General features: G+C 41.7%; 10 protein-coding genes across 15 annotated transcripts; 6 read left to right on the top strand and 4 right to left on the bottom strand.

Annotated features, from left to right (window-relative positions):
• Window positions 1-34,330: 34,330 nt before the first annotated feature.
• On the top strand, window positions 34,331-39,076 carry LOC118936288. Its single transcript, XM_021559484.2, has 2 exons — window positions 34,331-34,497; window positions 37,000-39,076. Exon 2 carries the CDS (start codon window positions 37,069-37,071, stop codon window positions 38,251-38,253), a length of 1,185 nt encoding a protein of 394 aa, XP_021415159.1. The 5' UTR covers window positions 34,331-34,497; window positions 37,000-37,068; the 3' UTR covers window positions 38,254-39,076.
• Window positions 39,077-39,478: 402 nt separating this feature from the next.
• Window positions 39,479-57,354, top strand: LOC110487583 (protein rapunzel). Its single transcript, XM_021559487.2, has 3 exons — window positions 39,479-39,576; window positions 55,277-55,366; window positions 55,853-57,354. Exon 3 carries the CDS (start codon window positions 55,903-55,905, stop codon window positions 57,076-57,078), a length of 1,176 nt encoding a protein of 391 aa, XP_021415162.1. The 5' UTR covers window positions 39,479-39,576; window positions 55,277-55,366; window positions 55,853-55,902; the 3' UTR covers window positions 57,079-57,354.
• A 7,716-nt stretch (window positions 57,355-65,070) lies between these two features.
• Window positions 65,071-68,527, bottom strand: tmem176l.1 (transmembrane protein 176l.1). The gene is made up of 7 exons (XM_021559477.2): window positions 68,372-68,527; window positions 67,028-67,226; window positions 66,798-66,911; window positions 66,506-66,562; window positions 66,096-66,320; window positions 65,672-65,794; window positions 65,071-65,520 (listed from the first exon to the last, which is right to left on the bottom strand). The coding sequence occupies exons 2-7, from the start codon at window positions 67,199-67,201 to the stop codon at window positions 65,455-65,457; spliced, it is 759 nt and encodes a 252-aa protein (XP_021415152.2). The 5' UTR covers window positions 67,202-67,226; window positions 68,372-68,527; the 3' UTR covers window positions 65,071-65,454.
• A 110-nt stretch (window positions 68,528-68,637) lies between these two features.
• Window positions 68,638-85,486, bottom strand: LOC110487536 (1-phosphatidylinositol phosphodiesterase). 6 transcript variants are annotated; one of them, XM_021559462.2, is made up of 4 exons: window positions 71,143-71,161; window positions 70,846-70,894; window positions 70,617-70,704; window positions 68,638-69,766 (listed from the first exon to the last, which is right to left on the bottom strand). In XM_021559462.2, the coding sequence occupies exons 3-4, from the start codon at window positions 70,694-70,696 to the stop codon at window positions 68,923-68,925; spliced, it is 924 nt and encodes a 307-aa protein (XP_021415137.1). In that variant the 5' UTR covers window positions 70,697-70,704; window positions 70,846-70,894; window positions 71,143-71,161; the 3' UTR covers window positions 68,638-68,922. The 6 variants fall into 6 exon arrangements, with proteins under 6 accessions (XP_021415137.1, XP_036802063.1, XP_021415129.1 ...); XM_036946168.1 differs by lacking the exons at window positions 70,617-70,704; window positions 70,846-70,894; window positions 71,143-71,161 and adding exons at window positions 84,227-84,308; window positions 84,636-85,486 and having other exon boundaries at window positions 68,638-69,684; XM_021559454.2 differs by lacking the exon at window positions 71,143-71,161 and having other exon boundaries at window positions 70,846-71,117.
• On the bottom strand, window positions 80,506-84,049 carry LOC110487571. Its single transcript, XM_021559474.2, has 7 exons — window positions 83,891-84,049; window positions 82,469-82,667; window positions 82,237-82,350; window positions 81,930-81,986; window positions 81,520-81,744; window positions 81,096-81,218; window positions 80,506-80,944 (listed from the first exon to the last, which is right to left on the bottom strand). Exons 2-7 carry the CDS (start codon window positions 82,640-82,642, stop codon window positions 80,879-80,881), a joined length of 759 nt encoding a protein of 252 aa, XP_021415149.2. The 5' UTR covers window positions 82,643-82,667; window positions 83,891-84,049; the 3' UTR covers window positions 80,506-80,878.
• A 1,735-nt stretch (window positions 85,487-87,221) lies between the features above and the next one.
• On the top strand, window positions 87,222-93,538 carry LOC110487525 (ubiquilin-4). Its single transcript, XM_021559445.2, has 11 exons — window positions 87,222-87,609; window positions 88,590-88,741; window positions 88,844-88,995; window positions 89,129-89,391; window positions 89,703-89,861; window positions 89,955-90,180; window positions 90,345-90,484; window positions 90,613-90,696; window positions 90,848-90,963; window positions 91,219-91,399; window positions 91,631-93,538. Exons 1-11 carry the CDS (start codon window positions 87,463-87,465, stop codon window positions 91,781-91,783), a joined length of 1,773 nt encoding a protein of 590 aa, XP_021415120.2. The 5' UTR covers window positions 87,222-87,462; the 3' UTR covers window positions 91,784-93,538.
• Window positions 93,539-94,061: 523 nt separating this feature from the next.
• Window positions 94,062-97,224, top strand: LOC110487507 (ragulator complex protein LAMTOR2). The gene is made up of 4 exons (XM_021559432.2): window positions 94,062-94,282; window positions 94,443-94,605; window positions 94,866-94,955; window positions 95,141-97,224. Exons 1-4 carry the CDS (start codon window positions 94,215-94,217, stop codon window positions 95,195-95,197), a joined length of 378 nt encoding a protein of 125 aa, XP_021415107.2. The 5' UTR covers window positions 94,062-94,214; the 3' UTR covers window positions 95,198-97,224.
• LOC110487486 (ras-related protein Rab-25-like) lies at window positions 96,187-101,992 on the top strand. Its single transcript, XM_021559423.2, has 5 exons — window positions 96,187-96,437; window positions 99,548-99,743; window positions 100,421-100,614; window positions 101,089-101,169; window positions 101,446-101,992. Exons 1-5 carry the CDS (start codon window positions 96,401-96,403, stop codon window positions 101,571-101,573), a joined length of 636 nt encoding a protein of 211 aa, XP_021415098.2. The 5' UTR covers window positions 96,187-96,400; the 3' UTR covers window positions 101,574-101,992.
• A 1,408-nt stretch (window positions 101,993-103,400) lies between these two features.
• Window positions 103,401-112,230, top strand: LOC110487493 (ras-related protein Rab-11A). The gene is made up of 6 exons (XM_036946207.1): window positions 103,401-103,487; window positions 103,698-103,754; window positions 106,903-107,098; window positions 107,553-107,746; window positions 108,731-108,811; window positions 110,472-112,230. Exons 2-6 carry the CDS (start codon window positions 103,715-103,717, stop codon window positions 110,609-110,611), a joined length of 651 nt encoding a protein of 216 aa, XP_036802102.1. The 5' UTR covers window positions 103,401-103,487; window positions 103,698-103,714; the 3' UTR covers window positions 110,612-112,230.
• A 122-nt stretch (window positions 112,231-112,352) lies between these two features.
• Window positions 112,353-125,525, bottom strand: LOC110487479 (RNA-binding protein MEX3A). The gene is made up of 2 exons (XM_021559416.2): window positions 124,968-125,525; window positions 112,353-121,327 (listed from the first exon to the last, which is right to left on the bottom strand). Exons 1-2 carry the CDS (start codon window positions 125,389-125,391, stop codon window positions 120,201-120,203), a joined length of 1,551 nt encoding a protein of 516 aa, XP_021415091.1. The 5' UTR covers window positions 125,392-125,525; the 3' UTR covers window positions 112,353-120,200.
• Between the last annotated feature and the right edge of the window lie 17,746 nt (window positions 125,526-143,271).

The following is a 143,271-nucleotide window of genomic DNA, read 5'->3' as shown; positions in this document are numbered from 1 at the left end:
TTGGACACAAATGATGGACTTTATGGAACTTTATGGAACAAATCAGTCATTTATTGTTGAACTGGGATTCCTGGGAGTGCCTTCTGATGAAGATCATAAAAGGTAAGTGAATATTTAAAGTGTTATTTCTAACTTCTGTTGACTCCAAAATGGCGGATATTTCTCTGGCTGGATTGGGCTCTGAGCGTCGTTCTCAGATTATGCTTTTTCCGTAAAGTTAAAAAAAAATCTGACACAGCTGTTGCATTAAGGAGATGTCTATCTTTAATTATGTGAATAACAGTTGTGTCTTTTATCAATGTTTATTATGAGTATTTCTGCAAAATCGCCGGATGTTTTGGAATCAAAACATTACTGCATGTAACGCGGCAATGTAAACTGAGATTTTTGGATATAAATATGCACATTATCGAACAAAACATACATGTCTTGTGTAACATGATGTCCTATGAGTGTCATCTGATGAAGATCATCAAAGGTTAGTGATGAATTGTATCTATATTTCTGCTTTTTGTGACTCCTATCTTTGACTGTAAACTCTCCTTCCAGTCTTACATTAAGCACCTCCAATCCAAAATTAAATCTATAATCGGCTTCCTATTTCGCAACAAAGCATCCATCACTCATGCTGCCAAACATACCCTCGTAAAACTGACTATCCTACCGATCCTTGACTTTGGCGATTTACAAAATAGCCTCCAATACTCTACTCAGCAAATTGAATGTAGTCTATCACAGTTTCATCCGTTTTATCACCAAGGCCACATAAACTACCCACCACTGCAACCTGTATACTCTCGTTGGCTGGTCCTCGCTTCATATTCATCACCAAACCCACTGGCTTCAGGTCATCTTTAAGTCTTTGCTAGGTAAAGCCCCGCCTTATCTCATCTCACTGGTCACCACCCACCCGTAGCACGCGCTCCAGAAGGTATATTTCACTGGTCATCCCCAAAGCCAACTCCTCTTTGGCCTCTTTTCCTTCTAGTTCTCTGCTGCCAATAACTGGAACGAATTGCAAAAATCACTGAAGCTGGAGTCTTTTATCTCCCTCACTAACTTTAAGCATCAGCTGTCAGAGCTGCTTACAGATCATTGCATCTGTACACAGCCCACCTGTAAATAGCCCACCCAACTACTCGCCACCACATTGTTATAATTTTTTTCTCCTTTGCACCCCAGTATCTCCACTTACACATTCATCTTCTGCGCATCTATCACTCCAGTGTTTAATTGCTAAATTGAAATTATTTTGCCTTTATGGCCTATGTATTGCCTTACCTCGCCTTCTGGATGGTAACGGGGTGAACAGTCAGTGGCTCGGGTTGTTGTTGTCCTTGTTTGCCCCCGATGATGCGTTGTGCAGACCGCACCACCCTCTGGAGAGCCTTGCGGTTGTGGGCAGTGCAGTTGACGTACCAGGTGGTGATACAGGCCGACAGGCCACCCTTTGCCTTGATGACAGCTTTGCACACTGTTGACATTCTCTCAATTGTGCATATGTAAAAGTTTGTGAGGGTTTTAGGTGACAAGCCTAATTTCTTCAGTCTCCTGAGGTTGAAGTGGCGCTGTTGCGCCTTCTTCTCCACACTGTCTATGTGGGTGGACAATTTATTCAACCTCATGGCTTGGTTGTTGCTCTGACATGCACTGTCAACTGTGGGACCGTATATTGACAGGTGTGTGCCTTTCCAAATCATGTCCAAACAATTGAACTTACCACAGGTGGACTCCAATCAAGTTGTAGAAACATCTCAAGAATGATCAATAGAAACAGGATGCACCTGAGGTCAATTTCGAGTCTCACAGCAAAGGGTCTGAATACTTATGTAAATAAGGTATTTCTGTTTTTTATTTTTAATACATTTGCAAACATTTCTACAAATCTGTTTTTTCTTCATAATCATGGGGTATTGTGTGTAGTTTGACGAGGAAAACAATTCATTTAATCCATTTTAGAATAAGGCTGTAACGTAACAAAATGTAGGAAAAGTCAAGAGGTCTGAATACTTTCCGAATGCACTGTATCTGAACTAACATCTATCTGAATTTCTGTCATTGTCCATTTTGAAAGTCCTGAAAGAATAGGCCTACCTCGTCGCAGCTCGTTTGTTTGTACTTGCTTATACTTACCTCAGCTTATACTATAGGGCTAAGTGTTAATGATATAAGAACAAACATGATGAATTTACTGAACAGGAACTTAATATTGTTTGTGTATGGTTCAAAAGTTAAAACTCATGTTGGCGTTCATTATTATTGAAGGAGAATGCGGTTCTTATCCACTTACACAAAACCACAAGGAGTCAGTAGAAACCACATTTGATTAAGCAAGTCAGCCATATCAGCTTAGGTTTTAAAAAGGCAGCAATGAGGCTGAATAAACTGCTTTGCTGCCAGATGAGGCTCTGCTGATAGCCAGGTGTAGCGGTGGTAAGGATTCATTTCATGGTGCTGAAAGGAAAGCTTCGCTGTCGGGACAGCTTTATGTGGGCCATAACAGTTTGTGGGCACCGTTTGTCACCATTATAATGCAATTAATGTATTGTTCAGTGTTGTGTTGTGCAGTGGCTTTGCTGGCATGCAGCTAGAAAACAATTGTTGAGTTTGCCCCACCAAGATTTATATGCTAAAATTGCCACCGACTGCAATGTGTACAATATTATTTGGGCTGTTGCTACTCCTCGTCTGTGCACCCCTTTGCTGAGAATCAGTTTCATAACAGATGTTGTACTGATTTTAGAGGCTGTCTTAAAACAGCAAGCATGAACACCCTTATCTCAGTAACTCTTCGTGTGTGCAATTGAATCATCTGGCATCATCATTTCAACATTATTTTTTCACTTTGTCACTCCTCATTCCAGTAGAACATTAATGAAAGATTTCCATGGAAGTTGGCGTCACTCAGAATAAATTGGATTGCAGCTACACTACCAGTCAAAAGTTAGAACACCTACTCATTCAAGGGTTCTCTCTATTTGTACTATTTTCTACATTGTAGAATAATAGTGAAGATATCAATAGAATCATGTAGTAACCAAAAAAGTGTTAGACAAATCAAAATATATTTTATATTTGAGATTCTTCAAATAGCCACCCTTTGCCTTGACGACAGCTTTGCTAATTCTTGGCATTCTCTCAACCAGCTTTATGAGATAGTCACCTGGTATGCAGGTGTGCCTTGTTAAAAGTGCATTTGTGGAATTTCTTTCCTTCGTAATGCGTTTGAGCCAATCAGTTGTATTGTGACAAGGTAGAGGGGGTATACAGGAGATAGCCCTAGCTGTGTTTGTTTATAAAGTGTTGGTCACATTTCTCATGAGTAGACATTTCCATATGCACAAAAATCTTATTTCACTTCAATTTTGTGCACAAATTTGTTTACATCCCTGTTAGTGAGAATTTTTCCTTTTCCCAAATTATCCATCCACCTGTCAGGTGTGGCATATCAAGAAGATGATTCAAAGCATTATCATTACACAGGTGCACCTTGTGCTGGGGACAATATAAGGCCACTCTAAAATGTGAAGTTTTGTCACACAACACAAGGCCTCAGATGTCTCAAGTTTTGAAGGAGTGTGCAATTGGCATGCCGACTTCAGGAATGTCCACCAGAGCTGTTGCCAGAGAATTGAATGTTAATTTCTCTAGCATGAGCCACCTGCAACATCGTTTTAGAGAATTTGGCAGTACATTCAACCCGGCCTCACAACTGCAGACCACATGTAACAACGGCAGCATAGGACATCCCCATCCAGCTTCTTCATCTGCGGGATTGTCTGAGACCAGCCACCTGGACAGCTGGTGAAACTGAGGAGTATTTCTGTCTGTATTCCTTTACTTATTACTGTAGGTAATTTGTAACTAAATATCTGCACCTAAATGAACTATTATTTACAATTTGAGTGGAAATAGGATAAATGTATTGATAAATAAAACACTAGAAAATCTAATTTTACCGAAAGTGTACTTAAAACAAATATCCAAAGTTATCTCATGTGTTTTATTGTATCTCAGAGACGAAGTATTATAACAATTAGTTGTGTTTCTTATAACGACATAATTTGATTTCTGGGGAATTGTCTTTGCTCTGCGCATATTTATTTTACGTAATCTATTATATATTTGGCATATTTTGAAGCAATTTACACCAAAAGTAAATGTGGGGATTTTGGGGATTTTATATATCTTAGTTTGCCATAGTAGTTTTGATTTTGAACAGTATCCTCTCATGACTAACCAATATTGTTTCATCTTACACTGTGGTCTATGTTCCGTGTCCCCTTACTGTGTCTTGCCTAAGAAAGGGTTCACAAAGTTATGTTTCCTGTTCTTTACTTAATTTGTTCTTGTGCTCTAAAGGACTGCTGTTTGATTTGATCTCTTTCTTCTGTGCTATAAACCCCACTACTCAGATTTCCAGTGTTACTGATGTCTATACTCACAGATCCAAGAGAGCTCTCCATATCTGTGATTCATAACCCTATATTCAATGGAATGGCTTTTCTGTGGTACCAGTCCCTGTCTCTCATGTTGTTACAACTGAGATGTATGGCTGTTAAATAGTTATCTACTGTTAAAATGAATAGATGGGAATATATTTACCACTTTATGGCTTTCTGAAAATATATGCCCCTCATTTAAACATCATAGCCTGTTTTTTGTTATGTTGTTCTTTAGTTGCCTGGTTGTGTATTGCAGCACTATCAATAAAGATTGAAAGTTAAATATCACTTGTATGAGGTTGATTTTATGCATATTGAGGAATTCACAATAGTATCATTTTAACTTGGTTTATCTCAAGATAATGATGATGATGATGATGATGATTATGATATGATGATACATATTATTTGTACCCTTGATTAAAAAAAAGACCATACAATCAATAATATAATTTGAAAAAGGATCAGTGTAGCTATCCTCACAATATTTCTTTCCATATCTTTTGAGACTTGTTAAACAAAATGTATTTATCTGAGCAATTGTATTAGTATAATATAATTTACAAATATTTGAAATATGCAATAGGAAGTTCACATTTATCTGCCTTAAAATTAAATCTAATAAAGTATTTCATTCGTATCTAGAAGCACACCTGATTTTTTTCCCTACAGATCTACACAATCTACTCCACATTTTCAAAGTGAAAAAAGTTATAGAAATGTTTCAAAACAAATACAAAATAAACTGAATTATTAGGATTGAATAAGTCTCCATCCCCCCCTTAGTTAATACTTGGTGGAAGCACCTTTGGCAGCCATTACAGCTGTGAATCACTTGGAATAAGATTCCATCAAATTTGCACAACTCTTAGGGCAACATATATCCATTGTTTTTGTCAAAATTGCTCAAGTTCTGAGACTGAGACTAGACCACTCAGCAGCACCTCTTGGATAGCCATTCTGGTGTGCATTTGGCATTAAAATGTGTGCAATTGTCTTGCTGAAAAATAAAACTGTTTCCCAGGGTTAGGTTTTCAGAAGACTGAGGCAGGTTTTCATCTAACTTTTTACCTGGGCTTTTCTCCTTTCATATTTCCCAAATGGACCAGACCCTATGCACTTGTGAGGATCTGAGATGATTTGATTCGAATAAGGTTTATAAGCAATATGGTGAAACTTCAGAGGGCAAGGTGGAGCTATTACCATATTGATTGCAGATGTCTAATATGATCAGATCTCCACAAGTGCATAGGTTATAGGGTCTAGAGGTCCTTTTGGGATTGGGTCCATGTGTTGAATAAAGCCAATCAGGTAGTGGCTGTAGTACATGCCTCTCCATCTCTGTTCCTGGAGAGCTTCCTACCTGCAGGTTTTCACTCCAACCCTAATCTAGCACACTTGATTCTAATTATTAGCTGGTTGATATTCTGAACCAGATTAGTTACAACTGGGGTTTGCGCGAAAACCTACAGGAGGGTAGCTCTCCAGGAACAGGGTTGGATACTCCTGCTGTAGTATTATTTCATACCACTAGGTGTCAGAATAGACGTGGAATCCTGGTAAGTAAACATTTGCTAACACTGTGGTACTGTAGGCACCCACACATGATGCCATATAAGTTAATGTGAAGATGCTGTGCCTACACTTTTTGAAAAAAAGTGCTATCTAGAATCTTAAAGGGTTCTTTGGCTGTCCCCACACAGTAGGATAACCATTTGAAGTACACTTTATTGTTTCCAGGTAAAACCGTTTCTACAGAAGGTGCCACATGGAACCAATAAGGGTTCTCCTACGGGGACAGCTGAAGAACCCTTTTGGAACCCTTTTCTCTAAGAGTGTATATTTCCACCAGAGGGCCTGATGTTTACCTCACTGTATTAGGAAATCAATGTATAGGTCTATGGTCCGTTTGGTGGGCCAAAATGAAAAATACATTATTTGGTCAAATATGTTACTATGTGAGTAGGCTTACTTAAATGTCTGCTTTTGTTTTTAGGCCACTGCACTGTTAAAGAAGAGACACCGAGACAGCGAACACAGATATAGGCTACTCCTCTGTGGTATGTCCCCATGCCAGCCAGAAAAACAGGTTTCCCCCCCCCCACACTCCCCTCCCCTGAGTCGGTGGACCAACACTGAGATGTATTAAGACAAGTAGGCCAACTGTCTGACACATAAGATATTGTCTTACCTGCATAACTTCATGACTTGTCGGATTCACTTGTTTCATGTGCAGTTGGCCTATATGTGCAGCTCCCACAACTTTATGCTTCAGTCAGAAGTCTTCATTTGAGACTGGCCGCTGCATACTTCAAAGACATCAATAAAAAATAGGATATTTGTTTTTAGTAAACTGCAAATAAATGCCATTAACTTATATTGTGTTGTGTAATCGTTTTCTTAGCATTTAAGTGAATAAAAAGGTGTAATTGTGCATTCACCAAATCTATAATCAGATTAGGATGATTTACAAATAATGATTTGCGATGCAGATGCAATTAATGGTTTTAGACACGAGGGAGTTTTTTCAATTCATTTTTTTTTTGTACAATGCTGGTTGTACAAAAAGACTAGGCTAGAAAATATTGTATGGTCTATAGGTAGTACATAAAAGCTTTCCCTGTAGGGGAGATGCGCTCGGTAAAAGGTATCGACGTCTCACCCATCGATCAATGTCTTAACTGCTAAAACATGTCACACTATCACACATTTACACAAACGTGTTGTACTTGCCGAGTTAAAAAAAAAAAGAATCAGAATAGACAATGTGTTCACACCCAGACACCCATTTCCAAGAGTTGACACTTTCACACAAAGTGCACAATAGTCTCTTCCAAGATCTTCAGCCAAATGCCTGTACCCGAGAATCAGTGAAAATTACAGTCACAGTCACATCTATCTTTCCCTCTCTCATAAGAGCTTACCAAAATCCTCTTCATGTCAGCACTGACGGTTAAGACAGGGGAGAGGGAATCCAAAAATATTCCACCGCATAGTGTGCGCTCCTTTCTCTCTCTCTCTCTCTCTCTCTCTCTCTCTCTCTCTCTCTCTCTCTCTCTCTCTCTCTCTCTCTCTCTCTCTCTCTCTCTTAAATGTAATTCAATTTACGTTTATTGTACATTAACAAAGCAAGTGAAATAGATAATAAGCAAAAGTGAAATAAACAAAATAAAATGAACAGTTAACATTACACTCACAATAGATCCAAAGGAATAGAGCCACATCAAATGTCATATTATGGCTACATACAGTGGTGTAACGATGTGCAAATAGTTCAAGTATAAATAGGAAAATAATTGAAAATAAATATGGGTAGTGTATCTCTCTCTCTCTCTCTGTCTCTCTCTCTTTCTCTCTCATGCTCTCTATCTCGCTCTCGCTCTCTCTCCCCACATGCCAAACTGCAGATGTTAAATGCGTGGCAGTGATTCCTCCTCTCTTTCAGGACCTCTCTTCAACATTACAGCGAAGAGAGAGTTGTGGTAAAATTGGAGAAAACGTGAGAAGAAAATCTTAACTGCAGCTGTTGGGGCTGATCGGGCGTGAAGGACAAGTCGAGCCATTACCAGGTAAAGAAACACTGTGCTGTTGTAAGAGAGGAATGGGTTTCTCGAACAACAAGACAGAGGTCAGGACTGCAAGGTGTGCCCAATGCTACTCATGGGGCTTAGCTAAATGCGTGCGTAAATGTACCCATACAATGCATCTCCATCATACATGGGCATGAGTGAAAACACTGAATTATTATATTATTCGACCTACCCAACTGCAATAGTTATTAATTACAGTTGGAGTAATACAAATGTAGAAGTAAATTAAAGTCAGTATCAAAATCTGTTAATCTTTTTTTCCAAACATTGGAAATTACAACTTTTGGTAAAAATATAATTCAAGATATTCCAATAAAACACATCTAATTGGTGTTTATTTATTACGGCTTGGAAATGGCGCAGTGTCTGTATGACCGTTCATCCTCTTCATCCTCTACGGATTGAGGTGTAATAATTTAGCCTATTAAGAGTTTCCAGACAAGGGGTGCTAGGGGATTTTTTAAAGATATTGCTTGAATTTGGTCGGTTCTGAAACCAAATGAGGCATAAACAGACCCAGTGAAGGGCTGCTCACACCTCTGTCCATTTCAGTCATTTTATGACATGATAAATGTATCATCCCTTTTGGCTTTAGATTGTAATTTGTTTTACATGCAAATGTTGCATCTCATTCAATATTATACAGATTTTTACCTTTGACCTTGACAATATCAGACATATAAGCATCTCTAAAACGTGTCTGTAAATAGTGGTATAGTAACATTCATGGCCAGTGATTACACTTGCTGCCTGACTAGAGTACTTTATTGATTTAATTATGATATTCTATGTATTTCTTTTCACTGACTGTCAATCATTAAAGGGCCAATCAGCAGTAGAAACTACATCAAAGCACACTCCCCATAGTTGTTTTAGTAAAAAGCTGAAGTATGGGGCTAGAGAAATGTAACATGAAAATAAAATAATCATAAACAGACCTATGGATGCAAGGACTGACCATCCATGATGCAATCATTATAATTTTAACCATGTTTTGAGGCTTTGAAGTGTTTGTTTACATTTACTTTGTTGAAAAATATTGAGGTAAAACAAGCTTTTTTTTTAGGTTCTGATGGTGTACAACAGTTGATGAGGCATTTATAAATTATATTCTTTAAAAATCAATGTGTAAATATCATTCATTTAGTGCAAGAAAAATGTATGTAGGAACTGCTGATTGCCCCTTTAAGATGTAATAGTGATGTGGCTCATAAATGTGTGTTTTGGTCTTTAACAAGGTTATCAATCCTATTTGTACATTTCCAATAGCGGAATCTGAATTTACAAGTTATCTGTGTTACTGCGCCCCCATAAGGGGTTGAATGTCAATTGTTATTATAGGGCATTCAACCACTTTATTTGAGAGCAATATGCAGCAACCTAATTTTGAGCATGCTTTCTGGAGACCGGCACACCTAATCAAGAATTGACACATGGAACCGGCCTACCTTGGTGCCCAGCGTCTTCTCCAGGAAAAAGAGGAACTGAATCTTCAGGACATGGCTCAGGAAGTACAGGAATTCCTCACCAGGAAGTATGACTTGGGGAGCTGGTCAGTCCGAGTGGTCAACCACTCTGGCAGCAGCTGGTGTGCCAGGGACTGTGAACGATACCAACCTGGTGGTTTCCTACAGCACCAGTCCCCAACCGGTGCCCCGCGACTGCATCCGTCAACTGATGGAGGGGCCGGGGACGAAGGGCGGTGCCCAGGCCGTAGTGGAGGTCCTGGAGAAGCAGCTGGCAGGGTTCGTGGTTCATCCTGTCAGTCACCATAAGGAGACTGCCACAGGAACGTGGCACTGTGCATACATTCAGTGTGATGCTGATAGAGGTGCAACAAGTCAGACAAATAGGGACCATTATGTAATCAACCTGAAGGGTTATTCTAAATTCTGAATTGACCGACTCAAAGAGGATGTGTGGGAAATGATGGGAAATGGTGATGAGGTTTTGTGAATACGCCATGCAGTTTGTCTTAGCCATTACATAATACTATGCACTGTGTATAGCAAGTAGCTTTGGTGGCAATTAGATTCACTGTATAGAAATCTGAATGTATGGCTAATTGGAATCAGTGTTACAATAGTCCAGTGTTTGCAGAGTATTTAATGAACTGTATATTTATTTTTACCTTTATTTAACTAGGCAAGTCAGTTAAGAACAAATTCTTATTTTCAATGATGGCCTAGGAACAGTGGGTTAACTGCCTGTTCAGGGGCAGAATGACAGATTTGTACCTTGTCAGCTCAGGGATTTGAACTTGCAACCTTTCAGTTACTAGTCCAAAGCTCTAACCACTAGGCTACCCTTCCACCCCAATATGCATTTTATTATAAGTATCCAACCCATACCATAACTTATGACCACATTTTACTCAATACTCTCTCGTAGTTAAATAGCTTAACTCAATGCATCTTACCCTACTGCCAATAGGAATAACCTTGCTGCCCACAATTCCACAGAGATCATTTTGCTGAGATTGCAACTGCTGAGCTGTGCTCTCATTTTGTCTCTCTATGACACAGGCTGACCTACATTACAATGAAAGAGAGCATGGAAGCTATTTTGCCATCCGTGAAAACAACTTGGCAGTGTTCTCTACTGTGCCTTGTCTTCACAACACACTCAAACCCCTTGCTTCTGAACCCATAGCAGGCATGCTGCAGTAGCAGAACTTTAATGTTATTACCTCCCAAGCTGTGCCTATTTGTGAACAGATTACTTATGCCAGTTGTTACAGCATGTATGTGAAGTGATGTTTAATTGACTCATCTTTCTAATTCCTGCTAAGTCAGTCATAATAAAAACAACATTTGGCATTATGCTTTACAATCAGCTGTTATTGGATGTATACTGTGTATGTGTGTCTTGCCTGTCTTGTGTAAACATGTTGACGTCTATTGCCATTAAAGCAAGCTAGTGCACCTGCACTCACCGGGGCCCCTACAGCATTTCTTGACCACTGCTTTGGTTTGATAGTCCATGAATAACCTTTTAATATCTTGAAGACGAGCTCCAAAGTGCTTGGATCAGCATGATGGAATCACACATTATCGGTGTTGGAGGTGGAGAGCGGTGGAAACGGCCATCATTTCTTGGCCGGTGGAGTAGCTATATGGTTCTGCCAGGGCTTTAGCCTCAGTGCTACACTATCGTCAATCAAGCCTGTCAAAATTGATTGAGTGCAGTCTGTAATATACAGTGCAGTTGGAAATAGACCTTTTTTAATCATCCTCCTGTCTTCCATGCACCCTCTCTTAATGTGTCTATGGGATGTGTGAGGAAAAGAGGGGTTAAGAGATTTCTTGTTGTGTCACGCCCTGGCTTTAGTATTCTATGTTTTCTTTATTATTTTGGTTAGGCCAGGGTGTGACATGGGTGATTTATGTGTTTTGTCTTATCTAGGGTTTTTGTAGTCTATGGGGTTGTGTTCAGTTGAGTGTTCTAGGTAAGTCTATGGTTGCCTGGAGTGGTTCACAATCAGAGGCAGGTGTTTATCGTTGTCTCTGATTGGGAACCATATTTAGGCAGCCATATTCTTTAGGTATCTTGTGGGTGATTGTTTCCGGTCTCTGTGTTCTCTGCACCAGTTAGGACTGTTTCGGTTTTGCCACATTTTCTTATTTTGTATTTGTATAGTGTTTACGTTTTCGTCTTTATTAAAAATGCTTAACAATAACCACGCTGCATTTTGGTCCTCCTCTCCTTCCCAGGAAGAAAACCGTTACATGTTGTTTACTAGGGTGACATAATAGGGTAACATTGCTCCTCTCTGAAGGGTGATTTTCATAGTTAAGGCTATGAGTTCCATAAGAAGGGTCTCATTGATCATACATTTACCACCATTGAAAAACAGGTGGTGTTTGAAGAGATTGAATATTCAACATGAAAGAGCACTTCTCCTCAAACACACCATAAAACCTGTCCTGCAGACCACTGGTGAAATGCATCATCACAACAGTATAAACAATGCCACAAAGTTGAATTCCATTGCCAACATTTCTCCAATTACAATGTCTCATTTCATAGGCTATTTGAGTTTGTGTTTTTTTTGGTACAGGAGTGAAGCCATGTCACTGCCCATGATCTGTTTATCACTGCTGTATGTTAGTGGTTAGTGCAGCTCTTATTACATAAACCATACAGCATAAGCCCATGGAACCTCTCATATTCATTAGTGGTTTTTCCTGGGTAACGTCTATGGATCCATGGAGCTCTACTTCTGCATAAAGAGCTTTCCCTGTGATAGCACGTCAATTCCAACTGCCAATATGGAACGATCAACGCTTCTGTTTGCTAGCCTGATCTATTGAGGGAGTCTGGTTTGTGGTGAAGGAGCCAAGGCTACCTTGTTCATCTGATTTCTCCATAATGAACGAGAAAGGTTGTATGGTGACATGGAGCCGGTGCTACTCTGAAGACAGAGGGCGCTATCACCAAACAGATCAACAGGCTTCTCATTGGCCTTCTCCAAGACTCCCTCAGAATGACAGATTTTGCATGGTGATTCTCCACAATCTGCTGTCTCAAAGCAGTTAGGGATTAACATTTGAGGGTTTTTACCACATTGTGCATGAGCATGTTGGATTTTTTATACCAGATTATTTGCAATATGTGCTAAAATGTTAAGCTTTTCAAACCCTTAAAATAATACTATACTGAAAATATTTTTCAAAGCTCCTTGATTTTTACTTTCACTTTCATAAAGTATTCAAAGATTCCCATAATTCAACAGGACCACGTGTAGCTGATGTAAGCAGTGGCACTGCTGAATGTCAGAGTATTGATCCCTGTCTTCCATCTTCAAATTGCCCCTAGATACGGATTAAATAGAAAAGAAGCGACGGCTGACATTTCCATTGGAATCTATGCCTATACACTTCCACTCTGTGACAATCAGCATTAAGGAGACAGGACACGAAATCAATCATGTTGTTTGCACAGAATGGCTGAACCCCTTAATGTTAGGAGACATTAACGAACAATCATCAACAGGTTTGTTAGATTTAATATTTTAACCTGCTCAGGAATTCTAATAAACCCTATCTATTAGATCCAAAGGCCTGTTTGGAGACATGTTCTTCTCCTACTAGCCACATTCTCCAGGCAGAGATCACAGCCAATATCAATATTTCATAAACAAATGAGTGATTTGATGGAGGACAGCATCAGAGTGGCCCTGCAGTGTCTGGATCAATGGCAGGATGGTTCTGCCTGGCTGTCTCTGCCAATCCCAGCCCAGGATAATGTTATTACCCATCAGTCCGAGTGGACCATCGACCAGCCCACTGCTCTTTAAGAGGGCTAATCTGATAAAAATCATCAAAACATTTGTTCAGTGACGAACAGCAGCAGGTCCAGCCCAGCACTCTGGATCGACTCTCTAAAAGGTCTCTCTCCTGGCTGGAGGTTCTCCATTTAGAGGTTGGGGCTGTAGTCACTTACGCACTTCTCTAGGAGTAGTGGTATATGGGACTCTTTGAAATTGTGTGGAATGTTTGTAGAACACATCTTTATAGTGAAAAACCATGGGGAAAGTGTTTCGAGTGAATACAAAACATGTGTTTTTGCCATCTGTACTGCATCAAACAGTTCCCTCATGTTGGACAACACTTCCGGTCTCCCCTCGAGCCCTCAGTGCCGTCCCTTTAAGGCCCCACGAAGTTTGTGTTCGCAGAATAGACTAGATTTCCCCCAGCCAAATTCCTCTCCCCATAGCTGTTCATACATCACATCAGAATCTCAGCAGATTTGTCTGTAATCTCTCTCTCTCGCTCTCTCTTTTTCTCTATGCCACCTCACTCTCTCTCTCTCTCTCTCTCTCTCTCTCTCTCGCTCTCTCTCTCCATGTCCTCTCTCTCTCAATTCAATTTAATTCAAGGGCTTTATTGGCATGGGAAACACATAACATTGCCAAAGCAAGTGAAGTATATAATCACTCTCGCTCTCTCTCTCTCTCTCTCTCTCTCGCTCTCTCTCTCTCTCTCGCTCTCTGTCTCGGAGATAAGAGCCAGAATTTATTGTTTGCTCTCCTCCCCCATACTTACCCTCCTCCCTAAACTACACACAGAGTAGTTCCAATTCAGTTAGAGGACTCATCCACTGTAGCCTTGTATGAGCTGGGAGTTAGGGGCTATGGAGTGTGTGTGGGGAGGGGGCTAAGAGGCCTTCCCCCTGGGGAGTATAAGGAGTGTGAGCGAAAGCGTGAGAAAGAGGAAATGGAGGATGGGAAATCAGGAAACCACACAGCAGCGATCTATGATAGTCAACGCACAGGAAGTAATAGTTTGGAATCTACATAGAATCCCCATATAAACAATCCACGTCATAACTGGCTGTGTGGCTTCATAATTAGACAGTAGACTTTCAGGGAAAATGTCACATGTACAGAAGAGAACTAGCTTCAACCTCAGTCTGGGTGGTTCCCTATAGCAGGACTATAAATAGTCCTCTAGGCTTCCTTTTATTTGTCTGTCCATACAACCATTAGCGAATTAAAGTTGTGCCGTAATCTGTCTATTGATCTGTGCTGTGAAACATGTGCTCTCTCTGTTCTCTCTCTGTTCTCTCTTTTTCTCTTTTCTCTCTCTTTAGCTTTCTCTCTCTCTCTTTACTCTCACTCACCCCCACACGCACTCACATCTCACTCTCTTACATGCACATATACCTTCCAACCAGTCACTCCAGAACTTCAGCATGGATAAAATACAATATACTGTACACTCTTCAAATTGTTTCAATTTCTTACCTTGTCCTTTGAGAATGATACCATTGCAAGTTCCACGTTTGCAACTTGTATGGTGTACAATTGTCTGTCTGTAAAACAAATTAACATTCTGGAACACAACACGGGTACAAGTATAACTATATATACCTATTTAGCAGACTTTGGTGGACACTCATGGTTACCCTATGTGACCTCTCTATTAAACAAAAACTGCTACAGACCTATATCTATCCTACCCTGCCTTTCTTAAAAGCCAAGTTAACAAACAGATTACCGACCATTCAGAATCCCACCGTAGCTTCTCCGCTATGCAATCTGGTTTCAGAGCTGGCCACGCTCAAGGTCCTAAATGATATCGTAACCGCCATTGAAAAGAGACATTACTGTGCGGCCGTATTCATCGACCTGGCCAAGGCTTTCAACTATGTCAATCACCGCATTCTTATCGGCAGACTCAACAGACTCAACCCTTGGTTTCTCAAATGATTGCCTCGCCTGGTTCACCAACTACTTCTCAGATAGAGTTCAGTGTGTCAAATCGGAGGGCCTATTGTCCGGACCTCTGGCAGTCTCTATGGGAGTGCCACAGGGTTAAATTCTTGGGCTGACTCTCTTCTCTGTATACATCAATGATGTCGCTCTTGCTGCTGGTGATTCTCTGATCCACCTCTATGCAGACGACACCATTCTGTGTACTTCTGGCCCTTCTTTCGACACTGTGTTAACTAACCTCTAAACGAGCTTCAATGCCATACAACTCTCATTTTGTGGCCTCCAACTGCTCTTAAATGCAAGTAAAACAAAATGCATGCTCTTCAACCGATCACTGCCAGCACCTGCCCGTCCACCCAGCATCACTACTCTGGACGGTTCTGACGTAGAATATTTGGACAACCACAAATGCCTAGGTGTCACGTTAGCCGGTAAACTCTCCTTCCAGACTCACATCAAACATCTCCAATCCAAAATTAAATCTAGAAACAGCTTCCTATTTCGCAACAAAGCATCCTTCACTCATGCTGCCAAACATACACTCGTAAAGCTGACCATCCTACCGATCCTTGACTTCGGCGATGTCATTTACAAAATAGCCTCCAACACTATAATCAACAAATTGGATGCAGTCTATCACAGTGCCATCCGTTTTGTCACCAAAGCGCCATATACTACCCACCATTGCGACCTGTACGCTCTTGTTGGCTTCATACTCGTCGCCAAACCCACTGGCTCCAGGTCATCTACAAGTCTTTGCTAGGTAAAGCCCCACCTTATCTCAGCTCTCTGGTCACCATAACAGCACCCACCCGTAGCACACGCTCCAGCAGGTATATCTCACTGGTCACCCCAAAGCAAATTCCTCATTTGGCCACCTTTCTTTCCAGTTCTCTGCTGCCAATGACAGGAACAAACTGCAAAAATCACTGAAGCTGGAGACTCATATCTCCCTCACTAGCTTTAAGCACCAGCAGTCAGAGCAGCTCACAGATCACTGCACCTGTACATAGCCCACCTGTAAATAGCCCACCCAAATACCTCATCCCCAAACTGTATTTATTTATTTTTCTTGCACCTTTGCACCCCAGTATCTCTACTTGCACATTCATCTTCTGCACATCTACAGTTTCAGTGTTTAATTGCTATATGTGGAAGGACCACCAGAGGGCAGGCTGGGCTCACGGATAGTAGCCCAGCCAGGCATGGGAGTCAAGGTGACCAGAGGCAATTAAGCACAGCTGACGGTACTAATGACCTATTCTCTTTCCCCTACAAGAGAGAGGAGGGAACCGGCAGAGAGAGAGGGGGAAAATAAAGGAAAGAGTGTTTGCTCCTCCAAAGGAGAGGATGTACCTTTCAGTAGGCGAAAAGAAGAGGAAGACAGACTACCTCTGGGGAATGGCCACCAGGAGAGGGGAGCTATCCACAAACTAACCATTAAGATGGTGACAAATCCTAGATTTATGTTATAGTTTAAAGATACTCGTCTTGTATTCCTTTTTCGAGTAAAGAAGAAGATTTGTGTTTTCCTTGGGAGATCATCATTGATTGATTTGGAGTGTTTGAGTTGAAAGAAATCCCTCAATAGGGAACTTTGTTCAATTAAGAAAACCTACTCCTGAGCCGGCAAGAAGAACCTAGAATGAAGCCAAGAGTGGCTGCTCACGCCATCTTACCTCGTCTCTCCAAGGAGGATGATATTGAGGCCTTCATCATGACATTCGAAAGGACGGCCACCTTGGAAGAGTGGCCTCCCACAGAATGGGCGAGTGCGTTAGCCACTGTTTTGATCGGGATAGCCCAGGAAGCCTACTATGACCATTGTGAAGCTGCTGACTATGAGCGACAAAAAACAATATCCTGTCCCGGTACCAGCTGACCGCCCGACATAGAACCGTAAAGTTCCATCAATGGACCTATGCGGCTGACCAACCCGTCCGTGTCCAGGTCTTCTCACTAATACAACTAACGAAACAGTGGCTGGAACCCGGAAAGGGAGTAGGACATGTCATAGAGACCCTTGTAGTGGACAAGATTTTGAGGGAATTACCTAGGGACTTGAAAAGGGTCATGGGGCAAGCAAACCTGTTGCCCAGGCTGTGGAAACATACCGATCTACAGGGGAGTTGTTAAAAGGGGACAAGGAGGAACAGAAGGATTCTGCAAATCCCGTACCCCGACTAACCCCGGCACGTCCGCCACCAAAACGTCCGAACACCGCTTGCTGGCGCAGTGGAGGGGGCCTTATGAGGTAACGAAAAGGGTCTCACTGGTCAATTACCTCATCAAGCAACCTGACAGGAGGAAGAAGGTCCAACTCTATCATATAAACCTGTTGAAGAAATACCATTGAAGAGAGGAGGTGGCGGCTTTGATGGCCCTGGAGGGCAAAGGAACAGAGGAGGCCCTACCACAGGTGTGCCGTGGCCAAACTCTCCTGCCGGAGCAGTCGAGACGGCTAGATAACTGATTATGCAATTCGGCCGGGTATTCTCTCCCTTCCCAGGACAAACAGATGTCCTGTTTCACCATATCCACACTGAACCCGGCAAGAAAGTGCATATCCGGTGTTGTGACGTTGTATTAGTTAATGTGACGACTGTTGTTCATCGAATTATTCAAGTTTCTAATTGCGTGATTAACTGAATCAAGCAAATATTAACTCATTAACCTGGGGCACCATGGGAAAACTAGTTTTTATTGAGTTTCTATTTCCCAAATTAACTCAAAGAATATCAGAATATCGATTTTACAACAGCCGCTAATTAACCAGTTGCCTCTACCAATCTCGTTCTGAATGTCGTATAGCCCGTGAATCTGCACGGACCTGGGTCTCACCAATGAATTCATACCACACCAATCTTAGTTGAAAATGTATTTACTAAAAAGCTAAAATGATGATAAAAGATACACATAGACAAAACACATTATAGGCTATTGATTAGAACTTAGTATAACGGGCCAACACACTATGGCACGTGTTACCCACAATGAGGATTTCAAAAGAGAGAGAAAAAAGAAAGTACACAAGAAATATACATTTGGGTGAATTTGTCAGCTATGCTATTCTAACCCTCCTAGCCTTGCCCCAAACTGCCACTCTTATGGGTCAGAATATAATGATGTAATTACGTGAGGATGATCACTGAGGATTCTCTGCGTAGGCCTTCAGCTGTTCAATGACGCCCTACTCTGGCGCACCTCTCTGAGAGTCCTCCCGATGTCAGTGTCCTTTTTGGCTTAGGAGTCTGTTCCCTCACCCTTTGCTCTGGAAGGGGTCTTCTGAGGACAGACAGCTCTGTCGCTCGGAGCTCACAGCATAGGAATGAAACCCTTTAGATACCACGATTCGATGGGAGATGGAGGCTAGGTGGCTGGACTTGAATTCACCCGCTTAGACACAGCTACTCATCCGTAGCTTGGGTAGAAAAGGAGCTTGTCCTCAAACTTGCGTTGCGTTCTGGGTTTGTTTACTTTTTAGACCTTGCTGCAGCTGGGGTCACGTAGTCCTACTGTAAATTCTATACTCACAGGTTTTATACCCTTGGGTCAGAAGTGGGCGTAACCGCCTTTAGGGCAATTCTCTGGGCGTACCAAGTTAATGAGGCAAGGTCTAGATTTTATTCAAATCCAATTTTAGACAACTAACTTAACATTTCATCTTCCCCAAAACATTCTCTTTGATTTGGATATTTTCCATACAACGTACAATGTATAAACATCAAACATATACTAGGAAAACTCTTCACATTACACTGTTTTTGTAATAACGTGTAATAATCTATTAACCTTTAATAACAAAACAAAAATGACATACATTTTCATATTCCATCTATCGGCATGACCACCATTGTGGCTGAAGGAAACCATTGTTGCAAAATTCCTTTATTTCATGTTTAATGTTCTGAGGCTGGTTCTCCATAGTAACAGGACAACGGAATTTGTCTGTGGCCTGAGATTTACCAGGGGCGTGAGGGGTCATAAACCCCCCCACACCTTCAGACCCCTAGGTCTCTCCTCCTCTGTTGGGGTTGAGAGATAATATGTAGGGTTGTGGTCTCCTGTCACCTGACCTGATCAGGACAGTCATGACACCGGCCTTACAGGATTCCTGAGGCCCGCCGAGTCATCGCTACGAACGAGGTAAGGGAGATGCTGAGGATGAGGGGGATTGAGGCATCTACGCGTGAGTGGTCCAGTCCCATAGTCCTGGTCCCCAAACCCGATGGTAGTTTGAGACTATGCAACGACTTTAGGATGGTGAACGCCATCTCTACATTCAAAGCGTATCCCATGCCCCGCGTGGATGAACTCTTGGAGCACTTAGGAAAGGCCAAGTTCATCACCACCCTGGATTTGACGAAGGGATACTGGCAAGTGCTGGTGGCTCCGGAGGATCGCCCAAAGACTGCCTTCGCCAGACCCACACCCTTTTTCAGTATGTGAGGATACCCTTCGGACTGCATGGTGCTGCGGCAACTTTCCAACGCCTCATGGATGCCATTCTATGGCCCCATCAAGAGTGCGCAGCTGCGCACATAGACGATGTGGTCATCCACAGCGAGGACTGGGATAGTCACCTACTGCGACTACGAGCGGTGCTCGTGAGCCTGGAAGCTACAGGGTTGACGGCCAATCCAAAATAATACTGCCTGGGTCTGTCCGATGCGGAATACCTGGGATACACCGTGCGGAACGGGAAAATACGCCCACAGGCAGAGAAGACCAGGGAAATTCGGGACTGACCTCGACCCCAAACAAAGCGGGACGTTCGGGCCTTCTTAGGGATAACGGGATATTGTTGCCGTTTCATCCCTGGATATGTAACCATTGCCACCCCCTCACAAACCTCATCAAGAAAAACCTGCCAAACCGTGTACCATGGAAGGACGAGACGGAAGACGCCTTTCAGTTGCTAAAAGATGATCCAAACAGCAGGCAGACTTCTCCCAGGAGTTCATTGTGCAGGTAGACGCCTCAGATACGGGGCTCGACGCCGTCCTAGCTCAGGGTGAAGGCGAAGCAGAGAGGCTTATTCTCTTCATAAGTACGAAACTCAGTGATTGGGAACAGAGGTATGCTACCGTAGAGAAAGAGACCCTAGCCATTAACTGGGCCTTCGATTATCTCCGGTACTACCTACTTGGACGTAGGTTTGCCCTCGTTACCGACCATGTTCCCCTCATGTGGATGGCCGGTAAGAGAAACAATAACAACAGAATAGCCAGATGGTTTCTTGCTTAACAACCATTCTCTTTCCATGTCATCCACAGGGCAGGTTCCGGGAATGCGGACCCGCTATCCCAACCAACCAAGACGGCTTGTCTGGTGCCCGGCCCTCTGGTCCGGTCCTGAGGGGGGAGGTATGTGGAAGAACCCCCAGAGGGCAGGCGGGGCTCACGGATAGTAGCCCAGCCAGGCTCTTTCCCCTACAAGAGAGAGGAGGGAACCGGCAGAGAGAAAAAGAAAGGAAAGAGTGTTTGCTCCTCCAAAGGAGAAGACGTACCTTTCGGAAGGCGAAAAGAAGAGAAAGACAAACTACCTCGGGTAAATGGCCACCAGGAGAGGGGAGTTATCCACGAACTAACCATTAAGATGGTGACAAATCAGAGATTTATGTTATAGTTTAAAGATACTTGTCTTGTGTTCCTTTTTCGTGTAAAGAAGAAGAGTTATGTTTTCCTAAAGGTGAAATGAAGACATTTAAATTTAAACAATTTAAATAAATCTTCTTAGGGATCGGCGCCCCATCAGCGGGACAGTTGTAAATCATGCAGCGTCTTTTGTCACCGTTGCAGATTTTAGAGAAACAACAAATGCCAGTACACATAAGTGTCTTATATTCGCTAAGCGATTAATTTCTTGTTAATATAACTGCATTGTCCAATTTACAGTAACTATTACTGAGAAAAAATTACATGCTATTGTTTGAGGAGAGCTCCTAACAACAAAACACTTTTTTCACCGTGATAGGTCTGATAAATTCACCTCTGACGGTGAAATGCGTACTTACATTCTGAAATCTTGCTCTGATTTATCATCCAAAGGGTCCCTGAGATAACATGAAGTGTCTTTTTGTTTGATAAAATCATTTTTCATATCCTAAAAAGGTCCATATAGCATGCATGATCGCTAAACTTTTGCGACAGCATGCCTTTTCCTTTTGGACAACAATTACAAGAATATTCAGAGTCATGAAGTTATGAAAACGGGTTGTTTTGCAAAAGTTGAACTAATAATATGGCTACTAATACTGGAAAAGCTAAATCAAAGTCCAAGTATGCAGATTTGACGATATTCTTGCTGAAAAATGTAATATGAATGCCAATGTCTCCTTCACGATTTGCCCACTTCACACTAAAGGTCATGTAGTTCGCTCATGCTTCAAGTTATCCGTCTAAAACCTTGCACATACACTGCTGCTATCTTGTGGACACCATCGGAATTACAACCAGAGTGATGGCTAGAACTGGGACCTTTCTCTTGCATTTCAAAGACGGTGTGTTAGAGTGCGTGAATGAGGACCCAAAAGCGAATTAACAAAACAGAGTTACTTTAATGACGAAACACACGTAGGCTCAGATGGACAGGCAGATTCCGACAGGACAGGACAAGGTTAGATGAACAGGCAGATTCCGACAGGACAGGACAAGGTTGCAGCAAACACGACGATAGTCTGGTTCAGGCATGAGTAACACAAACGAGAATCCGACAAAGACAGGAACAAAAACAGAGAGAGATATAGAGGACTAATCAGAGGGAAAAAGGGAACAGGTGGGAAAAGGGGTGACGAGGTAGTTAGGAGGAGACAAGGAACAGCTGGGGGAAAGAGGGGGAGAAAAGGTAACCTAATAACGACCAGCAGAGGGAGACAGGGTGAAGGGAAAGGACAGAAACAAGACACAACATGACAATACATGACAGTACCCCCCCACTCACCGAGCGCCTCCTGGCGCACTCGAGGAGGAAACCTGGCGGCAACGGAGGAAATCATCGATCAGCGCACGGTCCAGCACGTCCCGAGAGGGAACCCAACTCCTCTCCTCAGGACCGTACCCCTCCCAATCTACTAGGTACTGATGACCACGGCCCCGAGGACGCATGTCCAAAATCCTACGGACCCTGTAGATGGGTGCGCCCTCGACAAGGATGGGGGGGGGGGGGGAAGACGAGCGGGGGCGCGAAGAACGGGCTTGACACAGGAGACATGGAAGACCGGGTGGACGCGACGAAGATATCGCGGAAGAAGAAGTCGAACTGCGACAGGATTGATGATCTGGGAAATACGGAACGGACCAATGAACCGCGGGGTCAACTTGCGAGAAGCGGTCTTAAGGGGAAGGTTCTGAGTGGAGAGCCAAACTCTCTGACCGCGACAATATCTAGGACTCTTAGTTCTACGCTTATTAGCAGCCCTCACAGTCTGCGCCCTATAACGGCAAAGTGCAGACCTGACCCTCTTCCAGGTGCGCTCGCAACGTTGGACAAAAGCCTGAGCGGAGGGAACGCTGGACTCGGCGAACTGAGATGAGAACAGCGGAGGCTGGTACCCGAGGCTACTCTGAAAAGGAGATAGCCCGGTCGCAGACGAAGGAAGCGAGTTGTGGGCGTATTCTGCCCAGGGGAGCTGTTCTGACCAAGACGCAGGGTTGCGAAAAGAAAGACTGCGTAAGATGCGACCAATAGTCTGATTGGCCCGTTCTGCTTGACCGTTAGACTGGGGGTGAAAGCCGGAAGAGAGACTGACGGAAGCCCCAATCAAACGGCAAAACTCCCTCCAAAATTGAGACGTGAATTGCGGACCTCTGTCCGAAACGACGTCTGACGGAAGGCCATGAATTCTGAAAACATTCTCGATGATGATTTGTGCCGTCTCTTTAGCAGAAGGAAGCTTAGCAAGGGGAATAAAATGAGCACCCTAGAGAACCTGTCGACAACCGTAAGAATAACAGTCTTCCCCGCTGACGAAGGCAGTCCGGTGACAAAATCTAAGGCGATGTGAGACCACGGTCGAGAGGGAATGGGAAGCGGCCTGAGACGGCCGGCAGGAGGGGAGTTACCGGACTTAGTCTGCGCGCAGACCGAACAAGCAGCCACGAAGCGACGCGTGTCATGCTCCCGGGTGGGCCACCAAAAACGCTGGCGAATGGAAGCAAGCGTACCCCGAACGCCAGGGTGGCCGGCTAACTTGGCAGAGTGAGCCCACTGAAGAACGGCCAGACGAGTAGGAACGGGAACGAAAAGAAGGTTCCTGGGACAAGCGCGCGGCGACGGAGTTTGAGTGAGTGCTTGCTTTACCTGCCTCTCAATTCCCCAGACAGTCAACCCGACAACACGCCCCTCAGGGAGAATCCCCTCGGGGTCAGTGGAGGCTACTGAAGAACTGAAGAGACGAGATAAAGCATCAGGCTTGGTGTTCTTAGAGCCCGGACGATAAGAAATCACGAACTCGAAACGAGCGAAAAACAGCGCCCAGCGCGCCTGACGCGCATTAAGTCGTTTGGCAGAACGGATGTACTCAAGGTTCCTATGGTCAGTCCAAACGACAAAAGGAACGGTCGCCCCCTCCAACCACTGTCGCCATTCGCCTAGGGCTAAGCGGATGGCGAGCAGTTCGCGGTTTCCCACATCATAGTTACGTTCCGACGGCGACAGGCGATGAGAAAAATACGCGCAAGGGTGGACCTTGTCGTCAGAGAGGGAGCGCTGAGAAAGAATGGCTCCCACGCCCACCTCTGACGCGTCAACCTCGACCACGAACTGTCTAGAGACGTCAGGTGTAACAAGGATAGGAGCGGATGTAAAACGATTCTTGAGGAGATCAAAAGCTCCCTGGGCGGAAACGGACCACTTAAAGCACGTCTTGACAGAAGTAAGGGCTGTGAGAGGAGCTGCCACCTGACCGAAATTACGGATGAAACGACGATAGAAGTTCGCGAAGCCGAGAAAGCGCTGCAGCTCGACGCGTGACTTAGGGACGGGCCAATCAATGACAGCCTGGACCTTAGCGGGATCCATCTTAATGCCTTCAGCGGAAATAACAGAACCGAGAAATGTGACGGAGGAGGCATGAAAAGTGCACTTCTCAGCCTTCACAAAAAGACAATTCTCTAAAAGGCGCTGGAGGACACGTCGAACGTGCTGAACATGAATCTGGAGTGACGGTGAAAAAATCAGGATATCGTCAAGGTAAACGAAAACAAAGATGTTCAGCATGTCTCTCAGGACATCATTGACTAATGCCTGAAAGACAGCTGGAGCGTTAGCGAGGCCGAACGGAAGAACCCGGTATTCAAAGTGCCCTAACGGAGTGTTAAACGCCGTCTTCCACTCGTCCCCTTCCCTGATGCGCACGAGATGGTAAGCGTTACGAAGGTCCAACTTAGTGAAAAACCTGGCTCCCTGCAGGATCTCGAAGGCTGAAGACATAAGAGGAAGCGGATAACGATTCTTCACTGTTATGTCATTCAGCCCTCGATAATCTATGCAGGGGCGCAGAGACCCGTCCTTCTTTTTGACAAAAAAGAACCCCGCTCCGGCGGGAGAGGAGGAGGGGACTATGGTACCGGCGTCAAGAGCTACAGACAAATAATCTTCGAGAGCCTTACGTTCGGGAGCCGACAGAGAGTATAGTCTACCCCGGGGGGGAGTGGTTCCCGGAAGGAGATCAATACTACAATCATACGACCGGTGAGAGGTGGCCCTGGACCGACTGAACACCGTGCGCAGATCGTGATATTCCTCCGGCACCCCTGTCAAATCACCAGGCTCCTCCTGTGAAGAAGAGACAGAGGAAACAGGAGGGATAGCAGACATTAAACATTTCACATGACAAGAGACGTTCCAGGAGAGGATAGAATTACTAGACCAATTAATAGAAGGATTATGACAAACTAGCCAGGGATGGCCCAAAACAACAGGTGTAAAAGGTGAACGAAAAATTAAAAAAGAAATGGTTTCGCTATGATTACCAGAGACAGTGAGGGTTAAAGGTAGCGTCTCACGCTGAATCCTGGGGAGAGGACTACCATCCAAGGCGAACAAGGCCGTGGGCTCCCTTAACTGTCTGAGAGGAATGTCATGTTCCCGAGCCCAGGTCTCGTCCATAAAACAGCCCTCCGCCCCAGAGTCTATTAAGGCACTGCAGGAAGCTGACGAACCGGTCCAGCGTAGATGGACCGACAAGGTAGTGCAGGATCTTGAAGGAGAGACAGGAGTAGTAGCGCTCACCAGTAGCCCTCCGCTTACTGATGAGCTCTGGCTTTTACTGGACATGAAGTGACAAAATGACCAGCGGAACCGCAATAGAGACAGAGGCGGTTGGTGATTCTCCGTTCCCTCTCTTTAGTCGAGATGCGGATACCTCCCAGCTGCATAGGCTCAGCACCCGAGCCGGCAGAGGAAGATGGTAGTGATGCGGAGAGGGGGGCAACGGAGAACGCAAGCTCCTTTCCACGAGCTCGGTGACGAAGATCAACCCGTCGCTCAATGCGAATAGCGAGTTCAATCAAGGAATCCACGCTGGAAGGAACCTCCCGGGAGAGAATCTCATCCTTTACCTCTGCGCGGAGACCCTCCAGAAAACGAGCGAGCAAAGCCGGCTCGTTCCAGCCACTGGAGGCAGCAAGAGTGCGAAACTCAATAGAGTAGTCTGTTATGGATCGATTACCTTGACATAGGGAAGACAGGGCCCTGGAAGCCTCCTCCCCAAAAACAGATCGATCAAAAACCCGTATCATCTCCTCCTTAAAGTCCTGATACTGGTTAGTACACTCAGCCCTTGCCTCCCAGATTGCCGTGCCCCACTCACGAGCCCGTCCAGTAAGGAGAGATATGACGTAGGCGACACGAGCAGTGCTCCTGGAGTAAGTGTTGGGCTGGAGAGAAAACACAATATCACACTGGGTGAGGAACGAGCGGCATTCAGTGGGCTCCCCAGAGTAACACGGCGGGTTATTGATTCTGGGCTCCGGAGATTCGAAAGCCCTGGAAGTGGCCGGTGGATCGAGGCGGAGATGGTGAACCTGTTCTGTGAGGTTGGAGACTTGGGTGGCCAGGGTCTCAACGGCATGTCGAGCAGCAGACAATTCCTGCTCGTGTCTGCCTAGCATCGCTCCCTGGATCTCGACGGCAGAGTGGAGAGGATCCGAAGTCGCTGGGTCCATTCTTGGTCGGATTCTTCTGTTAGAGTGCGTGAATGAGGACCCAAAAGCGAATTAACAAAACAGAGTTACTTTAATGACGAAACACACGTAGGCTCAGATGGACAGGCAGATTCCGACAGGACAGGACAAGGTTAGATGAACAGGCAGATTCCGACAGGACAGGACAAGGTTGCAGCAAACACAACGATAGTCTGGTTCAGGCATGAGTAACACAAACGAGAATCCGACAAAGACAGGAACAAAAACAGAGAGAGATATAGAGGGAAAAAGGGAACAGGTGGGAAAAGGGGTGACGAGGTAGTTAGGAGGAGACAAGGAACAGCTGGGGGAAAGAGGGGGAGAAAAGGTAACCTAATAACGACCAGCAGAGGGAGACAGGGTGAAGGGAAAGGACAGAAACAAGACACAACATGACAATACATGACACGGTGGTAGAAATAAAACGTTTTTTTTCTTTGTATTTTCTTCTACCAGATCTATCGTGTTATATTCTCCTACATTCAATTCACATTTCGACAAACTTCAAAATGTTTCCTTTGAAATGGTACCAAGAATATGCATATCCTTGCTTCAGGGCCTGAGCTACAGGCAGTTAGATTTGCTATGTCATTTTAGGCAAAAATTGAAAAAAAGGGGGCTATCCCTAAACGCTGTGGCAGTCCTCTCTTCCTAAGAATGGTATTAGTTGTCTGGCTGGCAGAGTGGGCCTGTGTGTGGAAGACTGGGGTCCACAGCAGGAGGCCATGGCCAATGACACTGGAACAATGAGGCATGTGAAGGAATCACGTCACTGTTTGGCTGACCACCTCCCCCTCTCAAATACTGATGAGGCCAGATTCTAAAAAGAGCTACACTGGGTTGTGTGCAACTCAATCAAGCAAATAGACCTCAGAATATGTTTTGAGACACAATAGAATGTACAATCTGGTTACAATGAAACAGATTATTGGAATTTAGCTGTTGTCCACATTTTCTAACATTGCTCCCACCTGCGTGCATTAGAGACATTTTAATGTATGAGCCGCTCTGTTGAAACAAACAGTAAAATGCAAACCTGAAATTGGGGGGTAAAAACATATGCTTAAACAAGATTTACAACAGTCAGAGTAATTTAATTTTCAATTTGTATGAAGGTGGTTCGCTTGGTTTTTAAGGGCAAGAATGACCTTTCGGATGAATTTGTCTGCAATCAATAAGCTGCCCTATCCCAGCCTCTGATCCTTTATCTGTTTCCTCTGATCTACCCTGAGTTTGTATCGATCCGTGGGAGTGGCTGATGGCTCGGGCCTGTTTGTGTGGTTGTGAGACAGACTAGCGTCCCTCACCACAAGAGCGGCTGTGTGCATACAGATCAGTGGCTTCCCACTGGGCACAGACATCAATTCAACGTCTATTCCACATTGGTTCAATGTAATTACATTGAAATGGTGTGGAAACAACGTTGACTCAACCAGTGTGTGGCCAGTGGGTTATGACTCAGATTGGTCAAAGTTATGTTAGAGCGCAGCATTTATGGATGATTAGCCTATTGTACTTAATAACACATGACAGAGGGAATGGGAGAGTGAGAAATTGTATTTCTTAGTGGCGTTAATCATTATCAAATAGTTCATTGCCATAGCAGCATTGTTTACCTTGTGTCCACAGAACATATTGAAACTGAAAAAGGTCAAAAGTAAAAGCAATGTTTTCTGTAACACACAAAACATGAATGTATTGTAGCCTATAATTATTTGAATAATGTTGCCTCACTGTGAGTACAGTTTGTTCAACACCATTCCTCAGCCGTAGTGCAGTGAAGTATCGGCACAAAGGAGTGGTCCTCGTTTTTGTGTCACTTTCATTTAGTTTCCTGTGGGACCTCCCTCATTCACCAGAGGAAGCCTTAAATCAACCAAGTGGTGCTGAATCTCCTGAATCCAAGTTGTCTGTCATCATGCTACGTGTTCTGTGACCTGGAAACATCTGCAGGACAGAGGACAGCGAGAAGCTATCCTTGCAGCTGAAGACAGAGCAGTACACTTCAACTTTAACCTATACTTTTGTTGTTACATTGATATATCACAGTTTATGCTCATATTAGCACTCACATACAGTGCCTTTGGAAAGTATTCATACCCCTTGACTTATTTCACAATGTGTTGTGTTACAGCCTGAATTCAAATTCAATAAAATATTTTAAGAAATCTCACCCATCCACACAAAATACCCTATAATGACAAAGTGTTTTTTTATTTTTACATTTATTAAAATTAAATGAAGAAATATCACATTTATATAAGTATTCACACTGCTTACTCAATACTTTGTAGAAGCAGCGATTGCATCTGTGAGTCTTTCTGGGTAAGTCTCTAAGAGCTTTCCACAACTGGATTGTTCAGCATTTGCCCACTATTCTTTAAAAAATTCTTCAAGCTCTGTCAAACTGGTTGTTGATCATTGCTAGACAGCCAGATTCAGGTCTTGCAACAGATTTTCAAGTAAATTTAAGTCAAAACTATAACTTGTATACTCAGGATCATTCACACTCTTCTTGGTAAGCTACTCCACTGTAGATTTGGACTTGCGTTTCAAGTTATTGTCCTGCTGAAAGGTGAATTAATCTCCCAGTGTCTGGTGGAAAGCAGACAAAACCAGGTTTTCCTCTAGGATTTTGCCTGTGCTTAGCTCCATTCCATTTATTTTTTATCCTGAAAAACTCCCAGTCCTTAATGATTACAAGCACACCCATAACATGATGCAGCCACCACTGTGATTGAAAATATGGAGAGTGGTAGTCAGTGGTGTTTTGTATTTGATTTGCCCCAAATTCAGGACAAAAAGTAAATTGATTTGGCACATTTTTTGCTCTATTACTTTAGTGCCTTGTTGCAAATAGGATACATGTTTTGGAATATTTTTTATTCTGTACAGGCTTCCTTCTTTTCACTCTGTCAGTTAGGTTAGTACTGTGGAGTAACTACAATGTTGTTGACCCATCCTCAATTTTCTCCTATCACAGCCATTAAACTCTGTAACTATTTTAAAGTCACCATTGTCATCATTGTGAAATTCCTGAACGGTTTCCTTCCGCTCCGGAAACTGAGTTAGGAAGGATGCCTGTATCTCTGTAGTGACTGCATGTATTGATACACCATCCAAAGTGTAATTAATAACTTCACCATGCTCAAATGGATATTCAATGCTGCCTTTTTTTACCATCTATCAATAGGTTCCTTTCTTTGTGAGGCATTGGAAAAACTCCCTGGTCCTTATGGTTGAATCTGTGTTTGAAATTCACTGCTGATGAGGGACCTTACAGATCATTTTATGTGTGGGGTACAGAGATGAAGTAGTCTTTCAAAAAGCATGGAAAACACTATTATTGCACACAGAGTGAGTCCATGCAAGTTATTATGGGATTTGTTAAGCACATTTTTAATCCAGAACCTATTCAGGCTTGCCATAACAGAGGAGTTGAATACTGATTGACTCAAGACATTTCAGCTTTTCATTTTTTATTAATATGTATAAAAAAAAAAGTTATAAAAACATAATTTCACGTTTACATTATGGGGTATTTTGTGTAGGCCAGTGAAAAAAATAAATAAATTCAGGCTGTAACACAACAACATGTGGACAACGTCAAGGGGCGTGAAAACTTTCTGTAGGCACTGTATGTTGTTGACACAGGCATATGTTGAGGCACCTACAGTATCTGGCTGTGATCCAACCTTGGAGCCTCCGGCTTTATCTCACGTCTCATAGCACTCACTATGCCTGAGAAGCACTTTCATGGCTGTTGATCAACCCTTTCTCTAATGGACTGTCATTCCAACCCACATTTGTGTTCCCATGGGAGTTGCTCAAATCCGGGATGACGGGTGCTAAATCCTCTCTTAAAGGTAACAACTTTTTGTTTGCAGAGCAATCCCTCATTCCAAGTAACACAACTGTGGTCATGCGGAATAAAGGATGGTTTCTTTTTATATAAACAGCAAACAGTTCTGACCTACAACTGTATTTTCATGTGTTTCTCAAAGGCCAGTTTTGTTGTCACTATAGGCTGCTTAGTCATAGTAAATAACTGTATAATCTTTCTAAATGTCCTGCAAATTAAAAACCAGTGAAGTCAGGGGCAACAATAATCCACAAACCAGACTATTCATGACATGAAAGGCTCTTCCAGCTTACCCTCACCCAACCATGTTCAAGACAAACTATTTATAGAACAAGTGCATCATGTCTATCCCCATTATTCCCCAAACACCGCCCTGCGTCAATTTAATCCCTTCTCTGGCAAAGTGGCACCTTCTGTCTTAGAAGAGACACTAGGGGGCTTTCCAGTGAACTAAAGTGACATCTTGTGGCAAAGAGGAAACACTATAGCTAGAGTCCAAGGTCAGAAAGATCAAGTGTGGTCAATAGCATTGAGCTAATCTTCTATTTCAACAGCCATTCAACATGAGAAGACACAACCGTTTTTGATAACCTTTCATTTGAGGAAATATAATGTACATGCTAATCAAGTCCACACACCTCTCAATATTAGGAAGGTGTTCCTAATGTTTGCTATACTCAGTGCATGTAGCCTATTGTCTATTTTTTGTTGAACCCTTCACAAATGTTTTATATGCCTAAATATTGATGATGTATGACTTAGAAAGTATGGTTACATTTCATTTGCTCTGTTAAACCTACCCTTTGGAATTACTTTGATAGCAACAGGGAATCTATTTAGTTATTAAACAGGGAAGCTATTTAATTATCATTCTCACAATAGCACTGGTAATAGTCAGTGACAAATATAAGCAGGGCTTGGATATAATCTTGGATGGGAGACCAAATTAATATATATACATCAATTCTCCAGTAGGGGGTGCTGCCCAGCCTATTGTTTTTCTTTTCTGATAGTCGATATACAGTAACGTTGAAGACCTGAACATTGTTTCGAAAGTACATATTCAACGTATTTGTCTATGTTGGAAATTGCTTACCATGATGACATAATCCTGTAGTTGATATTTCCATGTCACAATACCTTGACAATGGACCTTGAAACAAAGTTGATTCAACCAGTTTGTGCCTAGTGGGGTGTAGGATCTTAATTTGATCAGTTCCTTCTCAAGAATAAAATAATCTTGCAGCAGCAGGATTTGATTATTTTAAAACAAAAGGGATGATTTCTAACTGGAAATTAGTTTTGATATGGATGCATTTCAGATTCACTTGTATGTAGTGGAGACCAATATCTATCTTGTCTTATTAAGTTATATAAAATAATGGTTGTTAATGTGTATGGCTGCATTTCAGATACATTTTTGTACATTTGAATGTAGCAGTTGTAGGAACTACAGTAGTAGGACATTTTTTCTGCCTGGTGCTTTAGCGTTTGATCGAGCGAGAGAGAAAGAAAACTGTGGGTTTTCAGTGAATTTATGTAAATCACGAGGCTCATTTGAATGTGTTGAAGGAATATTCTCAGCGACAACAGAGTGATCAAATTAAGATACCACACCTGTACATGACATAAGTGACCTAATAACTAAGCAGTATGCCATGAAATGATATTATATTGTGATATCACAGTTTATGCTCATGTTAGCACTCACATATGTTCATGATGCAGACATATGATGTTGATGCACCTACAGTATCTGGCTGTGACCAAACCTTGGAGCCTCCAGCTGTATCTCACGTTTTATAATGTAGCACCCACTATGCCTGAGAAGCAATTTAATTTTTGTTGCTCAACCCTGTTTCCAGTAAACTGTCATTCCAACCCACATTTGTTTTCCCATGGGAGTTACTCAAATCCAGGAATGACGGGTGCTAAGTCCTCTCTTAACATTAACAAATGATAGACAAAGGACATCCTGTCTATCCCCATTATGCAAAAATATGTATATTTATTGCCCAAACAGGCCCCTCCCCCCCTCTGGCAAAGTGGTACATTATGTCTTGGATGACATCTTGTGGCAAGGAGGAAACACTAGAGACCAAGATCAGAAAGTGTGGTCAATAGTATTGAGGTAATCTTCTATTTCAACAGCCATTCAACATGAGAAGACACAACTGTTTTTGTTTACCTTTTGTCGTGGAAATTCTTACACAGGGACACTCAAAGTCAATCTTAATGAATCATTGTTTATTGCTAGCGTGCTGGAGAGGCTCCAACCAACTCAATGCACCATAGTACACATGTCAATCAGGAACTCTGCCTGGGAAGTCACAGCCGTTGTCGTATATATGACTATACACAGACAAGTTATATTTGTATGATTTAGCATAATGAATGAATCATTACCGTTTTGTTTCATCCATGTGAACGGCCAATACTGGTTCATAACACGTGACAGACCAATACCTCACGAGACTTCATTCAATCTATGCTGAGACCTTGAAACGGAGATATTTTTTGTTCGTTCTCAAAACAAGATCTGGGCGTACTGCCAAATTGCAGCTACTGATAGTGAGGATTTGTACAGTCAGCCACTTCTGTGCCATGAACACAGAAATTCATTATTTAGAACAGCACATGAACAGAACACAGACATTTGTTATAAGAATAGCACAAACATAAACATTTCCCTTACACTTTCATTTGACAAAATATACTGTACATCCTAATCAAGTCTGGAATTATTAGAGATAGCAGCTAAAACATTGGACGTGAGCTTTTAGTTATATAGACTAAACCGGCATAGAATGATCATCAAAGAGAAGACAAAGAAGTTTAAAGTGTGCCATAATGTCTGCAGATTCACTATGCACATAAAATAACGAGAGAAACAATGCTTATTCCACCTGTTTATTAACATTAAAGCTGTTGAACAGGAATGTTAAGTTGATATGGCTATTAGCTGAGTAAAACCAGACAAAACATCAGCTAACAATACACTGACCTGTCTGGCACACCTTGTTCACCTGGTTGTCATTATTTTAATGACTTTACCATTGTTCCACCTTGTCTGCTTAAATCCCCTACAAAGGCCATGATTTTTCAAATGAGGCCCTATTTTCCATTGATAACATTTTATGTTAGATGGAATGTTTCTGAAGTTTCCAGTCTGTTGAAACATATCCTCCCCTTTCCAATGGTAATGACTTAGCATAGTGTGACATGTGAAAGCGGGACGATACAGGGAGACCCAAAAAACACTGGGAGTAGCCGGCGAGCTCGCCAACTCCTCAATATGACTGACCGTCCTAACTTCCTGACAGATATCTCCTCCTCTTCCTCTATCTCCTCCTCTTTAGGGTTAACTGGACTGATTGGTCATATCAGGCAGTGTGTGTCACGGTCAGAGTTGAAGCACAAAGACAGTGGGTGAGCGCTCTCTCCCATGGTGTGGATACAGAGACACAGAGGTCCTTTCACTGCTCTGCTCAGCACTGTGACGGAGAGACTCTGAGAGCACTGCAGCTTCAGGGTGTATTTCAACTCCATTATTACGCCTCAATCCAAATGTCCAATAACTTTTCTTCAATGACAATGCATTTCCAAGGTTCAAATAGTTCAAAATGTCACACGTTTTAGCTCTGATGTCCCTTATGTGTTCTATTTTGAAAATACCAAAAACCGCCTCTGTTAGGGAACTGCAATTGCTTATCTGTAAAAATCCTTGCTTACTTTACAGAACTCAATGGCCTTGTTTAGCAGGCAAGAGGCAAGAAGCAGTGGCCATAGCAACCTCAGTGGAGACAGAACAAGCAGGGTTTTGTATTTGTGGCAAAGGGCTGCTTGGCGTCCCCTGTTTCTGCTCTCCTGCGCACTTGCACGGTTGGACGCACACATGCACACGCACACACACAATCCTCCAGACCCTGTGTATATGGCAGTGTGGTGTCCTTGCATGGGCAATGTTTACAGGATGTTATCTGTCTCAGTGCCTGCCCCTCGTCCCTCTGAGTGGGTTCCCGTTGGAATGCAGAGAGGGGATGGAGGAGTTCCAAAGGGGGAGTGACGAGAGAGAGGAGAGAGAGAGAGAGACTACATATACATCCCAACACTAGGAGGCTGGTGTTCATAGGCACAGCTGGACTGTTGGATAACTGGACTTCACCACCCTGTATACTTTATTGGACTATCAGAGGTGAGTTTCTTCCTCTTTTCTTTATCATGCTCCATTTTGTCAGTCTCTCCGGGAAGTTTGAATTACCATCAAGGGTGTCAAGTTTTGTTTACACAGATTTTCTATTCTTTGATGACCTGGTCTTGTTTGAGAAGTATAGAGTACCCCTGAGACCTATATGAAAAAGTGAGGAACTGGTTTTGAAAGATCATTCTTTTTGTGCACTGACAAGACAAACAGATGAAATTGAAGTGCAATTTGAGATGTTGGGAAATTCATTGTTAACGGATGTAGTCTTGCTGGTATCTCATGACTCAAGGATGTGGTCTCCATAAGAGCTCTATAGGCTGGTTTCTTCCCCAAGTGGCAAGGAAAATAATGGGTAGCAATACAATTTTACTCAGCACTCCTATGTTCAAAGTATTTGAGAGAAGTTGAGTGATATTGAAAAGAAGGCAAAATGCCTCCCGTTGGTTACAAAAATAGTTTGGGGCTCGCCTTTTTCTTCCTCTTAATTGTACCCTTGGACTACCATTCTCACAGTCAACAATTTTTGTTTCGCTAGTGAAGACTTGACATATCCTAAACCAGGACAATTGCTCAGTAAGTATTTTCCTTCACTATTTTTTTTTATTAGAATGCCTTCAGTTCAATGTGGTGATGAGTTACAAGTGAATTCTACAAAATATTTCAAAATTCAAATTATTTCATGTACTCATAACATTTTTTTTTAACATGGGACAGCAATAACTGGTGATGTTAGCTTATTTAATAGGACTAACGTAATTAGTACAGTGGTAGTCCTTGGGAAAGCATGTAAAATGACACCATTCATCTTGCCATGTAGCAATACCTGGTAATCCCACGGTCTATGGGTGTACATAGGAATCTGTATTTTGTGTTTTTCCTCTAATGTAAATGACTGATGCTACATTGTACATAGAGTTGCTGTGAATTCAATGACCCAATTGCATTTCAATTAACTGACATTTTAGTGTGTGGGAGAAGAAGAAAAAAAATAATTACAGAACAAGTGCAGTGGTGGATTTTTTTCCTTGGATCTGGGTGTGCCTTTTTTATGTAGTGGATATTGTCTCAGGGGAATGAGATATGTTTGAGTTCATCTCTTTTGTGTATTTTACATTGAAAATAATATGTTCACAAAGTAAATCCCCTTTTTTCCCAGGTTGTGGACATCTGTGTTTGATTTGGGTCTTGGCTATTGTTAGGCTTGTCAATTCAACTCCAAAAAGCCAGCACTGCAGTGTTGCGCAACTCTCCACGTCATAAAGCGAGAGTACACACACTGCTTTTGATATTTGCTCTGAGTCCCCATAAACATTCAGTGTGTTTATTTTAAATCATGGTTTGAAGTGAGTCAGTGCCACCGAAGCTGTGATCGAGTCCTGTCATAGACCTGTCATAAACCTGAGACTCTGGGTGTGGCATGAAACTAGACTCTTGCATGTCCCAACATGTTCTCCATCTGTTTTATTGCTGAGAGTAGCTTGTTCTATTTGACTCCAACTGTCTGATGTAATCTGTGTTAGATGCTGTTCGTGTTTTCTGTGCTAGATACAATCAGTGGTGGAAAAAGTACCAAATTGTCATACTTGAGTAAAAGTAAAGATACCTTAATAGAAAATTACTCGAGTAAAAGCGAAAGTCACCCAGTAAACTATAAGTATTTGGTTTTTAAAATACTTAAGCATCAAAAGTAAATGTAATTGCTAAAATATACTTAAGTATCAAAAATCATTTCAGATTCCTTATATTAAGCAATCCAGATGGCACCATTATCTGTTTTATTTATTTATTTATGGATAGCCAGAGACACACTCCAACACTCAGACATAATTTACAAACAAAGCATGTGTGTTTAGTGAGTCCGCGAGATCAGAGGCAGTAGGGATGACCAGGGATGTTCTCTGACCATTTCCCTGTCCTGCATTCAAAATGTAACTAGTACTTTTGGGTGTCAGGGTAAATGTATGGAGTAAAAAGTATATTATTTTCTTTAGGAATGTAGTAAAGTAAAAGTTAAAGTAAAAGTTGTCAAAAATATAAATAGTAAAGTACAAATACCCAAGAAAATGACTTAAGTAGTACTTTCAAGTATTTTTACTTAAGTACTTTACACCACTGAAGACGATGATGATCGAAATGTAACAACTACTTTTGAGTGTGAGGGAAAATGTATGGAGTAAAAAGTATATTATTCTCTTTAGGAATGTAGTAAAGTAAAAGTTAAAGTAAAAGTTGTCAAAAATATAAATAGTAAAGTACAAATACCCAAGAAAATTACTTAAGTAGTACTTTCAAGTATTTTTGCTTCAGTAATTTACACCACTGAAGACGATGATGATCGAGTCATCTCCAACACAAACTTCTTCAAACTAATAGCTAGCTAATCCTTAGAAATAAAAAAAGACCAAATCTGATGTTGCTGCCTTAACACATGTATTATTTCACCTCAACAAAGCTTCACAAGAGTTTTATTGTTTGTTCCTCTTTCTCTTTCAGACATCAACATAGTCAAAGAGTCTTTGAAGACCTAGTTGGCCATTGTTACTTTGTGACAAAGCCCTCAAAATGACCAGTGTGGCAGAATGGCTCGTGCAGAACAGGGGCAAGATCGAGAAGGGGGTGGAGATCATGGGACAGGCCTCCGCAGTCCTGGCAGCCACTGTGGGTCAGCTCCATCCCGTCCTGGAGGCCGTGTTTGTAGCCTCCTCTGAGATCCTCAGCAACCCGGAAGGGCAGGATGCACGTTACCTGACTGAGCAGTTCAGCATGGTCAACCAAAAACTGGAAGGCATCCAGGCTGAGATCGAACAAATCGCCCTGGAGCTGCAGAGGACCTCCTTGAATAAGCAGAACTTTGACCGTGAGGCACAAATGCTCAGCCAGTACGAAAAGTTCCAGGACTTTGTCAACGCCAAGCCCAAGTTCAAAGAGAAGAAGATGGAGAAGTTCCTCAGCCATTATGAGAACACGGACACGGACTTGAACCTGGACGCGCTCTATAATGCCGTTACCGGGGACAATACCTCAGGTGACCCCATGCTGGAGACAGTGGTTTCCACAGAACAAAGGAGTAGAAGGGCGGTAGAAGATTTCTGTGCCAGGCTTAAGAAGCTCTTTGTGGTGGGCATCATTGCTGTCATGGGTTATGCCAGCCTCAAGGAAGGGGTTGTGGGGGATGAGATGGTGAAGAAGTGGCAGGAGCGTATGGAAGATGTTGAGAACCGCATGAAAGCAGCGGTGGACGATTGCACTGAAAACTTCGCTGATCAAGCCAAATTGGACATGGAACACCAGCTTCAGGAGAAACCTGGCAGTGTTGACCTTGACTTCACCAAATCCCTATTGGACACACTTGTTAAGAAATATGACTGGGTTAGCTGGTCTATCAGGGTCTTCAATGACAAGGAGCGAATTGTCTTTTTCAACTGGCTAGCTGGAAAGAAGTACCATGGCAGGGGAGGAGGAGCTAATTACTTTGATGTGTTGACCAAGAACAACATCAAAGTGGTGATCTCTTTCAGTGTACAGCCTAAGCCTATCAACAAGGGTCAGATTCAGCAAGAAATTGAGGGGCAGAAACTGAAGGGGAACATGATGGATGTGGCTCAGGTTCTCAGCAGAAGTCTCCCCAACTGCTTGGTGCATGCTGTCAGCCACTATAAGGAAGTGGTGGAGACCAACAACTTCCAAGAGGATTGTTACTACTATGGAAAACACAAAAAAGCGTACTTATGCATTCATCCTGAGTAGCTTTTTTTTAAACAGTGCAATGCAAATTAGAGTAGATATAATGGGGAAAACTACAAATGCAATTCATGAATGTTTATAACTGAGTTTAGAGATGTTTTTATTGATATCTCAAACCTAGCTGACGCTTTAGTTAGTGATTGTGTGAAATATAATCTCTTGTTACAGACTGCAAAATGTTTATTTGTTTATCGACCTTGTATATTTTTGTGTAGTTAGTTATCATTTACCAGAGGTGTCAAATACATGGCCCGCAGATTATTTGGGGGAAAAGCAATGGATAGTGGACTGTCTTGTGTAAAATTTCAAGGCGAAGAAATATAACCAATTTTCAGTATGGCGCCTTGATCTCTTTGAAGACTGAATGCGGCCCCCTGGGCAAAATTAGTTTGACACACCTGGTTTAAACTATCAGGATTTGCACATGTGTATTAATGGACATATATGAGACATTTTATGCCAGGCTGTGGCTATCTACTCAACAACAGTGACAATGCATGAGAACCTGGTACTTCCTCCCACCAAATAGAAGAGTAAAATACCTTGTTTAACCTAAATTCCAGTATTTCATGATGACCATACTGTAAATTAGCACACCAGCCAGCGTAATAATATGTTATGTAAGCTTACTGCAAACAACTATTTCTCCTCATCAATGTACTGAGGACTTAATCAAGCTCCTTTGAAAAATGCTGTTGATAGACACACCACACGGTCCAAATCTATAGCCTTACCACATTACATCTCTGTCTATATTCACACATTTGATATCCTTCATAAAATGTTTATGGTCTTCTTTATTCAAAATAAACCACAATTTAAAGGACATTGTTATCACTGGTCATCATTATGCAATAGTAAATTATGACTTGTATATTCCATCTCTACCTGCAGCTGAGGAAATGAGCCTAATTGGCATGATAACATAATTTTAGAGGGTACTTTATGTAAAAACGTTTAAGCAGAGGTACACGGAGTCATAAACATCGATAGTGATAATGTGTGACAGTTTATTTACATTACTCCCTAAACAACCATCAGCCCCAGCAATATAAGCAGTTACCATCAGCAGATGTTTTAATAGCATTAGTAAAATTATTTTGTCAGTTATTTGTCAAAGGAGTGTAAGTTAGTATAGTTTCCATGTTGACCAGGAAAATATGCTGACATTTGTTCAACAATTTGTTTAACCACCACCCAAGTTTAGCTCTCTCTCTATGGGTGTGTCACTTTAACTGTAATATGATAACCATATGACCAATAGGAAGAGAAAAACAGATCATACAAATTATTTGCTTTTCTTCCTCAAACTACAGCGAATGAAAGGTGAGTTTTTAGACAAGCATTATTGCATATGAACATTTCAATGTTTCTTCAATAGGCTTATACAGTTATTGGGATGTTTTCCAAAAGTTTTCGCAGCTGTTTTCATTAGTTAAGCAATTCTTTAACGAGTCGTCTGGTAAACTTGGCTATGACATTTTGAGATCCGACGACATCTTTGAATACATTACTTTATAATGTCATGTGCACATTTAAATAATATCCAATGTTTTACTGTAAATTGCGCAAAACACAATGTGAACTTCTGTCAATACAGTAGATGGGCGTTGGTAGCCTAGAATATGTGACATAATGTGCTGGCTTTTTCCAGGAAGTGATTCTCGTGGCCATAATTATATATTGTCATGATTAAAGTACTGCAGTGGCAACAGTGCTGAATTTAATCAATTGACGTATTGTTGCAAGGCCTTATCATATCAATCCACGAGGTATGCTGGCTGTATAGGGAGTTAAACAAGATACTGAAATAAAGCAATTAGAGCCCTTGTTGAACGAGCTAATCGATACATTTCCCGTTAAGAGGCCACATGAACAGCTTTTAACAACAACAACTGTAATATGATTGCACTTCTCAGCTTGCAAAGATCTATGTCCATTTGTTAAATGCAGCCAGTCATGGCCGGTCAGTGTTTATGTGGGCAAACTTCACAGGATGATTTGACCACCTCCCTCAACTAGTCCTTAATCTACATAGATACTGTAGCGTACTGCTCGTTTGGGCCACTCAAATGTTGCCATTTATTCTTGCAGTTTGAAATAATTGTTATTTAATTTAGGACTCAAACCATAAAAAGAAGAAACTACCAAATATCTATCTTGATGGCCAGATATTGATATACAAATGGATAAGTTATGATGTTGACATTATTACTTCAGTAGGCCTAACAGTAGGCTCTTCAGTGGACATCAGTTAATGTACATTTTAAGGTTGACTGGCCTGCTTGTTATTTGGTGAATTGTTTGGCCTGAGATATACCTCCCTTGTAGAGCTACAGATATAGCCCTTTTGACTCTATACCCACTGGGCACAGATGTAAATTCAACGTAGTTTCATTGAAATGACGTGGAAACAACTTTGATTCAACCTGTGTGTTGGCCTAATTCTTTCACATCTGAAAATGTACAATCACCATCACTTTACCCTGGATAATTTGTCTGCTTTAGTGCGGTAGAGATACTTCACATACACTCAGACCACGAGACAACCCCTGGGAGTTAGGGTTTTAGTGGAGAGCTGAAATGTCTCATATTTTTTTAGCATGGCAGCGTGGGTGGCTAAATCAAATGAGATGGATGTTTTTCTATCCTAATGCATGCCATTTCACTTCCATCCATCATTGAACAGGCTTCTAATGCAGATGTTCTATCAATGAGAGCTGTGTTGTTTTTCAAAGCCATTTGCACCATCATTTTTATGATAGCTGCTGATCTAATAGTATCCGGCCATCTGATGGATTATAAATTCTAATCAATTACATTTGACAAGGCTGTCAACTTTTGAAGAAAGCGTGGAGTGAGATTTGCAATGCAAATTGAATTTCTCCCTGGCACAACCCCTAGCTGAGGGGTCTGTGGGTCCTTAGGCCTATGACCAGAGTGCAAAATTAAAACCACAGGTCAGGATGCTTTGAACATGAAATTAACACTCAAAAGAACACTTTTTGGGGGCTGAAATTGTAATGATATTTAGTTGGTTTGACACTTTATTCAGACAGTAATGAAATGAGATGGGAGAAACAGTGGGATGGTTGGAAGCAGGGATTGATCCCTGTTCTCAGGTGGAAAGTTGTATGTGACACGTGCCGAGGAGTGTTATCACTTTTCAAATGCTCTGCACAATAAATACTTATATTAATGGTTGATGGCAGTGGGTAACCAAATCATAGATTGCAGTATACAGTTGAAGTCAGAAGTTTACGTACACTTAGGTTGGAGTAATTAAAACTATTTTTTTCAACCTTTCCACAAGTTTCTTGTTAACAAACTATAGTTTTGGCAAGACAGTTAGGACATCTGCTTTGTGCAGAAGTCATTTTTCCAACAATTGTTTACAGACAGATTATTTCACTTATAATTCACTGTATCACAATTCCAGTGGGTTTACATAGACTAAGTTGACTGTGCCTTTAAACATCTGTGCCTTTAAATTCCAGAAAATTATGTAATGGCTTTAGAAGCTTCTGATAGGCTAATTGACATAATTTGAGTAAATATGAGGTGTACCAGTGGATGTATTTCAAGGCCTACTTTCAGACTCAGTGCCTCTTTGCTTGACATCATGGGAAATCAGAGAAATAAATGTAGACCTCCCCAAGTCTGGTACATCCTTGGGAGCAATTTCCAAATGTCTGAAGGTACCACATTCATCTGTACAAACAATAATACGCAAGTATAAACACCATGGGAGCACGCTGCCGTCATACCGCTCAGGAAATAGACGCGTTCTGTCTCCTAGAGATGAACCTACTTTGGTACGAAAAGTGCAAATCAATCCCAGAACAACAGCAAAGATGCTGGAGGAAACAGGTGCAAAAGTATCTTTACCCACAGTAAAACGAGTCCTATATCGACATAACCTGAAAAGCCTCTCAGCAAGGAAGATGTCACTGCTCCAAAACCGCCATTAAAAAAGACAGACTACGGTTTGCAACTGCACGTGGGGACAAAGATTGTACTTTTTGGAGAAATGTCCTCTGGTCTGAAGAAACAAAAATAGAACTGTTTGGCCATAATGACCATCATTATGTTTGGAGGAAAAGGGGGAGGCTTGCAAGCCGAAGAACACCATCCCAACCGTGAAGCACGGGGGTGGCAGCATCATGTTGTGGGGGTGCTTTGCTGCAGGAGGGACTGGTCCACTTCACAAAATAGATGGCATCATGAGGTAGGAAAATTATGTGGATATATTGGAGCAACATCTCAAGACATCATGTTAAAGCTTGGTTGCAAATGGGTCTTCCAAATGGACAATGACCCCAAGCATACTCCCAAAGTTGTGGAAAAATGGCTTAAGGACAACAAAGTCATGGTATTGGAGTGGCCATCACAAAGCCCTGACCTCAATCCTATGGAATGTTTGTGGGCAGAACTGAAAAAGTGTATGCGAGCAAGGAGGCCTACAAACCTGACTCGGTTGCACCAGCTGTGTCAGGAGGAATGGGCCAAAATTCACCCAACTTATTGTGGGAAGCTTGTGGACGGCTACCCAAAACGTTTGGCCCAAGTTAAACAATTTAAAGGCAATGCTACCAAATACTTATTGAGTGTATGTAACTTCTGACCCACTGGGAAGGTGATGAAAGAAATTAAAGCTGAAATAAATCATTCTCTCTACTATTATTCTGACATTTCGCATTCTTAAAATATAGTGGTGATCCTAACTGACCTAAAACAGGGAATTTTTACTTGGATTAAATGTCAGGAATTGTGAAAAACCGAGTTTAAATGTATTTGTCTAAGGTTTATGTAAACTTCCGACTTCAACTGTACTTGTCCATAGACTGCTTTCAAGTTAAGGACACAAACATTTTGTATTTTGTAATTAGGGCTGGAAGAAAATGCTGCTTGCTTTCCAGGAGGGTAGGCCACTCCTGATCTATGCTTCCCAAGTGCTGAAAATGTTGTTGTTATAACAATGAATTTCTCAATCACCCGACCTTCAAGAAAAATCTAATGAATGTCAATATTTGGGTGGTTTATGTCTACTAGTTGAAGATCCTTGCCATCGTCTTACTCTACCTAGACAAAATATGTGCACAATACTAAAATGAAATTCTATTTGAGGCCCGTGTGACTTATTCCAAACTGTCCATGAATGGCTGCAAAAATACATAGTCTCATATAATTCATTTTCAAAGACACAAATAGGCATATCAGATTTCATATATGTGATTACACTGGCAAAATTGGAAGAAGTGGAATAATAAAATAACAATGGGGGAAAACAGTGTTCATGCTGACAAGCACCCTAAATACCCTATATTTTACCCCATTATGAAGAATGAGAATTGTTCCACTGATCAGACTAAATAAAGTAAGTAGATAATATCTCCTGAAGACAAGATTACATAAATCTGCCCCTACACCCTCCCTTACCAAATAATTTGTATATTTATGAGTTCACAATCTGTTTGACAAAATTATTTTCATAGTTACAAATCAGGTCACCCTACCAAACCTCCCTGCTAAAACAAGTGGACTAATACAAGTGTGGATTAAATCGACTTTAGTACGTGCTGTCAAAAGGCTGCATTCTGCAATAGAGCTCGCCAGCTTGTAGACCTAAAACCCAGAAATGAGTTGCCTCTGTTTCGTTCAGCCATCCCTATTGGAAAAAAATGATGGTGAAAGAGTTTTGGAATAAACCCCCAAAATAAGGTCTGAGGTTAACACAGGCTTATGAGATCTTATAAGTTTTATTCTATGAGATAATAGCAGTCAGTTAACATGACCTTTATGAATTCATCCAAAATGATTTTTTTTTAAAACACAAAAAGTGATGTTGGCTGATGAATGTTATTTCATAGAACAAAATGTATTAGAGCTCGTAAGTCTTTGTTTACCAAAGACCTTATTTTCGACATTTATCCCAAAACCCTCCAAAAACGCCATTAATCTTTCCCATGGGCTTTGTCCGACCAACTATGGGGGAGTTAGTGCCGAAAAAAAGACGGCATTACTATTTCCACCTTATAGGGACGAGAATAATAACATCATCATTTTGTTGACATTGTACATAAACCAGAGCTATCATGTCGCTCTTTGTACACTTTTACAAACTCTGCGGAGAACGCTCTCTCTCCCTATTCATTCCCCGCTATAATCTTGAGGGGAATTTCTTTAAAACGAGCATCCAATCCCCTTGATCCCTTATATAACTAGACCAATCAAATGCTTCAATGTGCCGCAGTTCACAGTGCTGTGGCAAGACAATGGGCGGATTCGATTATGCTGAGCCGCGGGTCACCGGGCAAAGGTCCGTCACGTCAATGGCCGAAAGCAGGAAGGGAAGAGCGCTATTCTCAAATAGAACAGTAATATGTGCCACTCATTTTGTCAACAAGGTAGCATGGTGCATCTTCCAGAAACATACATCTATTTTCCATAAAATCCATGTTAGAAAATTCAAACAATTTTTCATTGGGGAGGCAGATAACGCGTTTTTATCAAAAGTAAATCACTTTTGCATGGGTAAACACACAATCCTACTAATTCCTACACGTGCATAATTATGTCACTTTTGCTTTGAGCCAACTTAACCATGGGCTTTGAACAGGGCACCTGGCTCACTCCCTGGAGGCAGCCCGTTCTCTTATCGAATGCAATCAACTTTGAGCCGATGCAAAACACACCAATATGGGGGGTGATTCATGCCAGAATTAAGCGTAATGAAGCTAATGATACCTCTCACCAAGTCACCTAATGTCTTCCTAGCGCCGTGCTGTAAAATAACACCATGAATTAACATGGACTGTCAATGGAGACAAGTTTGTTTCTAAGGTGTCAAACTGCTAACACATTCATGTCACAGGACATGTACACATACATAGTGTTCACGTCATGTCACGTGTCAGTTTGCGTGTACTTTTATTAAGAATGATCTTACCATGAAGTGTCTGTTTGGTTCATCGATTTAATTTGTCGATTTAGCTAAAATAGGCCTATCACCTCAATGCAAAAATTACGAGGCTAGTTGATATCGCAGCCACCATTACTGTGTAGATATTCCTATTTCTTGCATCCATATGAAATCAAGGGCTTCTTAGTAGCCTAGTGGTTAGAGTGTTGGGCCAGTAACCTAAAGGTTGCTGGATCGAATACCAAAGCTGACAAGATTAACTTTTTTGTCGTTTTGCCCGAGCAAGGCAGTTAACCCACTGTTCCCCGTGCGACTGAATACACGTATATCAATTAAGGCAGCCTCCAGCACCTCTCTGATTCAGAGGGGTTGGGTTAAATGCGGAAGACACATTTCAGTTGAATGAATTCAGTTGTACAACTAACTAACTAGATATCCCCTTTAATTATCTTTGTTGGAGGTAGCCTAGGTCTCTAGTGGTGCATTGAAAACAACTTCCGACTTCAGTGCGTTCAAGACAACTGGGAACTCTGGAAAAAAAACAAGCTGACTAGGATTTTTGTTTTATTTTGAACAGTCATCCAACTCGGAATCTCTGGCATCTTTCTCTGACCTGAAAATCACTGATGTCATGATTTGACCTTGTTTCCCCCCCACTTCCCAGTTTCCCGGAATAACAGTCACAATCACTGTCACCATGCAATCCTTCGTCTATGCATTTCTGTTGAGATGTCTTATGATTAAAAGCAGGGTTCGATTTGAGGGGGTATGTGTGGATATCGGCCTTGTTATAGACGTGCAAAAAGCATATGCTGCCACTTGTTTGCTTAGCCATAGGAAAAGCAATGGACCAGATTTTATAAAGCGATCTAGGCTATAACAATGATAAACTCCACGATTATTTCCGCAGTCTACTAGTCTATCGAAGGTCTTGCACAGCCTAAACATCCCAGGAAAATGTGGTTGGTTTATTAAATGCTCTGCAATTTAGCGCTATGCCTAATGCAAAATACCAAAATGTTAGATTCGGTATGGGTCTATGCATTGACCAAACAGCTTAACAGATAAAAGCATGAATTATTCAAGAGAATCCCATTGAATCAGGCGATTCATTTCAGTGCAGTTGCGTTCTTATGCATATCCTTAGACTAAACGGAACCGAAAACACCCCAGCCTGTTTTGATCACAGATCATGATGAAGCCTGAACATTTAGGCTGTTTGTCATTGATTTAGCCCAGAATTGCCTACAGCTTTGCTGAATTGACAAACAAAAGCCTGACTAGGATCCCGATGTATTATTATTTTTTATCTTTATTTAACTAGGCAAGTCAGTTATGAACAAATTCTTATTTTCAATGACGGCCTCGGAATAGTGGGTTAACTGCCTTGTTCAGGGGCAGAACGACAAATTTTTACCTTGTCAGGTCGGGGATTCGATCTTGCTGACCTTCCGGTTACACGTCCAACGCTCTAACCACTAGGCTACCTGTCGCCCTGCCACTTTCCCCCATGTCAAAATTATTACCAATTAGGCTAAATGTATTCCTATTAATTTGCATAGGCTAACCATTGTGATTAATGTTATTTACCATCTTCTGCTTTTTATGAATGAACAGGCATCAAGGTAAACATGTCATTTCAATGCCCCCCACACGCACACATTAATTAATGATCCTTACCTTACAGATCACAAAGTGAGCTAATTTCCACTCCATACATATGCAAATACATTTGATTCATACACTGGCTTGTCTGGCTGGTATGTTTTCATTTTAATCAGGCATTCCCTTATCTACACTCAAATCATTTCAGTCCTCAATTACGAAAATAAATAAATCATAGCTCATTAGTACACCCTTGTGGTTGAATATATATATATTGAATATCTTAAGATACAATTAATAATGTTGAACTAACAAATATCATCAAGAGATACGTTACAATTTACAGTATCGAACACGTTATGAAGCTGCTGTGAAAACCATTCTAGCAATACTTTAGATTTAAATATATAGCTCTTGATAGTATCACTGATATTAAATAAGCTTTCGTATCGGCCTCACAGCCTTCGTCAGAGCTTTTGTGAATTTTTTAAAATTAGCACCCTTATGTAGACCTAGCCCCACCCACATCCGTTCCACGCATGGAAAGGGGTTGGAGGTGAAGGAAAAACAAATAAGTCCTACCAAATATAACAATATGCATTTCATAAATACTACAAAAGTGTATAAATAAGACGCTTTAAACACGTCTATAAAACCACAATGAGGACATAGCAAATTTTCATTAATCATTGGGTACATCATACGAAAAACATCAGAGTAATCTTAAATAGGCACATAATTCATGTTCAAATTCACAACATAACATACATAGGCATTTCATCATTAAGTCCTTTAGGAAATAATGTCTGGAGGGTGAAAATCCAAAAACATTCTCTTTAACTCAGAGTATTATTAATATCCCCTCCCCTGTCTGATATCTTAACTTTCTCTATGCCACAAAATAGAAAGGTAGAAATGTCATGCTTTAGGTCATTAAAATGTACTGCGACTGGATAATCCCTGTCGTTTTTCCTGATTTAGCTTTTATGTTCACTAATTCTCTGTTTGAGGGAGCGGGAGGTTTTACCGACATAGCAGAGCCCACATGGACATTTAATAATGTAAATAACATGGGTGGTAGAACACGTAATGATGTCATTTATTTGGAACCGTTTTCCTGTGTGTGGGTGGCAGAAATATTCACACTTCATCATATTGTTGCACTGTGCGCATCCTCTGCATTTATAGCTTCCATTTGGTAGAGAGCGTAAAAGAGCCTAGCTGATTTTCTTTTGTGGCTGGCAGTTGGCATGAACCAATTTACCGCCTAAATTGCGACCTTTCCTATACACAATAAGTGGTGGATTTTTAAATTCAGCCGGCAAAGCTGGGTCCGATGATAAAATATGCCAGTGTTTCTTGACCACACCTCCCACTTTTCGCGAATTCAAAGTATATGTAGTTGTGAACATCACGGAGTGTTATTTAGCTTTAGCGGGTCTTTGTTGTAACAGTTCATCTCGTGTTTTTCCCAATGCCAAATTAAGAGCTTCATCCACACATTGTGGCAAATAGCCTCTTCTTAGAAACCTAATGCGCATCTCTGCTGCTTTTTCTAGATAATCCTCTGTGGAGTGGCATATAACGGCGCAGTCTGAAAAACTGGCTTCTTGGAAGTCGTCTTTTTAATGGCTCAGGATGGAAGCTGTCCCCCTGTAATAGAGTATTTCTGTCAGTTTCTTTTCTATACAGAGTTGTAAACAGGGTTCCATTTGATTTCTCAATCCACATATCGAGGTAATGAACACGTTGTCATGAGTGTCACATTCAATAGTGAATTTGAGATTGGGGTCAATGTCATTGAGTAGTGCCATAAAATCTGACAGCTCTTGTTCAGTTCCTTCCCATATGCAAAAAAAATGTCATCAATATATATCGATACCACTTCAGGACTTTATTTAAAATGGATTTTCGTTTTCATTATTAACAAAACGTTCTTCAAAAAGACCCACATAAAGGTTAGCATAGCTCGGAGTGAATGTGGAGCCCATCGATGTTCCACTCGTTTGGAGGTAGTATTCGTCATCAAACCTAAAATAGTTACACTTCAAAACATATTCTGCCAGCTCTAGAATGAAGTTTGTTGGTGGATATTCATTAGTATCTCTGTCTCCCAAATAGTGTGCTAGTGCTGCCAGCCCCCCCACATGGGGAATGCTGGTAAATAGACTCTCGACATCTAATGTGACCAGAATACAGTCTTCTTTTAAACCCGTTATTGGTGAGATCTTGTTTATGAAGTCTATAGAGTCTTTTACATATGATGGCAGTGCTTGCACATGAGTTTTAATAAAAGAGTCTACAAAGTTCGACAATAGCTCTAGCATTGAGCCAATTCCTGCAACCACTGGTCTGCCTGGATAATTGCCTTGTTGTGTTTTAGGTTTGTGTAATTTCGGTAAAATGTCAGCAGAGATATTCATATTCAGGTTTTGAGATGAGGTGGTTTAATAGGGCTCCAGATTAGAGCATATTTACCTTTGGAACACCTGTGTGGGATCAACACTCAGTTTTCTATAGAAACATTCATTACTGAGTTGTCTCTGAATTTCTTCTTTATATTTTTCATAGTCTAAAACAACCACAGCACCCCCCTTGTCTGCAGGTTTAATTACCAAAGATGAATATTTCATTAATTCATTAAGTGCCTGTTCTTCTGTTCTAGTGAGATTTTTCTGAATGTGGTTTGTTTGTCTCGTATTTACTGACATGGCTTCTTGTTCGACTAACCTACAATAGGTATTAATCGAGGAGTTGTTAACCATGGGACAGAATTTGCTTTTGGGCTTAAAGTGGGTACCAGTTCTTTGATGTGTTTCTAGGCCCGAAACAGTATTTTGTGAAAACACATGCTTAAGTTTAATCTTGCAAAATATCTGTACATGTAGGTACAAAAGAGAGGCCCTTAGATAAGACGGAGACTTGAGCGTCAGTGAGGTCTGCGGTTTCCTTTTTCCTTCATCTTGTTCAGCTGTTGCCATACACCTGCAAAAAGATTGCTCAGTTGTACGAGTGCCTTTTGAATAAAGGCAGAGTAAAGGGAACAGGTTAGGAGACAGACGTAAACAAGCAAACACACAGGTTAAATGAATGTCAGGTATGTAAAAATACAGTTATTGAATGATTTAATTTAAATGTTTGATTAGACATGCAATAATGTTAATGGCAGACAGAAAAGAAAGGATACCTGTCTAATATTTGATGTCAGTGGGGTTATAAGGGATGGTCCCTGGAAAAGATAGAGAGATGAGTTGTGAGAGAAACTCCAGCGTGGTGTCATGACCACTGGAGTCATACACCTTAACAGTACCTACCTGGAAGTGGCGGTTACTTAACGTGACCCAGTGGTTAACCTTGAGATTGACTATTTGGAGAAACCCCTGGGCCAGTGTTGGTACTGCTGACAGCATGGCGATGCCGCCCACCACAAGGCAGCAAATGCAAATAGTTATCATCTCAGATTTTTATATTCACCTTAACGGATGTTGACCCCAGCTAGGAGTGAAAAAGCACCAAGCTTTCCCAGGTCTCGCCTTCCTTTCGTCCTTCTTCCAACCCAAGTCATTCACCCAGATGTCGAAGCACTTGGTCCCCTTGATTCTTCTCAGGTGGCTTTCCTTCTCATGTGCCCTGTCCATGTTCAGTCTCACCTTGATTGAGAATATAAATAAATGCAATTATATTTCATATTATTACAGACACATCTCTTACATATCTCTTGGAAGTCCAGAAAATAAATTAACAGCGAACACTCATTTTTACCTGGTCAAAAACCTCAGTCCGTGCCTGAAGGTGGTCTTCGAAGGCGTTCTGATCTGGTTCGACAACTTCAACATCAGGTGGAGTATCGGTGACCTCAAAGTACGTTATACGAAAACAGCAAAAGAAAAACACTAAGTCAATCAAAAAATAATATACTACAGTATATGCAATAATGTTATATACAATTGTATTGTGGTGAAGAAATATAATACACCTAGAATGTACCACATATTTTCCTAATCTAACAAAACCAGGCTATTACGCTGCTAGCTGGTGCTCATAAATGTATAAAACATGTACTTTATACATTTGTCAAATTACCTGCAGTCATTGGGGGGACACAGTATGGATGAATGATGAGTAGTCGACCGGACATAAATAGCACTCCTAAAGAAGATGCATTCAAGTTCAAGTTAGCTACCAACTTCAAAGAGGGAACTTTAGCTAGCATAAAACCCACATGGCAAACTGAGATTCGGCAAATAACATATAAAGATTGGCTTATTTGACGCCAAACCAAAAGCATTAGTTACTAATAACATAAATTGCTAATGTACGATGTAAAAGGTGGATTTTATGATGTAATGTCAACTTTACACATTTCTATCCCGGGACCAATCAATTTTCAACTCATCCACAGCAATTCTCCATAGATCTGCTGTGGATTACCCAGAATCCCATACCTTTATCACTGAGTGTATTAGACAATGTAAACACACTAATCCACCAGGAGGTGGCATAATACCCATTTTATGCAGGAATTTAACAACTTAATTACACCATTACACTACAACCATTACATTAAACTGACATTGACTGAAACCAACTAGGCTAGAGCTAACTACTATAGCGCTTAGCCAAGCAAAATTTGGTTAGCATCAAGCTAGCGAACTGTTAAATGCTATTTTCGTACAAATATTAACACTAACACATTTTATCATGCCATCACATATTTACGTATATTACCTAAAGTAAACGGAGCCTTTGTTCATAGAAAATAAAACAAATTGTATCTAAAACGTTGAACAAAAACTTTCTGTACTTTAATCCCTTCTCGTTCATGTAAACCATTAGCAACCTTGCCTAACTCCATGAACTTAATTACAATGGGGAAAATACCAACCAGTTTTTCTGCCTTCAAACATCACCAAAAACTGCCTTCAAATATCACCAAACGCATGGACTATGTAGTTAACCATGTTACCTCAAAATTTCGAGTCATATTGCATTTTTGCACATTACATACAGTGCCTTGCGAAAGTATTCGGCCCCCTTGAACTTTGCGACCTTTTGCCACATTTCAGGCTTCAAACATAAAGATATAAAACTGTATTTTTTTGTGAAGAATCAACAACAAGTGGGACACAATCATGAAGTGGAACGACATTTATTGGATATTTCAAACTTTTTTAACAAATCAAAAACTGAAAAATTGGCCGTGCAAAATTATTCAGCCCCTTTACTTTCAGTGCAGCAAACTCTCTCCAGAAGTTCAGTGAGGATCTCTGAATGATCCAATGTTGACCTAAATGACTAATGATGATAAATACAATTCACCTGTGTGTAATCAAGTCTCCGTATAAATGCACACACCATCCCCACTGTCAAACATGGTGGTGGCAGCATCATGGTTTGGGCCTGCTTTTCTTCAGCAGGGACAGGGAAGATGGTTAAAATTGATGGGAAGATGGATGGAGCCAAATACAGGACCATTCTGGAAGAAAACCTGATGGAGTCTGCAAAAGACCTGAGACTGGGACGGAAATTTGTCTTCCAACAAGACAATGATCCAAAACATAAAGCAAAATCTACAATGGAATGGTTAAAAAATAAACATATCCAGGTGTTAGAATGGCCAAGTCAAAGTCCAGACCTGAATCCAATCGAGAATCTGTGGAAAGAACTGAAAACTGCTGTTCACAAATGCTCTCCATCCAACCTCACTGAGCTCGAGCTGTTTTGCAAGGAGGAATGGGAAAAAATGTCAGTCTCTCGATGTGCAAAACTGATAGAGACATACCCCAAGCGACTTACAGCTGTAATCGCAGCAAAAGGTGGCGCTACAAAGTATTAACTTAAGGGGGCTGAATAATTTTGCACGGACAATTTTTCAGTTTTTGATTTGTTAAAAAAGTTAGAAATATCCAATAAATGTCGTTCCACTTCATGATTGTGTCCCACTTGTTGTTGATTCTTCACAAAAAAATACAGTTTTATATCTTTATGTTTGAAGCCTGAAATGTGGCAAAAGGTCGCAAAGTTCAAGGGGGCCGAATACTTTCGCAAGGCACTGTACCTGAATTAATAGGGTAAAATGATGAGACAGAAAAACGTTCATTTTCAGAACTAGTCATTCTCCATAATGAAGAAGAAATGTTAAATATCTCACTAACTCACTTCATTGACGTGACAGCTCCCCTAGCAGCAGTAATTATATTCATACATTAAATGCAAAATAACAAAATAAAACATAAAAAATATGACCACGTGGCATATGCTTGAGTACCACCTTGACATCTCTGATCTGCTTGCCTCAATAAATGAATACTAGAACATTGGTAGCCAGGATTAGCTATTTCAAATCAAACTTTGAATACAACAAGTGTAGACCTTACCTTGAAATGCTTACTTACAAGCCCTTAACCTACAGTGCAGTTCAAGAAGAGTTTATGAAAATATTTACCAAACAAACTAAAGTAAAACATAAAATAACAAATAATAAAAAGTAACACAATAATATAATAACGAGACTATATACAGGGGGTACCGGTACTGAGTTAATGTGTGGGGGTACAGGTTAGTTGAGGTAATTTGTACATGTAGGTAGGGCTGAAGTGACTATGCATTGTACAAAACAAATGGAGGGGGGTTCAATATAGCAGCAGCAGTGTATCTAGTCTCCTAATAAATGCATAACGGTGCAAGTTAGACAGTCACCCAAATAATTTCTGCCGCTTGTAAAACAAAACCAAAAAAACATTTTATGTCTGTGTCGCCGCCGAGCTCTCAAATACCGCGCCAGTCTCTCACTTTATGAACAGTCACTGCAATCCAGATTCCTTGGGACGTCCTTACCCTAAACTAACACTAAACTTAACTCATTTACATTTATACTTGATAGAGGTGTGGACATCCCAAGGAGCCCAAATAGCACGGACTGTCTTGGAAAGTCTAAGAGCTGCTCTATTCGACTGAAGGGACCTTTTGCACAAAACATCCATTTAACTATTAATATAAATGTTGCTGAGGCAGTTTTATTTTTTTATTTTATATTATTAACATTTTACATTCATCTAATGTCTGCCATATGAGGTGTGGCGTGAGAAAATGGTCAAATGAGTGTGTCTCACATCCAAGGCGTTGTCAGCTTTGAATCATTGATGATGATTTAATAGAGTTAAAATCTCTAATTTTTTTAATTAACTAGGCAAGTCAGTTAAGATTACAAATTCTTATTTACAATGACAGCCTAGGAACAGTGGGTTAACTGCCTTGTTCAGCGGCAGTTCGACAGATGTTTAACCTTGTCAGCTCGGTGACTCGATCTAGCAACCTTTGGGTTACTGGACCAACACTCTAACAGCTTGGCTACCTGCCGCCCAGCGGCGGCTACCTGCCGCCCCAGGTAGCCTAGTGGCTGTATTGAGATTGTTCTAGACTTCTTGGATTTTCTTAGACAATTCTCTCTCAGTAGTCTCTGTTTTCTATGGGCAAAAAGACTGTGCCTCCCCTGACAGCTGTAGGTGAATAGATCAGGTTGAGGAATGAGGGTGACATCTTCACTGATCTTATGCAGTGTAAACCCACTAGGGACAGACCTCAGCAGCAGACAAAGGCAGACTGAGACGCTGACAGAATAGTTTCCATTGTCTTGTTGCTGTGGTTACTGGCATTACTGTGGAAAATGCACTCCTGCTCAGCAAGTTTAACTGTCCAACAGACAGTTTATCACTCCCACACCCTCTGTGGCATTGATTGGACTGGCTGAGCGAGCGTGGTGGGGATGATGGTGGTAGTTGAAGGGCCAAAGGAGAATGGATTAGGTTTTTATTAATAAACTGTTAGCTTATAACATTGTACTTTGACCTGGAAGTAATTTCATGCCAATTTTCAAATACAATTCACCATGATTTATTTCAGCAGCGGTGTATACGTTATACTGTATAATAAATGTTCTTTAACTTTTTCTGTAACACATATAATGATAGTATTAAATCTAAAATGGCCTCCAGGCTGAAATTAGTCTTATTTCCTGCTTGTATTATGTTATTCCAATGGTAGATACTGTATGTGATTTCCTCAAATGTACACTGTTACAATGCACTTAAGCACCACCCCTTCAGTCACAGTCTACTCTAGTACATCATAGTGTTTGAAGTTACTAATTGGCTTTCTGCTTGCTGTGCATACTTCATACTGTAGATCAGAGCTTCATTATTTGGTTGTTTTTTCCACATTTGGCACTTTGTTGACGTGTTATACAACACACTTGAATTAAGTGTATAATGCAGACAATAAATGGTAAATACTTAAAACATTTCTATAACATAAAACCATTAAAACACTACCTTGAAATACACATTTGAAACTCCATAGAGTATCTACCCCTATGTGTCATCCCTCACTGGTGAATTCTCTTTGCATTGTTGCCTTATTGCTCACTGGGTGTGTCCAGCTGTAATCCCAGCAGGCTTGGTTACTGAAATGTACACTGATCCCTCTCTCTTTCTTTATCAGTTCTCACTGTGAGGCCAGCAGGGATTCACTCTAGTTGAGAGTTTGAGCAGGGAAGCAGGCTACAGTCCAACAATAGCGGAACAGCTCTACGTAAGTTCAGAAAATAATATACTGTACGGAGGGAGGGAGGTAATCAACTATATGGGCCTAGCTTTTAAGACTTTGGTATTGCTGTTGAACTTTTCCTTCATTTTAACTAAGGCCTTCAACAATTGGCCCAGTGTTGTCTGGGTTTTGGGAGGGTTTGTCTGTGTCCCAACGCGCTCTAACGACACCTGTGGCGGGCCGGGCGCAATGCACGCTGACTTAGTCGCCAGGTGTACAATGTTTCCTCCGACACATTGGTGCAGTTGGCTTCCTGTTTAAACGAGCATTGTGTCAAGAAGCAGTGCGGCTTGGCAGGGTCGAGTTTCGGGGGGACGCATGGCTCCTGGCCTATGCCTCTCCCGACTCCGTATGGGAGTTGCAGCGATGGGACAAGACTGTAACTACGAATTGGATATCACAAAATTAGGGGAGAAAATGTATAACAGTTCCGAACATCCTTTTGACCATGACCTTATGCTCTTTTTTCAGATGTTATACTGGTATTTGTTGTGCACTGAATAATAACAATACCAGCAAAGATGGCCAGCCAGCTACAGAAGATTGTATCAGAGAAGAAGAACATGGTAGAGACTGTAATGGAAGTGTTTGAACAGGGAGCTGAGGTGGTGGCCAGTATTGCAGGTGACCTCTTCCCTGTTTTCGCCATCGCTGCTCCCATCGTGAAATTGGCCCTGGACAATGTGGAGAGTAAGGAAGCTATGTTCATGAAGGAGCAGTTCCAGAAGGTTCGTGAACACCTGGAGGTGATTTCAGAGGAGATGCAGCGAATTAACGAGGAAATCAAGAAGAGCGGCGCGGACGCTGCCTACTTTTCTGTAGAGGAGAACATATCTAACCAGTTCCGCAAGTACATGGACATCCTCAATGCCAAACCCAAGTTTCGTGAGGTCAAAAAGAAGCTTTTCATGGAGCATTTTGTCAAAACAGGTTGCGACAAAAACCTACATACCCTCTATAGTGCCGTGACGGGAGACAACTTCTCTGGAGAGTCAGTGTTGGAGATTACTCTTAACTATGAGGAGAAAAGTCGACGCGCCATGGAAGACTTCTGTGCCAGGTTGAAGAACCTCTTTTGCATAGGCCTCATCGCTCTGATGGGTTACACCGCACTAAAGGACTGTGATGACGAAGAGAAGCTTCTTCAAGACTGGGGTGAAAAGATGAAGGAGGTACAGGTGAAAATGAATGCTGTCATCGAGGACTGCATCACCAGCTTCTCCAAGCAGGCTGAACTGGATTCCCGGAGGTTGGTTAGGGACCATTCTGACCTGAGCAACCAGCAGCTGGCTGATGCCATTTTGGAGAAGCTTAAAAAAAAGTATGACTGGGTGTGCTGGTCTGTCCGTATATTCAGCTCCCCTTCGGGCCTGTTCTCAAACAAAAATAACATCCAGTGCCCCACAGGAAAAAATCGCTTTCAGGTGACAGCGACAGACGAGAAGCTGAACATCATGGTGTCCTACAGTGCCTCACCGGAGCCTCTGAACAAGGCCCACATCCAGCAGCTGATCCAGAGTCAGAAGAAACTCACTGTAGTGGGTACAGCTGAGCTCCTGTTTGAGCAGTTGCCAGGTGCATGTGCAGTCCACACGGTCAAGACTTGCAAAGACCTGGCCTGTGTCTGGAGCTTTGCCGAAGAGCTACACTACTGGGAGGAGCACAAGAACTTCTATGTTTGCGTTCACTGCAATTGACGTTTTCTCACTTAAAAATGAATTAATAATTAGCCATAGATACCAAGATTATATTCATTCCAATTTGGTCTTTGCACTAAGACTGACATTCCCAAGTACTTTCTCTCTTTCTCAGTTGAGTTCTGATCCCCAGCTATACTAATGAGGAGGAACATTGGCTAACACTTATTATAAAGCATGATACTTACCAAAGACTGTTTTACCTGTTAATCTATTCTTTGTAATGTAAACTCTGTGTTGCCTCTGATAATGTACATTAATCTTTGGGTATTGATACATATTCAAAATTGATCAAATCATAGAGTTTTTAGGAAGTGTGTAAATATAAAAGCCTGATGTTTGTATTGTCTGTAAGAAATCCCTCAACATTTTACATAATTAGAACTGCATTTTCCCTCTTTATATGCAGTTGAAGTCGGAAGTTTACATACACTTGGGTTGGAGTCATTAAAACTCGTTTTTCAACGACTCCACAAATTTCTTGTTAAAAAGCTATCATTTTGGCAAGTCGGATAGGATATCTACTTTTTCCAATAATTGTTTACGCACAGATTATTTCACTTTCACATAATTCACTGTATCACAATTCCAGTGAGTCAGAAGTTTACAAACACTAAGTTGACTGTGCCTTTAAACAGCTTAGAAAATTCCAGAAAATTATGTCATGGCTTCTGAGAGCCTAATTGACATAATTTGAGTCAATTGGAGGTGTACCTGTGGATGTATTTCAAGGCCTACCTTCAAACTCAGTGTCTCTTTGCTTGACATCATGGGAAAATCTAAAGATTTCAGCCAAGACCCCATAAAGACCCCACAAGTCTGGTTCATCCTTGGGAGCAATTTCCAAACGCCTGAAGGTATCACATTCTTCTGTAAAAACAATAGTACGCAAGTATAAACACCATGGGACCACGCAGCCGTCACACCGCTCAGGAAGAAAACACTTTCTGTCTCCTACAGATTAACGTACTTTGGGGCGAAAAGTGCAAATAAATCCCAGAACAACAGCACAGTAAAATGACCTTGGGAAGATGCTGGAGGAAACGGGTACAAAAGTATCTATATCCACAGTAAAATGAGTCCTGTATCGACATAAACTGAAAGGCCGCTCAGCAAGGAAGAAGCCACTGCTCCAAAACTGCCATAAAAAAGCCAGACCATGGTTTGCAACTGCACATGGAGAAAAATATTGTACTTTTTGGAAAAATGTCCTCTGGTCTGATGAAACAAAAATAGAACTGTTTGGCCATAATGACCATCATTATGTTTGGAAGAAAAAGGGGGATGTTTGCAAGCTGAAGAATACCATCCCAACAGTGAAGCACGGGGGAAGTAGCATCATGTTGTGGGGGTGCTTTGCTGCAGGAGGGACTGGGGCACTTCACAAAATAGATGGCATCATGAGGGAGGAAAATTATGTGGATATATTGAAGCAACATCTCAAGACATCAGTCAGGATGTTAAAGCTTGGTTGCAAATGGGTCTTCCAAATGGACAATGACCCCAAGCATACTTCTAAAGTTGTGGCAAAATGGCTTAAGGACAACAAAGTAAAGGTATTGGAGTGGCCATCACAAAGCCCTGACATCAATCCCATAGAAAATTTGTGGTCAGAACTGAAAAAGTGTGTGCGAGCAAGGAGGCCTACAAACCTGACTAAGTTACACCAGCTCTGTCAGGAGGAATGGGCCAAAATTCACCCAACTTATTGTGGGAAGCTTGTGGAAATCTACCCAAAACGTTTGACCCAAGTTAAACAATTTAAAGGCAATGCTACCAAATACTAATTGAGTGTATGTAAACTTCTGACCCACTGGGAATGTGATGAAAGAAATTAAAGCTGAAATAAATAATTCTCTACTATTATTTGGACATTTCACATTCTTAAATTAAAGTGGTGATCCTAACTTACCTAAGACAGGGAATTTTTACTAGGATTAAATGTCAGTAATTGTGAAAAACCGAGTTTAAATGTATTTGGCTAAGGTGTATGTAAACGTCCAACTTCAACTGTATAAAACAGCACCTTAGAGTGAACTTTCACTTGCAGATTCAATTTCAACTGCTGCAATTTACATTCATATGGCACAGTGGAGGCTGCTGAGGGGAGGACGGCTCATAATAAGGGCTGTAACGGAGCAAAGGGAATGGCATCAAACTGTGTGTTTGATGTATTTGACACTATTCTACTCATTCCTTTCTAGCCAATCCCACGAGCCCCTTCCTCCCCAATTAAGGTGCCACCAACCTCCTGTGATATGACGACAACTCAACTGACATTTTATCATTCCTGTCTCTGTTATTTTGACACATACTGCTTCACTGAACCTGCTCCCATTCCATGTGATTTGATCAACCAACCCACTACACAGGCATGCTAAGACATATTATTGCTGTGAAGGTGGAGGGAGATATGCTTGTTTACTCATGAATGCCTAGCATAGATATGCTCGTCACATCTTTTTACCTGTTGTGATGTGCAACAGAAATGGTGGTATCACAGGTCATCTCGACTCAGTCCATAGTTCCACAACCCTATGAAGTACTTACATTTAGTATCATAATGTTTAACCCATTCCACTTTCCATGCATTCATTCTATTTTGCACCTTTATTTTCTGAGAAATGTTACTTGTTTTATATATTATCTTTTACAAAACATGTGGTAGATGACATCTGGATAGGCGCTATATATATCAAAAGTTTTAGAACACCTACTTTTAGAACACCTACTCATTCAAGGGTTTTTCTTTATTTTGTAAATATTTTCTACATGGTAGAATAATCATGAAGACATCACAACTATGAAATAACACATGGAATCATGTAGTAACCAAAAAAGTGTTAAACAAATCAAAATATAGTTTAGATTTTAGATTCTTCAAAGTAGCCACCCTTTGCCTTGATGACAGCTTTGCACTTATCCTCTGCAGCAGAGGTAACTCTGGGTCTTCCTTTCCAGTGGTGGTTGTCATGACAGCCAGCTTCATCACACTGTAGTGCTTGATGGTTTTTGCGTCTGCACTTGAAACTTTCAAAGTTCTTGAAATGTTCTGGTTTGATTCACCATGTCTTAAAGTAATGATGGACTGCCGTTTCTCTTTGCTTATTTGAGCTGTTCTTGCCATAATGCACTTGGTCTTTTACCAAATAGGGATATCTTCTGTATACCACCCCTACCTTGTTACAACACAACTGATTGGCTCAAACGCATTAAGAAGCAAAGAAATTCCACAAATGACCTTTTAACAAGGCACACCTGTTAATTTAAATGCATCCCAGGTGACTACCTCATCAACCTGGTTGAGAGAATGACAAGAGTGTGCGAAGCTGTCATCTTGGCAAAGGGTGGCTACTTTGAAGAATCTCAAATATAAAATATATATTAATTTTTGTAACACTTTTTTTGGTTACTACATTATTCCAAATGTGTTATTTCATAGTTTTGATGTCATCACTATTATTCTACAATGTAGAAAATAGTAAAAATAAAGAAAAACCCTTGGATGAGTGGGTGTGTCCATACTTTTGACTGGTACTGTAAATGTGATCAATAATTATGAAGTGGTGGTTTGATGTCTATGGCCTGCATATTACAAACTATCCATTGCCAATCACTTCATCCTTTTTAAAGGGGATGAAAAGAACACAAGTCATTGCACCCCCTTAAACAAAGTAATAAGGACTCCATATTCAACATTATAACCTGGCTGGTTTGAGCACTGAATGCTGATTGACTGACAGCTTGGTATATCAGACAGTATGCCACAGGTATGAAAAAAACATTTAATTTTTACTGATCTAATTATGTTGGTAACCAGTTTATAATAGCAATACGTCACCTCAAAGTAATTATTATTTTATTCTAGTATCTCTATCACTATGCCTTACTTGTATCACACAATTACTGTATCAAATAAAAACAAAGATGGATATTACTATGTTAATTTATTTTATCTTGATTTATTTGGTTTGCTGTTTGCCTTTGGTCACCACAGTATAATATGTTTGAGGAAAGGGCTGATACTGCACTGGAGGATTTCCTAAATCTGCATCTAAGGTGAGGAGTTACAGATCGGAAAAAATACATTTTACTCAATGTTATACACTACCATTCAAAAGTTTGGGGTCACTTAGAAATGTCCTTGTTTTCCATTAAAACATACATGAAATTAGTTGCAAAATGAATAGGAAATATAGTCAAGACGTTGGCAAGGTTATAAATAATAATTGAAATAAAAATTGTGTCCTTCAAACTTTGCTTTCGTCAAAGAATCATCCATTTACAGCAATTACAGCCTTGCAGACCTTTGGCATTCTAGTTGTCAATTTGTTGAGGTAATCTGAAGAGATTTCACCGCGTGCTTCCTGAAGCACATCCCACAAGTTGGATTGGCTTGATGAGCACTTCTTGCGTACCATACGGTCATGCTGCTCCCACAACAGCTCAATAGGGTTGAGATCCGGTGACTGTGCTGGCCACTCCATTATAGATAGAATACCAGCTGACTGATTCATCCATAAATAGTTCTTGCATAGTTTGGAGCTGTGCTTTGGGTCATTGTCCTGTTGTGGGAGGAAATTGGCTCCAATTATACACCGTCCACAGGGTATGGCATGGCGTTGCAAAATGGTATGATAGCCTTCCTTCTTCAAGATCCATTTTACCCTGTTCAAATCTCCCACTTTACCAACACCAAAGCATCCCCAGACCATCACATTGCCTCCACCATGCTTGACAGATGGCATCAAGCACTCCTCCAGCATCTTTTCATTTTTTCTGCGTCTCACGAATGTTGTTCTTTGTGATCTGAACACCTCAAACTTAGATTCGTCTGTCCATAACACTTTTTTCCAATCTTCCTCTGTCCAGTGTTTGTGTTCTTTTGACCATCTTAATCTTTTCTTTTTATTTGCCAGTCTGAGATATGGCTTTTTCTTTGGCCAGCATCCCCAGGAAGAGTAGCTGCTGATTTTGCAACAGCTAATGGGGATGCTAATCAAATACCAAATCCCGGAAACTCCTCTTCACTGTTGACATTGAGACTCAGTTTCTTGGCAATTTCTTGGAATAGCCTTAATTTCTCAGAACAAGAATAGACTTGTTTTTGGCCATTTTGAGCCTGTAATCGAACCCACAAATGCTGATGCTCCAGATTCACAACTAGTCTAAAGAAGGCCAGTTTTATTGCTTCTTTAATCAGCACAACAGTTTTCAGTTGTGCTAACATAATTGCAAAAGGGTTTTCTAATGATCAATTAGCCCTTTAAAATAATAAACTTGGATTAGCTAACACAACGTGCCATTGCAACACAGGAGTGAAGGTTGCTGATAATGGGCCTCTATACGCCTATGTAGATATTCCATTAACAATCTGCCGTTTCAAGCTACAATAGTCATTTACAACATTAACAATGTCTACACTGTATTTCTGATCAATTTTATGTTATTTCAATGGACAAAAAAATTGCTTTTCTTTCAAAAACAAGGACATTTCTAAGTGACCCCAAACTTTTGAACGGTAGTGTATATATTCAATGACATCATAGCAAAACAATCGGAGTCACGTGGTAGAGCTATCTGAGGGACAGAAGCTTTGGCTATGATATTATAGTTTGAAAACACCCAACATACTCTGTAATTTTGTGGCCATGTGAACAAACTTTCACATCCCCTCTTTGCAAAGAGCAGGGTCAAAAATAATCTTACAGTTAATAAATTGTCTGATGGATATGTTTCTGTTTTGTTGATATTAAGTATGTGTTCTACATGAAAACTTTTCTTGAAGGTTGGGTGATTGAGAAATTCATTGTTATAACAACAACATTTTCAGCACTTGGGAAGCATAGATCAGGAGTGGCCTACCCTCCTGGAAAGCAAGCAGCATTTTCTTCCAGCCCTAATTACAAAATACAACATGTTTGTGTCCTTAACTTGAAAGCAGTCTATGGACAAGTACAGTTGAAGTCGGAAGTTTACATAAACCTTAGACAAATACATTTAAATTCGGTTTTTCACAATTCCTGACATTTAATCCGGTAAAAATTCCCTGTCTTAGGTCAGTTAGGACCACCACTTTATTTTACGAATGTGAAATGTCAGAATAATAATAGAGAGAATGATTGATTTCAGCTTACATTTCTTTCATCACATTCCTAGTGGGCCAGAAGTTTACATACACTCAATTAGTATTTGGTAGCATTGCCTTTAAATTGTTTAACTTGGGTCAAATGTTATGCGTAGCCTTCCTCAAGCTTCCCACAATAAGTTGGGTGAATTTTGGCTCCTTCCTTCTGACAGAGCTGGTGCAACTGAGTCCGGTTTGTAGGCCTCCTTGCTCACACACGCTTTTTCAGTTCTGCCCACAAATTTTCTATAGGTCAGGGCTTTGTGATGGCCACTCCAATACCTTGACTTTGTTGTCCTTAAGCCATTTTGCCACAACTCTGGAAGTATGCTAGGGATCATTGTCCATTTGGAAGACACATTTGCGACCAAGCTTTAACTTCCTGACTGATGTCTTGAGATGTTGCTCCAATATATCCACATAATTTTCCTGCCTCATGATGCCATCTATTTTGTCAACTGCACCAGTCCCTCCTGCAGCAAAGCACCCCCACAACATGATGCTGCTTCCCCCGTGCTTCACGGTTGGGATGGTCTTCGGCTTGCAAGGCTACCTCATTTTCCTCCAAACGTAACGATGGTCATTATAGCCAAACAGTTCTATTTCTGTTCCATCAGACCAGAGGACATTTCTCCAAAAAGTACGATCTTTGTCCCCATGTGCAGTTGCAAACCGTAGTTTGGCTTTTTTATGGCGGTTTTGGAGCAGTGGCTTCTTCCTTGCCCAGCGGTCTTTCAGGTTATGTCGATATAGGACTCATTTTACTGTGGATATAGATACTTGTGTACCTGTTTCCGCCAACATCTTCACAAGGTCGTTTTACTGTGCTGTTGTTCTGGGATTTATTTGCAATTTTTGCACTAAAGTACGTTCAACTCTAGGAGACAGAACGCGTCTCCTTCCTGAGCGGTATGACGGCTGCGTGGTCCCATGGTGTTTATACCTGCGTACTATTGTTTGTACAGATGAACGTGGTACCTTCAGGCATTTGGAAATGGCTCCCAAGGATGAACCAGACTTGTGGAGGTTTAAAAAAATGTTTCTGTGGTCTTGGTTGATTTCTTTTGATTTTCCCATGGTGTCAAGCAAAGAGGCACTGAGTTTGAAGGCAAGACTTGAAATACATCCACAGGTATGCCTCCAATTGACTCAAATGATGTCAATTAGCCTATCAGAAGTTTCTAAAGCCATGACATCATTTTCTGGAATTTTCCAAGCTGTTTAAATGCACAGTCAACTTCGTGTATGTAACTTCCGACCCACTGGAATTGTGATACAATGAGTTAAGTGAAATAATCTGTCTGTAAATGATTATAAAAATTACTTGTGTCATGCACAAAGTAGATGTCCCAATTTCAGCACCATGGACAGAGGTTGGTAGTGGCTCTCTGGCTGAAGCATTTTATGTTTATTGAAGGGAGTGGGGCCCACTCCAACCTTGCAGGGGTCCAGAGAAACCGCGTTACGCCGGTGTATAAGACAGGCACTTCAAAACCTTATTCCTGACGATTTATTTTTGGACCATCTGTTTTGCCATGTACAAATGTGTTAATAAATGTGTTTCTATGGGTTATAGCAGTAAAGGCCAAATTCAATGTTTCATCAAATATAGATCTATTTTTTATACCCACAGGGTCCTCAAATTCAAGTGGCTAAATTATCAATTTGATGACCATTATAAAACAATTCCATATATTAACCTAGTAGATAAAGTGTCACATTATGTTGGTGTTTTCTTTATTTTGGCAGTTACCTGTATATACCTCCAAGAAAACCTATGAGCAACCAATGGTTCATGTCTGTATGGGAATGACTGCCAAAAAACTGGAGACAAAAGAATAAAAGATAGTAAGAAATAATCAAAATTCAGAATATCTTTTTTTAATATACAACAGTCAATTCAGTAATTAACTTGATATAGTCCCCTTTATAACTGTCCTTTCAGTTTTGGAAAAAAGACAAATACAAAAAGCATGAAGACATACAATCAGTGTCAGTTGTCATTTACACAAAGCAAAGTCACAGTAGGCGTTACAGTACATTAAGTAAGTGAACTATATGTACTACATACTGTATGTATAACAACAAATGTGTGGGTGTGGAGGGGGTTGTATGATGATCCATTTATGTAGAATACATTTGATTCTATTTATTTATGTATTCCATGTGGAAGCAGCACCACTCTTTAATCGTCCATGACAAATTTCCCCACGTGGTCAATAAAGTATATCAGATCAGATCAGTGCTCTTTAAGCTGCAGGGTTAGTGGTGACCTCCTCCAGCAGAGGCTTATACTGCTCCAGGTCCCGGAAGTTCTGCAACATATCAGAGCAAAGTTACACATTACTTGGCAGGACACAACAAACATTACCTTGGTTGTGTGTCTGTGTGCATCTACATATCCGTATTCTACTTCCATTTGTATGGCCGTTGTATTCGCTATGTTCAAGGGTTCTCTGTTCATACCTCTTTTCCCTCCTTTCCATTCTTGTACAAAGCCTTGAGACCCAACACCGCAGAGCTTATGGTGACACAAAGCTGAAGAACTGCAAGGACGATGAGCACAATGTCCAAGGCATTCATCAACATCTAATGGTAGAACAAACACATGGAGGAGGATTTGAACATATTGATAGTTGACTGGATTGTTTAGCAAGATAGTGGTGTTGGTGAACACCGGAAAATACAGAAACAGACTGGCATACCAGCTATTAGAATGTGCTTTAAACATGGTACCCACTATCTCTGTTTATGGACACACATGTTCATTGTTAAATTAAGCAGTTTGATCCATCTAATCAAATGTTCATATATTTTACTTAGAACAGACCAGGGACACCTTCCTCACATGATGAATATCATTAAAAAAACTTCATTGTAAAGCACTCACCTGTGCAATCTGCTTGGCATCTTTGCATTTCGCCAAGAGTATATCCCTCTCCGGATCACTGGGGGGTTTTGTCACCTGGCCACCATAGTAGTCATCTCGCCAGTTGTAGTGGTCATCATTGCAAATCCACCAGAAATGGTAGTTTGCCAGGTCTACAGCATACAGCACAATTCCAGTAATGGCCAGAGCAGCACCTGACAGGTTCATCAACACATTGATGCCCACCTAAAACACAATCAGGGAATATAAAACCAGTTTGACTCAACTGAGTAAGTACTAGATGTCTCAGATATTCAGTTGATGATTATAATGCAGCTAGATTAGATTGAATGATTGTTCAATGGAGGAAGGGAATGAGGCTAAGGAATGACAGGAAAGAGTTAAGGTATGTGCATCAGTGAACAACTCACCAAGCAGGGACTGGGGAACTTCTCAGCCAAGATACACATGATGCCAACTGCTATAAACTAAGGAGAAGGCACACATATCAAAATCAAATACGAACAACCTAAACAAACGACACATTATTTGTCCTAATAAAACATTTTGACTAACTTTTTTTTAAAGACTACTTAAGTGTGGGTCAGCAGTTACTTATGTTTCCTGGTTTTGTTTACTGTGGTTATAACTCCAAGTGAAATCATGTGTTTGCATACTAAACATGATGACATGGTAAACGATAATAAAATAAAGTAAGCTTACCACACCACCAAGCCAATAAGGAACCCCATTCCATCGCAGTAAGCTAGAATAATCAGTGCTAACAAGGATTGTTCCCAAGCCAATGTTGAGAACTCCCACCATGATCTGTATAGTCTGTGAAATAAGAAAATAATAATTTTAGAACTCTCACTTCGGTTGAAAAAAGCAACCCATTGATGATAGACATGTATGTTCGTTCTGGTGTGTGTGTGTTATTTTAGTTCACCCACCCCCAGAGCTGACTGGGAACTTGATTGGAGCCTCCTCAGTCCCTGGGACACAGAGCATGCTGGGCTGTAGCACAAGGTCCCAAGTATTTGACACAGCAGGGGCCAACTGCTTCCTTCTTTAGAGTTCACTGTAAATACAGTCACCCCTCCACCTTTGGTCACAGTCACTGACATGCTGGCCACTCTTGGTTACACAGCTCTAAAACAAAAGGCAGAACAATCATCTTAATGTTAAAATAAGTATATGCCTTATACTGTAAGTCATGATGTTAAAAGGTGCACATTCCTTCCAATAACATCTGTGTTGTATCTGTAGATGCAATACATTCTCAAACGAAATGGATAGTTGGTCCTTTAAGAAAAAAAGTTGTATTGTACAGCACTCTGAATTTGCCCTAAATAAGGGCTCTCTTACTGTCACTGCTACAGTGTGTATTGGGTCATAGTGACAAACAGGTTCCATCCCATATGGACAACATTAAAGTGAAACTACCTATTATTTTGGTGCTTTGCTTTCCTTCATTACAGTAATCTCTTGCCTCATTGAAATATGATAGGAGATAGGGCATGTCATAAAGTGTGGTGATGAGTGGGTGTAGAGCCTCTGCTACAAATGAGCAGGAAGTGCACAACATAAAACAGCAATTGTATTACCATGTTGCTCAATTAACTAAAGAATTCAATCAATTCAGTACAGCACAAATTTCTGCAGTACTTTACAGTAAAGCATTTAGGCTACTGATTGTTTACTTAGATATGCGGGAAACTCACGTCATCCACTTACAATGTATAGCACCCACCTGGGCGATGCCATCAATGGCAGCCATTTTGAATTAGAAAGCACTCCACCCATTTTGTACCAAGTAGGCTACAGGTATTTACAAATAGTGTTTATTTTTAGTTAGCAGTAGAAAGTACCCATACCATATAATGTCCCAGTAAACCAGATTAAACAGTAGTGTAAAATACAGTACTACCAAGGAGTTATACATCTGTCTGTCAGTGGTGGAGTTCGTTTTGCATGTCCCGGTGCCCCGTTAAGGACCAATGGAATGGTCTAAAATGAGCAAACTCTGCCCCCCAGGCCCACCCGGCCATGCAAAACAAACTCAACCATTGGATGTTCCCCAATCAAATCCATCCCGACTCACGAGAGAATGTAAACCATGACAAATGTTTGCATAGATTATAACTGCTGAACTTTGCAGTGTGAATTGTTTAATATAATCTATTCATTTACATCATTTCTTTTTGAGAGCATGAAACAACTACACACATATTTAAGATTTAAATTCACTCAAACGTATTATTCCACAACACAAATTTTAGAGAAAGTGAGCTCACCCGTTCCTGCAATTGAGATGGACACCTCTACAGGTCCTGTGCAATCACAGTGCTTGTTGTGCAGTTTGGTTTCCTTACAGGGAAGTAGCTGGTAGGGAAGGCTCAGCCAGTTTCAGCTAGTTCCCAACAGACCCTCCTCCTCACTTTAAAGAGATCTGGGAAGTTAACCCTTCCCTCACTGAATCATAAACATATAATGGATTCCTGTCATTTCCTGCCATACTGAAGAACCTCCCCACCACACACACAAAGTAAGGACTCAACAGTTGTTCTTTACAATTTTAATGATTTTCTTTGTTTTTAATACAGCAAGCAGGGGCAAAGTACAAAAACGTGTAGTGCCAAGTCTTCATTATTATTGTTTAAGAGCGCATGCCAATACTACGTTCCAATCATTAAATTCTTTACTTTGTCAGTCTTCTATCTCGCTCCTTTTCAATATGAGCACAATCAAGTATAGTATGTGTCATGTGTTGTTGCTGCACTTAATCTAATGGCGTCAACTAACATTTCAGAAAGCAATATAATCATGACTTCCATGGGTGAACACTTCACCAATCATTGATCTTGATGACTGTTTGAATGAGGTCGATACCAGGAAAGTCCATGGCAATCACTCCGAAACATACACTGCTGTGGTCCCTGGAGAACTGTCTCAGATACTGATCGAGCCATGGGTTAATCTTTTCAGCCACCTTCTTGGGAGTTAGAAACATGCCCAACAGTGTGCCAATGCCAGTGCCACTGGAGTAGCTCAGAACGATATAATCCCCACCACAATCACCTGAAGCTTGTGTCAAGTGTTTCACTATTTTGTTCTCCTTGTCTGCAATATGAGTAACTTCATAGTCACCTTTGCTGTCTGTTTCCAAGAGAGGAATGCCCAGCTTAAAGCTGGATTTCTGTACAAATATCATCTTTCCTCTTGCCTCAGCCATAGTTGGCATGTCAGACTTCACCCATACATCTGTATCATCAATAATCATTTTTCCAACCAGCTCCTCAACATTCTCTTTATCAAACAAATCAGGCTTCACTCTAACGAGAACCGTCTCACTTCTGAATTCAGACAAAAATGCTCTGATCGTATCAAGGACCTCATAGAAGGACTTGTGTTGGTAGACAACCCAGTGCATGACATAGAGTTTGTTTTCAAAGGCGAATATCCTGAGGTCCAGATAGCGTATGCCAGCCCTCAGCTGATCCCCCAAATCCCAGGCCTGACACTCTGCCGCTGGGCCTCCATAGAGAGCCATGGTGTCATGGGTACCAGGTATGGTGATGTCAGAGATTAATTTGTCGTCATCAATAGCCTCCATCCAGCCAATCTTGTAGGATTCTGGGAGTAGGAGTCCTTTGTCATTGAAGAAGAGGTCCTTTCCTTGGCAAAAACCTCTAAAAGTAAATGATACAACAAAGGATTGACTCATTTGTCATCGAAATATTGGTGTTTGAGGGTTATGAATGGTGTATAAGCTCACAGTAAAAAAATAACTAACCCCAACCTTGCACTTTCCTGAGCAGTGTACTCACTTTACCAACGTCACCTTGTTCTGCAATTAATGTCGTAGCATTTATCAAAGGTCATCAGCTAGATAATAGGGACTGAAATGTTGGAGGCTTTACTCAGGTACCATGCTGTTTCATTCACAGATGGGAGAATATAATCAGCCAATGGAGCAATGGGATTGAGGGTGGTAAAATATTGAAAAGCCAAATAAAGAAACATAAAGAATATATTTTTTAAAACAATCATTCCAGGCTATGCTTACTTTTTCATTAAATATCTGTGTATCCCTGGGAATTACGTCATTGCACCAAAGACACTCCGGTGCTCGGGGTCGTCAGGCTGCTCATTATTACACACACCTGTCATCAGACTCACCTGGACTCAATCACTTGCCTGATTACCTTATATAATCACTCCCTTTTGTTCAATCCCTAGGCGTTAACGTTTCATGTCGGTATGCCACTCCTTTTTATTTCCATGTTCATTTATTCAATACACTCGCTGAACTTGCTTCCCAACTCCCAGTGTACACGTTACACCATATGTATGGTATACCATAAAAACATGAATTGACTCACAGCATTCTGCTCACTTTTCATAAACTTTATTTGTTCCATTAAGTTTAAACTAAAAGAAGAAATGGTAGGTTCAATTTAGAGTGGACAATGTAAACCCCTACAATACACGTTCTGGAATTAATGGGGATTTATTTTAAATACCTGTAGCCAAACTCACACAAAAAGCAGTAACATGTAGAGGTGGCAAAACAGAGCATTCTCAGCGGTCCTCATGGTCACGTTAAAGGAGGAAAACATGCAACAACCTGCCAAAACAACAAGAATAATATAATGCAAATCCAAAGATCATACTCCTGATTTCCTATATAGCCTATCTTTTCTAGATGGCTTTCCTATACCAAGACTGAATTAAAATGTTTCACCTGGCTAAAGACTGGGATACTCACGTACAGCTCTGGCCTAACGAGTTTCACACAGGTGCTGGTGTTCTGACCTCTGCAGATTGGCAACAAAATTATAGCATACTGATAAAGGATAGGTGTGGCCTCGTAGTGTTTACATACGGTTTTTCCTTTGAGAAAGATAAGCAAACTTTAAAATAAACCTCAAATAGTACATTCTCAGCTTTGATCTGCGTCACCAATGTGAGACGAGCGTCGATAGCTAGGTTTCCAGCAAATTAGCAACCGATTTTCACATTAATATTCTCAAATAGACAAAGAAAGATATGCACATTTTCCCACCAAACAGGCTTGTTGTGGATAAAAGTCCATACGTGAGGATGTAGTGCACACAACATTTACTTTTTCGCTTAAAGCTACAATATGTAACTTGTTACTGTCATTCCCATTGAAAGCAAGTCTACGATGTTTTACATGTTAGTCATTTCGCAAGCAAAGACTTCAAGTAGTGAGTGCATTCTTTTTCCTACTAAGAAGCGGTAGAACAGTTTTATGTGGGCTATGGCTCCCGGTTTTAAGGTTCGTTTTTGCGTCTTTTACTTTCGGTTTTGTAGGCTACTCCAGCTTCAAACAGCTGAAAATTATATATTTTTGGTTATGGAAAATATATATATTTCACAGCAGTTTAGGTCACGTGTCAAACTCATTCCACGGAGAGCCGGGCTTTCGTTCCACCCTTTGTACTTGATTAACTAATTAAGGTTAGTAATTAGAATTAAACTCCCTTGACCTGGTTGTCTAGGTCTTAATTGAAAGGAAAAAACAAATACCCGCAGACACTCCACTGCCCTCCATGGAATGAGTTTGACACCCCCGGTTTAGGTAGTATGCCTACAACGATTATCTATCTACACCAGGGGATCCCAACCCTTTTCACTCGGGACCCCCTTCCCCCTGCGCGCGCGCCACATCCAAATGTACTTTCATATGATCATTTTTATATCAAATCAATATTTGCGCATAAAGGCGTTTCCACCGCATTTTCTCGCGTAATTAATTTTACCGACACAAAAAGATCCCACCATGTCCAATGAACAAATTATCTGTTGGCGTTCATAATTTTTTAAATGTTTTTTAAAATAAGATATGTCTTTAGGTAAAATGCATTAGGGTCGTACAGTGCTTTGATTTAGTCATTAGGCCTAATAGGCTGTTATTCACATTCTAAACCTAATTATCATGTCATTAAAGAATAAAATGAATGCATGTGGGATTTTATGCTCATTACCACACAAAACAACCTCAAATAATTTAAAGGGCCAATTTGCAGTTAAAACAATAACAAAGTAGACACCCCAACTCTGTAATGGTATGGTAAAAAAGCTGAGGGATGGGCCAGGAGAAATATAACCACTCTCACATTCATAAACATGATGGCGCAAGGACTGACCATCCATGATATTAACATTTTCTTTTCAACCAAGTTTTTAGAATGCGGTGTTTGTTTACATTTACATTGTTTACAAACATTGGAGTAAAACAATCTTATGTTTTGGGTTTTGATAGGGTGTCATAGTTAAACTAAGATCATGAGGCATAAATTATATTATTCAAGAATCAATTGATATCATTCATTCTTAAGTCCAAAAATGTATGTAGCAACTGCGGATTGCCCCTTTAAATATTATATTTTATATATAAAGTATTTGCCCACTTTTTTCTCAGCATTACAATTTTAGATTTGACAGTATAGGACCAATGATTTATATCTGGATTTATATACATAAGCACACATATATTTTGGTCAAATGCAATGACACCCCCACACCACTAGACTTCAACGTTGCAAAAACCTCAGGTAATACTGTTTTCATCTCAGCTTGAGAATCTTGTTCGCTGGTTTTGTGATGTAGCAAAGATTGTTTGTTATATTGACAAGATAGTAATGTGACCGCTATAACAATGGAAATTACATGTCCTCGAAGATGGAAGGCGGGCGATGCGAGAGCAGGTGGAACCACTCTAGCCAATGAGAGGGCCGACACACGTGTGAACAACAAGCCATACAAGCCATAGATTTAGATTGAGGACTCATCTTTGTGTATGTGAGATTATAGTGTCTGTGACAGCCATTGGCAGTGCCTTTGAGGCTATCTCAATTTTAACGTAGTAAATTATCTTCTTCTTCATCGGCTGATTGCTCCCAACTCATAGGAATACCCACCTAGTTGACCGCTTTAATGGTAGAAGCCCTCAATGGCAATGTCCATGCTTGAATGAGTCCTCTATCTATCTCTATGACAACAGGCCCAACTCCGATATCAAGTCATTTTTTTCAAAGTTGCAGAAATGCCACGTCCGTACACCATTGCGAAACTTCTATTTGATCAAATAATCCTCACATAGCAAATAAAATATACACATTTTTGTTGACAAAATTCGACACTCAATGGCCATACAAACAAATCTTATTTTCGTGGACATATTTTGGGCTGAGTAAAACCTCTCACTTCGCCTCTTCCTCTCTAGATGTAGCGAATTTGAAGAGGTGTAAAGATGGCGGAGAACAGCGGCACAGATCACACTGTGGATTCCAACATTGTTGAAAATGCTGCCTCAGACAGGACTATGATCTTGGTCACAGTATAAACTCTGAAAGATAAATAGGAGATAGAGATCTCGGAGTATTCTTCTGTCGCACAGGTTTTCTAATTTACTTACACAGTCAGTTATGCAAGTCATGCTGTGGCTAACAAACATAAATCGAAGTTAGCTAACCAACTTGTTAACTATTACCTTGCTAGTTTACGATGTTAAGTGGGAAGAATTATCCCAATTTCCTGACTAGTAATCTTTCTTTTCACCTTGTCCATTTCCTTGAAAATCGGTTCCTACTAGCAGTTTGACTCGTGTTTTGCACAATCAGCACTGTGTAAAGACATATATGTATATATATGTATATATATGTGTATATATATGTGTGTGTATATAGCAAGCATGAGCTAGCTAACGTTAGCTTGTGAGTATTTTGGCTACCATGGTTAGAAGTGACTGAAATAGGGTCTTCCTGAGTGGCGCAGTGGTCTAAAGCACTGCATCACAGTGCTTGCCGTGTCACTAGAGGTCCAGGCTCTGTCGCAGGCGGCCGCGCCTGGGAGATCCATTGGGCGGTGCACAATTGTCGCAGCGTCGTCCGGGTTAGGGGCAGGGATTTTGTTGTCCCATCGCGCACAAGCGACTCATGTGGCGGGCCAAGCGCAGTGCACACTGACACGGTAGCCAGGTGTATGGTGTTTCCTCCAACACATTGGTGCAGCTGGTTACCAGGTTAAGTGGGCAGTGTGTCAAGAAGCAGTGCAGCTTGGCTGGGTTGTGTTTCGGGGGACGCACAGCTCTCGAAATTTGCCTCTCCCGAGTCCGTACGGAAGTTGCAGCAATGGGACAAGACTGTAACTACCAATTGGATACCATGAGATTGGGGAGAAAAAGTGGTAAAAACAACAACAAAATAGAAGTGACTGAAATAGGGGTCTGAAGTGGTGCCTGAGACAGCGTTTTCCACTACCATCAACAAAACACCAAATTATCTAATTTGTTGTGGAAGAATGGTGTCGCATCCCTCCAATAGAGTTCCAGACACACTAGAATCTATGCCAAGGCGCATTGAAGCTGTTCTAGCAGCTCGTGAAGGCCCAATACCCTATTACAGTCAATTGACGCACCCGTGCATCACACGGTGACATAATTTTGAATATTGAACAGCTCCCTGTGTGTTTATGCTAGAGACTTGCAATCCCCTCTTTCTGCCGATATAAAGTTTGCGCTTCTTCCAAATCATGGGGCTTGTGAAAGTGGTATGTTTCTACACATGAATCCGGACAAGAAAATCGTCACAAAATCGAGTGTAAAACCGGAACCCATCATTGAAAGATGAGACTCTCACAACAGTGTCAGTTGCTTTGCTCTTTGACATCAACAAGCTTTACGTCTGAACTCTCTGTCGCGCGGATGTGCTCATTTAGAAGAGGTCTTCTCACAAAACCGAGACTCTCATGAACACAAAGGTGTCTGCTGTTCTGCTCTATGAGCCACACAAGCTTCAGTGGAGTCATTTGAAGGTAACCCTGTAAAAATGGCAAAAAGTGCATAGGGGGTCAAATGTGCCACGAATAACACAACCAAACATGAGTAGATTATTTTATTTATGTGTTTTGTTATATTTCTCAGATATGGGACCACTGGCATACCGGACACCCCTCCACAGTTACAGAGAGGGTTAAAAAATGCTTTATTGCCTGTACAACATCAGGGAAACTGGGCAGAAGGTAGTGGTTCTTCAAATATAGCAGTTCTGCAACATCTTTAATTGAGTCTCTTATTCTCTTTAATTGTGGCGTCAACACGTTACAGAAAGAGATTAACTGTAGAGGATGCTCTGGGACAGGTCATCTGGATACTGGACAGCCAATAAATTGGCAGATGCATTGTTAGGCTATTGGATGTGTCATTTTTATTAACAAACTTGTATAAATAGCAGCTAAATAATGTATATAGGCTATATAGGCTACACTGCTAAATGAAACAATCCATAGTAAACTAGTGTTTTGAGGGTGGACTGACTGTGTGTTATTTGGCATTAATAGACAGACTGGTTTTACACCCAACAACTTTCTATCCAAGCTGGGAGAGAGCACGTGGACTGCTCATGTCATGCAGGTTCAGGTAGGATATACAGGACAGTTGTATGTCTTTTTAAATAAATTGGTTGCTGATTAGTATTCTGTTGTATCGAAAACAAATGTTAAAATCTGCAATGTTTAACCTTTTCACACATACCAACAAACGGGTGTGATCATTCTTTAGTGGTCCCTGTTACGTACGAAATCAGCATTTGAGCTGGCAACACTTTTTTTCACAGAAACATTTTACACAAACACAAAGTTATGTCCAAAATGTGACCAGTTTATTTTTGGATGCAATGGTCAGACATTCACCGAAGTAGCTAGAATATTACACAATCATCCAAACCAGAAAATGTAGGCCACATTTGTCCTAGCACTAACTGAGGAAAGATTGACATAACAAAAGCGGTCATATGTTTATACGTCTCAGCTGACAGAAACTACAATATGAATTAGCTAATAGCAATTACTATTTAGAATTAATCACATCACGGGTGAGCTCACCATTGATCTAAATAATTGAGTAAAACACTTTCTAGAAACCGAAAGTAATCCGACGATGGGTAGTTTGTGCTTGTGAGCACCTGAATGTTTGTTTTTTCTCATCAACCAAAGATAATAAGAGGAGACAAGATGAGTTTGGTCTGTTTACAGTATGCATGTTGAAGGGGGTGTGTCGTCTACCATCATTCACTTCCGGAAGTATACCCAAAAGATGAGTGGACCATTCCTTCACCTCAAAACATCTTTGGTCACACAGAATACATTGTATAATGTCAACAAACATGGTAGCTGGCAAATAGCTTATCTCATAATCAGTACAACCTTCAAAAAAGTATTTTACACACATCATAGGTGTCCATTACAATATATGCAATAATCGGAATGCATTATTTGTCACCAGTACTTGTGAATAAAACTGTAAATACATCATGCTACATACATACAAAAACTCAGCAAAAAAAGAAATGTCCTCTCACTGTCAACTGTGTTTATTTTCAGCAAACTTAACATGTGTAAATATTTGTATGAACATAACAAGATTCAACAACTGAGACATAAACTGAACAAGTTCCACAGACATGTGACTAACATAAATGGAATAATGTGTCCCTGAACAAAGAGGGGGCAAAATCAAAAGTAACAGTCAGTATCTGGTGTGGCCACCAGCTGCATTAAGTACTGCAGTGCATCTCCTCATGTACTGCATCAGATTTGCCAGTTCTTTGCAGTTCTTGCCTGCAATGACAACAAGCTCAGTCCAATGATGCTGTGACACACCGCCCCAGACCATGGTGGATCCTCCACCTCCAAATCGATCCCGCTCCAGAGTACAGGCCTCGGTGTAACACTCATTCCTTCGACGATGAACGTGAATCCGAACATCACCCCTGAAGAGACAAGACCGCATCACGCCAGTGAAGAGTATGTTTTGCCAGTCCTGCCTGGATCAATGACGGTGGGTTTGTGCCCATAGGCGACGTTGTTTCCAGTGATGTCTGGTGAGGACCTGCCTTACAACTGGTATACAAGCCCTCAGTCCAGCCTCTCGCAGCCTATTGCGGACAGTCTGAGCACTAATGGAGGGATTGTGCGTTCCTGGTGTAACTCGGGCAGTTGTTACCATCCTGTACCTGTCCCGCAGGTGTGATGTTCGGATGTACCGATCCTGTGCAGGTTTTGTTACATGTGGTCTGCCACTGCGAGGATGATCAGCTGTCCTTCCTGTCTCCCTGTAGCGCTGTCCTAGGCATCTCACAGTACGGGCATTGCAATTTATTGCCCGAGCCACATCCTTGCAGCATGCATAAGGCATGTTCACGCAGATGAGCAGGGATCCTGGGCATCTTTTTTTTTGTGATTTTCAGAGTCAGTAGAAATGCGTCTTTAGTGTCCTAAGTTTTCATAACTGTGACCTTAATTGCCTACCGTCTGTAAGCTGTTAGTGTCTTAACGACCGTTCCACAAGTGCATGTTCATTAACTGTTTATGGTTCATTGAACAAGCATTGGAAACAGTCTTTAAACCCTTAACAATGAAGATCTGTGAAGTTATTTGGAAAGACAGGGTATATTTGAAAGACAGGGTCCTGAAAAAAGGACATTTCTTTTTTTGCTGATTTTACATACAAACAAACATACATACATACACACAGTTGAAGTCGGAAGTTTATGTACACCTTAGCCAAATACATTTAGCCTCAGTTTTTCACAATTCCTGACATTTAATCCTAGTAAAAACTCCCTGACTTAGGTCAGTTAGGATCACCACTTCATTTTATGTCAGAAAATAGTAGAGAGAGTGATTTATTTCAGCTTTTATTTCTTTCATCACATTCCCAGTGGGTCATAAGTTTACATACACTCAATTAGTATTTGGTTGCATTGCCTTTAAATTGTTTAACTTGGGTCAAACATTTTGGGTAGCCTTCCACAAGCTTCCCACAATAAGTTGGGTGAATTTTGTCCCATTCCTCCTGACAGAGCTGGTGTGACTGAGTCAGGTTTGTAGGCCTCCTTGCTCGCGCATGCTTTTTCAGTTCTGCCCACAAACATTCTATAGGATTGAGGTCAGGACTTTGTGATGGCCACTCCAATACCTTGACTTTGTTGTCCTTAAGCCATTGCCACAACTTTGGAAGTATGCTTGGGGTCATTGTCCATTTGGAAGACCCATTTGCGACCAAGCTTTAACTTCCTGACTGACGTCTTGAGATGTTGCTTCAATATATCCACATAATTTTCCTACCTCATGATTCCATCTATTTTGTGAAGTACACCAGTCCCTCCTGCAGCAAAGCACCCCCACAACATAGTGCTGCCACACCCATGCTTCACAGTTGTGATGGTGTTCTTTCACTTGCAAGCCTCCCCTTTTTCCTCCAAACATAGCGATGGTCATTATGGCCAAACAGTTCTATTTCTGTTTCATCAGACCAGAGGACATTTGTCAAGAAAGTAAGATCTTTGTCCTCGTGTATAGTTGCAAACCGTAGTCTGGCTTCTTTATGGCGGTTTTGGAGCAGTGACTTCTTCCTTGCTGAGCAGCCTTTCAGGTTCTGTCTATATAGGATTCGTTTTACTGTGGATATAGATAATTTTGTACCTGTTTCCTCCAGCATCTTCACAAGTTCCTTTGATGTTGTTCTGGGATTGATTTGCACTTTTCGCACCAAAGTACGTTCATCTCTAGAAGACAGAACGTGCCTCCTTCCTGAGCGGTGTGACAACTGCGTGGTCCCAAGGTGTTTATACTTGTGTACTATTGTTTGTACAGATGAACGTTGTACCTTCAGGCGTTTGGAAATTGCTCCAATGGATGAACCAGACTTGTGGAGGTCTACAAATTTTGGGATTTCTTTAATTTTCCCATGATGTCAAGCAAAGAGGCAATGAGTTTGAAGGTAGACCTTGAAATACATCCACAGGTATGCCTGCAATTGACTCAAATGATGTCAAATAGCCTATCAGAAGCTTCGAAAGCCATGACATAATTTTCTAGAATTTTCCAAGCTGTTTAAAGGCACAGTCAGCTTAGTGTATGTAAACTTCTGACCCACTGGAATTGTGATACAGTGAATTATAAGGGTAATAATCTGTCTGTAAACAATTTTTTGAAAAATATCTTGTGTCATGCACAAAGTAGATGTCCTAACCGACTTGCCAATGCTGTAGTTTGTTAGCAAGAAATTTGTGGAGTGGTTGAAAAACGAGTTTTAATGACTCCAACATAAGTGTATATAAACTACCGACTTCAAATGTACATGCAGTATGCGCCTTCAGTAGAAACGACAACACGATATACAGAAAAGAAGGGACTTACTTTGATAGGAACTCACATATGTCCAAAGTTATTATTTTTAAGTAAAACAACAAGTTAGGCAACGCGAGCGAATTGTACACAACACTGAATGTGAATTAATGAGGAGGCTTAACACACCTCTATTCAAAATGTTGTTAGAAAATACAACTGGTTTGAAAATAATCTGAAACTGACAAGTTGAAACACAGCCTATAGATAATTAGTAGGCAGCGCGTGTTAAATGTTCTGTTGCGTAATAATCACATTTTGGAACAGTGAGTGCATTCTGACATTACATTACATTACAAAACAACTCAAGCTGGAGCGACCGTTTCACACTCATTGTGTGAAAAGGTTAAATTTCCAACTTTAATTACATTGTTGCCACCAGCCAGAATGTTAAATCATGGCAGCCTTGCGGCACTGTGTACAGCTTTGTGAAATGTTAAGCTTAACATGAGAAAATGACAACCAAATAGGCCTACCAATAAACATGTATCCATTTGCTAAAGCAAAGCTGTACTCTACATGCCCTGGCACCACAGAAACCCTATCATGAATCTGATAGGCAACCGCATAGATATGTCTCAATTTCAGCTCCATGGACCGTGGTTGGTAGTCTAATTTTTGTGAGTAGCTCTCTGGCTGATGCAATTGATGTTTATTGTAGGGAGTGGGGGGCCCACTCCAACCTTGCAGGGGTCCAGAGAAACTGCATAACGCCAGGGTATAGGACAGATACTTCAAAACCTTATTCCTTATGATTTATTTCTGGACTGTTTGTTTTGCCATGTACAAATATGTTACTGTTTCTATGGGTTATAGCAGTAAAGGCCAAATTCAATGTTTCATCAAATATATATATTTTTTATATACCTACAGGGAAGCTCAAATTCAAATGGCTAAATTATCAATTTAATGACCATCTTAAAACAATTCCATATATTAACTTAGTAGATATTGCGACCTATGGGCTTAGACCTTAAGACATTGTTTTCTTTATTTTGGCAGTTACCTGTATATGCCTCCAAGAAACACCATTGTTTGCTCATAGGTTATGTTTGTATGGGAATGACTGCCACCTGATGTCAATGTTTAGTAAAACTGTTTTTAAACTTGAGCTAAGAGAGTTTGTTGTTTATTTTTTTTGAAGGGGGGGGGGGGGGGGGGGGGGGACAACCGAATAAAAGATAGTAAGAAATTATCAAAATGCTGAAAAAAATTAATATACAACAGTCAATTCAGTAATTAACTTGATATAGTCCCCTTTATAACTGTCCTTTCAGTTTTGTAAAAAAGACAAATACAAAAAGCATGAAGACATACAATCAGTGTCAGTTGTCATTTACACAAAGCAAAGTCACAGTAGACGTTACAGTACATTAAGTAAGTGAACTATATGTACTACATACTGTATGTATAACAACAAATGTGTGGGTGTGGAGGGGGTTGTATGATGATCCATTTATGTAGAATACATTTTATTCTATTTATTTATGTATTCCATGTGGAAGCAGCACCACTCTTTAATCGTCCATGACAAATTTCCCCACGTGGTCAATAAAGTATATCAGATCAGATCAGATCAGTGCTCTTTAAGCTGCAGGGTTAGTGGTGACCTCCTCCAGCAGAGGCTTATACTGCTCCAGGTCCCGGAAGTTCTGCAACATATCAGAGCAAAGTTACACATTACTTGGCAGGACACAACAAACATTACCTTGGTTGTGTGTCTGTGTGCATCTACATATCCGTATTCTACTTCCATTTGTATGGCCGTTGTATTCGCTATGTTCAAGGGTTGTCAGTTCATACCTCTTTTCCCTCCTTTCCATTCTTGTACAAAGCCTTGAGACCCAACACCGCAGAGCTTATGGTGACACAAAGCTGAAGAACTGCAAGGACGATGAGCACAATTTCCAAGGCATTCATCAACATCTAATGGTAGAACAAACACACGGAGGAGGATTTTAACATATTGACAGTTGACTGGATTGTTTAGCAAGATAGTGGTGTTGGTGAACACCGGAAAATACAGAAACAGACTGGCATACCAGCTATTAGAATGTGCTTTAAACATGGTACCCACTATCTCTGTTTATGGACACATATGTTCATTGCTAAATTAAGCAGTTTGATCCATCTAATCAAATGTTCATATATTTTACTTAGAACAGACCAGGGACACCTTCCTCACATGATGAATATCATTAAAAAAACTTCATTGTAAAGCACTCACCTGTGCAATCTGCTTGGCATCTTTGCATTTCGCCAAGAGTATATCCCTCTCCGGATCACTGGGGGGTTTTGTCACCTGGCCACCATAGTAGTCATCTCGCCAGTTGTAGTGGTCATCATTGCAAATCCACCAGAAATGGTAGTTTGCCAGGTCTACAGCATACAGCACAATTCCAGTAATGGCCAGAGCAGCACCTGACAGGTTCATCAACACATTGATGCCCACCTAAAACACAATCAGGGAATATAAAACCAGTTTGACTCAACTGAGTAAGTACTAGATGTCTCAGATATTCAGTTGATGATTATAATGCAGCTGGATCAGATTGAATGATTGTTCAATGGAGGAAGGGAATGAGGCTAAGGAATGACAGGAAAGAGTTAAGGTATGTGCATCAGTGAACAACTCACCAAGCAGGGACTGGGGAACTTCTCAGCCAAGATACACATGATGCCAACTGCTATAAACTAAGGAGAAGGCACACATATCAAAATCAAATACGAACAACCTAAACAATCGACACATTATTTGTCCTAATAAATAAAACATTTTGACTTCAACCCTGCATTTTATTAAAAAAAGACTACTTAAGTGTGGGTAAGCAGTTACTTATGTTTCCTGGTTTTGTTTACTGTGGTTATAACTCCAAGTGAAATCATGTGTTTGCATACTAAACATGATGACATGGTAAACGATAACAAAATAAAGTAAGCTTACCACACCACCAAGCCAATAAGGAACCCCATTCCATCGCAGTAAGCTAGAATAATCAGTGCTAACAAGGATTGTTCCCAAGCCAATGTTGAGAACTCCCACCATGATCTGTATAGTCTGTGAAATAAGAAAATAATAATTTTAGAAAACTCTCACTTCGGTTGACAAAAGCAACCCATTGATGATAGACATGTATGTTCGTTCTGGTGTGTGTGTGTAATTTTAGTTCACCCACCCCCAGAGCTGACTGGGAACTTGATTGGAGCCTCCGCAGTCCCTGGGACACAGAGCATGCTGGGCTGTAGCACAAGGTCCCAAGTATTTGACACAGCAGGGGCCAACTGCTTCCTTCTTTAGAGTTCACTGTAAATACAGTCACCCCTCCACCTTTGGTCACAGTCACTGACATGCTGGCCACTCTTGGTTACACAGCTCTAAAACAAAAGGCAGAACAATCATCTTAATGTTAAAATAAGTGTATGCCTTATACTGTAAGTCATGATGTTAAAAGGTGCACATTCATTCCAATACAATTTGATGAAGTCTGTGTTGTATCTGGAGGATACAACTTGTTTTTAAAGGACAAAACTATCCATTTCGTTTGAGGATGTATTGCATTGTACAGCACTCTGAATATGCCCTAAATAAGGGCTATCTTACTGTCACTGCTACAGTGTGTATTGGGTCATAGTGACAAACAGGTTCCATCCCATGTGGACTACATTAAAGGGAATCTACCCATTATTTTGTTGCTCTGCTTTACTAAATTGCAGTTATCTCTTGCCTCATTGAAAGATGATAGGAGATAGGGCATGTCATGAAGTGTGGTGATGAGTGGGTTTAGAGCTTCTGCGACACATGAAGGAAGTGCACAACATGAAACCCCCTCTTCTGGGAAACTCACATCATCCACTTACAATGTATAGCACCCACCTGGGTGATTTTATTTCATTTCACCTTTATTTAACTAGGTAGGCTAGTTGAGAACCAGTTCTCATTTACAACTGCGGCCTGGCCAAGATAAAGCACAGCAGATTGACACATACAACACAGTTACATGGAATAAACAAACATACAGTCAATAATAAAGTTTTTTTTTTTTAAAACATCAATAGCAACCATTTTGAATTAGAAAGCACTCCACCCATTTTGTACCAAGTAGGCTACAGATATTTACAAATAGTGTTTATTTTTAATTAGCAGTAGAAAGTACCCATACCATATAATGTCCCAGTAAACCAGATTAAACAGTAGTGTAAAATACAGTACTACCAAGGAGTTATACATCTGTCTGTCAGTGGTGGAGTTCGTTTTGCATGTCCCGGTGCCCTGGGTGTGTAGAGATTTCACTTAAGGACCAATGGAATGGTCTAAAATAAGCAAACTCTGCCCCCCCAGGGCCACCCGGCCATGCAAAACAAACTCAACCATTGGGTGTTCCCCAATCAAATCCATCCCGACTCACGAGAGAATGTAAACCATGACAAATGTTTGCATTGATTATAACTGCTTTACGTTGCAGTGTGAATTGTTTAATATCATCTATTTTATACTATTTTGTAATTACATCATTTCTTTTTGAGAGCATGAAACTACACAGATTTAAGTTCACTCAAAACGTATTATTCAACATATATTTTAGAGAAAGTGAGCTCACCCGTTCCTGCAATTGAGATGGACACCTCTACAGGTCCTGTGCAATCACAGTGGTAGACTAGTCTGCTTGTTGCGCAGTTTGGTTTTCTTACAGGGAAGTAGCTTGTAGGGAGGGCTCAGCCAGTCTCAGCTAGTTCCCAGCAGGCCCTCCTCCTCACTTTAAAGAGATCCGGAGAGTTTAACCCTTCCCTCACTGAATCATAAACATATAATGGATTCCTGTCATTTCCTGCCATACTGAAGAACCTCCCCACCACACACACACAAAGCGAGGACTCAACAGTTGTTCTTTGCCAGGTATGGTGATATCAGAGATTAATTTGTCGTCAACAATAGCCTCCATCCAGCCAATCTTGTAGGATTCTGGGAGTAGGAGTCCTTTGTCATTGAAGAAGAGGTCCTTTCCTTGGCAAAAACCTCTAAAAGTAAATGATACAACAAAGGATTGACTCATTTGTCATCGAAATATTGGTGTTAGAGGGTTATGAATGGTGTATAAACACTTTACCAAAGTCACCTTGTTCTGCAATTAATGTCATACCATTTATCAAAGGTGATTAGCTAGATAGAGACTGAAATGTTGAAGAGAGGCTTTACTCAGGTACCATGCTGTTTCATACACAGATGGGAGAATATAATCAGCCAATGGAGCATGAGATTGAGGATGGTAGTGGTGGTAAAATATTGCCAAATAAAGACGCCATGATAAAAAAATATATATTAATATCAGTCCAGACTATGCTTACTTTTTCATAAATATCTGTGTATCCCTGGGAATTACGTCATTGCACCAAAGCCATATGTCAGTACACTCCCTCTCTGGCGCTCGGGGTCGTCAGGCTGCTGATTATAAGGCACGCCTGTCAGACTCAATCACCTGCCTGATTACCATATATATATAAACAGACATTTCTCAGTGGTCACGTTAAAGGAGGAAAACATGCAACAACCTGCCAAAAAACATGAATAATATAATGCAAATCCAAAGATCATACTCCTGATTTCCTATATAGCCTATCTTTTCTAGATGTCTTTCCTATACCAAGACTGAAATAAAATGTTTCACCTGGCTAAAGACTGGGATACTCACGTACAGCTCTGGCCTAACGAGTTTCACACAGGTGCTGGTGTTCTGACCTCTGCAGATTGGCAACAAAATTATAGCATACAAAGGATAGGTGTGGCCTCGTAGTGTTTACATACTTTTTTGAGAAATATAAGCAAACTTTTTTTTTAATAAAGTCAAATGGTACATTCTCAGCTTTGATCTGCGGTCACCAATGTGAGACGAGCCTCGTTAAGAACGTCGATAGCTAGGTTTCCAGCAAATTGGCAACAGATTTCCATATGAATATTCTCAAATACACAAAGAAAGATATGCACATTTTCCCACCAGTGGTGTTTCCACCAAACAGGCTTGTTGTGGATAAAAGTCCATACGTGAGGATGTAGTGCACACAACATTTACTTTTTCGCTTAAAGCTACAATATGTAACTTGTTACTGTCATTTCCATTGAAAGCAAGTCTACGATGTTTTACATGTTAGTCATTTCGCAAAGACTTGTGGGGAGTGCATTATTTTTCCTACTAAGAAGCGGTAGAACAGTTTTATGTGGGCTATGGCTCCCGGTTTTAAGGTTCGTTTTTGCGTCTTTTACTTTCGGTTTTGTAGGCTACTGCAGCTTCAAACAGCTGAAAATTCTATATTTTTTGGTTATGGAAAATATATATATTTCACAGCAGTTTAGGTCACGTGTCAAACTCATTCCACGGAGAGCCGGGCTTTCGCTCCACCCTTGTACTTGATTGACTAATTAAGGTTAGTAATTAGAATTAAACTCCCTTGACCTGGTTGTCTAGGTCTTAATTGAAAGGAAAAAACAAATACCCGCAGACACTCTGCCCTCCATGGAATGAGTTTGACACCCCCGGTTTAGATAGTATGCCTACAATGATTATCTACACCAGGGGATCCCAACCCTTTTCACTACTTTCATATGATAATTATTATATCAAATCAATATTTGCGCATAAAGGCGTTTCCACCGCATTTTCTCGCGTAATTAATTTTACCGACACAAAAAGATCCCACCATGTCCAATGAACAAATTATCTGTTGGTGTTTATAAAATTGAAGCATACTGAAACTTCCTGTTTCCATCACAGCTTTCATTAATATTTTTTAAAAATAAGATATGACTTTAGGTAAAATGCATTAGGGTCGTACAGTGCTTTGTTTTAGTTATTAGGCCTAATAGGCTGTTATTCACATTCTAAACCTAATTCTCATGTCATTAAAGAATTAAATGAATGCATGTGGGATTTTATGCTCATTGCTGCATGAAAAAACTCCAATAATTTAAAGGGCCAATTTGCAGTTAAAACAATAACAAAGTAGACACCCCAATGGTATGGTAAAAAAGCTGAGGGATGGGCCAGGAGAAATATAACCACTCTCACATTCATAAACATGATGGTGCAAGGACTGACCATCCATGATATTAACATTTTCTTTTCAACCAAGTTTTTAGGATGCAGTGTTTGTTTGCATTGTTTACAAACATTGTTTTATATTTTGGGTTTTGATAGGGTGTGACAGTTAAACTAAGATCATGAGGCATAAATTATATTCTTCAACAATCAATTTATATCATTCATTCTTAAGTCAAAAAATGCATGTAGCAACTACAGATTGCCCCTTTAAATATAATATTTAAAGTATTTACCCACTTTTTTGGGGTAAATACATTACAATTTTAGATTTGACAGTATAGGACCAATGATTTACATCTGTGTTTATATACATCATTGAATAGCACACATACATTTTAGTCAAATGCAATGACACCCCCACACCACTAGACTTCAACGTTGCAAAAACCTCAGGTAATACTGCTTTCATCTCAGCTTGAGAATCTTGTTAGCTAGTTTTGTGATGTAGTAAAGATTGTTTATTATATTGACAAGATAGTAAAGGGACCGCTATAACAATGGAAATACATGTTCTCAAAGATGGAAGGCGGGCGATGTGAGAGCAGGTGGGAACATTCTAGCCAATGAAAGGCCCGAAACGAGTGTGTACAACAGACCATAGAGATAGATATAGGACTCATCTTTGTATGTGCGATTATAGTGTCTGTGACAGCACCTTGAGTCTATCTACATTTTAAAGTAGTAAATTGTCTTCTTCATCGGCTAACTGCTCCCAACTCATAGAAATCCCCACCTAGTTGACCGCTTTAATGGTAGAAGTCCTCAATATGGCAATGTCCATGCTTGAACGTATATATGATGAGTCCTCTATCTATCTCTATGACAACAGGCACAACTCCGATATGAAGTCGTTTTTTTTCAAAGATGCCGAAATGCCACGTCCGTACACCATTACGAAACTTCTATTGATAAAATAATCCCCCACATAGCAAATAAAATATACAACATTTTGTTAACCAAATTTGAACCTCAATGACCATACAAATGAATCGTATTTTCGTGGACATATTTTGGGCTGAGTAAAACCTCTCGCTTCACCTCTTCCTCTCTGGATGTAGTGAATTTGAAGAGGTGTAAAGATGGCGGAGAACAGCGGCACAGATCCCACTGTGGATTCCAACGTCGTTGAAAATGCTGCCTCAGACGGGACCATGATCGTGGTCACGGTAAAAACTCCGAAAGATAAAGAGGAGATAGCGATCTCGGAGGATTCTTCTGTCGCACAGGTATTCGCATTTATTTACACAGTCAGTTATGCAAGTCATGCTGTGGCTAACAAGCATACATCGAAGTTAGCTAGCCAACTTGCTAACTATTACCTAGCTAGTTTACGATGTTAAGTGGGAAGAATTATCCCAATTTCCCAACTATTAATCTTTCTTTTCACCTTGTCCATTTCCTTAAATCGGTAGTTTGAATCGTGTTTTACACAATCGGCAATGAATAAATACATATATAACTAGCATGAGCTAGCTAACCACGTAACTAGCTAACGTTAGCTTGTGAGCAAGCTAGCCAGCTACGTTTGTCGCTGTCAGTCTCATCTAGCTAGCTAATTTTAGCTGCGGTCAGGCTAGCTGATAACCGGCTAGCCAATGGAGGCTCCGGCCATTGCGAAAGCCAATTGGGAAACTGGTGGGTATAATTTGTGGAACGTTCCAACAGGAAACAACGCATACAGTAGCATGATCAATTTAACTAGCTGCGGAATAGGCATCAACTCACCACGTAGCTTGTTCTTAATGTTTGTCCACCAGAGTGAGGACAGACGGTTTTCGGAGTAAATGTGGTGAGTGAAACATTTTGTGAAATAGCCCACACCCTACCCGGTATCTTATTCTGCCGATATACAACTTTGTATGCGTTGTTTGTGGGCAACCTTGTTATGGAACATATTCATGTTGGAAGGTTCCACAAATTATACCCACCCTCTGGAATCTGATCGTAATCTTACGGTTAGCGACATGGTTAATGCTGTATTTGGTGACTTCCTAAACCATTAACATTTTACCTCATGGTTCTTATAAAACTAAAAGCGACAGCTAGCAGATTCACGTAGTTCGCTAGCTAACGATAGATTTCGAGATAGCTAAGCCAATATAACTTAAAAAAATGTTTTACCAACACTGAATGATTTGGGTGTGTATCTATCCTCTTTATTCCCATTTGTCTTCACCGGCCACTTCATTCTGTCTCTTGCATACAGTTTAAAGAGGAGATATCCAAAAGGTTTAATGCCAAGAAGGACCAGCTGGTGTTGATTTTTGCTGGCAAAATCTTAAAGGATGGAGACACACTGAACCAACACGGCATCAAGGACGGACTCACTGTTCACCTTGTCATCAAGACTGCTCCCAAGTAAGATGATTTGCTTGCCCACTATTCTAGTAACACCATTGTATGTGTGAGTGATAAATAATGGGAACATTTAGGTTGATAATGACCTTGCTTTTTCTCCAGGACCACAGTTGGTGGCACATCCCAGTCCTCTGCATCCAGCTCTGGGACCCCCCAGGCCGAAAGCAGCATCAATCCTAGCGCAGTGCCCAATGCCAGCACAACACCAGGCACTGGGCCTACCCCAGCCTCCACACAGCCACCCAACTTACTCAGTTAGTGACCCAGTCCCCACTAAACCATCTCACAGAAAGACGACCATATCGCCTTACACCTACTCAACATCCACACAACTAGGCATTAACCTATATCCTTCCAGTAATCCACCACCCCCTTGTGTCTGCATAGGTGGGTTTGGTGACCTATCTAGCCTGTCAGGCATGGGCATGGGCTCAGCCAACTTCATGGAGATGCAGCAGCAGATGCAGAGACAGCTGATGTCCAACCCGGAGATGCTGTCTCAGATCATGGACAACCCTCTGGTGCAGAACATGATGTCTAACCCAGACCTGATGAGGCAGATGATTGTGACCAACCCTCAGATGCAGCAGCTGATGGAGCGTAACCCTGAGATCTCCCACATGCTCAACAATCCTGAACTTATGAGACAGGTCAGGTTTGGTGCTCAGATGGGTCCTTTTCCCAAGGTGTAATAGACTTGGTTTTGGGTTATCATTGTGTGTCTTGTCTTTACTTGAATCCCTCTAAAGAACCGATGCTTGAAGAGCATATTACTCCAACCATTTAGCTTTTTTATGTAGTTAGCTTGCAATGTAGTTTAAATGTAAAAGGGGGTCTGTAACATTGCAAATGTACATAGGCCCAAACCCTTAAACTAGACTGCACCACTCTCAAAATGGTGGGAGGAATGGATGTGAGGGGGCTCATGCGAAGATGCATAATGTTAACTCCCTCTCTTCAGACCATGGAGTTGGCAAGGAACCCAGCCATGATGCAAGAGATGATGCGTAACCAGGACCGGGCGCTTAGCAACCTGGAGAGCATTCCTGGGGGATACAACGCCCTCCGGAGGATGTACACAGACATCCAGGAGCCTATGTTCAGTGCCGCTAGAGAGCAGGTAGCTATTATTCCTGCGAATACCATATGTAGACAATCGTCTTGAATCAAGTCCGGTTGTGTGACTTAGTCCACTTTTTTTTTTCATCCATAGTTTGGAAACAATCCTTTCTCTGCTTTGGGGGGCAACTTAGACTCTGGCGTGCAGCCCTCCAGAACAGAGAACAGGGAACCCTTACCAAACCCATGGGGACCCCCTGGAACGTCCCCCTCAGAAAGCAGGGGGACTGGCGCCTCCACAACAACAACCTCCTCTGCTGGCGGGACTGCACCCAGTGCCTCCAACCCCCTGGGCATCAACACCTCTGGGCTGGGCAATGGTAAGACCACTACCTCAGAAGAAGCACTTTCACCTTTTAGTCAATCTGCAAAACTATATTTCCCTTTACATCTGTATTAACATACCACCCTTGAGTATAACCCTTGTTTTGCTGCTTAGCTGATTCGTCTGTTTCTCTCATTCCACTCCCTATAATCTGTCCAGGTGTATTCGGTAGCCCTGGCATGCAGAGTCTGATGCAGCAGATCTCTGAGAACCCCCAGCTCATGCAGAACATGCTGTCTGCGCCCTACATGCGCAGTATGATGCAGTCGCTGGCGCAGAACCCTGAACTCGCCTCGCAGGTCTGCACAACTTTATCCCTCTCTGCAGTAGGATTCAGAAGTCCTGAATCATACTGATAAGATGAATATTCTAGGCTATTTTGTGTGACGAGTAGAATCATTGCTTAATCCTTTACTATTTTCCTCAGGCAATGCTGAACAACCCCCTCTTTGCCGGAAACACACAGTTACAGGAACAGTTGAGACATCAGATGCCGGTCTTTCTCCAACAGGTCAGATTTCTGTCTCTAGTTATGCACTTTAGTTCCACATAGTGACAAAAAGAAGAAAAAGATGACAGAGTGTTATGGAAGGCATTGAGTTTCTAACTGTGACCTAATTGGAACATAATTTGGATTGACCAAATGGGTGGTTATTTTACAGATGCAGAATCCTGAGTCACTGTCTGTGATGACTAACCCCCGGGCCATGCAGGCTCTCATGCAGATCCAGCAGGGCCTGCAGACCCTACAGACAGAAGCCCCCGGGCTCATGCCCAGGTACTGTACCATCTGTTATCCAGTAGATGTTTACTGGAGAGACTCGTGCTTTATACATTTGATTTTCTTGATGATGCCACTAACTTCTTTGGGACAGTTTATCTTTAAAATGGTGTGAAATACTTGTATGTTTGATTTTTAATTATGTGATTTTCTGTTTTGAATTTGGCGCCCTGCACTTTCACTGGCTGTTGTTGAGGTGGGACGCTACCGTCCCGAATATCCCAGAGAGGTTAACTATGGTTCTTCTCCTAGTTTGGCTCCTGGTGAGATCCCAGTGATTCCTCCAACCACAGGAGGCAGTGTGGCCCCAGAAAACCTTCCTCCCCCAACACAGGGCTCAAATCCCACCGCTGCCACTAACCCATCCCAGCAACAGCAGCAGCTCATGCAGCAGATGTTACAGATGTTTGCTGGGGGAGGAGGCGGCTCATTGGTATGTCATTGAGCTGTAAACACAATTTCTGACTTTCTACTTGGTAACTATACTTTGCTATTGTCCAGTGGGTTAGCATTAGCTTTGTGTTTCAACTGGCTTCATTGACCTAAAACCAATTAATACTGGCACTGAGACTTGTCTCCTAACAGTCACTCAAATAGGACCCTAGCAACATTTTTTTCATGCAGGCTCATATAAAAATGACTTTGGCTATGCTCCCTTTCACAGACTCTAACCCCGGAGGTGCGGTTTCAGCAGCAACTGGACCAGCTCAGCGCCATGGGCTTCATCAACCGCGAGGCCAACCTGCAGGCCCTCATCGCCACGGGGGGAGACATCAATGCTGCCATTGAGAGACTGCTGGGCTCCCAGCCCTCCTAACTCCCTTAGCCCCTTGAGATTACCGGGAGAGAAGGGTTAGGGAGGGGGGGTACTGGAGTGGGAGATGACAAATGAACACAGTCCATCACAGTCTGACAAGCCCCTCAGATAGACTCAATTGAATTCCAATTACTATTCATCTCTTTGGCTGATCTGTGAATCGTAGGAAAGATATGGGGGCAGGAAGTGGGTGTTCAGATTCAAGTTTCTATTGGAGAGACCTCATATCAACCCTGTGGAATGATGACATCGCTGCAAAATGACGCCACCACTAACATGACTACTTCCTCTGTTGACTATGGGAGACTCTTTCTGAAATGACTGTGCCCATTTGCTGGAAATGCATGAGGTTGCCAACTTAACCCATATTAATGGATTGTGTTTAGCTGGTAACAAGTTGAAATTTGGAGGGATGTGAGTGTTGAAATCATAGAATGAGGGATTCCTCTGACCTTTTATTTTCATGAGAGCCTGCTTGTTTTTACTTAATTTCACTCTATCATGCCTGATTGGCTAGTATTTATTATAGGAGCTGTAGAAGTTACCTTCTCTTTTCTTTACCACTCACCTTCAGTTTACCTTCTGCTTTAAGAATTTCTTGACATTTTGATGTGTTCCTTCAAAACTGATACAGGCTGTTGGACTCTCTGTTTGAGCACTATAGCGCCCCTGGTTCAGCTGTTTGCTTACACTTTCAGGTTTTTTGGAAGGGATGATTTTCAGATTGGAAGGTCAAGCAAGGTAGCTTGGTTAGCTCTGGAGTTAATGCTTCATTGAGTCAATGAATGCTATTGAGTGTAAATTCTTCAACAGTTTAGGCTCTGGTTAAGTGATCAGACCTCAATGTTTTTAATCTGAGCAATGATAAAAATGCAGACACCTTTTACGTTAACCATTTTGTGTATTTTCATACAAGCAGTGGTGTAGTGCCTGATAAAAATGTATGTATTGGTTTCAGCAATATATTCCAAAATAATTTGTTGAATCTATAATGACAAAGTGTACTAATGGCATAGAGAATTATTTTTCTTAAACCCATACATATTAGTTGCAGTACCTACAGTTAAAGAAAATCTGTTCAGCTCTGCCTTTTCTTGGAGTCCCTTCACTCTGTTATCTATTCTAATAATACCTTTCAAGAAATGTGCTCAAGTGTGGTGGTGATTCATTTAGTTCAAAAGCATGGTCTACACTAGTAGTCTAGTAGTCTTCACTCCTGATCCTGGAGGGATGTACCCTATGCTGAATTCAGATGATCAATCCTTCTCAAAATGCACACTTGTTCATCACACCTCAGATTTAAAAGCACTAGACTGGACTGCAGTGAGAAATGTGGTGGAAACTCCATTTAGCCCAAGCTTACGCCAATCCGCACCCTTTTGGCAAAGTAAAATTGAAATTGAGTGCAAGCCCAGCACAAACACATCTGATTCAGCTTTTCATGATCTTGATGAGTAGTTGGTGTTGTAGACTTAGCCTGTTCACACTGACTGCAACCCTCTAGGACCAGGTGTGTGATTAACACTAGTCTACATTGTCTATGTTGATTGATATTGATATGAAATTACATGAACTTGATATGGATGATTTGTTCAACGTGTACGGGATTTGTTGTGTGTAGTCTGAGAGGTGGGAAAGTTAGTGGTGACCATGCATATTTGGTAGCTCATTAAAGGACCAAGCTTGAAAATCTAAATTGTGAACTGTAATAAACATTTAAGTATCTTAATGGAAATTAAGCTGTTTTAACATTCACCAGAGTGGAGCTTGGATTCGTTTATGTTCCTCCATGATGACCAAATGAATAATAAGCATGGATATCTTAGATCTTCAATTTATGATAATTTCATATAACTTTGAAGATCCTGGTCTAAAATGGTGGCTAAAGGAAAGCTGTGTAAGTTATAAACATGACGGGCTAGTTCAGTCTCATCAATTATACTTGGGCTGTGAAGTTTAAAGCAATGCTAGTGTTAGACTCATCCGGCCTCTGCAAAGAGATTACTCGGGGTAGCTATTAAGAATTTTTAACTGATATGCCATTTTGTTCCTTTCAATAATGGCAATTAGCCACAGTCAGGATACTGCAGTTAACTCTGTTCTTCTAATACAAATTCCCCCCCAGTCCTCTTACTCTGACAAGTGTTTAACATCTCAGGATCAACATGAAAAGGATATCAATTCTATAATTGGGGCAGATCTGAGCTGAAAAGGTGCACTTTGAATATATTATTCCAGTGACCGGTTTCAATCGTCTGGAACGCACCCACTGTCCTTCCCATAATGCATTACGATTTGTATCAGGAAGTTGAAGGAGTCAGCTGACTGGATTGTGTTGTTGTAGAAGAAGTCACTGAATTGGATGATAAAATACACTTCATAATTTCGCCTAAATTAATTCAGTTGCTGCAAAGTATTGCTCACGCCAACCATGTTGCGGCCAAAAGCATTGACGCAAGTTCTCAGCCAGGCAAATACAAGCGGAGTACAAAGCACACTGTAAGTACTGAGTGGCAGAGGCACGTGAATATAGCGTGCTAACTAGCTAAATTGGTTAATTATTTGTTCTTAAGATGACTTGTAACGACAGCTACCTACATGTAGGTAAGTCTTAGCTAACACTCTCTCTGGCTAACTTATTTACATGTTCTCCCCGCAGATTGTTAAATAATGAAGGGTCTCTTTTGGCTTACTCTGGCTATGGGGACACTGACGCTCGAGTGACCGCTGCCATTGCAAGCAACATCTGGTCGGCCTATGACAAGAACGGGCATCAAGCTTTTAACGAAGATAAACTGAAATTCATTCTGATGGATTGTATGGTTAGTTTGAACTATATGGTCTAGTTACCATGCATGAACAAAATGTTTGTTACATCATTCTGCCTTGCGTTGGTTATCCATTGAGTATCACAGTCAGGCTCCAGAGAAATTAAGCTGTATGCCCGATAACGTTAGTTAAATAGTGGTAGAAAAGGATGACCTAGGCTATTTGGCAGCTTGGGAGGTAGTACCACCAAAGGTAAATTGAAATTCAATGTACATGCATTTTTATCAATTCCTTTCTTATCTTATCTTTGCAGGAAGGCAGGGTGGCCATCACACGGGTAGCTAACCTACTGCTGTGCATGTATGCCAAAGAGACAGTGGGCTTTGGAATGCTTAAAGCCAAGGTGAGGAAGAATACTTTGAGTGTGGATGACATTGGTGTGCAAATTGTGTTGTATTTGAAATGACAAAACACCAATGACTAATTCCTGAAGAGAACAAGTATGTATGTCATTTAAAGAGCCACGAGCACAGACCATGTCTGCATACCATACTAAGCATATATCTCCTGTCTGTATGGTATTTCTAGGCTGAAGCGTTGGTACTGTACCTGGAGGAACCTTTAACCCAAGTTGCTGCATCATAGGGGAAGTCTGGCTGGAGTGTTGTCTTCAATTTTGTCTCCCGTGATAATACATGAACACTTGTTGCTTATGTGAATGCTTCACCTGGTCTTCATGAAATGCTGCAGTCTGTGTATGAATGAACTGAGTATTTGTCTTCTGATTACTGTATTTATACTCCGTATGCTCTAACTTAATGCTTGAGTTTAGTAGTTTGGCCGTTTGTGGCATGCAGTTCAAATGTCAAGTTCGCACATTGTGTAAGGCGGGCTATGTAAATCTTCAATGAATTTCACTGCCTGTAAGAGGACTCCTTTCTCAACTGCTGAAAATGCTGACACATTAACTTTAAGGCATTTGCTGTTTACCCTAGTCAGAATATTACATTTGTCTGTTGTTGCCATGCAATAACCTTTATGATATCCTTTTGTAACAGGCTATCCATAAACTGTTTTTTTTCAATGAAAAATCAATATGTATTTGTCTTCAAAGATATGAAATACATAAAACCATTTGATTCATATGTTAGATTTTTAGTTCCAGGGATACCAAGGAGTTTTTTGCAGAACTGACGTTACAGGTTTGCTGAACAGACCTAATATTGCATTACCTTGTCAGTTGTTTGACAGTATTGTTATTACTGATATATATTTGTGTTTGTCAATTCAGAACTTTATCAATACTGTTTCTAGGTCCCTTTTGCTGTTACTTTGTGTTCCTGGTTTGAGATGAACAGAACCAGGGGTTTATTCATTAGTTGCATACCGTAGCAAAACGTTTTGCAATAAATTAGGTTCTATTTGACAGGTAGGTCCTGTGAATACACCTCAGAGGAAGCAATGGTTGTCTTTCGCCATGTAAAAGGGATAGGGAAACAGTAATTTCCTGAAGGCAATCATTTGGTTTGTCCAGCAGGTGGCATGTATCTATTTTTTTTCACACAGTTGCTCATGTGGTTGTCCTACCTGTTCAACCTGCCATAGACTTACACCAAGCCACTCCCCCAACCCCCATCATTCCTCAGCAGAACTACCTGATGACACAGCGGAGCAAGTTCCTTGTAAACAATCTAGGTTTCTATTAAACGTAGAGGGGGACAGGTGACTTGCAAAGTGTTTGTGCGGCTCTTTTAAATCTGAAGATTAGGGTGAGTGGCTTCTGGGGAAGTGTCATCTTTCCTTTCTCCCCTCACACTCTTGAGAGCTGGACCACTGAAGGTGTACCTCATGGGTTCAGATGAGGCCTACAACTTTGTCTTTAAGGGTGAGTCCATGTTCTTTCACATTTAACAGATTGATGTCCTACATTTACATAATGTAGCACACACTCTTATTCAGTAGTGATTGCATACATGTTCAGACTTTTTTGCTTACTGGTCTTTTATGGGAATTGAAATCACAACCCTGGTGTTGCAAGTGCCATGCTCTACTAACTGAGCCACCATGATGATACAATGTATATGTCAACTACTTTTTTTGTAGTTAGAGCTAGTGCAGTGTTGCTCACTACAGACAACCATTGAATTATGTTACTTGGTGTGTGTGCTAAGGCTAGAAGCTAAGTGCCAGCACAGTATCAAAAGCACACCGTAGATTGTTAGTAACACATCTACCACCCAGAAATGATGCAGGTCACTCCCACCTGTGTTGAAATTACAGAAAAAGTCTAGGGTGTGTCCTGAAACAAGGCAAGTTGCCTTGCATAGTGCATACACTCAAGAAATATTGCCAATTATGTTTACGCCAGTCCTGTAGTACAGGGCGTCTCAGAGTAGGAGTACTGATCTAGGATCTGTTTAGCATGTTAGGTCATGATGAATATGACTGTATGAACAGATCCTAGATCAGCATTCATACTCTTAGACGCTTTGTGGATACGAGCCCAGGTCTAGGAGTTTTATCCATTACTTTTAAGAATGCATCTAACCTTGAGGTTCATTAATATGCTACTGTTGGTATTTTACAAGTCAAGACAGTGCTACTTCAAGAATGTTGCTATTTCTATGAACTTGAATGCTATTTCTGTATGTAACTGAATACATTCTTGACCTCCAACTGTTATTGTGGTGAGTTTCACAAGCTTGTCAATATCATTCCATGAAAACACACATTCCTGAATATTTTATCCTATCACTCTTTCCATTATGTCTATAGTCACACCAGAGAAGCATGTGTACTGTTTCACTACATGACTTACTAAGTCCTATATGCTACAGGCATGGTAGAGGAGGTGGGGATGTGCATGATGAGGTGAAGTGATTTGTCGATTAGGGAAACAAAAAAACCCAGTTAGTTGGGCCAGGGGATGTTGATGAAGTATAATGTTGTGTTTTCACTGAACCACATGGAAGTTTCTGCCATTCATTCTGGAACGAAGGACTAGGCCTAATTCTACTATAGCTTTATTTTTGAAACCATCCAGACATCATGAAGTAAAATCTAAATGATTCCCTGCTTTGATTGTCTAAACGTAAATGAAGCTTTTATATGTAAATAAGTTGAGGGAACTGCTCAGTCATAAATCAATTCAAGTAAATCTGAATTATTATTAAATGAGTTTTTCCCGCAACTTACTTAATACCCTTTTGCCTCAGAACAAAGTCAAACCAGGCCAGTAAAGTGCTTCAAGGCCTCTTATCCTATTTGCCATGGAAACCAGGGATATTGTTTGCATAAGAGGTTACTGAGTATGGGAGGGGGAAATGGCAACATTTTTCATCTCACCTAATAAAAAAACAAAAGCAGAACAATGATCTGCCAATGGAGTGAACAATTACCCAAAACAAACCAAAGTAGAACATCTCGTTAACGTTCTTTCCTGCTGCCTGTTTTACACCTCAGGTTAAATCTAAACTGGGTTCGGAGACCAGAAACTGGATAGTTGCTTTAGAATGTAAGTCTGGGAACATGAACAGGCATGATCCCAACATTTTTTCTTTTGACAAATATCTTCTTGCCTGTTAAAAGCTCTGTAGCATAAATCAGCATGCAGGGAAGATATTCAATGCTTGCTAATCTTATCCCCACTAGTGGTTTGGAGGGCAATAAATAGAATATGTATTAGGTGACCGTACTGAATAAACATGTCACTTTTTTTTTAACCTTCTGCACACTGCCGTTTATCACGTTCTTGGTTTCCTTAGATCTTTCTTGCTGGTGCGCCATGGAACTTGGATGCCTATCTTGGTTCAGCTCACATTCTCATGGTTGAGATTAAAGCAGAAATTGGTGTTTGGCTCAGCTCCGTCAGCTGTGTTGAAATCATGGTGTCATTGTGACATGTGGTCATATTTTCCTATATGTTTGTCAAGTAGGCCAAGGCTGTCTTTCTGAGTCAGCTGCTCACACTCTAGAAGCAAACACATGAGTCACTGAAACATATAGGGGGGCATCATTGTTCCTTGTACCTCTTCTGTTTGGACTCAGTATTGCTCCCAGCAAGATAGATAGAGGGAAGTATCAGTGTGAACTGTACCACCTGATTTTATTAGTTGCTTCCTCTTTTGAAGGCTTGTTTCATTACAGGAAATTCCCCAAGAGCAATGCAATAAATCCCCCCTCCCCCCCCCCCCCCCCCCCTCCCCCCACACACACACACAAACACTGGCTGGTTCTCCTTTGGTTCTCTTCAACAACTGACTACTCATCACTGTATATACTACATATCTCTTAACCTACACAGCGTGATAATAACATATTAGCTCCCATTTCCTAGATGATAATTAACACGAACAAGCATGATCATTTATTTTAAAGACACCTGAGCCATGATTTTGATGCTACTTCTCAGATGGTTTGTTCTACATTCCTCACTTAACATAATTGTCCCAGTAACTATTTGCACGGGTGTGGTGCTGTTTCTGTCATAGAACACAGTTGTGAAGAGAGTACTAATGATATAATGTGCAGCAGACTAAGACTGAGGGTTTAGGGTAGGGTTAGTGATATTGAGTGGGCTGTTTGAGGACACACCTAGGCCTCACCTAAGAGTTACGCTATTTGCAGGAAGTTCAGGGAGCAGCCTTATTGTAGTTATGAGTTGGTGTTAATCAATGGGTTGACATGAGTGAGATTCTAACAGTAAAGAAAGAGATACATTGAAGAATCATTGTTTTTGTGTGAAAAAAAACATTACTTACTCTCATTATTGTAATTCCATATGTGTTGTGCCCTGAAATGGCACCTTGAGGTTCTACACCTGATACTATTGTACGTCTGCACTATGGCAATATAAAGTGTTCTACATCTAGGATGAAACACCTAGTCCCCTTCATTCACATAATAGAGACTCACTGGGGATGTAAAGCACATATTCAAACATGTTTCTGGTGCACTAGAACTCATGCCCTCCTCTCCCCCTTCTTTCTTCTCCAGTGGTTCTTATAGGTGAGTCTGGCGTTGGCAAGAGCAACCTGCTCTCCCGCTTCACCAAGAACGAGTTCAACCACGACAGCCGCACCACCATCGGGGTGGAGTTCAGCACACGCACAATTCAACTGAAAAGTCTCATAATCAAGGCTCAAATCTGGGACACGGCTGGGCTGGAGCGGTACAGGGCCATCACCTCTGCGTGAGTAATCTGGGTGAAACTGTGGACCCACGTACACACACACACACACACTGACCATTTCTCACTATTGTGTGGGCATCTTGGGTGGTATTATAGGCCCAAACACTCCACGTGGACAGGCACTAGTTTTACACTTTGCCCAGATAGCCTGGAAGAACAAACAGCAGGTTCACTGTTCCAGTCATTTACTACTTGTGCATTTTGGTCTAAATATCCATTATGGCTGGGCATATTCAATACACATCCAGACCCAAACATTTTTCTTCTCTGACTTATTCCTGACTTGTTCTTTTATAAAGACTCTGGAAGGGTTAATGGCATGGAAACACGTTTCAAAACAATAAAACTGTGTCCATTCAATTTAATGACATGGAAAATCTGAGGATATGTTATACCACAGCAGGATTAATTCTTCTCTGTCAAGAGTTTAGTAAATACTTTACTGAATAATTCCCTCATGCACATTTCCTTCCCTAGAAATGTCTTTCTGCAATCAAAAACCAAGTCTATTAGAATATTACAATGCTTTTGTCGGTTCAATGTATCGTACTATGGAGGCCTACATGGCATTTCAAGAGAAAAATGGGGTATGGATACTCCGAGGCATCACCCATCACATACTTTATAAATATGAATAAAAACATCAGGTTACATATTTTTTCATATTTTCTCCCTAGTTATTATAGAGGAGCTGTTGGAGCGCTATTGGTCTATGACATCACCAAACATCTGACCTATGAGAGTGTGGAGCGCTGGCTTAAGGAGCTATATGACCATGCAGACCCTCACATCGTAGTCATGCTGGTGGGCAACAAAACTGATCTGGGGTCAGAGCGATCAGTGCCCACTGAGGATGCCAAGGACTTTGCAGGTACAGCTGCCAAGACTCTGACACCATGAATATATCCTAGGATAATAACAATGACTCCATTGTAATAAACATAATAAATTGCATAAACTTCAAACTTCAAAATGTTGTTCCCTTATATAGTGAATTGTGGTTTTGCCTTGTTAATATACTAATATTCACAACAGCCAATAGGCCAATAGCCTTTATTGGTCCAAATTTGTGGCTTGAGCAGTGCTTGACTTGAGATCTGAGTATCGCCACCGCAAATGTTCTACTGCTTGAGCGCCTGTTCCTCTTATAGAATATTAGCTCAAAGGTATTGTTGAGCTCCTGCACCTACTGTAAATATAAACAATATCAGCACCCAAAATGAGTACCAGAACCTATTTCAGTCCATGTCAAGCACTGGGCTTGAGTCACTAGTTCACCCCAAATTTGACAAACCTACATTTTGAGAAAATACTCAGTAAACACTACCTCTCTTGCTCTATGCAGAAAAGAATGGCCTATTGTTCTTAGAGACATCAGCCTTGGAGTCCACAAACGTTGAGACTGCATTCCAAAATGTCCTTGGAGGTAATTGACTTTTATATATTTACAGTACCAACCCTATTATTGATTTGTTTGTTTTTAGCTCTCTAGCTAACCTTGTTTTTTGGTGTAAAAGTAGTGCAATCAATGCTCAGTAATTCATCAGTTAAACTGAGTGGAAAGTTGGCATTGCAGAACAAAATGCTTGTGCTACGTTTATTGTTTTGTGTAAGCAGTTGTCACTGGCAGTTTGTGGTCAATGTTTTTTTGTCACTGTTTGTTGCACCAGAATTCACACTATTCCTGTGCCTCTTCCATCAGAGATTCACAGGAAGGTGAGCAGTAAAGAAGTGACCCGGGGGTCCATTAGTGCCGTGTCTCTGGCCAGCCCCGTCCCCAGAGCTGCAGGCGACCCTGAAGAGAAGAAGCCCTGCTGTAGGAACCTCTGATGGGACAAACCACCCCCTCATGTGGAATAGAGCACTCCATCTTCCTCTAGTTAGTGTGCCCAAATGGTGCAAGCCTGATTGAAAAGAATGATGCTGAGCAAGACCACTCTGATGTGACATAGTTACATGTTGGCAGACAGAATGAGTTTTCCATTCCTAAAGATGATGTAATGTGTATGTACATGGCTGGGGGTACATTTCCCCCCCAAAGAATCCAGCAATCATTTGAATATAAAAATATATCAAACAGCATTTTTGTGTAAACTTCAAAAATTCAATGTTGCTTAGGATGATTTTATTTTTAAAGGTAGTCAACTGATGTACAGAATATTTGCATTTTTAGTGACTGAGGTTGGACAACAAGTGCCAAAACCACGTTTTTACACAAAGCTTGATTAATTAAATTTGCTGTCACTGTTGTTTGTGCTCTGTTTACTTAAAGTACAGTTACATGTAATTTATCTTTTGCTTTAATTGTTCCAAAACGGCGTATTCTTATTGTGGGGTGATTTTACAACAATACAGGAATATTTTTTTGCACTCAAATGCCAGGTTCATTATTACTTGCCTTATAATTATCAGTTTTTACATTTGATTTCCTTCACAATAATAGCCAATTCATCATAATAATACATCTAAAAATGGCAATAAGTACAATACACAAATGGCAACTGATAGACAAGAACATAATGGAATAGCCTACATTTTCCATCTGTGGGGATTACTTTTGATTATAATGAAGATATCCCATTAATGATCAGACATTGACCATATTGATCTCATAAGTCGTCCTTAGCTAAACCTATAATAATTTAATTTGTAAAGTGCTTTTTTTTCAGACCCAAGGTGCAAAAAAATACAATAAATAGGCCTACATCCAGACACAAAAGTATATATTAATTGCATTTATTTAGCTGCATAAGCATAGCCTGCAGTTCAAGTGCTGCAGTGCTGTGATGTCATTATGATACTGTGCTAAGGATCCATTAAACCTGAGGGTCATGGTGCTTTCAAGACAGCTGGGAACTTTGAAATAATGTGGTCAAATCCTGACGTCGGAGCTGTAGAAAGAGGTCCGAGTTCCCGACCTGGAATTCCGAGTTGGATGACCTTTCAAAAAGATTTGTCCCAGTCAGAATTATTTTTTCCTGAGTTTTGCATTTGTATTTATTATGGATCCCCATTAGCTGCTGCCTACTACTGTGGTCCAACAAAATTAAGATCGTAGTACATTTAAAAACATGACAATACATTCATAACATATTGTGTGCCCTCAGGCCTCTACTCTACTACCACATATATCATAACACAAAATCCAAGTGTGTATTGTGCGTATGTTATCGTGTTTGTATGCATGTGTCTATGTTTGTGTTGCGTCACAGTACCTGCTGTTCCATAAGGTGTATTTATCTGTTTTTTAAATCAAATTTTACTGCTGACCTGAGTTACTTGATGTGGAATAGAGTTCCATGTAGTCATGGCTCTATATTACTGTGCGCCTCCCATAGTCTGTTCTGGACTTGGCGACTGTGAAGAGACCTCTGTTTGCATGTCTTGTGGGGAATGCATGGGTGTCCGAGCTGTGTGCCAGTAGTTCCCAGTTGTCTTGAACGCACTGATATCCGAAGTCGGAGATTTCCGAGATCCGAGTCCCCAGTTGTTCTGAACGCAGCATCAGCATACCTGGAAGGCTTGAGACTGAAGACATCACCCAAGAGGCGATGAGTAGGCTCAATGGAGGCAAATCATGAATGACAACAAAATAGACCAATCACAGGAAAGCCAGTGACCGGTATCTGTCGTCGATTGGCCAGTCGAAACTGGGTAAAGGGCGGGGCTAGAAACTCGATGTTACGTCGCTCGGAAATGGCAAATTACAAGTGGTAGGGAAGAGGAGTCGAAAGTTTGTGAAAGGTAGTTTGTTGTCTTTTAAAATTTCACAGTCAAATATGAGACCTATAGTCGAATAATATATTAGAGACGTTGACATAGTGATAATTTATCTTTTTGACCCGGTTGTTCGTTCTACCGAAGCGGTCGGTTGCGAGATAAATGGTCAATAAGTTTTGTCGAATTGAACAGAGAAACCACCACGGGAGGGTTTGAACATTTCACATTCCATAGGTAGAAACGTTGAAGAAATGACGAATAGAGAAGACGAATATGACTATCTTTTCAAAGGTGAGTGTGTTTACGATACTTTACTAGGGCATTGCCATGTCGTGAGTGTAGTCATTTCGACCTAGAGTCGGTTCAGCGCCACACCGATTTCAATATAATACATTTATTTTGTCGCCGCTTCCGCCCTGTCAAAAGTAATCGGACTGTGTTGCTGTAACTACGTAACGAGCGCTGCCAAAATCAATTCTCAATGACATAAGGTAATGCGTAGCAGTTATAGTAACAACTTCACTCTGAATTTCTGTAACTATTGTTTCAATTCAGTAGAAATGTGGATACAACTGTGTAGTAGGCTAGTTGATTGCAACAGCACTCACTGCACAGACATTTAATAAGCACCATGTAAGCTATCCAAAGTGACATCTGTTTAGTCATCTTGTGGTAGGCCTATGACGCAATCATCAGGAGAGGAAGTATTGGTCAACAGGAGTCATATAGCCCACTGATTATGGCAGGATGACACCTCAAAATATATTTACTCAAACCGATTGCCCTAAGGTGACCAGTGACCACATGGTTTAGCCTTTAAGCACTATTCTGTTTGTAGGCATTCCATTGACCTGGTGTCGTGGTGGGTCACTCTGGGTTTAGAGAAAGCGGTCATCTCCATGATCTGTTTACATCTGAATGAAGTGGAGTAAAGATGACCTTGGCCAAATTATACCTAATTAATCTAACCGATAGCATAGAGTGAAAGCTTATTGGCCCCTTCTCAACATGACTTGTCTGGTCCTTGGGTTCTATGTTGTCTAGTCGTACCTTTCCCAGACTTTTCTGTGCACATGCACTGTAGCCTATTGTTTGGCCTACATATGAGAATGTGTAGGCCTACATTTGTAAGAATACAGCAACAATTGGTATTTTACAATGATAGTGGATACTTACTGCTCCCCTGTACTTACTTACACTAACTACTTTCATTGTGGGTTGTTTTGTCCTGGACAAGGGAAATAAAGTGCACAGTGTCCTTTGTTTGTTTGGGGTTCTACATTTGAACATGCGTTGTCAAACTGGAAAGACCTGCATGATTCAAGTGAGTGTGTGTGTCCCTATACAGAAGGGCTCTGACAGTAGGGAAGATGAGCATAACTTCACTTTCAGATAAAATACCTTGGTGCTGGCCAAATATCACAATTATCTGAATTCAGTGCTACACAGCTAGAATGCACTGCCCCATAGAGCCTAATGTGAGGACTGTCAGTAGGCCACATAACCAGTAGGTTCCTCCCCCTCCAGTTTCCTGCGTTTAGTTTCTTTCTTTACTGCACCCTCACTGTTTAGGCATGAGTCAGTCAGGTGAGTGGTTGAATCACTGCTTCCAACAAGGAGCCTGTAAATGTTGCACAGCAAGTTGACCAGCTTTCTTGTTTAAATGACTGAGTGCTTATTTAAACTGAGTGCTCTCTTTACAGATAATGAAATGCTTTCTTGTTGATTTGACTTCTAGATAAGATAGACCTACTTAAAATAACTTATTTATACTGTATTGGGAAATAGAATTTAGATATATATTTTTTGTACCCTGTTATCTCCCTCATTTTGTGGTATCCAATTGGTAGTTAGTCTTGTCTCATCGCTGCAACTCCGGTTACGGACTCGGGAGAGGCGAAGGTTGAGAGCCGTACATCCTCCGAAACACAACCCAACCAAGCCGCACTGCTTCTTGACACAATACCCACTTAACCTGGAAGCCAGCCGCACCAATGTGTTGGAAGAAACACTGTGCACCTGGTGACCGTGTCAGCGTGCACGGCTCCCGGCCTGCCACAGGAGTTGTTAGTGCATGATGAAACAAGGACTTAACTGCTGGCCAAACCCTCCCCTAACCCAGACAACTCTGGGCCAATTGTGCGACGCCCCATGGGTCTCCCAGTCTTGGCTGGCTGCGATAGAGCCTGGACTCAAACCTAGAATCTATAGTGGCACAGCTAGCACTGTGATGCTGTGCCACTCGGGAGGCCAGAATTGAGATTTTTAAGGAAGAGGGAATAGACTGTTTAGGCCTAAGCTATGTGATGATGGCATCCAATAATGAAATAATGGTTGTAGCTTTAGAACTCTGAAATGCAGCCTACACAATACCGTAGCCTAAATTGGTGATCTTATGTTTCTGGTGACAAGTACACTAAAAGTTGCATAATGCTTTTGTTTGTTCCTCAGCCACCGTATTATCACGGTTACCAGATAGCGTGACCGGAAGATAGGCTAATCTAATGGAATTGTAGTTCAGAGTCCTTCTTGCAGCTGACAAGGATATTCTTGGAACTACAAAGTCACAGTTCTCATGTTACTAACTTATATGGAGAGTTGCCGATGAATTGCCTGTGGAACAAGTTCACTTTTGTTAGGTTCTCCTAGCTTGAGTCAGTCGGCGCAATTGTCAATTGGTAGGCAGGTTTCTACCTGTGTCTGCTGCACCACTGTAGTATTTTCATGTGATGAGCTTTGCCTACATTCTGTGGGAGATGTGTCAATAAGGCCTCGTCAACACACAACCAGTTCCTATTTCCTAATAACAAGGTGGTGAGCTTATGAGTTTAGGATTTTCCTCCTGACTCACCTGGATTTCAATCCTTGTAAAATCCTCTTTCCCAACACACCCCCGTTTATGTTTGGAAATTAATGGGTGTCAAAACGGGAACATATGGAGCAATGAAACATTTGGCACAAGGGCAGGGTTCAGAGGTGGTGCTGCAAAGTGAATAAGCTGAACTTCACATGGCATCATCTTCTTGGTCAATTAAATCAATCTTTGGTCATTCATGACCATACTTAGCCTAGGCGCTCCCTCACAAAGTTTGAAACTTCGTGTCGTGGGTCTTTTGTCTATAGCAAAAACAAGCCAGATGGCCTGTTTTGCACAAATATTGTTTATTGAACTACAGTCAAGTACAGTCAGGCCCTCTCAGTAGACCGTTAATCACTAACAGAGCAGCAGACACATGGCACAATGCTCTTAGACCCAATCAGGAGCTGTCATCTCTTCTACCATGATTGTCTTTGTCAGACCTGTTTTACCGCCACTGAGTGTTCCTATTCCTACATCGTAGGAAACAAGTTGTCAACACTTGTACAGTGGGTAACATATTGTATCGTTATTCTGGTGGTGTCTCTGACTCATGCCCTCGCTCCTCTCTCTGTGCTCCAGTGGTGCTGATTGGGGACTCTGGAGTGGGGAAGAGTAACCTGCTGTCCCGCTTCACCCGTAACGAGTTCAACCTGGAGAGCAAGAGCACCATTGGGGTGGAGTTTGCCACGCGCAGCATCCATGTGGAGGGCAAGACCGTCAAGGCCCAGATCTGGGACACGGCAGGACAGGAGCGCTACAGAGCCATCACCTCCGCGTGAGTATTAACACAGCTTGCACGCATAGAGATCTCTGTTTTGTCTGTCTGCCAGGCATCTTTTGACATATTTGCAACATTTAGACAAGCAGCCCAATTCTGATCTTTATTTAACTAATTGGTCATTTGACCAATCCTGTAGATCTTTTCACAAATGAGCTCTGAAAGATCTGATGGGATTGGTCAAATGACTGACTAATAGAAAAAATATCAGACTTGGGTTTCCTGTGTAAACCCAGCCATTGTGGATGTTTGTGTGTACAGAACATTCCAGCCTACTTCTGCTAATTTACTAATGTTCTCATCTTGTTGACAACTTTGAGTCCTTTGCTTATGATGTATGCAATAGCATTTCATGTAGGGAACGACAAACTAAATCTACCACTCCATTGACTCAGCCAATGCTCAGCTGCTCCCAGTAACACTTAGTTCCCTTCTCCTGTCCCCTGTGTAGGTACTACCGTGGGGCAGTGGGGGCTCTGCTGGTGTACGACATCGCCAAGCACCTGACGTATGAAAACGCTGAACGCTGGCTGAAGGAGCTGCAGGACCACGCTGACAGCAACATCGTCATCATGCTGGTGGGCAACAAGAGTGACCTGCGCCACCTCAGGGCCGTGCCCACGGACGAGGCCAAGGCCTTGGCAGGTACCCTTACATCAACTAGTTTTATAGCTACTTGATCTGTTTGTGTTGATTCTACTACAGCATTACAAGCCAAGGGGACAGTACAGGAGAGTTGTTTCTCCCTCAATAATTTTTACTTTTTTATTCGCGATAGCAGTGGATATAAAGCGATGCGGCAAGTTGAACAACACAATACCATTTTTTTGATAAGTATTACCATAATCTTGCTTTCCCTATTGGCACAAGGGCATTTCAAACACATTTCAAAAATAATCTGGGCCTGGGGAAAGTGATGCACCTGAGCCTCGCAGTGGACAAGGGAATGCCCTCCACTCTCTGTCACTGTCTACTTCCCCCTTAGGGCTGCTCTTTGATGTGGAGACAACAGAACTCCTATCAGGCTGCCTCTGTCAGTGATTAACAGCTGTTTCTGGTTCTGAATGCACATCCCCAGCAATTGGAAAAAAAGCCAGTTGATTTGGCTCCATTATGACTGTTGATTTTAGCTACTCTACACACTCCAATGTGACATTTCCAGTTTATCACACTTATCATTTGTAGCTCTGCATAATGGTTCAAGTGTTTACTTATGACCTTGAGTCTTATTTCATGCATGGAATACACTGACTTGTAAATTGCTCTTGATAAGAGTGCCTATATATGAATGAATGGAATTGTTCTTGAATGGAATTGTTCTAGAATACGTCATTGCGTAGAGTAAACAAGCATGCCATGTGATACCACAGGCTCCCGTTCAATTTCTGTTATTGATTTGTCACCAGGGTTGGCTCATGCAGCACGACTAGAAAGGGTCATCGACATCATGTCATTTTTATCAGTTAGCCTATTCTGTGGTGGCTGTTGAAAATAGCCTCATTGGTGACGTATAATGACTGGATGGCTGTTTTATGAAGTGCCTACTAGTACGGACAATGAATAATGCCTGAGTTTAATTTTTTTTTTTTTATAAAAACAAACAACAAAAAAAATATCCACTTTCCACAGAGAAGCATGGACTGTCTTTCCTGGAGACCTCGGCGTTAGACTCCTCTAATGTGGAGCTGGCTTTCCAGACCATTCTCACAGGTTAGTGTACACAGCCTACCATATACACTAGAACTGCTTGTGAATTTAACAAGGGGCGGTTCCATCGTTACGGAATTACACTGCTACTCCAATTTTTCACTTTAAAATGGTTGCCAAACATAAACCATTGATTATTAATCAGTAAATTATTATTGGAACAACTGCAGAATTATGGTAAAATCTCCCTCAGTTTTATTATGTTACTAAACTTTGTATCTACACAGTTCTTCCTGTAAATGTTTTTGTAACATTTTCGATGGAAATTGTTACATTTATTTTTTATGTATAGGGTTCTATGGTTTGTTCAACTTTGAAATCAATGGTGAAATCAATCCTGTGAAAGAGCTGGCCTACTCTAACACTTAAAAGGCTTAAAAAGAGTCACTTGTCCACGTAAAGGCCCCCCCTTCACACATCATCTTATATTAACGGCCATGCCAAACGTTCCTTTAGTGTATATATATTTATTTATTTGTACTCCATTTGTTCAGCGGTGACTCATCTTCCACCAATAGATGGCAGCAAAATCCAGGTTATTACGAGGCCTCTACTGTAAGATTACTCTGCAGTAAATTGAACAGGACCTGACATTTTTATTAAGGTCAAAAGCATCTGTAATTGGCATGCTCAAAGGACACTCAGACAATCACACTTTGTGTGATCCTCAATCAGATCTGATGTTTGTCAGGAAACCACTAAAGCATTTATTTTGGGTCTGGTTGCAATATGTACATTGGAATGCAAATATGAGCTTTCCAGATGTCTCATCGTTTTAGGAAGACACAATTTAGTCCCTCATACCCAGAACAACTCACATTAAGTACTTCTACAAGAGCAACTTAGTGACGTATTAGCCACACCTTAGAAAGGCCCTTGTTAATGCGTGGCCGCCATAAAATAGAAAATTAGCAACGGCCAACTCAAAAACCCAAGAGTGTCTGACGAACAAGCCTCTCACTGAGGCCTTAAAATCAGTTGATAAATGGCTGTCAGCATGCTCCCTGCTATTTGTGTTCTGCTTTCCCCCTCCACATACAATTCCCACTCCCTGCATTTGTACAATTAGTAATTCTACTCTTCAACAAATGTTTCATTCATAGAAACTTGAGCTAATGATAGTTCTAATTAGCTAATTTAAGAGAGGAGAACAGAGTGCATAACAGTGCTCAAACACAGCCATGTAGGAATTGAACTAGAGACTCCCTGACCCGGGAAGCATGCTGACTGTAGCCAGTTGTTGAAATACCAGATCAAGGGTTAGTTTAGGTCATCTTGTCTGCTCGTTTTCAAGCTCTTGCTAATTTAGAGGCGGGGAAGTGACTTGGGGATTCACCATCAGTCAGTGGCATGTATGAGTCAGTCTGAAGTTAGTTTTGCATGCCAGACTCGAGTAATCCTAGGAAAGGTGCAGAAGTTCAGTCCCTAGGAGCCACAGGGTGCTGCTGGTTTCTATGACAACTTGTCTCCATTTTTATGTTTGTTTTGGTATTTATTTACACAACCCTGGAAAGTGAAATGCTGTTAGGTCCCCATTGCATTACCATCTTGTTGTGAGTTTTGTATCCACTGTAGTGTTTGACGAAACACACTCCCTTTCTCATCACCTAACAACCCAACAGCGACTGTTGTGTTCTCACTTGTCTCTGTCTGTCTCCTGCAGCCATCTACAACATTGTGTCCCAGAGGCAAATGACGGGCCGCAGCGACACCGACTTCTCGCCCAACTCCAATGTGGTGCCGATCACGGTGCAGCCCACGCAGAACGCTGCCAAGTCGAGTGCCTGCTGCCAGAACAACTGAGGCCTCACCACCGTCAGGGAGAGTCAGGGACAGACAGGTAGACGGAGAGGGAGGACTGGGAGATGAAGAGAAACCTAGAGACAAGGATACAGGCAGACAGAAACAAGGGGAGAGATACAAAGGGGGGGGGGGGGGGGCAACCGAGTGTTTCTGTAGCCTCTTTGCATTGTTTCTTCTGAAGTCTGTCCCCATTTAATTCAATAAGCTTTATGGTTATGCCTTGACTTGATCGGTTTTAAATATGAAAGAGGACATGATTTGAATTCATTTACATGAATTGAGAAATTGAGCATGTTAGGGCATGGTCCGCCATATCTTTACACAGTTTTTGTCTCACTCATTGTGAACTGATCCCCGCCCATTGTCAGCTCAATTAATAAGCCTGTGAACACACCCAATTCAATAGCAAACGGGCAATAAGATTCGGCAGTGAAGACCTGACTTCACTGAAGTGTAACCCCCCCCCCCCCCCCCCCCCTCTCCATTGTCAGTCAGCTCCTCCCAAACTTATTTGAGTTTGTCCCAATGATATTTATTTAACACTATATATTGAGGTCTTCTTTGACCAAAGGGTATGTGCTAACATGCAACACTGGGTGGGTTTGATCTGAAGCTGCTTACTATATATGAAGGGTGTCCTCTATCTTTTTTTTCTTGATTTCACTGGTAATCAAATCCTTTTATGAGGGAGTTATTAAATGTAACTACCCTTGGCTAATGGGGAAACGAGGAGTTATGCCATCTCATCCCAAATGTACCTGGTCGAATGTCAGGCCAATCTAAACTGCACAAAATGGGGGTCCGTGGAGAACTTTTCATGTCCATTTTATCAGTGCACTTCGACTTCCCTTTGTCTTTACACATAATAAAGTTTGCTCTTCTGATGAAACCCATTACAAAGTACTTTGTGCGCAGCAATTTTTCTCTCACAGGCCTATCTTCTTTGCTAACAAACCAGTCTTGCTCCTTTACCGCTGTGAACCATCCTTTTTTTTCTGTTTTACCTGAATTGCTGTCATTTTCCCTGTGGCTGTGGAGATATGGGAGGGTGATGGGGGGATATTGGTTGTAGTGGTGCTGGTCATATACCATGGTCTCAGTGGAGCCCTCCCTGCTGTCCTGGATGGATGGACAGCTCATGTTGCAAGAGATGGGTAGTAAGGGCACTCAGCCTTGCCCGCTGCTGGGTCTCTGATGTACACAAGACGGCTTGTTTTACTGTAAATTAACTCCATTGTAACTGGAACAGTATCATGCCTTCTGGGATATCCCATAAGAGTATCCCAGGTCTCTTTGTATGGTTTTATTTTCTCTTTTTTCTGGGTGTGTGTAGTTCTGTCATGTTGGTAAGAGTAAGCACTACGGAGGATGCTAGCCCTTATAGATCTGATAGATTGGCAAAAGAGGGGAGGTGTGGGGAAAGTTTCAGGGTGCCATTACCACAGCCAAAAGGTTCACAGTGTGAACAGTCATTATCCTGCTGAGTTTTTTTCACCCTTGTGGCATTCCCAATAGTAAATTGGGTAGTAAAGGTTAGGTTTTTAAAACATTTAATTCTCATGTGTATATTTAGATTGCATATGTATAAATAAATGTAATTTCTTAAGTCTTGCTCCTTATTTTATGCCTTGTGCCTACTTTTCATTGAAAAATGGCATACTGTGGAGTTACTGTATGGTAATTGTTTGCCATTTCATAACTGCAACTTTTTTAAATACTCAAAGCAGAGCATCCATCGGAAATGATTTCATTTTTGTTTTATTAGAAACATTTACAATACATCTTGAATCTTTGAAAAAAAAAAAAAAACAGAAACCAAAACTAATATGGCGCAGATACAATAATAAAATATCAAATTATTCACAAAAACATGTGCTAAGAAATAAACCTGCAATATCACATGCCTCTTGCGGGCATGACACACTGTAACAGTTCAAAGAAGACTTTATTTTATCAAAGTGACGGCCAGCCACATGGCAAACCCTCTCTCACTGATCACAGAGAAACCAGAAACTAAAGCCAGGAGATGCTGACCCAAAACTAATGCACTAAGACCACTATAAGACCGGTATGAAACACTTCTACGGTGCCGGGAGAATCTGAAGAAACACTACCAAAGACTGTCAGACTGCGGTGGCCCCTTCAGAAGAGGACGACGTGAAGGTCATTTCAGTCCCCCTGCTTCAGTCAGTTGTGGCGGAAAATACCGTCCTGACATGTTGAATTGTACGACAAATATTCACTTTTAACTACCTAGTTTTGAGATTAAATAAATACATTTTTAGGTTCATCCATATGTGAAGGAATGACAATCAAGCTTTCCTTCCCTCTTTATAGAACTGGGATGAGAAAATGAAAAGGGTCAAATACTGACCGTGTCACATGGGGACAGAAACGGCCTCTCTTTGCTTCACCTGAAACACTTGTCCTTTTCTGTTTTCTGAAGGGGCGCCAACTATGAAAATCTACAAGGAACAACCAGCCCCAGACCCCTTGTGTTAAAACCAAACACAAAGGATCTGTGGTGTTTATCCAGTCTAGGTGACCATACAAGATACATGCAAACTAGTACGGATATGAATGTGTTGGTGTGTGTGTGTGTGGCTGGTTACCATAGATCTACTACACAGTGTGCCTATGTGCTAAACTATTGATCACTCAGCTCAGTTCTCAGCCTGTCATGTTTTCAAGAAGAAACTTGAGCCCAATTTTCAGGTAATCATTCATTAAGGCTTTGATGATGTCCTCTCTTGCCTTACCAATCACAAAGGGTCCCAAGTAGTAGACATATGAATGTGTTTATCTGAATGTGTTTAACATGTGCCCCTGTGGGACACCTGAATCACTCGTTCTCAGCATTGCAATCACAACTGAAGCTGTGTTAGCATAAAAAGTTAGAGATTAATAAAAGCAAGTTAAGACTCCAGAGGAAATGTGTAATGGGGCCAGTCAGTATGGGGTTAGTCAAAGGGGAAAATGTAAGCAAGCAGCATAGAGAGAGTGCTGATGCAAGAAATACATGTGTAATTGAGGCACAATATTGATGCTCAGTGACTAAAATACCTCCAAATCCTAAAAATATTATATTATTTTCTGTCATAATTCCACTGTGAATGCACGGGTGTTCTTTTAAATAGTGCATATCGGAAGTTAAAATATAAGCTATGGGGAACACACATCAGCTTATATTTCATTTACAATGAAATACAGTGTGGAGGTGAGTCCATAACTTTCATAAATAAAACGTATTTTATTTTTTTTAACCGTTAGTAGAAACCAACTTTCCTGTGTTTAGAAATATATTAACTTCTTGTATTTTTAATTAAAAAAACACATTTCTTGAGGTTACTCATAAATATGTTTTCTTCATTTTAAGATTTTCATAAATAACATCCTGAAACTGACTTAATCCTCGTCTTTCTATGAAATAATAACCCATGTTAGCAAAATAGATTTAAGAAACTGTAATAATATTCATTTTTAAAGTTGCTTTCTATAAATGTATTTGGAAGAACTCTATAGACTGCGGTGAAACCTTCTCACAAATTCTTTCCAGCTCACTTTAAAATGTATAAACCAAAAGGTAAAAAGAGTGCAATGGTAATTTATTTTACATTCAAATGCATTACTTGCTCATCTTGTGATTATGATAGGTCAGAATAATTGCTTAAGTGCGTCAATTTAAAGGATTTCCTATCACTCCTTGAAAGGGGTGCTATTATTGTTATACATAATGCATAAAGAGTTGTACATTTGTTAAAGAGAAGAAAACTGTTCATAGTTTCTACGGTTACTTTAATATATTATAAAGAACACTAACAATTGAAAAAAAAGTTAATGAAATAGACATCCCCCTAAGAGTTCTCACCGCCATCTTTGTTTCTCCACTAAAGGAAGTGGAGTACTTCATATACTGGGTGACTGGGTGCATATATCAAGCTATACCTCATCTTATAAGACAGTCATTATTTGAATTTCTATATCAATTACACCTCAAGGTAAATATATGGAATTAAATATGTCCATCTTAATTTCTTTAAAGCTTTTTATACACCTTGTGGTTATGTTGATGAAATATGTTAATGCCATGGGATCTTAATTTTACTCTTATGTACTGGACTAAACTTCAGCTATCATACTTCGACATGGAGTATAAAGTTAACTAGAAACAATATTAAATTAAAACCGCAGTATTATTTTTGAACTCTAACAAAGGTACTGCAGGGTATTTGTGTAATCTTAACAACTTTCTTATGCATCATTAAACTATTGTTCAGTCTGGGGTCTTTGAGACAAATCTAGCCCTTCAGCTGAAATTCAACATGAATTTGAACAGAATTGTAAACAAAGACAAATTTCTAACCCTTATTTTTCTCATTTATTATGTGTCCCTGCCCCATTCTGAAGAAACATAAACTTCCTAAGACAAGTCTAGCGTTTTCATATTAAGAGCTGTGATGAAACAACTTATAGACATCATTATTCATAAATCTACGTTGGCAATAATACCAATATAAATACAACTTAAGAGGGTGACGCATTAGGACTGGTGTCTTTGGGCAGTGATTGGATAGTTGATCACTGAAGCTACTGTAGCATAAAAAAAGACCAAACTGAAACAGGATGTCTTTATTGAGACAAGCTCCATTTCACAGATATTGACTGAAGCTTGTATGCTGTATGACTTTGGACAAAACTATCACTAGCGGGTTATTAAAAACAAAAGCTGATTATTATTGTATTGACCTCAGACACCTTCATCAATAAATCCAAACTATGATAAGGTCGAAATGTGTTAACATTCGTAGAATTGTAAGCTTACGATTAGCAATATAATTTCTATAGATGTCCTCGAACCTCTTCCAAGGTTTTGTTCTTTGGCTACCTTTTGACCTTTTATTTTAAATCAGCTAAATGCTGGATAATGACTACTTATAACAGATAGCATAAAGAAATAATTAAATTGTGCCATCAAATCAGCTACATATGTTTTGGAACCAATCTAAAAACTGAAATATATTCTCATGATATGCTTATGGTAACTATAAACGTTTCTCCCTAAACATGAATAAATACAGAGTAATACATGTTAAATAAATGCTACTTTCCCAAGTGATGAAAATGATTGGCTCAATGCATTGGGCATCAGTATACGTTCATATGGAAGAGGTCTTAGATAGATCCTATGGAAATAATCCAACCTTCTGTCTTGCCATTGTGTCTACTTTAGTTTGTGATTTAAGTTATGACTTCCTGCTTTCGACAGACAGGAAATGCCTCAATTGTTCATGTTATGTTCCTGAAAAGCATTGTATGTTTACACTGAAAGCTTACTTATACAATGCAATTGGTTTCTTCCAAATAATAGGTATTGTGATCTCAAAATTCCACAGATACTAAGAGGAGGAACTCTTGAGGTTGCACTGGTGTTGGCACACCCTGTATTTGAGGTATACTTGCAGTCTTATTAATATTCAATGTTAAAAAGACGGGATTAAGCAGTCAAAAATTACTAAAAGCAAGACGTAGGAAAGCAACAAAAACATGCTATTGTGCCTGAAACTGTTACTAATTAATTACATTTCTCATCCTACATTGGCATAAATCCATATGCATTTTTAGAAGATATTAACCAAAAATTGAATAATATTCAAATGAATCAAGTTTGCGTTATGGATGGTGCTGAATTCTATGAATTTACTAAACTGGCTCTTTTGTTTACTGTTGCAGTATTGACATTATTGCTTTTCATCCTAATGTACATAAAACCTGATTCATCCAAAAGGACCTAGGAATATTTTAGAACACGTCTTCACATATTTGAGAGAATGTATTGGTATATGTCAGTGGAAACATCAATACAGCCCTGTATTCATCATTACAGTATGTGGTATTGTGGTATTCTTATCTATATATTTGACTTGATGAAATGCTTAAGTTTATTAGATCCATACATATAAGTAGCCTATCAATATACTTTATGTTTAAGGATGAGGGGACATTATATATATATATATATAAATCAAAGTGATCTTAAAAGTCCATAAACAAACAAATTCAAAATGATATTTTCACCTTGTAAAAATAATCAAAATCCCACTTATATAGCAGGCATTTGACTGGATGTAAATTACTGATATATATATATACACAGATGCGCAGAATCCTTTCTCATAAAGCACAATGCAAATTTCTCCCACAGCCTCTAAAACAGTGAGACTCTCTAAAAAGCCCTCTACATTAAACCAGTGCAAACTCAACCAAGTCATCAGTACTGACTGAATGGATGAGAGGTTTCCCATAATACCACTACTACAAGGAATAACAATAATTATATTATAAAAACATGATAGGGAAACCTTATGTGCATGTCTTTCAAAATCTATGAAGAAATATTCACCATCAGTGGTCGGTTTGGTATTAATTATATGTGTTTTCTCATAATAAGGTGCTTTACTCTATATTTTAATGTAAAGGGTTTAAGAGCCTAATTTCCCAATTCCATTTAACCCCACCCAACCCGGTTGATTCACATTCTTTTCTGACAAATAGTTACGTGAACGTTTTTTTAAGGGGCAATACTATTGAAGGCCTACTGTATGTCACTAAACTTTCATGCCAAAGTGAAAGCAATATTTATCTTTTAATACAAAATATTCAGGCTTAAAACAAAATAAAAAAGAATAGAAAATACTATATTCAGTTAACAGCGTTATACTGCCTTGAAATTGTCATTGACAGTTCAGACCAAACCACTGTGCAGTTCTCCCCATTAATAAATAGTCAATTAATTTCTAAATATGTAATAGAATTTAGATACTCTGAAAGTACAGTTCTATTTCTTCACAGTCCATGGACAACAGGAGTGGTCTGCTGACAATACAATGGGGGAAAGGGGGGCTCTGTTGCTGCCTAGACTAGGGACAACAGTCTATTGTAACTATTCATTATATTTTGATGGACAAAAGTTGAGCAAAAGAGTTCTCCTGAAAAAACAACTTAATAGAGCGATCTGATGCAGTGTTAGTGGGAGACCAGCTGAATCACCAGCATGTCCTTGTTCACCTGCCACCACCAGCAAACATGAGGCAGCAGCCTTCTAACTACCCCTCTCACAAAGACTAGATCTGCAGGTTCTCTTTTCTTTGAGAGCAGCCTTCTCTCTCTCTCCACCCCAAAAAGCCCCCCTCTTATCCTCCAACGGCTCTAATCCCCCCTCCCTCCCTCTGAAATCCCCAGGCTGGGGCTAAGGCAGAGGCAAAGGGTGTGTAATTTGATTCAGCATGAGTGGTGGCTAAATGGGGCGTTTCCTCCGCTTTCCTGTCAATTACAATTGTCTGATTTCATTCTGAAGGCCCAGTGCTAGCCTGCCATTGGCTAAGCCTGTGTGTCTGTGGTGAGTGGGCAGCTGCAGGATGTCCCATACAGACAGGAGATAAAGGGGGGGGGGGGGGGGCTCTCTATGGAAACTTCGATCTGCACTCGCTCTCTGTCACAAAGGCCTCCATCCAAATTGGGGGGACGATGAACTCCAAGTGATCAGACTCCTCATACTCTTAAATGATATATGTCTGCATGTGTTCATACCCTTATCTTATTGAGAACACATGGAGACATCTAGTTCAGTGGGGCATTTCAAAGAATTGGATCTGTGTGTCAGAATTGTACACTAGGTAATTACTGAATCTACTGACACTGTAGATATCCTTTCTTTCTGCAAAGTCCCCTCACTCTCATTTCAGAGCTGGCAGCCTGTTCAGTTGGTCTCTTTCTTTCATATGCTGCTTTTTTCCTGAGTGTTGGGACAAAGGAGGCCCCTCTCCCCAGTAGGGATAGCTCAGAGCAGCAGAGAAGGAAAGAGGGAGGGGGATATGGAAGGAGGGGTCCCATTCGCCCAGCTGCACCCAGACTGGACCTTCTGTGCCTGTGACAGAGGGGTGGGGCGGTCAGCAGCCCACGCCGGGACTCTGTCTCACCCCCCCATTCAGCACCAGGGTCGCCACATGGTCCGCACCTGGACCGGCCAATTTGCCTAATTATCAATGAGTCTCTCCGGGCCGTGTCCGAGCACTCCGGGCCCACGCCACCGCTGGGCCCAGACAATACGCCCCACTCAGGGAGGCAATGCATTCTGGGTCAGCTGCAGTCATTACTACCTTCAACAGCCAACGATCGAACAGTAAGCGGGGCGGGGCGGGGGGGGGGGGGGTTAAGCCACTCCCAAAGAAAATAGAAAAAGAGGGGGCTATTAAACACCTGCTTCTGCACAGCTCTGATAATTAGAGGCCTCTGAGCTAAAATACAAAGCTGCTGGACGGGGGTGGCGAGGGAGCTCTGTGGATGGTGGTACTGTATTCTAGGAGCTTTTTGCCCATTTAGGCACACTCTATTACCAATTCAGAGAACAGCTCAGTGTTTTCCTCAGCTTCTGTCCACTCTAATGGCTAACGCTCTAACTGCGCAAACCTCAGAGAGATGCCTGTCAAAAGTGGCTCTCGTTTTTGTCCTACATCGTTCAGATAACAGCTAAATTACCACATAAGACAATAAAGTGGGTATAAGTTGGCTTTGAAATTAGTCCATCGGGGAGACGGATCTCCCAAATTAGCCAACTGGACGAATTCCAAGGCTTTTGACCTCACAAATGAAATCAGTGCTTAACACCGGTGAAAGAAACATGCTTTTCAAGTGCCACGAGGAACAGGCATCGCTGAAACTTTTCACCAAACTGCAGTGATATTTCAGCAATACAATGTGTAGCATTCATTCATTCACCTCTTTGTGAAAAAGGAAATCTGTAAGACATATCTGCATAAAGAAAGGCGTTTGTCTGCTGTCCCATATTGTTACCATTCTAACAGGTGTTTAGGGAGGACTACCAGGTATAACAACGAGCTTGTAAAGGGACACAAATGTCAGAAAGATGACAATGATGGAATAGTCTGTCCTTCGATTGGAACAAATTTAGACTTTCAATGACAATATCAAAGCTTGTTCCATTTTTTCGAGCCACATTGAGGGATTTGCCTTTTCATCAGCTACGTCATTTTTCTGGATGATTGACAATCATTAATCTGACTATCCGAAACTAAGACGATTATAAGGTGCAATGAAAGATTAAATCTTTTTCCTTCTGTTTGATTTTGACTTCCCATATCATTCAGGTACAGATAAGATACCAGGGAGTTAAACTGAACCTCAATGATCACCTCCTTCCTTTTCTCCATATAAAACCACTTCATGGTAAAATAAATCTGAATCGTAAAATGTTCACGTTCCTACTACTCCGCCCATACTGTGATTCGTGAATGAAAAACAGCAGCAGTAAAAAAAACTGAAAAAATGCTAGGTACTATACTTTTCTTATAAACAAAACTTTTATAAAATATATATGTATATATATAAAAGAAAAAATTCAAAATATTTCTTATACTTTTTAGTAAAGCAAGCAGTGCCTTCTAAAATATCTGCTTGTTTTTTTTAAACATTTTCTGAGAAAAGAAAAGTATAATAATAATAATAATAATAGTAAATAATTGTAGAACAAACACTGTGATAAAACGAATGTTAAAAACTGACGTGGTGTTTTTTAGGAGAATATTCGGATAGCCTGAGAGACCAGGGTGTGGCACACCGGGCACTCTGGATGGTTGAGCTCACAGATGCGGATGGCACACTCCATGCAGAAGAGGTTGTGGCCGCAGGGCACCAGGGCGGCCGTCACTTTGCTCTCGAAGCAGGTCATGCAGTCCCGGAGGATGGCTGGTGGCGAGTCCGGTACAGGGAGGCGTCCAGGGAACCCCGCGCCCGAGGTTGGCTCGCTGTGGGCACGGCGGGCCTGGGCATGAGGAGAGCCAGACAGAATAGTGATGTTGGTGCCCGAGGAGTTGCCGTTGTTCCCTCCACAGGGGTCAGGAAGGCCTGGAGAGAGTCTGGTCAGGGGCAGGGGCAGGCCTCCAAAGCTCTTGGAGCGCTGCTGGGCATAGAAGGCCACCTGTTTTGGGTAGTCTGGGTCTCCCCAACTCTGGGTGCCCTCTGAGCCAAAGTAGGAACAGGGCTTCTCTCCAGGGCTGTTGAAGTTGCCCTTGCTGTAGATTACGCCACCACCTTCTCCTCCAACCATGGCATCTGAGAAGTTCTGGCGGAAGCTGCTGGTCAACGGCTTGCGCTGGCCCCCCTGCAGACCCCACACCTGCTGCAGGCGGCTCTCCAGACCCCCGGAGCCTACAGGGCTGCCGCCATCCGGCCCCAAGCAGTCATTCTCGTTGTTGTGGTCATGCAGACCTCCCGTTCGGAATGCGATGTGCGCCTCAATCTCCTCACGGGCCCTCTCGGCGTTGCTAGGTGATCCCGTGATCTCGAAGACGGGGTCACGGTCTCGGCTAGGGGTGACGATGTAGGTGCAGGTTTGCTGTTGGATGCGTTTGATGGTGGAACCCTTGGGCCCCACCACCAGCCCCACCACGCGGTAGGGCACCCTCACCTGGATGGTGGTCTGGCCCGGCAGGGGCGCAGGCGGGGAACCGCTGAAGGACACACCCAGCTTGTTGCGGGAAGCTCGGAGCATGGAGAAGTGCTCGGCGGCAGAGATGATCTCGCGCCGGGCCAGGGCCACATCCTCCTTTCGGCCCGTGATGAGAAACACAGGCTCCTCGCCCCTCACGGGGGTCTTGATGTAGGTGTTGGTCTTGGCCCGCAAGGCTTTGATCTTGCAACCTGCAGAAACAAAAGACAAAGTTTTTAAAAAGCCAAGGACACAATTTTTATTCAATTTTCTGATACACTCATCAAAGATGAGGAATTTGGAATAGCTAAGATTGTTTCTACTACATGGTAATACAAAGCAATTTTTAATGTTTTTTTCTTCTTCTATGGAAACAAAGACTAAATTTATAGTTGACCTTTGACATACCTTTTTAAAAGATGGCAAATGTTGGTCTAAAATGCTCACAACTTCAGAGTTTTTAGACAGTCCAGCAATGTTCACTAGTCATTATCCCCTTTACAACATTTTACAGTATTACACTTTTTTCCCCCATTTCTGCCAAGATTATCATTACTAAGTCACATGTTTTCACATGGCATCAAGTCTCAATATGCTGTACAATCTGAAATAATTGAAGAGACTGTAGATCTCAAAGTAGAACACCCCATTATTTGATTTCCTATATCTAACATTGCTAAACAGATGAGATATTGTACCCATTTCCAAAGGACATCAGAACTATTCTGTGCTATGGCTACAGTTATGGATGCATTCAACAGTGTTGCCACGAACAACCTGCCCCTCTCTTTGAACTGACAAGTCTGGTACCTCCGATCCACACATACATCATTTTTGGGTCATCTATTGCAGTGCATATGTTCTGATTTTGATCAGTGTGTAAAAGCTGACAATATTAAGTGCTTTTAGCGAGAGTCTAGATTTGAGAAAGTACAGGCTAATGCTATATCATGTAAAATTACCTTCGGCTCTACTACTGAGACGAGGTAATAATACAAGAGGGGAATAAAAAATGAGTAATTGTAGAGTAGGGTGGTTAAGAGCTCTTGAGGTCAAGAGGGATATGGTAAACACAGCCTCACCTGTGATACTACACCCAACAGGAAACGGCATGCAACGCCCCACTACGGCAGCCTGTGGTGACAAATACGCAGGTGTGCAGCTACCGTTCTCATTCTGAAATGCAAGTTTATGTTCCACCCCTAAGAATCCCTGAGTGTCTCCCCTTAGCAGTGACTTTAAGAGGCTTATGTATGTCCGTGGTCTGGTAACAATAACTAGCAATTTATTCAATGGTCAGGTCTCAGCTCGTCTTTCTGAGTAGCACTACAAATCACAGCACACCATGACATCAGTAGCCTAAACACGCTTTACTTTACTTTCTTTATTAAAATGTCGTTTTACCAGGGACAGTGCACATTAATCAACATTACTATAAAAGTGCCTGTTTTAGCCAGCCTGCTTATTTTCAACTGCAGTCCCTGAGCAGGGACTTTAGCAGTGTGGATCAAATGTCTGAACACCTCTAACCGAGGGAGATGTGCTTCCCTAATGCTACTAAATAGCCCCACTTACTAGGGCACTAACTTCAGAAGCCTGGATGGCACTGACTGAGTGACTCAGTGAGGCTCTGAGGGCTGAAGAGTTCAAACTACATTTATTATTTATTTATTGAGGACGATGGCGGTGGTGATATTAGTTGGGGTTCAAGCATGATGGTGTTAGATGGAACACTCAGGCTTTATAATATGTATGATAGTTATTTAACATATATGTATGACAGTGATAACTCATGCAATAACCACAATGTTATTATATTAAACCATGTGTTAACTTAGGATAGATGTAAGGTTTTGTGATCCTTTGTAGCAGGAAGGTGAATATTTAAGTTGAGACCAATAGGCGACATAAAACTATGAACAGAGGAGACAAAGAAAGGGACTCCACTGGAACCTTTACAATTTCCTTCAGGCAAATGACAAAGAGCATTCTAGATCATTCCACAACTGTATGCCATGTCTTTCATTTGGAGAGCATGCTTTCCAGTACTGTGTGCATTGTTAGTGGCGCATGCACAGCAAACCCACCCTTGACCTAAAGTCGTAATAATACAGCCCTAGACGATACAAAAAGCATCCCCCGGAATCAGTTCAAATGACTTTGACAAAGGAGAAAATGATAACATTCGCCTCTCCAGGACGGGACATTGACTTGCCAGATTCACCAGGCAGTAGTCGACCCTGGGAAGGAGGGCATTGAATGTGAACTAACTAACGAGGCCCTGAATCAAAAGAGCTCATCCCCAATCCCCCAAATCAGTATTTCTCAGTCAACACAAAGCCCTCTGCTGCACTTGTGCTCACTGGATCCACCCTCCGGCTGTCTTCAGTTACCCTATTAAAACACTTCAGAGTAACGAACAGGAGACGCACAGGAAGATGAGGGCACTTAACGGCACAACAAAAACCAGATCCCCACATCTGTGGAAAAAATGGAGTTGAAGCAAATGGTCTCTGCTGCCTTGGACCCACTTGACATTGTGGGAACCTGTGGATTTGTGTAAGCCCAAAAACATGAATTAGGATCCACTGGCTGAATTGGTTTCCCTTACCCCCCCATTAGGTAAGGGAGTCCTTGGTTTGGGTGTGACTCACCCTTTTAATGCCCAGTGCCTCTGACCCACCAACAATCGACCCATCCATTTATCCCTGCTTGTCTAACCAGCCCCTCTGTATCGTTTGGACTCATCACAACAGAGCCAGTCAACAATAGGTGCAGTCAAACAAAAACAACCATGTAGCACAACGCAATAAGTTGCTGGTTCTGAGAGTTGTACAGGTTACAAGCAATCTGGAGAATCAATATATTACAGTCTGATATGGGCAATAGGTTTTAAAAAGGCAACATATTTTGTTATTATTTGTTCTTATTTTATATCATAAAATATAAGAACCACACAACATTCAACTCGACACGTTGGTCCAACTTCTGGCTGAGTCACGCTTCGATTCCTATGATCATCCCAAGCGTCTACTGGTAACACTGCCTAATAAGGTACCCCTCCCCTCACTTTCACACCTTTGTTTGACAGCTGCTGTCATTCAAGTTCATGTCGAGGTCTTCGACAATTACTCAATACACAGATATATCCATCTTAAATCTGGGAATTCACTTTTAAACTGCTCAAGAAAAGAGAATATAGAGAAACACACTTGCCATTGTCTAATTGTGTCACTGGGGCAGTCAGCAACAAAAACAATTAACATAATTTGAATTTACGAAAACGAAAACAACAGCTTGAAAACATCAAACGTCACTCAAATACAAGCTCTATTCACAATAATGAGAGTAAATAATTTGTAAACATTTCAGGGCGAACGAGATTCCTCCGTTACCAGCAGCACGTTGCGTTTTTTTTAACAGTCTCGCGCGTTCAGACGACAAAGGAAGCAAGTGCTATCCCTGCCTGAAGTGTGCGTCTGTGAGCTGACATTGATGGCTGGATGTAGAATAATGCGCCCATGAGGTAACGGTTACAGTCCTGCTTTGTGTCTCCCCACGTTTGAAATTCACTAGAAGGACAATAGAACTGAGCCTAGTTGCAACAATGTTGCAGTTTCTGCCACTGTATGTTAACTTGAAACAGATTTGTTACCATGCCAAAGAGTGGTAAGGAAGCCTGTGTAGAAGAATACAACAAAAAATAACACCACTCCCTTTTCTATATCAATAACACCAGCTAACGTAACAGTTATAGAGCGTTATCAAATCACCCTACAAACTACAGGGAGACACATTAAGCTCAGAACTGCAACATAACTTTCAATAGGAACATTTGGTTGGAATCTTTACCTTGTCTCCCCACTATTTCGGCCACATGTTCTGAGCTGGGCACGGGGACGCATTCTGTTATGTTGCAGCCTCGTCCTTTCGTCTCACTTGAAGAACCCTCGTACAGGACACATAACTTGTTCTTCCCTTGCAAAAGCCCTGTGTCACCAATACCTACGCCAATATTATTGGTATGGTTGTGATGGTTATTGTTATTGTTACTCCGATCCTGTACTCCAGTTCCAGGAGCCCCACCACCGTCCTCGCCTTCACCAAGCCCCAGTAGAGACAGCTGGCCCAGCGCGACCCTCAGGGCACGGGAGTCGTCTTCTTCCTCGTCGGGTGGCACTAGGAGACCTTCGCTTCCGTACCCGGAGCCGGCTAGATCCCCGCCGTAGCCCCCATTTTTCTCCATGATCCCTGCTAGAACCAGCAGGCTAGGCATGGCTAACAAAAGAGTGTGAGACAAAGACAGGGGAAAGAGACTGGAGAAACAGCACCCGTGCCGCCTCCCCGCCCCCTCCTCCTTCCAATTCTGCCTCTGCGCTAGTCCCTCCCATAGACCTGCCCCTCTCTCTGTCTGCTATAGGCCTACTTGCAATACAGTATTCTCTCAGCTCTAGGCAAACGGGACACAAGGCCGTCTGAACGGAGAGGGGCTAGGCGATGCATCACTCCACCCCGTCTGGTACACACTCCCCTCCTCGCTGAGAGAAAACGCACCGCCCTCCCGTTATACCATTCCGTCTCAGGTTCCCAAGCCTGTGGCATCTCAGAAACCAACCCCCGCGTTTTTCCTCACGTATGGAAAAAAAATAAAAAATATTCCCTCCACCTTTCCTTTGTCCATATCAGCCATGCGTTAGATCCAAGCAACGCTACTCATTCCCCATCCCTGCAATGCAAGACCGCAACGGTCTTTTTACTGTAGGCTACTTGTACAAGGATGCATGGGCTATAGTTTAATAATTCCCCCTCAATAAAATGTCAAAAGTGGATGCATTTAGGATTGTTTCCCGATTCAAGTTACTATTTGGGCACCATAGCGTACTGTTTTGGTATATTGGCAATGTTGTATTATGTATGGTGGGACGCAGTAGCCTACTGAGGGATAGATGGACTTTGGATGTAGTTTATTTGTGAAACCTAAACGACTTCGTTCACTGTATTGGGGAGGATTTGCGTTATTCTGTCTATCGAGAATGAAGGAGTTAAGTGACATATTTCGGGGTTCCGCCCACCCCACTCGTCGTGGGTTGCTGCAGGTCACCGCGTTGTTGTCTCGGGCGCCGTTGCGCATGGGGGCTGTAACGTAGAAGGAGGGGGTGAGGAGGAGAGGAGAAAGGGAGTTGTCAGACAGGCGTTGCAGACCCTGTGCAGCAGGAATCTTTAAAAAAAAATGTCCTTACATATTTCCCGTAAGCAGAGCTCTTGCTTGCAGCATTTCTTGCCTGGCGCGAACAAAGAACCGCGTTTGCCTCGCGAAATCTACATACCAAAATGTCCTCTAGAGAAGCCACGCCTGGCGGCATGGTTGTATAATAACACAAAGACACATGTGCTTAGTAGTAATAATAATAATACAAATAATAGTACAATTGAATAATACAATCTATCTCCAGTGTTTTAAGTTAAAATGTCTCCAATGTCTCATTTCACAAGTGAACAATACAAACTCTCAATAGTGAATTGGAGCGGAACAGTAGTCATATCTTATGTAGCCTATAGTGCCTGTCGCGGGCGCAGTGTGGGTGCGCATGGCAGTGTTGTGGCAAACTGTGGGGGGCATCACTGCTTGTTCTCTTACCAACCACGATACGGTTAATTTGATCGGTAATTTACCGTTTCCATTACTTTTTCCTGTGCACTTCGCATAAGCAATTATGTTATCTTGCTGTTTCTGGTGTCCTTCGAACTAACTGTGGAAACCTTGACGTTTGTCACCAAAGCCACCCTCAAATGGGTGATATGTTCAGCACTGACAAAACTATAGTTAGCCTAACCGATTATGAATATCATCGAATGATTTGATGCTCTCATTGTATTATCAAAGTGGATATGGTTTGGCTGGACTGGTTTAACCAGATTATCTGAGGACTTGAACCCCACTGAGTGAGTTCAATGAATCACTTGTCACCATATACTGTATGTGGCCTTGTCATGCATTACATTACTGATAACAACAACAACCCTCCTTCATTTGGGATGTGACAGACTGGGTATGTGATCAGACAGTCTCCCACTAATTTCATGGGCACAAATCCATATACAATAACTATACCTAATAATGTGGTAATCCAGCAGTATTACATGTTCATAATGAATGTTTAGCCTAATGCATTGATAAAACACTCATTTATAACCATGATGATGTTTACGCCATAATAGTTTTTTTTACAACCATTACAATTTGAGTATGTATGAAACTGAGAAACAATTACTCAATAAATAATTATTTAATTAATGATTTATTTAGTTATATGCCATTTATTTAACAGGGACAGTTCACATGAATCAGTAAACGTTCCAGTGTTCACATTAATGTACTGTAAATGTGCCTGAGTCTGCAGATTAGCTCATTTTTTCATCCATAATCTCTGCAATTAATTTGTAAATAGTTCAAACATTTTTTTTTTTTAATCCCTCAACTTTCTCTTCTGTTCACATGAGACACTGACTGAGTCACTACAGATGAGTAGGCTATGTCATGTGTTGAAAGACACTGTCACAACAAAGGTCAGTTCAGGTGTACCTGTGCATAATCATAGTCTAGAGAGTCTAGACTCTGACACCTGCCCTGGGTGCTAATCAGAAAGGGGTGCTCTCCCAAGGCTGGCCCATGAGGAGAGGGGAACTAATATGTACAAAGGAATACAGGATTAAAAACCCTGTATTAGTCCACCTAACCCCAAGGCCTCTATGACAACAACAGCACCAACAGCCGGATTGCTGGGGATGAATAAAGGACTGGGGGAGGGGGTCTGTATCCCCCTATCCCAGCAGAGAGGCTTGAGGGCTGGGGAGAGTGTGAGGATGGGGGAGAGGCTTTGTGGCAGACGCTGGAGAAGGAACAGCTTCTCAGTGACACACAGAGCCAGTGTTGTCCAAGAGGTCATCTGCCTCCATTAATGGGGTCTGCAGGGAGCCCAAGGCCCAATCAATAAAGAGGACAGATCAGGGATAATCTTTCCCCCCCACCCCAGTCTGTCTGGGTGTCTGGGGCTCTGGGTTATGGGCCTGTTTGTGATGATACTGTATTCCTTACATTATCTCTCTCTATAAACCTACATTTAGGGATCCTGATCTGACCCCACCCAGTACAAGTTTCACACAGTATGCCGCTAAAAGATCAGACACAGCAGGCCTGGTTTACATCCACATGTTATTACCTAGTAGTTTGAGTGTACAAACTCATCAGCTGTGCGTGTATGGAGGATGCTTGATAAAACCCAGAGTGCTGAGGTCATGTTACATGCCCACATAAAAAAACGCTCAATGATCTTGACCATCTGGCTGTTTGATTATGCCTGTCTCCCTTCTGCACCCTCTGAAAGGGAAGCTGCATCTGTGGGGAGGTGCTTTGGTTTACTGTGCCACAGAGACAGACAACAATCTCTTTGTCCAACAACTCATGCAAACACCGTATCCACCTATGGACAGTGTCTGTCTTTCAAAGTGGACTTAATGGAGTGTAAAGACATCTTTAAGAAACCCCCAAGGGGCATCCCTTTGATTTTCATGTCCAGATGTCCTTTCATGACATGTTTGGTGCCCCGCTGTCTCCTGAATGATGCTATGAGCACAATGGAGATGTTGGCCTGCCGCCAAATGCTGATGTCATACAGTGAACCAGCACATGTGGATGACGTAACTCCTCCTGCATATGATGACACCATGTCATATCTTGCACTAATATCTCATTCTAAGCTGAGTATAGCCTAAAATGCCCTGCATTGTATCAGCTTTGTGCAGACAAGACGGCAATAGAATCCTCTGTAAGAGGATCAGTTTAAAATTGCAGATTATTTCACATAAACCATAATCAGTTAGCTTGACTTAGACAAACATGACACTTATCAATATGTTATTCACTTAAACCTGGTCCTTACTGGTTTTATTTGCCTCTTTGACTTTATCCAATTGATTGTGTTTTTTCCCTGAACACTCTAGAAGTTGTCAATGAAACGGCAGCATTTTCTCAATGAACGGCAATCCATAAATACAGCCCCATAAAACTTCTCTGTGAGTGAGGCTGTTAATGTGTTTCTCTCACTACAAGGCAAGCTCCATTTACTGTATGTGAGGGAATGTGTTTAACAGAAGAGTGGTAGGATTGGTGTGACAAACATATCCACACCAAGGTTTATTCAACACCCTCTTTCACTATTAAAGGCATGATCCTCCCCAACAACTCCCTGGACAGGCATACACTCACTCACTTTCTCTCTTGCACACACACACACACACACAGGCTTATGGAGATTGGGAAAACTGGTCTCAGCTGGGAATATGAGTCAGGTGGTTATGACTTCATCGCTTTTCTTGGGTATTAGGTCACCCCCCCCCCCCTCTCTCTCTCTTAGCAAACTGATCACATCGATGCTCAGCAGGTAGTGACACACCTAGTGATGAGTACGGTTCACCTCACCTCATGTTTTCCGCTCTCTAATGACATCACCCATAAGAGACTGAAGTCAGTTTGATATCAAATATGGCCTATAATGAATTACAATGTGTAAAATAGTTTTCCTTTCAAAAAACAGTAATGAAATATGTTAAAAATAAGCTTTGTGTTTTTTGTATACATATTCTTTTCACTGGCTCTATGCACACTCACTAGACTCTACCGACACACTCACCACACATACTACACTGACACTCCAACACGCACACACACACACACACACACATCCACATTGACGCCAAACACACACACAGACAGTCTTTTGTACTCTTTCACACTCCTCACATGCGTTGCTGCTACTCTGTTTATCTATCCTGATTGCCTATTCACTTTTATCCCTACCTACTTGTACATATTACCTCAATTACCTCAACTACCTCATACCCCTGCACATTGACTCAGTACCGGTACTCGTTATTGTTATTTTATTGTGTTACTATTTCCCTTGTTTTATTTAGCACATTTTTATTATTACTTATACATTTTTCTTACTTTTAACTCTGCATTGTTGGGAAAGGGCTCGTAAATAAGCATTTCACAGTAAAGTCTACACATGTTGTATTCGGCTCTTGTGACAAATACAATTTGATTAGATTTGAAATGTTTCGGGAGTACCTCAACAGAATGGTGTGGGCATATACTGATCATAAAGAATATTATTGACAGTAGACTGCTGATTGGCCAGCTGAGGATGACATCATTCTCTATGAGGAACTAGCAAGCATTTTTTTTTAAATGGTCTGTTTGAAATACAAGTGTTTTTTTTCCCACTTTATGCTTTCATTATTTGGGGTTATGAGTTAACAGAACAGAGTTAACAGAATATAAAAAATTTAAATGGAGACTTTCACTGGACAGTTACCAGTTGTCACAGGCGTCGTAAGAAGGAGACCAAAGTGCAGCGTGGTGAGCATACATTTCTGTTAATTAGGTAAATGTCGCCAACAAAACACAGAAATGACCGTGAAGCTTAACTTAGGCTATGATGCCTCTAACAAAGTAAACTACCCACAAAGACAGGTGGGAAAAAGGGTTACCTAAGTATGGTTCCCAATCAGAGACAACAATAGACAGCTGTCCCTGATTGAGAACCATACCCGGCCAAAATAAACAAAAACAAAAACATAGAAAATCGAACATAGAATGCCCACCCCACACACACCGACCTAACCAAATAGAGAAATAAAACGGCTCTCTAAGGTCAGGGCGTGACACCAGTGGTGGAAAAAGTACCCAACTGTCATACTTGAGTAAAAGTTAAAGATACCTTAATAGAAAATGAATCAAGTAAAAGTAAAAGTCACCCAGTAAAATTGTACTTGAGTAAAAGTCTAAAAGTATTTGGTTTAAAATATACTTAAGTATTGAAAGTAAAAGTAGAAATAATTTCAAATTCTTTATATTAAGCAAACCAGATGGCACACTCCAACACTCAGACATCATTTACAAACAAAGCATGTTGGTTTAGTGAGTCCGCCAGATCAGAGGCAGTAGGGATGACATAGTATGTTCGGTTGATAAGGGCGTGAATTGGACTATTTTCCTGTCCTGCTAAGCATTCAAAATGTAAAGAGTACTTTTGGGTGTCAAGGAAAATGTATGGAGTAAAAAGTACAATATTTTCTTCAGGAATGTAGTGAAGTAAAAGTAGTCAAAAGTATAAATAGTAAAGTACAGATACCCCCAAAAACTGCTTAAGTAGTACTTTAAACTATTTGTACTTAAGTACTTTACACCACTGACAGTTACTTTAACCTATTGTACTTTTTCTGGTCTTTTTGTGTGTTTCTAGGTGAACAAAGTCATAATGCCTAACAAAGCAGTGTACATACATACTGTAGAACGTTGGGTTACAGACGTAACTTTGGTTCTCTGAGTAGAATAAGGGGCCACCAAATGACCTATGGGAACTCCTTCCCCTTCACGGGATGTGATTTAGATGCTTAATATCAAATATGTATACATCTAAAGTCATGCCACACCCTTACTATACCTACGTGACCTGTCACTATAAAAGGCAGTGTGACATACAGTCTATTACATCACATGAACTCCACGGAGGTGAAGGAACGACATGAAAGCTTGGTGACCCATTACTCTACTCAGAGAACCAAGGTTACATCCATAATCCACCGTTCTCTTTCGTTTTCGTAACTGGTCACCAAACGACCGATGGGAAAGGCTGTACCAAAGAGATCTTTTGAACAACAGAGAGGGATGACTCACCATTTAACTTATTCCAGATGAGTCCCTGGGATGTCCTTATATCCCCCACAGGATGCAACATAATAAAATTACTCAACAGGGTAACACAAAATTTCAACTGTGGTATACAACCGTATACACACGCAAGCTGAAAGCTAGAACTTACAACATGAGGCTTCAATTGGGTGCAACAGCACCAAGACTAGACGACCTCTGTATTCATTTTCTCAATGATGGTTGATAAGTACAAGGTTCACGGTATGTTCACTTATCTGTGTTCAAAGAGCTTGCAGTGTCCAGAACCAGTGTGACATACAGTCTATTACATCACATGAACTCCACGGAGGTTGTTACGAATCCCTTTTGGCCCGACAGTCTAGGGGGGATGGTAGTGAGACCCGTAACATAACTCATGTAGATTATAATTGTGACTAAGTGTGAACGAAATAACCACGACAACCGAAATAATACCGTCAAACCCAGGGTTTATTTACAAACACACGGTAATGGGGGGAGCAGGAAAAAGGGGCTGAGCTGGACCCAAGGAAAGAAACAATAAATATACAAAAACACCCCTAAGTTAGACTAGCCTACTTTAATAACAGCTAACTAACTAACCAAAAATACAGTGGGTGGTCCACCCAGTTCTAACTAGTGTGTTTAACAAAGTTTACCTACGGGTAGTGTATGCCCATGGGCGACTTGTCTTGGTTTCCCCCTTTTCCCACCAGCAACAAACAAACACCATAACCAAAACAATACTCACAGGAGATGAAAGTGATTTGGAGGTGCTCAAACAAAAGAAGAGGTTAATTAATACACAGAGAGCGAGTCAAACACAGAGCTCTACCAACATGGCATTAACAAAGAGATTGAGATACTGAAATCTATAAAGACCAGCGATCTACCCACATGGCATTAACAAAGAGATTGAGCTACCGAAATCTATGAAGAACAGAGATCTACCCACATGGCATTACAAAGATTGAGCTACCGAAATCTATGAAGAACAGAGATCTACCCACATGGCATTTACAAAGAGATTGAGCTACTGAAATCTATAAAGAATAGAGATCTACCAACATGGCATTACAAAGATTGAGCTCCTGAGCAAACAAATGATGGGGTTTTTAAACCATGGGGAAGGAACTGTGATAGGGTAGGAAACAGGAGGAGGTGTGTCTTCTGATTGATGGGTTGATTGTTGACTGATTGGGGAGTGATGATGTTCACCTGTGAGGGGAGACGGAGAGAAAAGAAACACACACAGGATACACACACAGGATACACACACAGGATACACACACAGGATCCACACACAGGATCCTTGTATCCGTAACAGAGGTGAAGGAACGACATGAAAGCTTGGTGTCCCCACTGATGGTGTGGACATTACATTGAGTCTTTAGTTCCTCATGAAAGTCATGGTTGTTGCTCAACTTGCAGCAGCACATATAGAGTCCAGTGAAGCCCCTCTAAACAGTGCCCATGAAGTGGCTGTCTGGAGTTGGTCTACTTGCTGCAGCGTGTGATTTTGACACTGCATTGGTAATCCAATGTGCCAGTCTCTGCTTCCCCTTTGGTGTTAGCCCCATAACACACAAAAAGCTGTTCTGTTTGACAAACAGTTCTTGTTGGAGCAAGATAGGCACTCAATGCCCTAACCGGGCAAAGTGAATGCAACTCACAACTCTCCTGTGAGAAGTGAGGAGGTGGGTGAAATGCTGCTATGATTAAGGGCTGGTTAGCATGTGATGATGAAAGCACATTAGGAAATAATACTGGTTTTGTCAGTCTTGACTGAGAGCTCACATAGCTCAAGTGAAGAGTGGCTCAAATGGTGGGCTCATAAGTGATAGTAGGACAACACCTGACTCCCATGAGGGTACTGAAGGAGCCTTGGGGGGCCGTAGCCTGTGGGCACCTTACATTAATTGCGATACTAGAGGGTGTGCCCATGATGATGCAACTGCAATCTGGTCATGACCCATAGAGATGGCTTCCATATACACCTTCAATGTAGATGGGGACTTCCCTGCAGTCATAAGCTCCTGGAGGAAAGTCAAAATGACAGAAATTGGTCAGGAAGATGGCGATTCTGTATGGTCGACACATCACCTCCTGAACACGTTCCACTTTTAGGAATACAGGGTTCACGTAGAGCAGGCCTGGGCAATTCCAGTCCTTCAGGGTCCTGATTGGTGTTACACTTTTCCCCCATCCCTAGCAAACACAGCTGATTTAAACTAATTTCATTTTTAACTGAAGATCATGATTAGTTGATTATTGGAGTCAGGTGTGTTAGTTGGGGCTGGGGTAAAAGTGTGACACCAATCAGGCCCCCAAGGACTGAATTTGCCTAGGCTTGGCATAGAGGATGCTCTGGCTGCCTGAATTGTATCAATTACCAAGGAGGGCAACACTGCAGCTACAAGGCGGTCACGTTTGGAGGCCACACCCACAACTTCAGTATGCTGGGTTTGGGGTGCCAAAGCTTGCCGTTCGCTTGTGACAGGAGGTCCGCTCGAAGAGGGAGTTCCCATGGTTGGGAGGTTGTCAGCTATACAAGGTCTGAAAACCAGTGCTGCTGTGGCCAATGTGGAGCAACAAGTAGAACTGACTCGCTCATGAGACTGATCTTTCTCAAGACCTGAGGGAGCAAGAGAATTGGTGGAAACGCATACAGCAGCCCCCTTGGCCATCTGTGTGGCCGAGGCGGCCTGATTGACCCTTTATTGAGAACCAAATAGGACAATAGGTTGAGTCTTGCGATGCGAGCAGATCGACGATGGCCCTTCCGAAACGCACCCAGATCTTCTCCACTACGGTGGGATGTATCCTCTAGTCTGAAGGAAGAGGGCCTCCTCTGGAGAGAAGGTCTGCTGCCTGATTCTCCACCCCTGGCAGGTGTATCACCTTTGTTATCTGGTGCAGTGCCATTGACCTCAGTCCGCCCCGGTGGTTGATGTGTGCAACCACGGATGTGTTGTCTGTCCATATCAGTACATGTTGTCCTCTCAGTACTGGGAGGAAGTGCCAGAATGCCAGGTGAACCGCATTGAGCTCCAGTACGTTGATGTGAGGCATTGTCCATGGTGCTGACCATACATCATGGACCACTGACTGGTTCAAGACTGCTCCTCATCCCTGTAGGGAGGCATCTGTGGTCATAGTAACCCGGTGTCATGTCTACTCCCGCTCCCTACTACCAGTCCTGGCAACTCATCATTACGCATACCTGTGCCCCATCATTAGGCACACCTGGACTTCATCACTACCCTGATTACTTCCACTTTATCTAGCACTCCGTTGTATCACCCATCAGGCAGTATTGTTTCTGTTTTCATGTTCAGACGCTTCTCCTGTTTTTGTATTCTCTCTATATTCATTCTGGTTAAACTCACCGACTGCACCTGCTTTCTGACTCCCTGTGTCTATGTCACATCTGGTTGTGAACTGCACCTAGGAGAACTCCACTTGGAGTTTGAAATGCTAGGGGCCACCATTGTATTGCTCTCCAGCAACTCATTGAAATTGCCAGCGTTTTGTGTTTGTCCCTTCTGTCATACCAACGCTGTATTGGCCGCATGTGGAGAAAGCCTAATGGTACAAAATGGACTGCAGCAGCTAGGCGTCCTAGGAGCCTCTGACTCTCTAGCGCTGTCACCTGTTTTCTCAGTTTGAATGTTGAAAGACAATTTGTCAAAGATACCACTCTTTCTGGAGAGTGTTTCTCGAAAGATTTGATTGTCCAATGTCAAGCCCAGAAAGTGCACACATTGAGTGGGGACTAGATAACTCTTTTCCGAGTGAATTGTTAGTCCCAACTCGGAGAGGTGATGTGAGACCATGGATGTGTGTGCCAAGGCTTTGTGACCCTGCACATATTACACATCGTGTGGAGTTCCCATAGGTTGTTTCGCGACCCGTTACGAAAACGAAAGAAAGCCACAGATAAATGTTGGTAATAAAGTAATCAATGTAGCCTACAGTATCAATATTAATGCAGATTCTGTATTCATACATTTTTTCTTTCAATTCTATGAGCATGGTCATTATTTTCTGGCATTTAGATTAGGTATATTAAATAATCCAGAACCTTGTTTCAAACAACATTATGGATAAATTTCAGTTATTGCATTTATGAAAATCTGATGACACCAAATGCATGTTATATGCTAATTGGGAAAAAGTGAAAATGTCATCTCACCTCCTCTGTCTGGCCTTGCCCTTGACCCATGGTGATATGGGCCCGGTTTCCAAAAAGCATCTTAAGGCTAAATTCATCTTAGAATCATAGGATCTTATGGTTCTAACAATGAACTTAGCCTTAAGATGCTCTTTGGAAACCATGCCCAGATCTACCATGGGATTTCGGGCCCAGATCGGCAAACCGAACCCAGATCCCGTAGCCTACTACGTTGGCCGATAATTTAAGAAAAGTCTCAACTTAAACTAAGAAACACATAGAGCTTGCCTACAGATAATCTGCCTCATATTTAACCCCCTTTTCTATTAAAAACAAACTGTTTTACTGTGAAATTATCGACAATTCAGTCAGGGTGCTCGCCTCTTGAATTGGAATTTGAACAAGTTACAAAGTATTTTTACGTAATCTACTACCTGCCACTTCAGGGACCAGTGGGAGGAACGTTTTTGGAGAAAGTGGATCCCTGCCTTTTGGCTGATCCATATGTAGCCTTAGGCTGGGTAGAAAATAAGTTGGGTACTTTTAAATAGGTGAAGGTGTGAGGACAGATGCTGGGAGACGAGAAGCAAGTACATGGAGTGAAGATTTAATGGATAAACGGACATATAACAAAACAAGAACAGCGTCTGGACCGGGAACAAAATGACATTAATGCAGACATGGGGAAGAAACTGAGGAAGTGACAGATATAGGGGAGGCAATCAATAAAGTAATAGAGTCCAGGTGAGTCCCATGAAGCGCTGATGCGCCTAACGATGGTGACAGGTGTGCGCAATGATGGGCGACATGGTGCCCTCGAGCGCCAGAGAGGAGAACAGGTGCAGGAGCAGGCGTGTCAGTACCCAACGTCCCACCTGGGCGAGCCTGACAGGCTTGCCTGCAGTGTGGAAGCCCGACGAGCCAGCTGAGGCTTGGGAGCCCGATGAGCCGGCTGAGGCATGGGAGCCTGACGTGCCTGCTGAGGCGTGGGAGCCCGACGAGCCAGCTGAGACATGATGTGGGATGGGAGCCTGATGAGCTGGCTGAGGCGTGGGAGCCCGACGAGCCAGCTGAGACATGATGTGGGATGGGATCCTGCCGAGCCAACCGAGGCAAGAAAATCTCTAGAGCCAGCTAAGGCATGGAAGCCTGACGAGCCAGCTGAGGCACCCCTGGTTCCTTCGGCAGTGGCACCCGGACCCGACGTCACCAACCCCCCCAGAAAATGTAAAAACTCCCTGATGCTTGCAATATTGGTTTCTGCATTCTGTGTGGACAGACGCTGGGAGACGAGAAGCAAGCACAGGGAGTGAATATTTTATGGACAAACGGACATAGAACAAAATAAGAGCCGCGTCTGGACAGGGGGAACAAAACAACATTAATGCAGACACGGGGAAGAAACTGAGGAAGTGACAGATATAGGGGAGGCAATCAATAAAGTAATAGAGTCCAAGAAGTGAGTCCCAAGAAGTGCTGATGCGCGTAACGATGGTGACAGGTGTGTGTAATGATGGGCCGCCTGGCACCCTCGAGTGCCAGAGAGGGGAGCGGGAGCAGACATGACAGAAGGTAGCTCGAAGTGGACGTGACGATTTTCTGTGTTTCTTCCGTCCAGAGGAAGCAGACTCTTCACGTCACGTGACTAGGGACAAGACCTGTGACTTGCTTTGCTCTCCGGAGCAGTACAGCCTTTGAAAGGAGTGATTACTGGGGTGGCATTAATTGTTGAGATTAGACAACTGAAATTGAAAATTCCCTGTTTCTGTGATGCCCGCCATTTTTGTGAGATGCAGTCCTTGTGGTGAAACTGAGAAGACATTACATTGTCTGTCCTTTTGAGTTTTGAAGCAGACCTGATAAAATAATGTAAAGATATGTAATTATCCAGTGAGAGCTTTTGTGCCGAACACATTAAGGTGTTAGAGATGCCAAGCTTATGATCATGTTTCAGCAGTGTGTAGGAAAGAGATTCCAAGATGTGAGAAGTGTGTAGGAGGGCATGGGACGAAGGAATGTGTAGTATCGGTGTAAAAAACTGTGTGTCAATTGTCGGGGTGCCCATGTTGCTGGGGATCAGATGTGCCCAGTGCGAGAAAGACAGGTTGAGGTTGCCAGGGTTAGAGTAGAACAGAAAGTGTTGTATGCTGAGACAGTGAAAAGAGTAGAGGATGATGGGTCAAGTGTTAGTAGTAGGCCTAGGGTCAATACAGAGTGATATGAATTTGTGCTTCAGTAAGGATGGCTTCTTAGTGTTCATTGCCATGGTTATCAACTGTACTGCAGAAATGGAACGTAAATCACAGAACATAGATGTTGTGGTGGCAGCTGCAGAGAAGTACTTGGGTGTACGAGGTTTTACTGCAGAAGAGTTACAAGGTTTGTTGAACGTAAGAGTCCCGTCCTACCTGGCCATTGGCCTGGTGTAGGATCAGTTAGATGATTAATCTTCACGTTTTACTGGTGAAACTGCATCTGCACGTCAATCATTTGATTGATCTCAACCAGTTTCATGGGAATTACCTATGCATTTCGATCTTCTTGAATTACTGTTTCGTGAGTGAATTAGAGTAGATTGTCATCAAACTATTAGCCTTTCTTGTATTTTGTTTCAATGAAAGCATATATCCTTCCTAGTGGCTCTGTTGAGTTTTGGCTTAGGATATTTTGTTGTTGGTTAGGATGGTTAGCTTCAGCTAAAATCTAGTTTGAAATAAGGAGGTGTTTTTGGTGTAACAGTAACGTTGTAGACATGCTATGCTATTATATTCGGTTCTATTATGTGATCTTGCAAGACATTGATTCAGCTTTGACCTAACTTTACTAAACGAGCACCATTGTGAAAAGTGATAATCTTCTATTCGTAATAATATAATAAGTGATGAGCAGGACTATTAGGTATAGCCAACAGATAATGATGATTGTGATTTTAAATGATTGGAGCACCCTTGGTAGTTCTAAAAGGACAGCGCTAAATTAACTTTGATTTAATTAGCTTGAACACATGGTTACAATATACCCTATTACAGAATAAAATAAAACAGAGGTGAATTATCAATTCATAGAATTTATTTGCATAGATTTAATCATCAACATAATTTGCAGGCAATTCATTTTAAAACGACCATAAAATCAAGCTTTTGGTGTGGTGTAGCCTATTCATGCATCTCATTGGACTATAATCTAAATCCATTATTACCTCCATCTTGGCCCGATTCACATTTCCAATTTCCCACACATACCAAGCTAGAACAGGCCCTGCACAAGAGGGGGTCTTGGAGTTTTATTGAACATCAAAGTTGAATTAAGATTTTTTTTCAACGGGCCTTCGCAGTACACACATGTAGCCTACAGTTTTTCATCATTCTCACCACCGAGAGAAGACAGGGAAGAAACCATCATTTACACTACCTAGCCCGCTGTAGCCTACATATTTACAGTGCATTTGAAAATTATTCAGACCCCTTCCCTTTTTCCACATTTTGTTACGTTACAGCCTTATTCTAAATAGATTTTTTTTAAATGTTCTCATTAATCTACACACAATATCTGTTACGGTGAGTGAATGAGGACCCAAAAGCGAATTAACTTAAACAGAGCTTCTTTAATAACCAAACATAGGTAGGCTCAGATAGACCGGCAGATTCCGACAGGACAGGACAAGGTTACAGCAAACATGACGATAGTCTGGTTCAGGCATGAAACACAACAAACAAGAATCCGACAAGGACAGGAACAGAAACAGAGAGAGATATAGGGACCTAATCAGAGGGAAAAAGGGAACAGGTGGGAAACGGGGTGAATGGGTAGTCAGAGGAGACAAGGAACAGCTGGGGGAAAGCGGGGGAGAAAAGGTAACCTAATACGACCAGCAGAGGGAGACAGGGTGAAAGGAAAGGACAGAAAGACACAACATGACAATACATGACAGTACCCCCCCACTCACTGAGCGCCTCCTGGCGCACTCGAGGAGGAAACCTGGCGGCAACGGAGGAAATCCTCGATCAGCGCACGGTCCAGCACGTCCCGAGAGGGAACCCAACTCCTCTCCTCAGGACCGTACCCCTCCCAATCTACGAGGTACTGGTGACCACGGCCCCGAGGACGCATGTCCAAAATCCTGCGGACCCTGTAGATGGGTGCGCCCTCGACAAGGATGGGGGGGGGGGGGGGGGGAAGACGAGCGGGGGCGCGAAGAACGGGCTTGATACAGGAGACATGGAAGACCGGGTGGACGCGACGAAGGTATCGCGGAAGAAGAAGTCGAACTGCGACAGGATTAATGACCCGAGAAATACGGAACGGACCAATGAACCGCGGGGTCAACTTGCGAGAAGCCGTCTTAAGGGGAAGGTTCTGAGTGGAGAGCCAAACTCTCTGACCGCGACAATATCTAGGACTCTTAGTTCTACGCTTATTAGCAGCCCTCACAGTCTGCGTCCTATAACGGCAAAGTGCAGACCTGACCCTCTTCCAGGTGCGCTCGCAACGTTGGACAAAAGCCTGAGCGGAGGGGACGCTGGACTCGGCGAACTGAGATGAGAACAGCGGAGGCTGGTACCCGAGGCTACTCTGAAAAGGAGATAGCCCGGTCACAGACGAAGTAAGCGAGTTGTGGGCGTATTCTGCCCAGGGGAGCTGTTCTGACCAAGACGCAGGGTTGCGAAAAGAAAGACTGCGTAAGATGCGACCAATAGTCTGATTGGCCCGTTCTGCTTGACCGCTAGACTGGGGGTGAAAGCCGGAAGAGAGACTGACGGAAGCCCCAATCAAACGGCAAAACTCCCTCCAAAATTGAGACGTGAATTGCGGACCTCTGTCCGAAACGACGTCTGACGGAAGGCCATGAATTCTGAAAACATTCTCGATGATGATTTGTGCCGTCTCTTTAGCAGAAGGAAGCTTAGCAAGGGGAATGAAATGAGCCGCCTTAGAGAACCTATCGACAACCGTAAGAATAACAGTCTTCCCCGCTGACGAAGGCAGTCCGGTGACAAAATCTAAGGCGATGTGAGACCACGGTCGAGAGGGAATGGGAAGCGGCCTGAGACGGCCGGCAGGAGGAGAGTTACCGGACTTAGTCTGCGCGCAGACCGAACAAGCAGCCACGAAACGACGCGTGTCATGCTCCCGGGTGGGCCACCAAAAACGCTGGCGAATGGAAGCAAGCGTACCCCGAACGCCAGGGTGGCCGGCTAACTTGGCAGAGTGAGCCCACTGAAGAACGGCCAGACGAGTAGGAACGGGAACGAAAAGAAGGTTCCTAGGACAAGCGCGCGGCGACGGAGTGTGAGTGAGCGCTTGCTTTACCTGCCTCTCAATTCCCCAGACAGTCAACCCGACAACACGCCCCTCAGGGAGAATCCCCTCGGGGTCAGTGGAGGCTACTGAAGAACTGAAGAGACGAGATAAAGCATCAGGCTTGGTGTTCTTAGAGCCCGGACGATAAGAAATCACGAACTCGAAACGAGCGAAAAACAGCGCCCAACGCGCCTGACGCGCATTAAGTCGTTTGGCAGAACGGATGTACTCAAGGTTCCTATGGTCAGTCCAAACGACAAAAGGAACGGTCGCCCCCTCCAACCACTGTCGCCATTCGCCTAGGGCTAACCGGATGGCGAGCAGTTCTCGGTTTCCCACATCATAGTTACGTTCCGACGGCGACAGGCGATGAGAAAAATACGCGCATGGGTGGACCTTGTCGTCAGAGAGGGAGCGCTGAGAAAGAATGGCTCCCACGCCCACCTCTGACGCGTCAACCTCGACAACGAACTGTCTAGAGACGTCAGGTGTAACAAGGATAGGAGCGGATGTAAAACGATTCTTGAGGAGATCAAAAGCTCCCTGGGCGGAAACGGACCACTTAAAGCACGTCTTGACAGAAGTAAGGGCTGTGAGAGGAGCTGCCACCTGACCGAAATTACGGATGAAACGACGATAGAAGTTCGCGAAGCCGAGAAAGCGCTGCAGCTCGATGCGTGACTTAGGGGCGGGCCAATCAATGACAGCTTGGACCTTAGCGGGGTCCATCTTAATGCCTTCAGCGGAAATAACAGAACCGAGAAATGTGACGGAGGAGGCATGAAAAGTGCACTTCTCAGCCTTCACAAAAAGACAATTCTCTAAAAGGCGCTGGAGAACACGTCGAACGTGCTGAACATGAATCTGGAGTGACGGTGAAAAAAATCAGGATATCGTCAAGGTAAACGAAAACAAAGATGTTCAGCATGTCTCTCAGGACATCATTGACTAATGCCTGAAAGACAGCTGGAGCGTTAGCGAGGCCGAAAGGAAGAACCCGGTATTCAAAGTGCCCTAACGGAGTGTTAAACGCCGTCTTCCACTCGTCCCCCTCCCTGATGCGCACGAGATGGTAAGCGTTACGAAGGTCCAACTTAGTGAAAAACCTGGCTCCCTGCAGGATCTCGAAGGCTGAAGACATAAGAGGAAGCGGATAACGATTCTTCACTGTTATGTCATTCAGCCCTCGATAATCTATGCAGGGACGCAGAGACCCGTCCTTCTTCTTGACAAAAAAAAACCCCGCTCCGGCGGGAGAGGAGGAGGGGACTATGGTACCGGCGTATATTCCTCCGGCACCCCTGTCAAATCACCAGGCTCCTCCTGTGAAGAAGAGACAGAGGAAACAGGAGGGATAGCAGACATTAAACATTTCACATGACAAGAGACGTTCCAGGAGAGGATAGAATTACTAGACCAATTAATGGAAGGATTATGACAAACTAGCCAGGGATGGCCCAAAACAACAGGTGTAAAAGGTGAACGAAAAATTAAAAAAGAAATGGTTTCGCTATGATTACCAGAAACAGTGAGGGTTAAAGGTAGCGTCTCACGCTGAATCCTGGGGAGAGGACTACCATCCAGGGCGAACAAGGCCGTGGACTCCCTTAACTGTCTGAGAGGAATGTCATGTTCCCGAGCCCAGGTCTCGTCCATAAAACAGCCCTCCGCCCCAGAGTCTATTAAGGCACTGCAGGAAGCTGACGAACCGGTCCAGCGTAGATGGACCGACAAGGTAGTGCAGGATCTTGAAGGAGAGACAGGAGTAGTAGCGCTCACCAGTAGCCCTCCGCTTACTGATGAGCTCTGGCTTTTACTGGACATGAAGTGACAAAATGACCAGCAGAACCGCAATAGAGACAGAGGCGGTTGGTGATTCTCCGTTCCCTCTCCTTAGTCGAGATGCGGATACCTCCCAGCTGCATAGGCTCAGCTCCCGAGCCGGC

This window comes from Oncorhynchus mykiss, chromosome 2 (genome assembly GCF_013265735.2).
Source record: "Oncorhynchus mykiss isolate Arlee chromosome 2, USDA_OmykA_1.1, whole genome shotgun sequence".
Classification (NCBI taxonomy): domain Eukaryota; kingdom Metazoa; phylum Chordata; class Actinopteri; order Salmoniformes; family Salmonidae; genus Oncorhynchus; species Oncorhynchus mykiss.
This window is presented reverse-complemented; position numbering and strand designations above follow the sequence as displayed.

What these genes read in the sequence shown, in the direction of transcription:
- LOC118936288 (XM_021559484.2), top strand. Translation starts at nt 37,069, where the DNA reads ATGACCAGTGTGGCAGAATGGCTCGTGCAGAACAGGGGCAAGATCGAG.
- LOC110487583 (XM_021559487.2), top strand. Translation starts at nt 55,903, where the DNA reads ATGGCCAGCCAGCTACAGAAGATTGTATCAGAGAAGAAGAACATGGTA.
- tmem176l.1 (XM_021559477.2), bottom strand. Translation starts at nt 67,201, where the DNA reads ATGTCAGTGACTGTGACCAAAGGTGGAGGGGTGACTGTATTTACAGTG. An exon ending in AGTTCCCCAGTCCCTGCTTG is followed by an intron (nt 66,321 to 66,505) that starts GTGAGTTGTTCA and finishes ATTGTGTTTTAG; the next exon opens with GTGGGCATCAATGTGTTGAT. An exon ending in ATGCCAAGCAGATTGCACAG is followed by an intron (nt 65,795 to 66,095) that starts GTGAGTGCTTTA and finishes TTCTACCATTAG; the next exon opens with ATGTTGATGAATGCCTTGGA.
- LOC110487536 (XM_021559462.2), bottom strand. Translation starts at nt 70,696, where the DNA reads ATGTTTTCCTCCTTTAACGTGACCATGAGGACCGCTGAGAATGCTCTG. An exon ending in TACATGTTACTGCTTTTTGT is followed by an intron (nt 69,767 to 70,616) that starts GTGAGTTTGGCT and finishes ATTTACTTTTAG; the next exon opens with AGGTTTTTGCCAAGGAAAGG.
- LOC110487571 (XM_021559474.2), bottom strand. Translation starts at nt 82,642, where the DNA reads ATGTCAGTGACTGTGACCAAAGGTGGAGGGGTGACTGTATTTACAGTG. An exon ending in GTTCCCAGTCAGCTCTGGGG is followed by an intron (nt 82,351 to 82,468) that starts GTGGGTGAACTA and finishes CTTATTTCACAG; the next exon opens with ACTATACAGATCATGGTGGG. An exon ending in ATGGAAAGGAGGGAAAAGAG is followed by an intron (nt 80,945 to 81,095) that starts GTATGAACTGAC and finishes GATATGTTGCAG; the next exon opens with AACTTCCGGGACCTGGAGCA.
- LOC110487525 (XM_021559445.2), top strand. Translation starts at nt 87,463, where the DNA reads ATGGCGGAGAACAGCGGCACAGATCCCACTGTGGATTCCAACGTCGTT. An exon ending in GTCATCAAGACTGCTCCCAA is followed by an intron (nt 88,742 to 88,843) that starts GTAAGATGATTT and finishes CTTTTTCTCCAG; the next exon opens with GACCACAGTTGGTGGCACAT. An exon ending in GCCCCCGGGCTCATGCCCAG is followed by an intron (nt 90,964 to 91,218) that starts GTACTGTACCAT and finishes TTCTTCTCCTAG; the next exon opens with TTTGGCTCCTGGTGAGATCC.
- LOC110487507 (XM_021559432.2), top strand. Translation starts at nt 94,215, where the DNA reads ATGTTGCGGCCAAAAGCATTGACGCAAGTTCTCAGCCAGGCAAATACA. An exon ending in AGCGGAGTACAAAGCACACT is followed by an intron (nt 94,283 to 94,442) that starts GTAAGTACTGAG and finishes TTCTCCCCGCAG; the next exon opens with ATTGTTAAATAATGAAGGGT. An exon ending in TTGGAATGCTTAAAGCCAAG is followed by an intron (nt 94,956 to 95,140) that starts GTGAGGAAGAAT and finishes TGGTATTTCTAG; the next exon opens with GCTGAAGCGTTGGTACTGTA.
- LOC110487486 (XM_021559423.2), top strand. Translation starts at nt 96,401, where the DNA reads ATGGGTTCAGATGAGGCCTACAACTTTGTCTTTAAGG. An exon ending in CTACAACTTTGTCTTTAAGG is followed by an intron (nt 96,438 to 99,547) that starts GTGAGTCCATGT and finishes TTTCTTCTCCAG; the next exon opens with TGGTTCTTATAGGTGAGTCT. An exon ending in ATTCCAAAATGTCCTTGGAG is followed by an intron (nt 101,170 to 101,445) that starts GTAATTGACTTT and finishes CTCTTCCATCAG; the next exon opens with AGATTCACAGGAAGGTGAGC.
- LOC110487493 (XM_036946207.1), top strand. Translation starts at nt 103,715, where the DNA reads ATGACGAATAGAGAAGACGAATATGACTATCTTTTCAAAG. An exon ending in TACAGAGCCATCACCTCCGC is followed by an intron (nt 107,099 to 107,552) that starts GTGAGTATTAAC and finishes TCCCCTGTGTAG; the next exon opens with GTACTACCGTGGGGCAGTGG. An exon ending in CGAGGCCAAGGCCTTGGCAG is followed by an intron (nt 107,747 to 108,730) that starts GTACCCTTACAT and finishes CACTTTCCACAG; the next exon opens with AGAAGCATGGACTGTCTTTC.
- LOC110487479 (XM_021559416.2), bottom strand. Translation starts at nt 125,391, where the DNA reads ATGCCTAGCCTGCTGGTTCTAGCAGGGATCATGGAGAAAAATGGGGGC. An exon ending in CGAAATAGTGGGGAGACAAG is followed by an intron (nt 121,328 to 124,967) that starts GTAAAGATTCCA and finishes TTGTTTCTGCAG; the next exon opens with GTTGCAAGATCAAAGCCTTG.